Source organism: Hemitrygon akajei, unplaced genomic scaffold, assembly GCF_048418815.1.
Source record: "Hemitrygon akajei unplaced genomic scaffold, sHemAka1.3 Scf000045, whole genome shotgun sequence".
NCBI classification, from domain to species: domain Eukaryota; kingdom Metazoa; phylum Chordata; class Chondrichthyes; order Myliobatiformes; family Dasyatidae; genus Hemitrygon; species Hemitrygon akajei.
Genome location: NW_027331931.1, coordinates 8,369,758 through 8,513,936, shown reverse-complemented (window position 1 = coordinate 8,513,936; position 144,179 = coordinate 8,369,758). Strand labels below are relative to the sequence as shown.

The window sequence follows — 144,179 nt, the reverse complement described above, 5'->3', positions numbered from 1 at the left end:
CTGATTCCCAGGGTGGAAATGTCTAATACCACAGGGCATGAATTGAAGGTGAGAGAAGGTAAATTAAAGGGGGTTGTGAGGGTTAAGGTTCTCTATACAGAGAGTTGTTAATGCCTGGAGTGTGCTATCTGGTACAGAGACAAAGGTATTAGAGGTTTTTAAGATGTAAGAAGACGGAGGGATATGGACATGGTGTACGTGGGAGGGATCAGTGTTTGGCTGTTGTGATTTTCCTTTTAGCTGATTCGCACATCATTTTCGGCCACGTGGACTGTCCCTGTGCTGTACTCTTCCATGTTCTATGTGGCAGTGTTCTCCGGTCTGTGTTGACTGAGAAATGATGTAGCATTTTACCTGATTAGTAACGCCACAAGCTCCCTTTCATCACCTCCTACCACTCTGTTGCATTTAAAATAATGGAACCCCTAAATATTGAGCTGCCAGTCCTTCCTCCTGAACCAAGTCTAATGGCTACAATAGGTCATCTGCCTTTCCTTCAAGACTTCCTACATTGTAATAAATGCAACTCAGATCATTAATCACAGCATGATTAATCTTTTGATTCCTGACTTTGTCTGAGGTCTTAACAAAATCTGTTTGAGAAATTTAGATAAGTACATGGATGGGAGGATGGAGGGCAAGTCAATAGGAACGGTGTAGAGTGAAACTCCCGGTGTGAGAGAGGGAGACAGGAAATGGTGTACCGTGGATTTGTTCAGTGAATTGTGATCAGCCATGACTAATATCCTTGGTACTGCTGATGAATAAGTAGTTAATCTGATACTTCTGAGCGGACACAGCGTATCTCTTCACTCATCTATGCCTACGTACCACGGCTCTCCTTCACCCTGCTCTCTTCGGCATCCCTCGCACTGTCCCCTCCCAACCCTTCGCACTCTACTCGCCACCCATCATTCTAATCCCTCCTTTTTTACCACCTCCTCGTGCACCTTCACTACTTCGGCCTCAAACCTGCCATCTTCACCCCTCTCTCATTTACGCCATTCCCACTCACCAGCCCATTCTCCCTGAATAACTCCTCCCTCCTCACTGGATGTCCACAACGTCTCTTACCTCGACTCACATCTCACTCGTCCCTCTCTCCTCTCATCTCCGCTGGCAGACATCCTTGCGCGCTGCCCCTCTCGCTCAGCCATCCCACCTCGCCCCCTCGTCACCCTCCTCTCTGACTATACAGCCTTCACCCCCTTCCCTCCCCCTCTCTCTACCACTCTCCCTAAATTATGGACAATCACTCCCTCTCTACTCTTATTGCACACGCACCCACAGGCAGTCACTTTACATAACGCCATCCCCTCTCTACCCACACTCTCCCCTTTTCTCCCCAATCTCTACAGCCTCACATACCTGCTACCCATCTCTCCCACTCTCTCTAGCTTTCTCTCTCTTCTCTCTCTAGCCATCGCCCTAAGCCACTCTCTCTTTCTCTTTCTCCTTCCGTCTCTCATACTCTCTCCCCCTCTACCTCCACTCACACACGCCTTCATCAGATTTCCCATCACACTGTTCACCCCTCACTCTCCCCCTGCCCCGCACCCTCACCAACATTTGAAAGGTTCTTGGAAACTAGAACTGGGAACGTTGCAGTTTCCAGACCCTAGAGTAAAGATCTTTATCTTAAGATATGTCGCAGTTAGGAATCTCAGGGACTGATTTTTTTAAAAGATCCTTGAAGAATATTTTAACCCAACTGCAGATGATACGACTCTGAGATAAACATAAAATGCTGGAAACTCGCGACAAACAGGGCAGAGACTGTAACTGGTCATGTTGCGGGTTCGAAACCATCGGTGATTTTCTTTAAATCATGTTAAAGATTCTCCCGCTGTTCCCTGCACCCCAAATCTTGGCGTTATCTGTAACTCTGCTTATCCAGTCAACCACATTATCATCCAGATTGTTGACAAAGTACAACCGAGCCAGCACTGATCCCTGTAGCACTCCATTGTTCACAGGCCTCCAGTCAGAGAGGTGACCATCTACTACCACATCGCAGCTTCTCCCACCAAACCAGTGTGTAGTTCAATTTACTGGCTTTTTTTAATGTTGAGCAACTGAAACTTTTTGACTAAGCTCCCGTGTGGAACCTTGGCGAGTGCCTTGCTAAAGTTCATGAAGACAACGTCCACTGTCTTGTCTTTTATAAGATTGCTGAGACACGACCTACGACGCACAACACCATGCTGACCATCCTGAATCTGTCAATGTCTATCCAACTAGTCATATTTCCGGTCCCTTAGAATAGCTTTCAATAACATTCTCACTACTCCTGATATCAGGATCCCCGGCCTGTAATTCTCTGGTTTATTTTCTGAGGTTTTCTGATACAGGGGAACAACATTCGCTATCTTCCAATCCTACACCATCTTACCTGTCGCTATGGACGATGTAAAGATCTCTTCTCGGGCCCCTGCAAGTTCTGCACTTGCATCACTCACGATCTGAGGGAAGATCTTGTCAGACCTTAGGGATTTACCCTCCCTAACCTGATAGAAGCCAGGAAACACCTCCTTCTCTCTAATCCGTATAGGTTCCATGACCTCACTACTGGTTTGCCTCAGTTCTGCAGATACTACGTCCATCTGCTGAGTTAATACAGATGCAAACTTCCACGTAAGCTCACCTCAATCTTTTTTTAGCTTCAGATATGGATTACAGTTCTGAATTTCCAGAGGACCAGTGTTATCCTTTGCCATTCCGTCAGTGGTGGCCTTCACCTCATGCATTCCTTTAGCACTCCTGATCTCTAAAGTGTTTTCTTGCATTTCGTAAACTCCATAAATACATCATTTCTCCCTACCTGCCTATACCTACAGTGAAGCTCCTTTTATCTCTTAATCTGAGCCTCAACATCTCTCACAGAACAAGGTTTCCTAAAACAATTATCCTTGCCTTTTATTCTGACAGACACATACAAACTTTATACTCTCACAATTTCACTTTTGAAGGTCTACCGCTCATTAGAACACCTTTGCCAGAAAACAGCCTGTCCCATTCCACATTTGCTAGATAATTTCTGATACCATCCAATTTGCAATATCAACCCACTCACGGAGCAGAGCTAACCTTGATCATATTTCCCTTTATTCCAAATGACTTTCAAAAGAGCTCCCATATATAAAAGACTGTCACGTCTTAATAAGCTGGTAAGGAAGGCGGGCTCTGTCGTGGGCAAAGTACTGGAGAGTTTAACATTGGTAGCTGAGCGAAGGGCGCTGAGTAGACTACGGTCAATTATGGAAAACTCTGAACATCCTCTACATAGCACCATCCAGAGACAGAGAAGCAGTTTCAGCGACAGGTTACTATCGATGCAATGCTCCTCAGACAGGATGAAGAGGTCAATACTCCCCAATGCCATTAGGCTTTACAATTCAACCGCCAGGACTTAAGAACTTTTTAAAAGCTATTATTAATGCTTTTTGAGATAGTGATTTAGATGCATATCATATTTTTTTACTGAGTTAAGTATTGTATGTAATTAGTTTTGCTACAACAAGTGTATAGGACATTGGAAAAAAAGTTGAATTTCCCCATGGGGATGAATAAAGTATCTATCTATCTATCTATCTATCTATCTATCTATCTATCTATCTATCTATCTATCTATCTATCTATCTATCTATCTATCTAACTATCTATCTATCTATCTATCTATCTATCTATCTATCTATCTATCTATCTATCTATCTATCTATCTATCTATCTATCTATGCCCTAACTCATTCCGTTACAGGAGATCAAGTATCACTCAGTCTCTCATTTTGAATTCAATGTAGAGATGAAGGAAAGTTCCCTAAACATATTTGACACCCTATTTCATCGAGTCATTTTACAGTATGAAAATCCCAGTCCATATGTGAAAAGTTAAAATCACCTACCAACACAAATTATGTTTCTTGCAGCAGTGTGCAACCTCTCAAATCTCATAGACTGTTGGGTTGCCTGTAATATAGCCCCGTTAATGTGGTCATATATTTCTTATTCCTCAGTTCTGCCCATAAAGCCTCACTAGACAAGTTCTCCAGTTTTTCCTGACTGAGCACTGCCGGGACATTTTCCAGGAGTACTAATGCTACCCCTCCGCCATTTAATTCCACATACACTGTCGCTTTTAAAACAGAGCAGTCAGTTCTGCCGCACCTGCAACCAAGCCTCTCGAATGGTTGCGAATGTGATAATTCCACGTGTTGATCCATGCCTGAGCACATCTGCCTTTCCTTTAATACTTGGTACATTGAAATATACTCAGCTCAGAACATTAGTCGCATCATGGTTAACCTGCCATTCCTGGCTTTGTCTGCGGTCCTAACAACATCTCTTTGAGAAACTTGGATAAGTACATGGATGGTAGGGGATGGGCAGCAGGTCAATGGGGCTTGACAGGTTAAGAGATCGACACGGAGACCGGGAACGGTGCAGAGCTAAACGCCCAGTATTGGATATAGTCATGGGGATCATGCACAGTAAAACTCCCGGTATGGGATATGCTGATTTATAATGGTGTTTGATGAGATACAGAGACTGGGACTCGTGACCGGTAATACTCCCTATGTGGGTTACAGAGATTGGGAGCCGTGCATGGTAAAACACCCGCTCTGGGTTGGAGACGGGGATCAGTGTGCGGCAGAACTCCCCGTGTGGAATCGCGAGACAGCGAACTGTAACCTCACTGTGGATTTGTTCAGTGACTTGTGATAGACCATGGCTAACACCCTTGCCTCTGTGAATGAATAAATAGCTTGTCTAATGATTCTGACCAGACTTAGTGTCTCCCTCACTCATCCACGTCTGTTTCACTCTGGTCTCTTCTCTAATCCTCTCCCTCTTCCCTCCCAACTCACCACCATTCACCCTCACACCTGCTTTCTCACCAGCCGCTCGTACTCACCCTGTTTTCTGCACCACACACCTTCATTCCTGCCTCAAACCCCTCCCTCACCCCTCTCTCATTGAAGGCATTTACACTCACCCATTTTTCCTCGCCGCCCATCTGTCACTCTTCATCCTCACTGCATAGTCCACACCGTAGGCCCTTGTCACCCATTTTACTCATCCCTCTCTCCTCGCCTCCCCTATCACTCAGCCCTTCATGCCCTCTGCCCTGTCCGTCACCCATCCCACCACACCCCCACGTACTCACTAATCCTCCCTTACCCTCTCTCACCCCACAATCCTCAGCTCCTGTCCCTAACTCACACAATGTCACTCCGGCTCCATTCCTACCATCACACTCTCCCTTGTGCTCACACATCCCCTTACTCCCTCCCCTCTGTCTCCTCCTCTCCCCCATTTCATTCAAACTCCAAACCTCTCTACCCTTCTCACTCAACCACTCACCAACCGTCCCACTCTATTTCTCTCCCTCTATCTCTCCCCCTCTCCAGCTCTATCTCGCTCTCCCTCCCCTTTTCTCTGTAACACTCCCCCCTCTGTGTTTCTGTCTCTGAGCTGCCTCCCCTTACACTCACCTTCATCTTCAGCTTCCTGTTGATCCTGTTCATCCCTCACTCTGCTCCTGCCCCTCACCCTCACCTCAACAGCATTTGAAAGATTCGAGGAATCTGTAACTGGGAACGCTCCAGATTGCAGTTCCGGGGAAATGTTCTTCATATTAAGGAAAGTCGCGACTGGGAATGCCATGGACTGATTTATGTAAAAGATCTTTGAAGATTATTTTTAACCCAACTGCAGACGATACGAGTCTGAGGTAAACACAAGATACTGGAAACTCGCAGCAAACAGGGCAGCAACTGTAATTGGTAACGTTACGGGTTCGAGACCTTAGGAAATTTTCTTTTAGGCATGTTAAAGATTCTATCACTCTACCCTGCAGCTGAAATGGTTAAATACAATATTAAAGTGAATTTGTTCACACCCGAAGGAGAGCGAATTGTCAAACCGATTAGATTTGATTTCAGCAGAAAGGCCGCTCCCGGTTCTGAGGAATGCGCCCGGACAGGAAGCTGCTGGCACACAGACCCTGAGCTCAGAGTCAAACAGAACAACAACCCGCATCGCCCAAATCAATGATCTGGCCTCTTCCTCATTCCTTTCGAATACCACTGAGGTGTCTCGGCCTGAAACGTCCATTTATTATTCAGTTCCATAGATGCTGCCGGACCTGCTGAGTTCCTCCAGCATCTTGTGTGTTTCCATGGGTAGGAAAGATCGGCGAGAGGGAGCGTGTGGGGTAGTGAGCAAGGCAGTGTGAAACGACTTCAAACATAACTACACTGTTGGAATATTCTTGGAATTAGGTGTGAATAATTCAACTTCTGTTATTTATTTTGAGCCATCATTTAATCAGCTTGTTGTCTGTATTATGGATCGGAGATCAAGGAGTCAAAGAGTCATAGAAAAGTCCAGCACAGGAACAGCACTTTGGCCGAGGAATTTAAACTGCCTAATCTCATCGGCCTGCGCTGGGGCCACAGACCACCATACACCTACCATCCAAATGATTAATCCCACCGACCCGCGCCGGGGCCACAGCCCACCATACCCCTACCATCCAAATGATTAATCCCACCGACCTGCGCTGGGGCCGCAGCCCACCATACCCCTGCCGTCCAAATGATTAATCCCACCGACCTGCGCTGGGGCCACAGTCCACCAAACCCCTACCATCCAAACGATCAGTTAAACAGTGAGACCGTGTTCTCATGCACTACTCTTGCTGGCCGCTCATTCCACGACCCTCTGAGCGAAGAAGTTTCCGCTCATGTTCCTCTTAAACTCTTCATCTTTCACCAATCACCCATGACCTCTGGTTGCAATCCCGCTCATCCTCAGTGGAAAAACCTTGCTTGCACTTACCCTACCTATATACCTCATAATTTTGTATACCTCGATCAAATCTCCTCTCAATCTTCCAACCTGTTCAATCTGTCCTTGTGACTCAGTTCATCCAGACCCGGCAACGTCCTTGTACAATTTTTCAGCACTCCGATAACCTTATTCACATCTTTACTGCAGGTCGGTGACCAATTCTTCACACTGTACTCCAAAGTCTTATACAAATTCAACATAACACCCCATCTCCTGAACTCAATGCATAGATTTATAAAGGCGAATGTTTGAAAATGTTTTCTTTACGACCCTATCTGACTGTCACGCTACTTTCAATGAATTATGGAATCGTAACCCCAGATCCCTTCGTTCTTCCACACTCCTCAGTACCCTATCGTTCACTGCTTCAGTCCTACCCCGGCTGTTTCTACCGGAGTGTAACACCTCGCACTTGTCCGCGTTAAATTGCCTTTGACGGTTTTCGCCCATTTTTGCAGCCGGCCCAATTCCCGCTGAGAGTCATGATAACCTTCCTCGTTATCCACTACACCCCTAATCTTGGTGTTATCTGCAAATTTGCTTATCCAGTTAACTACACTATCATGTACATTGTTGCTTTCGATGACAAAGAACAACCGAGCCGGCGCTGATCTCTGCAGCTTTTCATTAGTCACAGGCCTCCAGTCAGAGAGGTAACCATCTACAGCTACTTTCCGGTTTCTCCCACCAAGACAATGTCTTATCCAGCCTATTGAATGCCGAGTGACTGGACCGTCTTGACTATCCTCCCATGCGAGACCTTGGCAATTCCCTTCTAAAGATCATGAAGACTATATCCACTGCATTGTCTTCATCAAATTTCGTGGTAACACCCTCATGTAGATTGTTACTTTCTCCCACTTATTAGAACGCCTTTTCCAGACAACAGCCTGTCCTATTCCACAGTGGCCAGGTCAATTCCGCTACCATCAAAATTGTCCTTTCTAAATTTTAATCTCAGCCCATGCAGATACCCCTTTCCATAATTCCTTTGAATCTGGTGGCATTGTGATCACGAGATGCAATAAGTACCCCTCCACACCCCTCTCTCCTTTGCCGCCCACCTCACTCATTCCTCTCCCCTATGCTTCCCGGTCACTCACCCTTCTTGCTCACTGCACTTCTCTCTCACACCTCCCACTCGTCTCGTCCTGCACACTCCTTCCTGTCTCTCACCCAACCCTCCTCGCACCCTTCTCCATCATCGTCTTCCCCATTCTGCTGAACGCTCTCCCTCCACTCTCTCCCTTCTCCCCCTTTTCCCACCTTTCTTTCTCCTCTCCTATTCCCCCTCCTTACCCGTAACTCACCCTCTCTCCAATTCTTTCTCATCTCTCCCAGCCACGCTGTCTCCCCCTCTCACATACCCAATCCCTATGCCTCACACCCTTTCTCTCAAACTTTCCCTTGCTCCGCCCTCCATTTGTCCCCTCCTTTCTCCCCCTTTCCCTCCAGCTGTTTCACTGACCCCTCTTTCTCTGTCTTCCCCTCTCTCTCGCCCTCTCCATGCCCCCATCTCTTTAACACTCTCCCACTCTTCCTGCTCCCGACCTAACTTTATCTTCCCCCCTGCAACTTCCACATACTCATCCTGCCCCTCCTCCGCCTGCTCACCCCTTCAACCCGCCCTCTCCTCCTTTCTATCAGCCTCTCCCTCCCCCCTCACCCTCGCGGTTACAGGAAACATTTAAAAATTACTGGCAGCGGTAACTGGGAACATTGCCAAGTTAATGTTGCGGTTAGGAATGCCACGGACTGATTCTTTGAAGGAATCCTGAAAAGACTTGTAGAATAATTGCAGATGATGCGAGTCCGAGGGGAACATAAAATTCTGGTAACTCGCAGCAAACACTCGCAGCATTGTAACGGGTAATGCTGCGGGTTCGAGACCCCAGGCAAATTTCTTAAAAACACATTAATGTTTCTATCGGTCTTCCCCGCAGCAGAAATGGTCAAATACATTATAAAAGTGAGTTATTTCACACCTGAATGACAGTGAATTGTCGAACCGGTCGGATTAGATTTCAGCAGAAAGGCCGTTCCCTGTTCCGAGGAATGTGCGGGTCCAGCAGATGCTTTCACAGAGACCCTGAGCTCCGAGTTTTCCAGAACAACCTCCCGCATCCATGATCTGCCCTCTTTTACCCTCATTTCCAGTTCCACTGAAGGGTCTTGGCCCGAAAACTCGACTTATTTCTCCGTTCCACAGATGCTACCGGTTCTGCTGGGTTCCTCCAGCATTTTGTGTGTTACCATGGTTACGAAAGATCAGCGGGTGGGGCAGAGAAGGGACAGCTTGAAAGGTCCTCAGAGCATATCCTCCTTGTTAGAATATTCTTGGGGAATTAAGCTGTGAGAAATTAAACTTATGAAGATGATTTCTGATTTTTGTTTAACCAACCCGTTGTCTCTGTTATGTACCAGAGATCAAGGTGACATAGAAAAGTACAACACAGAAACAGGCCTTTCGGCTGAGCCATTTAAACTGCCTATCCCTTCGAGCTGTACCGGGGCCAAAGATCTCCACACACCTCCACACCCCTCCCATCCAGACTGTCTCTTAATGGTTGAAATCGAACTTGCTTGTAACATGTGTAGCCAGCAGCACGTTCGCACTCTCAGGACCTTCTGAGTGAAGATGTTTCCCCTCATGATCCCCTGAAACTTTACATCTTCAACCCTTCACCCATGACCTCTGCTTTTAGCTCCACCCAACCTCAGTTGAAAACGAGTGATTGCGTTTATCCCCTCAATCTGTCTCATAATTTTCTCTACCTCTGTTATATCTCCTCTCGATCCTCTTCGTTCAAAGGAATAAAGTTCGAACCTACTCGATCTTTCCTTACAATTCTTTTTTTCTAAAATTTGTTTTTTTTTATATTTAAAAATATTTTTAAATAATGCAGATGACGCGAGTCTGGAGTAAAAATAAAATGCTGGAAACTCGCTGCGAACGGGGTAGAGTGACTGGTGAAGTTGCGAGTTGAAGACCCCAGGTAGTTTTCTTTGAATCACGTTAATGATCCTAACAATCTTCCCTGCAGCAGAAATGGTTAAATACAATATTAAAGTGGTGTTGTTCACACCTGAATGAGAGTGAATCGTTGAACCGGTAGGATCTGATTTCAGAAGAAAGGCCGCTCCCTGTCCTGAGGAATGTGGGCGGACAGGCCGCTGCTGTCACACAGACCTGAGCCCCGAGTCTCTCAGAACAACAACCCGAACCTTCCGAATCAATCAGTAACCCGGCCTCTTCCCAGACTGGCGAGAGGGAGCGTTTGGTGTAGTGGACGGGGCAGTTTCAACGACCTCAAAACGGATCCAAGAACATACTTGGGGAATTTAGGAGTGAACAATACAACTTCGGATATTTACTTCGGATCTTTGTGTAATCAACCCGTGGACTGTTGTGAATCAGCGACCAAGGATTTATTCCATGCTGGGGATTTAATCCCCCCGCCCCACCATGTTCAGGGGCAAACCGACTATTCTGTACAATTCCCAGCTTCCCTGCCGCGCGCCGATGCTTTACGTACTCAGCCGGCGAACCTGATTGGGCGACGTCTTCGGATTCAGCGGACACTGCGGATTCAGATTGGACGCTGCTCAAAAGCGGTACAAATCCCCAGTGTTCATCAGTAACACAATTACTGATCACATTAATGTTCAGTGTCAGACACCCAGTGACTGTAAACACAATCTCCCACAGTCTGGTACTTACCGCAGTTTCTTTATTTTACACTCCGGGTTCCTCAGAGCCGCAGACTCGGGTTCCACTCTGAATCAATCTCGTCATTCCAGCCAAGTCTAAACAAACATAAACAAAGCGATTCAAACCCTGGGTCCGGAGGAGTTTCTCTGCCATGGGTAATTTAGGATCTGCACTGTAGTGTAGCAGTGAGCATTCTGCTATCAAAGCACCAACGACCGGGTTCCATTCCCGAGACTGTCTGTTTGTCCATTCTGCCCGTGACTGTGTGTGTTTTCTCCGGGTGCTCCAGTTTCTTCCCACTTCCCATAGGTGTACCGTTCCGTGGGTTAATTGGTCATATTGGTGTAATAGGATGGCAAGAAATTGCTGGGTCCGTAGGTCCTGTTCCTCTTCCTTATCTTTACAATAAAATAAAGTAAAATTCACGAAGCATCAAACCTTCCGGAAGTGTCAGTCTGTCAGTGCCCCTCACAGCCCAGCTCCAGTGTGCTCGGTAAACTGACTCGCCGACGGACGGAAATATTTCTGACATGAGAGGCTCAGAGGGGACTAGGGGGATGGATGCGAGGAAGTCCTATAGAAGGTGGAGTATGGGTGGGAAATAATCCAAAGGAGTTAGTGGGATAATTCACACAGGCGAATGATGGACAACAGAGATTGCGCAGGAGGGGTTGATGGGGAAGAGAGATCCCCACAGGAGGGAGAGGATTGAGAAAAAGAGATCTCACCAGTGGAGGGGGTTGGGGAAGTGAATCGCAGAGGGAGGGGTGGTTTGAACTGAGGTCGACAATGGAGAGAGACAAGAAATCCGGATGGCTGGCGTGGCGGGAATGACAGGAGACTTGCAGGAGAGAGTGATGATAGTAACTCACGGTGGCAGGAAGGGGAATGGAGTGAGCAGAATGCCACAGATGTGCCCCTCTTCCTCTCCTGGCCCTCAACAGAAAGAGGCTGTGAAGCTCTGACACAGCGACTGTTCCAGTTAGGAACAAGGTCCAAGTCAAAGGCACCGAAAAACATGGCCATTCCTGTGATTGACGGCCATTAAACCAATGGTCATTGTTTACTGATCTGATGATTACTCCAACATAGATAGATAGATAGATAGATAGATAGATAGATAGATAGATAGATAGATAGATAGATAGATAGATAGATAGATACTTTATTCATCCCCATGGGGAAATTCAACATTTTTTCCAATGTCCCATACACTTGTTTTAGCAAAACTAATTACATAAATTACTCAGTAAAAATATGATATGCATCTAAATCACTCTCTCAAAAAGCATTAATAATAGCTTTTAAAAAGTTCTTAAGTAGTTTACTTAGATACATTAAATACAATCAACCCCGGCACTTTATCATATCTTACTCCTGACGGTTGAATTGTAAAGCCTAATGGCATTGGGGAGTATTGACCTCTTCATCCTGTCTGAGGAGCATTGCATCGATAGCAACCTGTCGCTGAAACTGCTTCTCTGTCTCTGGATGGTGCTATGTAGAGGATGTTCAGGGTTTTCCATAATTGACCGTAGCCTACTCAGCGCCCTTCGCTCAGCTACCGATGTTATACTCTCCAGTACTTTGCCCACGACAGAGCTTTTCCTTACCAACTTATTAAGACGTGAGGCGTCCCTCTTCTTAACGCTGCCTCCCCAACACGCTACCACAAAGAAGAGGGCGCTCTCCACAACTGACCTATAGAACATCTTCAGCATCTCACTACAGACATTGAATGACGCCAACCTTCTAAGGAAGTACAGTCGACTCAGTGCCTTCCTGCACAAGGCATCTGTGTTGGCAGTCCAGTCTAGCTTCTCGTCTAACTGTACTCCCAGATACTTGTAGGTCTTAACCTGCTCCACACATTCTCCATTAATGATCACTGGCTCCATATGAGGCCTAGGTCTCCTAAAGTCCACCACCATCTCCTTGGTCTTGGTGATATTGAGACGCAGGTAGTTTGAGTTGCACCATATCACAAACTCCTGTATCAGTTTCCTATACTCCTCCTCCTGTCCATTCCTGACACACCCCACTATGGCCGTGTCGTCAGCGAACTTCTGCACATGGCACATAACACAAGCTCCTTCAACATGACTCTAGGTCTCGGAACGCCGTCTGTTTACTCTTTTCCGTAGATGCCGTCTGGCCTGTCTGGGTTCCTCCAGCATTTTAAAGAGCAATTTAAAGAGCAATTTCCAACATCTGCAGATTTTAAAGAGCAAACACGAGGAAATCTGCAGATGTTGGAAATTCAAACAACACACACAAAATGCTGGTGGAACACAGCAGACACAGTCCTGACGAAGGGTCTCGGCCCGAAACGTCGACAGTGCTTCCCCCTATAGATGCTGACTGGCCTGCAGTGTTCCAGCAGCATTTTGTGTGTGTTATCTGCAGATATTCTCTTGTTTGCGATTCCACCTTGTATTCCTTGGTAGCCTCCAACATGAATGCATGAAATCAATTCCTCCTCCGGATAAACAAATTTCTCTCTATTCCCGTCACTGACTTTTTGCCTCTTCTCACCTACCTGTATCCTCCCTCAGGGCCTCGCCTCCTTACACTTTGGTCCAGCTGGACGAAAGCCCCACCTGCTGGTGACATTCTGAATTACACACAACAAGCAGTCATCGAGTGAGATTGTCTCTTATTGGTGAGTCAGAGATAGCACGACTACTTTGCAAACCTGACAGTGTTTTCATCCTCTGTATCGGAGCAGCAGTCGCCGTAGGGAGCAAACATTCCCCATTACCATCAACATTCACACCATATCTTTATGCCTGTCCACTGATACCTGTTGAATCCCAATGAGAGAGTCACAGACCATGCATACAGTCCCTTCTGCCCAGTGGGACTATGCCGACCACAGTGACCACCATGATGCTCCCAATTTCCCGTGGTAGTCCCAAATCGCTCCGGGCCCCGAGCCTCTATGCACCAATCTAAACTGCTTCTTGAATGATGCTGCTATTCCTCTGGCAGCTCACTACACATATTGTACAAGTTTGAAAAACTGGTGGATCATATACCTTGTAAATATTCCCCTCTCACCATAAATCTCATTCCCTAGTTTGCGCTCCACCTCCAAAAAGGAAGCCCACATAGATGACTGGCGGCTAATCAAGTTCACTGCCTGGTGCCAGACACAGTACGGCATCTCATCCGGCTAGCCCATCCACATAGTATGTCAAGAATTCTTCCGGGACTCGCATAACATTCTGCCCAGTTTTCTGAAGCATTTTTTAATAAAGAGGTGAGAATCAACACTAGGGAAATTGAAATCATCAACTATAACAATCAAGTTATATTTTCACCTTTCCAGAAGCTACCAGCTTATCATCTCCTCATGGTACCAATGCCACTAGCGGGAGGGGAGGCTATAGAATACTTCCAGAGCGATTACACCTTTCCTGCTATTACACTAATCCTGTTGAAGGGATTCGGTCTGAAACGTCAACTGATGAACACTGGGGTGGGCAGGTGCGATAGAACACTCCCAGTGTGATTATTTCCTTAGTGTTTCCGACTTTTACTCATAAAATACGGTGTAAACATGTATCATCTATCTACTGAACATTGTACTAAGTTACTGCTATTCTTCATACTTACTGTATTGACGTGAACACATTTCAAAGCATCCAACTGACTACATGACGCCCTGTCCACAGCTTATCCTGACACAGTCTCGCTGAATGTCGAGTCTACACTTATATCAACTGCTCCATCATTTGACCTAACACGCAGGTTCCATCCTTCATATCAGCCGAGTTTAAACAGACACCAGCAACTCCAGCAGACCTGCCTGCAAGGTATATCCCGTTCGCTTTGTACACTTTGAAATGAGAACAGAGCTTCCTTCCAATTCCCACTTCTCCTTAATCACAGGGTCAAAGAATCTGACAATTCAATTCATAGAAAATACCTAACGATACCTGACATTAATAAATGTAAATTACTGGTTGGTATTTGCACAGGACTAAAAGAAATGTTACGTTGGGACATGTCGCTTCAAGAGGGCTTGTTCTCAGCAGAGGCTGCCCAACAATACACTCGAGTGTCAGTATATCATTGCAGCTTGTAATGGCCAGAAAATCAATGAAATACTGCTGTTGCACATGGTAATTTCACAATTGTACGGGTGGGAACTGTACCAAACCCGAGGGGGGCCTATATTCTCGTGGGCATATTTACTAGACCTGTTGGGAGACATTCGTGGCTGAAAGAAGCCCACAGTTGGGAGATAAATATCAAAGGATATACATTTTTTTCGAAAGGACAGGCAGGAGGTCATAGGCTGTGGTGTGTCTCTATTGGTAAGAGCGAATTTATTGAATGGCTACGAGATGGCTCTTTAGAGCAGCTTGTGCTTGAGCCTACTCGGGGAAAGGCTATCTTAGACTGGGTCTTGAGTAATAATCCAGATCTTATTAGGAAGCTTAACGTAAAGGAACCCTTAGGAGGCAGTGGGCATAATATGATCGAATTCATACTGCAGTTGGAGAAGGTGAAGCATAACTCACATGTATCAGCATCGCATTGGAACAAAGGGAATTACTGAGGCATGAGAGGGGAGCTTGCCCAGCTGGATTCGAGGAGGATACTGACAGGATGACGGCAGAGCAGAGATGGCTGAGGTTCCTGGGAGAAGCTCACAAGGCACAGGATTATTATGCCGCACAAAGGAGCAAATTCTCAAATGCTACGGGTAGGCAACCATGGCTGACAAAGGAAGTTAAGAACTGCATAAAAGCCATGGAAATGGCAAATAAGGCAGCAAGCTGAGTAGGAAGATGGATGATTGGAAAACTTTTAAAATCCAACAAAAGGCAACTAATAACAGCTATAAAAATAGAAAAGATGAAATATGAGAGCAGACTAGCCAATAATATAAAGCAGGATAACAGAAGTATGATTGGAGGGTTGCGGATGTTGTTCCCTCATTCAAAAAGGGAGTAGGGATAGCCCAGGAAATTACGGACAGGTGAGTCTTAATTCTGTGGTTGGTAAGTTAATAGAGAAGATCTTGAGAGGCGGTAGTTATGAACATTTGGAGAGGCATAATATGATTTGGAGTAGTCAGCATGGCTTTGTCAAAGACAAGTCGTGCCTTACGAGCGTGACTGGTTTTTTTGATGATGTGACTAAACACATTGATGTAGGTAGAGCCGTAGATGTAGTGTATATGGATTTCAGTGAGGCAGTTGATAAGGTACCCCATGCGAGGCTAATTGAGAAAGTAAGGAGGCAATGGATCCAAGGGGACATTGCCTTGTGGATCCAGAACTGGCTTGCCCACAGAAGGAAAAGAGTGGCTACAGACATGGAGCCTGGACTTGGGACTCGGACACGGAGCCTGGACTTGGACTTGGATTTGGACGGGGGACGACAAAACCAAACAACGATAGTCCATTCGTATCTTGGCTCGGAGTAGCGGCACAACGGTCTGCAACACTCAGCTGGACACAAGAGGACAAAAACAAACAACGACAGACAATTCGGATCTTGATTCGAAATAGCGGCAAACGACCTGCAATCCTCAGCTGGACACGATACGACAAAACTAAACAATGACAGTCCATTCGTATCGTGGCTCGGAGTGGCGGTAAACGGCCGGCAAATCAGCTGGCCAGGAAAACAACAGAATTCACAAAGCAACCCCGGGCACCGAAGCAACTTAGAGTCCACTATTCTCGGCGTCCCGGAAAGTGAATTGCCGCACTGGCTTGTAAGATGGTCCAAATTCTTGGCGGCCCGGAACGAGCATTGCCACACAACCCCGGAGACGCACCCGCAGCGGGTAGATGTGAGCCGGAGTTTCTGTACTGCCGGTTCGAAAAAGGATCAGGTGCCCTAATCAAGGAGCCCAGTGGAACACAGGGAAAAGGAGTGGCTAGCGGACCGGATTGTGGCAAGACAAAAAGACAGACAGAAATACTTTATTGATCCCGAGGGAAATTGTGTTTTCGTTACAGTCGCAGCAACCAAGAATAGTGAAGAAACATAGCAATATAAAACTATAAATAATTAAATAATAAGTTAATCATGCCAAGTGGAAATAAGTCCAGGACCAGCCTATTGGCTCAGGGTGTCTGACACTCCGAGGAAGGAGTTGTAAAGTTTGATGGCCACAGGTAAGAATGACTTCCTATGACGCTCAATGTTACATCTCGGTGGAATGAGTCTCCGGCTGAATGTATCCTGTGCCTAACCAGTACCTTATGGAGTGGATGGGAGTCATTGTCCAGGATGGCATGCAACTTGGACAGCATCCCCTTTTCAGACAACACCGTCAGAGAGTCCAGTTCCACCCCCACAACATCACTGGCCTTACGAATGAGTTTGTTGATTCTGTTGCTGTCTGCTACCCTCAGCCTGCTGCCCCAGCACACAACAGCAAACATGATAGCACTGGCTACCACAGACTCGTAGAACATCCTCACCATCGTCCGGCAGATGTTAAAGGACCTCAGTCTCCTCAGGAAATAGAGACGGCTCTGACCCTTCTTGTAGACAGCCTCAGTGTTCTTTGACCAGTCCAGTTTATTGTCCATTCGTATCCCCAGGTATTTGTAACCCTTCACCATATCCACACTGACCCCTTGGATAGAAACAGGTGACACCGGTGCCTTAGCCCTCCTCAGGTCCACCACCAGCTCCTTAGTCTTTTCCACATTCAGCTGCAGATGATTCTGCTTGCACCAAGTGACAAAGTTTCCCACCGTCGCCTCAGCTCATCTCATCTCATCTCCCTTGCTGATGCATCCAACTCTGGCAGAGTCATCAGAAAACTTCTGAAGATGGCAAGACTCTGTGTTGTAGTTGAAGTCCGAGGTGTAGATGGTGAAGAGAAAGGGAGACAGGACAGTCCCCTGTGGCCCCTAGTGCTGCTGATCACTCTGTCTGACACTCTGTCTGTCTGACAACTTCATGATCTGGCAGAAAGGACACTTGATATACCGAATTAAAAATATTCCAAAATAATTTTGAACAATTTAGCAAGGTATTTGGCAGAGTCTCACGTGGGAGGTTAGTTAAGAGATTTCAGAGATCTGGCATTCGAGATGATGTGCTAAACTGGCTTTGACATCGGCTTCTCGGGAGAAGTCAGAAAGGGGTAGAAGATTGACTGATCCTCGCCAGTGAGTAGTCGGGTGCCGCAGGGATCGGTGTTGGGTCCATTGTTGCGTAACATCTATGTCAGCGCAGTGGATGATATAATTACTGCAATGTTTGTTTTCGGTTTTGCGAGAGGTAACATATGTGCCATGGACTGTACTCATTAAATCGGTTCAGAATAACTGTGGTCAGGGATTTTCTTGTGAACACACCACGCAGAAATTGGCCATTTTGCCCATCCAGCCTTCTGCCCCACGCAGTGAAATCATGGTTTTTGTTCCGCAGCGCCGCCCGCCTCTGTCTGCAACTGGTCACCTCCCACCTTCACCCGCCCCCCCCCCCCCCCGTCCCCCACCACTGCTGACTACGTATCGAGGCCCTGAACAGAATTGAAGTCTTTGCTTCTGCAGGACATTGAGGAAATCAGATTGAAACGCCCACAATAAACACATTCGCAAAGAGAAAACAACACGCATTCATCTGAAATGACAAGACTTGGAAACGGAACTCCTACTGCCGAAACAGCCTTTCGCCCGTGTGATTGAAATCGTAACCCCTGATCTGAGAACTGTATCTTTTTTTAATCGCGACGATCTCAATAGTTCAGACGAAAACTGCAGCGTCAATAACACCACCTCCGCAAGTGGAGGGTTACAATCCAAAACACAGATTAGGTGCTGATTAGAAATAAAGATCGGAAATAAATATCAGAAGCTGAATTCGTCTCACCTCAATTATCCAAGAATGTTCTGTCTCCGTCTGGATATTATTTTCAGGTCGCTTTCTTCCACCTTCATACAGACAATCAGGCGAGGATCATTTCGTACATATGGGGGAGGGGCCGGGTTGCTGTTCTGTGAGACTCACAGCGCGGGTTTCTGTGTCAAGCTGCTGCCTGTCCGCAGGGCGGATTCCGACACGCAGACATTCCTCAGAGCGGGAGCGGCTTCTCTGCTGAAAACAAGTCCAAATGGTTCGACATTCTGCGCTCACAGTCAACTGTGAACAAAATTGTCTCAATACTGTCTTTAAATACTTCTGTTACAGGGAATAAACTATAAAAAAAGAATGATATAGAAAAGCAGGTTCTCCAGTGTCTGCAATCTGATTGTCCACTTGCTACAATTGCTATCAGACTTTATTAGTTTCCAGTATTTTAATGTTACCTGAAACTCCCATCATCTGTTGTTTTAATGTGCGCTTTTGTGCAATTTAATTAAAGAAATCGATCTGTGATCTGTGGCATTCTGACCGGAGACATTCCGAACAGTCCCTCAGTTATTCTGAATAGACCAGGACCCGCCTATTGGCTCAGTGTCTCTGACACTCCGAGGGAGGAGTTGTAAAGATTGATGGCCACAGGTAGGAATGACTTCCTATGACGCTCAGTGTTACATCTCGGTGGAATGAGTCTCCGGCTGAATGTACTCCTGTGCCTAACCAGTACTTTATGGAGTGGATGGGAGACATTGTTCAAGATGGCATGCAACTTGGACAGCATCCTCTTTTCAGACACCACCGTCAGAGAGTCCAGTTCCACCCCCACAACATCACTGGCCTAAAGAATGAGTTTGTTGATTCTATTGGTGTCTGCTACCCTCAGCCTGCTGCCCCAGCACACAACAGCAAACATGATAGCACTGGCCACCACAGACTCGTCGAACAGCGTCAGCATCATCCGGCAGATGTTAAAGGACCTCAGTCTCCTCAGGAAATACAGACGGCTCTGACCTTTCTTGTAAACAGCCTCAGCGTTCTTTGACCAGTCCAGTGTATTGCCAATTCGTATCCTCAGGTATTGTTAATCCTCCACCATGTCCACACTGACCCCTTGGATGGAAACAGGGGTCACCGGTGTCTTAGCCCTCCTCAGGTCCACCACCAGCTCCTGAGTCTTTTCCACATTAAGCTGCAGAATGTTCTGCTTGCACCAAGTGACAATGTTTCCCACTGTCGGCTCAGCTCATCTCATCTCATCTCCCTTGCTGATGCATCCAACTATGGCAGAGTCATCAGAAAACGTCTGAAGATGGCAAGACTCTGTGCAGTAGTTGAAGTCCGAGGTGTAGATGGTGAAGAGAAAGTGAGACAGGACAGTCCACTGTGGAGCCCCAGTGCTGCTGACCACTCTGTCTGACACCCTGTCTGTCTGTCTCCTTCATGATCTGGGAGAAAGGACACTTGATATACCGAATTAAAAATATTCCAGAATAATTTTGAACAATTTAGCAAGGTATTTGGCAGAGTCTCACGTGGGAGGTTAGTTAAGAGATTTCAGAGGTCTGGCATTCGAGATGATGTGTTAAACTGGCTTTGACATCGGCTTCTCGGGAGAAGTCAGTAAGGGGTAGAAGATGGACTGATCCTCGCCAGTGAGTAGTCGGGTGCCGCGGGGATCGGCGCTGGGTCCATTGTTACGTAACATCTATGTCAGCGCAGTGGATGATATAATTACTGCAATGTTTGTTTTCGGTTTTGCGAGAGGTAACATATGTGCCTTGGACTGTACTCATTAAACCGGTTCAGAATAACTGTGGTCAGGGATTTTCCTGTGAACATACCACGCAGAAATTGGCCATTCAGCCATCCAGCCTTCTGCCCCACGCAGAGAAATCATGGTTTTTATTCCGCAGCGCCGCCCGCCTCTGACTGTAACTGGTCACCTCCCCCCGTCCCCCACAACTGCTGACTACGTATCGAGTCCTTGAACAGAATTAAAGTCTTTGCTTCCGCAGGACATTGAGGAAATCAGCTTGAAACACCCACAATAAACACATTCGCAAAGAGAAAACAACACGAATTCATCTGAAGTGATAAGACTTTGAAACGAAGCTCCTACTGCCGAAACAGCCTTTCGCCCGTGTGATTGAAATCGTAACCCCTGATCTGAGAACTGTATCTTTTTTTAATCGCGACGATCTCAATAGTTCAAACGAAAACTGCAGCGTCAATAACACCACCTCCGCAAGTGGAGGGTTACAATCCAAAACACAGATAAGGTGCTGATTAGAAATAAAGATCGGAAATAAATATCAGAAGCTGAATTCGTCTCACCTCAATTATCCAAGAATGTTCTGTCTCCATCTGGATATTATTTTCAGGTCGCTTTCTTCCCCCTTCATACAGACAATCAGGCGAGGATCATTTAGTAGCTGTGGGGGAGGGGCCGGGTTGCTGTTCTGTGAGACTCACAGCGCGGGTTTCTGTGTCAAGCTGCTGCCTGTCCGCAGGGCGGATTCCGACACGCAGACATTCCTCAGAGCGGGAGCGGCTTCTCTGCTGAAAACAAGTCCAAATGGTTCGACATTCCGCGCTCACAGTCAACTGTGAACAAAGTTGTCTCAATACTGTCTTTAAATAATTCTGTTACGGGGGAACAAAACTATAAAAAGAATGATATAGAAACGCAGGTTCTCCGGTGTCTGCAATCTGATGTCCACTTGCTACAATTGCTATCAGACTTTATTAGATTCCAGTATTTTAATGTTACCTCAAACTCCCATCATCTACTGTTTTAATGTGCGTTTTGTGCAATTTAATTAAAGAAATCGATCTGTGAACTGTGGCATTCTGAACGGCGACATTCCGAACAGTCCCTCAGTTATTCTGAATTGTGTGTGTGTGTGTGTGTGTGTGTGTGTGTGTGTGTGTGTGTGTGTGTGTGTGTGCGTGCGTGCGTGCGTGCGTGCGTGCGTGCGTGCGTGCGTGCGTGCGTGCGTGCGTGCGTGCGTGTGTGTGTGTGTGTGTGTGTGTGTGTGTGTGTGTGTGTGTGTTTGTGCGTGCGCGCGTCTCTGTGTTAAAGATCAAGAGAGAGAGAGATCAGAGACGGGACTCTGTCCTCTGAGAGATTTCGGATGTCGCTGTCGGAGCGAAAGGTTCTTCTGCGCCGACTCAGTACAAACCAATCAGAGAATGTTTGTGATTGAAGTTAACAATGTCTTTTCTTTCAATCCATTTGGTCAAAAATTAATTCGTTCACTTGAACATTTCCCTTCTCCCCTAGTATTCCCTCCCTATCCCGACAGATGCCGAGCGGCGGGGTAAACGCTCACTGGTTCCTGAGCAGCAGACACACCATTTACCTCTGATGTTGAAACGGGGCGGAGTTCAGTGAGTTCCCGGGTGACCGGTGTGATCACCATGCACCGGGATTTCAGTCTGAGCCGCTGCTCCCGAGGCGATTCGGTTATATTGCGTCTATCGCTCATTACAGATACACAGGTCCGAGTGAGACGGGGTAAATGTGGATTACAGCAGTTCTGTCTCCGCAAACCCTCGCCAGTCTGGGACGTGTCGGATATCGGGAGGAGAGGGGACTGGGACAAATGGAGGAGGCACAGTCGGGAATATTAAAGACTGGGGTGACAGTCAGTCGCGGTGGCAGCTCGGTTCTGTCCGGATTTCCGTGTAGATCTCACATTTCCCTTGTTCTTCCATCACAACCAATGGGGCGGAGGTTCGCTGTTTAATTTAGCGAATCCCAGGCTGTGGAAGGGATTCTGAAAGGTTTTGTTCTTCACCCTGCGTGAGGACGGGCTTCCCGACGCTGGACGAGTTTGAGCTCAAACATTCCTCACCTGTCCCGTTACCGGGAGTCGCAGTTCTGCTGAAATCAAACCAAGCACTTTGGACAAATTGCCCCCAGAGGAAATCTGAACAACTTTTGTTGTATATTTCTGAGAGATTCTCGATTACAGAAAATCTATTAATTTTGTTTTATTAACACTAACATTAAGATATTATTGCGTCTTCATCCGGACAAATGTTGTCACAAGAAAACCGTCGCCGGCCGTCAACAACGGGCTTCATTTCACAAGCAGCGCCTGTTGACCCACATCACGCCAAAACTCATCAGAAATGCTCCTTCCCTGATTTATTTATTTACCTCCCCCTCCCCTTTTTGTTCTCTCTCGGCCCATCACTTTGCCTGTTCTCCATCTCAATCTGGTGCTCCCCTCCCCCTTTCTTTCTCCCTAGGCCTCCCGTCCCATGATCCTTTCCCTTTTCCAGTTCTGTATCTCTTTTCCCAATCACCTTTCCGGCTCTCAGCTTCACCCCACCCCCTCCGGTCTTCTCCTATCATTTTGCATTTCCCCTCCCCCACCTACTTTCAAATATCTTACTATCTTTTCTTTCAGTTAGTCCTGACGAATAGTCTCGGCCCGAATTGTCGACAGTGCTTCTCCCTATAGACGCTGCCTGACCTGTTGTGTTCCACTTTTTGTGTGTTGCTTGCATTCCAGCACCTGCAGATTTCCTCGTGTGTGAATTGAGATGCATTGTTTAAAACGGAGCTGGTGAGGAACGGCTTTAGCCGGAGAGTGGTGAATCAGTGGATCTATTTCCCACAGGCAGCTAGGGAAGCGACGTCTTTATTTATATTTAAGGCAGTTTGACAAATTCTTGATCGATCAAGTCAAGAGGGATACGGAGATTAGTCAGTAGACTGGGGCTGTGGGGAAAAATGAATCAGCATAATGAAATGGCGGAGCAGACCCGATGGGCCAAATGGCCTAACTCTGCTCCTATATCTTCCCGTATTATGGCCCTATTGCACGTGACAGAGGCTTGTTTAGGGAAACCCTTTGCTCCTAGAGATCACAAAGCCAGTAAATCCAACTGATCTATGGAAAAACAGTGCACCGTGTTGAGATTCTAAACTGGAGAAATCTATCAGAAAGGATTTGACGTGTGGATTGGGAGCAGCAATTTTCTGGCAAATCTGTACGTGGGAAACAGGAGACCTCCAAAAGGGAAACTGTGAGAGTTCAAAGCCTGTACGTGCCTCTCAGAATAAGAACTAAGTGTATCAGTTTGGGGAAACCGAGGTTTTCAAAAGATATTGGGGCCTTGGTAAAGAAAGAAAATGTAGGTGCATAACAGGTATAGATAGTTAGAAACAAATGCGGTATGTTTGGGGTCGAGGGAACATAAGAAAATACTTGAGAAAGATACCAGAATGTTTAAAGGAAGGCATGAATTTGCCCTAGCAGACAAGGTGATGGAGAATCTTATGGGATTATACTGATATTTGCAGAACAAAATGATCGTCAGGGACAAAATTGACCCTCTGGATTATCAATTTACACAATTTATTGCAATTTATGCATGGAGACAAACAAAATGGGGGAGATTTTAAATGGTTTATTTGCATCTGTGTTATCTCAGGAAACGGACACAGAATCTACCGAAGTGAGGCAAAGCAGCAGCGACGTCATGGACCCTGGACAGAATGCGGGGGAGGAGGAGTTTGCGGATTTGAGGCAAATCAGGGTGAATAAATCCCCAACGCGAGACAAGTTGTTCCCTTGGATACTGAGAGATGAAATTACAGAAATTGTAAGGGTCGTAGCAGACATATTGAAAATACGCTTAGCGACAGGAGAGGCACCGGATGATTTTATGCTCCCCTCAAATTCGAATTACCTGCTGTTGTTTTCACGATGTCTTTAAATAAATCAACCCGCGGCAGTCCCAACCGCGACATGACACAATATAAAGAACTGTATCAAGGGGGAGGGGAAGGGCAGGGGGTGTGTGTGGAAGTTCGTGAGGGGGAAGCTGAAGATGTGTTTCCCTCTGTGAGTAGGTTGAGAGAATGAGAAGAAGCGACAGAGAAAGAGATGGAAAGAGAGGAGAGAGAGTGTGTGTGAGGAGGGGGAGGAAAGTAGGAGGAGTGTAAGCGACAAAGAGCGGGGTAACTAGAGGGGGCGAGAGCTTGAGTTACAAGAGATGAGTGTAGAAGAACTGGATTATGAAGAATGGTGAGACGATAAGTAACAGAGGTAGAGAGCGGGGAATGTGATAGGACTGGCAACTCAATGTTCCGCAGCTCCGTTGTTTCAGACTCAACAAAGTTGGTGGGTGGGGGGGGGGGGGGGTAATTAAAGGGGCTGGTGGCGTCACTATTCAGGCAAAATGTCATGATGACTCAGTCAGGTCAGACTGGAGAACATGTCCACATACAACACAGAAAAATACAGCACAGCAGCAGGACATGAGCCAAAATGTTGTGCCGAACAAGCTAAAATGCAAATCACTACATCCCTTCGACGTACGTCATGTCCATATCTCCCAAACTTCCTTACCTCTATGTGCCTACCCAAACGTCTCCTAATGGTCTCTAATGTATCTGCCTCTACCACCAAACCAGGTTATTTACAAACAGCACAAACAACAGAGGCTCCAGCGCCGATCGCTGCAGACTCTCCTCATTACAGACCTCCCGCTCGAATGTCCCTTCAACCACTACCACCTGTCTTCTATACGCAATACAGTTCCGAATTCAGGCAGCCGATTCACCCTGGACTTTCCCTTGTTCCCTTCACAAACTGAACAGCAAGATTGGCTACTGGCCAGTCCTTCGGGACATTGCCTGTGGCAAAAGATGACAAGGATACAGGTCAAGGGGCCGGCAATCTCAACTCCCGTCTCCTTCAATAACCCGGGGCTAATTAAACTTTGGGTCCGATCCACCTTAATACTCACCTTAATCGACAAGTGTCCATTGGAACAGGTTCTTTTCTGGAAAGAAAATATACTATGTCAGTGGGAGAACATCAAAGGTAAAATTTTGAGAGTTTAAGCTTTTCTGGGTCTGTCAGAATAAAAAGAAAAAGTAACACTTTTTGGGAATCTTGATTTTCAAGAGATATTGAGCCCTGGTAAAAAGAAAAATTGAGGTGTGTGTGATGCAGAGGCAGGTTGGAATAAATGTGGTATCTGTGGAGTATAGGAATAACAGTGAATGCTTAAGAAAAAAATCAGCATTTCTATAAGAAAGCATGAGGTTGCCTTAGCAGACAAGGGGATGGAAATCCGATGGGATAATACAGATATTTTAAGAACAAAGGGATTGCAAAAACAAAATTGACCTCTGGATTTTTACAATGGTAATTTAGACGCGGAGACAAAAGAAAAACAATGCGGGCGATCGTAAATGGAGATTTTATATCTGTGTTTACCCAGGAAACGGACAGAATCTATAGAAGTGAGACACAACAGAAGTAGGTCATGGACGTGATACAGATTACAGAGAGGACGTGCTTGCTCATTGAAGCAAGTTAGAGTGGATAAATCCCATGAGACTGACAAGTTGATCCCTCAGACCCCGAGGGAGGCAAGTGCGGAAAGTGCAGGGGCCATAGCTGATATGGGGGAGGTGTAGGGGCTGCGAGAAAGGGTGCCAGAGGAATGGGACAGAGGGTCATGAGAGGCGTATGGGAAGAGTAGGATAGGCGAGAGGAGAAAGCATGAGGAAAATGGAGAGCGAGGGTGAGAGAAGGGTAGGAGACCAGGGAGGAGCAAGGGGTAGGGAGAGTGAGGAATATGAGTAGTAGTGAGGGAGAAACAGATGGCGTATGAGACAGGATTAGGGAGATTGAAAGGGGGAGGGGAAATAACGGAAGCGAGGAGGGGCTGAGGGAGTGGGATGCGGAAGGAGAGGTGTGCGTCGAGGAGAAATCGGTGTGTGATAGGGGTAGCAAGCAAGGAGGGATGTAACTGAGGATGCGTGAGATGGTCTGCAGGGAGGGAGGGATGGTGGACTCTGCGAAGAAACAGGGTGACGAAGTCGAACGGCGAAGAACAACGAGTGAGTGAGATGGCATCAATGACGACAGTGAGCGAGACGGGTTGGAGGCAGAAGGGGGGAACGTGTTTGCTGCGGAGGGGCAGGAGGGTGAGCATAACGGTGATGGAGAGAAAGAGAGTTGAAGTTGTCGGGTGGCGAGGTCAGAATTATTGGAACAAGTATTTATTTATCTACAATTGCAAGGATGTTCATCATGGCTTTTCACGAGTCACTGAACAAATCCAGTGTGAGATTGCTGTTCCTGGTCTTGGGACACCACAGCGGGGATGTTCACCACGAAAGGTTCCTGGTGTGCGATTCTACACGGGAATTCTCAATAAATCTTATCGCGCACCATTCCATGCTTTACCGCACATGATTCTCATTCTCTGTATCCCACAGCAGGAGATTCACTGTGTACAGTTCCCGGTCTCCAGGTCGATCTGTTAATCTATCAAATCCCATTGATCTGCTCTCCATCCCCTCCCATCCATGTTCCACGAAAAACAATGAGATGATTATGGAGTCGAGGAAAAGCAAGATAACATGGAGAAACAAAATAAGAAGGTTAATAGGTGGCATAAGTTTGCCTTATCAGAGAAGATGAGGAAGAATCCTAAGGGATTATACAGGTCAAAAGGTTTGCAGAGGACACAACTGATCCTCTGGATTATCGGAATGGTAATGTATGCGTGGAGCCAAAAAAAAAAACTGTAGAGGAGTTCCTAAGTGGATGTTTGCATCTCTGTTCACTCGTAAAGAGGACACGGAATCTGTAGAAGTGAGGCCATGGACGTTATACACGTCACGGATGAGGAGGCGCTTAGACGAATTAAGGCAGATACATCCCGAACAACTGACAGGTTAACCCCCTCGGACCCTGAAGGAGGCTTGTACGGAAATTGTAGGGACGTAGCCGATAAGTTCAAATTATGTTTATCGACAGGAGTTCTACCAGAGGATTTGTACTCTGTTTTGTTAATTTTGTTCACTTTTTTTTTAAGAAAAGCTCTAAATTTAAACTAGAAAACTATAGGCCAGTGCGCCTCGCATCAGTAGTGGAAGACGCTGGAATGACCAAAATAACTAGCATTTGAACAAACAGGTCTGATTAGGGATTTCGGGTGTTCTAGACAATCTTATAGATTTTTTTGAAGAATGTGCGAGGAATGTTACCAGGAAAATTGATGAAGACAAGGCATTAGATATTTTCTACCTGGACTTTAGTAAGGCTTTATACAAGGTCCCACATCGGATGATGATCTGATTGACTGATGGTCTGGTTGCCTTTCTAACTGGAGAACCTGTGATTGGCAGAATGTCTCAGGGATCGGTGCTGATATCCGTTGTTTTTGTCATCTATATCAATGATATGGATGATAATTTGATTAACTGGATCGGCAAATTTGCGGATGACACCATGGTTTTGGATGCAGTTGACAGCGAGGAGGACTATCAGAGCTTGCAGAGGGATCTGCATCAGGTGGGAAAATGGGCTGAAAATGGCAGATAGAATTTAATGCAGGCCTGCGAGTTGTTGCTCTTCGGTATGATCAAGCAGGAGAGGTCTTACACGGTGCACGGTAGGGCACTAAGAACTGCGGTAGGACAAGGGCGCCTGGGAATACAGGTCCACAATTCGTTAAAAGTGGGGGCGGACCTAGATATGGTAGTAAAGAAATCTTTGGCACATTGTCCTTCATAAGTTAAAGTATTCGGTACAGGAGATTCCGTGAGTTAAGAAGGTTCTGAGGTCTAATTTGGAGTATTATGAGCAGTTTACGTCACCTACCCACAGGAAAAATGTAAATAAGTTTAACAGAGTACAACGACAATTTACAAGTATGTTACTGTGATTGGAAGTCCCGAGTTATAAGTGAAGATTGAAAAGGTTACGACTTTGCTCATGACACGCAGAAGATCTGGGAGAGATTTCATAGAGGTCTACACATTCATGAGGGTATTGATAGGTTACATGGGGTAGAGGGATGGGGAGAGTAAGGTTTAGGTCAGGCGATAGAGCGAACTGAGAGTCCCGTTTTTAATCAGCACACTACTACTCCCCACCCCACTCTGATAGTTCATTTTCAATCAGCCCATCATCACGCCCCCTTGGTAAAACATCTGGCCATTTGGAATAGCCGAATTTTAAGTGAAACAAATTCTACAAGTATTTCCGGCAGGGTGTGAATCAACAATCACTGCTTGTAAAACGAAACCCGCTGTTAACCGTGGGCGAGGGGATTTCTTGTGACAACAGTTGTCCAGATGGAAATACAATAATCTCTCAATGATGGAGTTTATAAATGTTAATAAACTCCTCTGAATCGAGAGGTGCTGAGAAAATCATTGACCATTTTTTTTTTCCAAATTGAGTTGGAATATGTAGTCGAACGTGTCTGCATTAATTTCAACAGAAATGCTGCTCCCTGTACCTGGACAGGCGACAGACGTTTGAGCTGAAACTATACCTACGCCGGGCAGTCCTATTTACACACGGGGCGGAGCTCAGATCCTCCCAGAACCCGGACTGGATCAAATTCGCAGCCTGGGACTCGCTGAGTTAAACAGAGAAACTCCGCCCCACTGGTTACGATGAAAGAAAAAGGAGAGAGCTACACGGAAATCCGGACAGAAAGGTTAACGCAGCCTGCTTGTTTCCCTCTTTAGGGTTGCTACATTGATCCCACTCCCGCCTCCTCCCGCTGTCAGACCCGTCCTGAGCCGGTGAGAGTTAGTGTGACCCGGACTGCGGCAGTCCCGCTTTACCCCGGCTCACCCGGCCCTGTCCATCTGTAATGAGCGACGGACACATCACAGCCGAGTGGCCTCGGGAGCAGCAGCTCAGACTCAACTCTCCGTACAGGGTGAGCACACCGGTGCAGGAGCATTGTCGATCACCCGGGAAGTAAGACTGTGATTTCCCGGACCACACTGAACGCCGTCCGGTTAAACAATAGAGGTAAGTGTTGTCTATGATTCTGCACAACGATTCAGCGTTTACAGCGAGGCTCGGCTTTGATCGGAATCGGGAGTGAATTTAGTGGGAGAAGGGAGTCCTGACATGTTCATGTTAACGAGACAATCATTGTCCAAATGGATTAAGAGAAACGATGCCGTTGCCTTCAACCAGAAATACTCTCCAGGGTGGTTTCTAATGAGTGGGAACTGAAGGCATCTTTCACCCCGATAGTGACACGTGAAATCCCATGGGGTAGTGACCTATCACTGGTCTCTCTCTCCCTCATTAAAACACAACTACTTAAAATAACAGGACGAGATCCCAGTTATATTACAGAATGTCGCTTTTGGTAATGCCTCGGTTCGATTTATTTGAAGGAAGCCTGAGAATTATTTCATCACATCTCCAGATGAAGCGAATCTGAGATTAAACGCAAAATGCTGGAAACTCGTAGCAAAGTAACTGGTAACGTTGTGGGATCGCGACCACACGTGATGTTCTGTGTTCACGTCATTGGGACTATCTCTTCCTGTAGCAGAAAGGGTTAAACTTCCTTCAGATTTGAAGGGCAGTGTTTTGTCCAACCGGTTGGATTTAGTTTCTGCAGAGCGGCCGCTCCCTGTTCTGAGGAATGTGTACGAGCAGGCAAATACTTGCACGCAGACACTGGGCTCCGAGTCTCACAGAACAAACCGCACCTTCCCAATCAGTCAATCATTTGGCCGCTTGCTCTTTCCATTCCAGTCCTGATGAAGGGACTCGGTCCGTGACGTCGACTATTTACACCCATCCATAGATGCTGCCTGACCTGCTGAGTTCCTCCAGTATTGTGTGTTGCAATGGTTACGAGAGATCCGTGTGGGGCAGTGGGCGGGGTTATTTGTCAGAAACGACACACGGTATCCACACTCACAAAATATTCTTGGGGAATTACGGTGAGAATAATTCAGCTTCTGATATTTATTTCGGATCTTTATTTCCAATTAGCCAGTCCTCTGTGCATTGGATCAGCGGTCAAGGAGATATTTTAAGCCACTTTTGTCTGTGGTGCTTTTTGTCTTCCGACTGTTACCTATCTGCACAATTTACATTTTCCACAAGTTAAGTAAAGATTAAGAACAGCTGTAGAACAATGACCGCCTGTTTCAAAGCAAAGGTACGAGATCCGTACAGCAAAACACCTGCATCGTTTTCAGAATGTCTTATTTCAGACGAATATATGGATTGTTCCTGTGCCGATTGGGAGAGTTCTGAACTCTTCTCCTCAATGACCAGTGGGAGCAAAGTCTTTGACACAGTTTACGGCCGATATTGTTGATAAGCAGCGGGTTTGAAGTGTTTCAGGGATGGACAGGGGTGGGGGGGGGGGGGAGAATGCGTAATGACATTTTAGATCAGATATGACATGGCTTCATGATCTGCAGCAACACATTCCAGCGGCCGTGTGGTCCAGTTCTACGTATTGGTATGTTGACACGAGAAGCTCCGACAATTTATTCAGTGCAATTAATTATAATGACAGCATGTGAAGAGGGATATGATTTTATTATAGGGTTGAACTGGAAACAAATATAAATCGATTATTTTTTTAATTTCCAGTTTTGTGCGTTGATTATTTCCCCCTGCTGATAAATAATCAACACATAAAGCTGGAATTTAAATAATTTAATTTATTAAATTATAAATTTAATTTATTAAATTATAAATTTAATTTATAATTAAGGTGCGGGGCTCACACTGAGACGATTTGGGGAACCTTGTGTGCCCGTCATCTGCCAGACAACCGTCGTCAGGAGACGTGCGAGTTATTTAGCTCCATTGGTGCCGAAAAGTGTCAATCTCTGCCTCATCTCAGACTGAACTCTCCGCGCAGGTTAAGCACCCTGGTCCAGATCCACTGCCGCCCACCGGGGAAGTCAGGGTGAGGTTACCCGTGACCGCACCGAACGCCATCCGGTTACAGCATCAGAGGTAAGTGGTGTCTCCTATATCAGGTTATAAGTTTTATCTGTTTCCCCGCAGGGCAAAGGGTTGAGTGAAATATGAAAGCGACTTTGATCATACCCAAACGAGAGTGAGTTGTTGGGTAAATTGGAGTTTGCGCGGATAGGGAGCAGCTGACACACAGAACCAAGTCCCACAGAACCACAACCCACTTCTCCCTAATCAATCAAACATCTGGCCCTTCCCCCTTCCTTTCCAGTACTGATGGAGTACTGATAAAGCTGTTCACCCTCTCAACCCCAGATCCACTGATGTCAAAGGGGGTGAGCCTGTCTCCATTCCTCCTGTAGTCCACAATCGGCTCCTTAGTTTTGTGACAATGAGGGAGAGGTTGTTTTGTTGACAAAAGACAGATGTTGTTCAGACGTCAGGGCATGGAATTATGATATTGTAGCCATTACTGGAATTTGGTTTCACCCAACAGTCTGAGGGATTTAGAGGAACCTATTTATAGAGAGATCGCAGACTATGCCAAGAAACAATTTTTCATTTAGTAAGTGAATTTAACTTTCCATATATTGACTGGGACTCCCGTACTGTAAAAGGACTAGATGGGGTAGAGGCGTCAAATGTTCCCTTAATCAGTACGTAGAATTCTCGACGTAAAGGTTAGGAAATGATCCAGGGCTAGAGACATATATTAGTGTATGGGGACACTTTGTGTCTAGTGATCATAATGCCATGAGATTCCAAGTAAATACGGAAAGACAGAGGCCTGGACCTCTCTTGAGATTCTAAATTGCAGAAAGCTCAATTTTAAGGATTTGACAAGTGTGGATTGGGACAGAATGATTTTTGGCAAAGGAGTACTTGGTAAGTGGGAGGCCTTCAGAAGTGAAATATTGAGGATGTCTAGTTTGTATATGCTTGCCTAAATAAAAGTTGAAAGGGAACTGGTGCAGGTTACCTTGGTTTTCAAGAAATATTGAGGCCCCGGATATTTTGTTCCTCTAAATGCCTCAGACTGTTGGGTGCAGCCAAGAGTCATTAATGACTACATCATTGCATCATGACAACATGACTACATCATTCCACGCCGTGAGCTCAGTTGACATTTTTTAGTGGTCTTCTGTTGGTTTCTAAAAGCTTCCCAACGGGTTTTGCTCGTTTGTTTGCCCTTTCTTTGGCTTTTATGCTGGCTTTGGTTTCTCATTTCAACCACAGTTGTGTCCTCCTGCCTTTCCAATGCTTCCACTTCTTTGGGATGTATCTACCACGCACCTCCTAAGTTGCTCCCAGAAACTCCAGCCATTGCTGCTCTGTCGTCACGCCTACCAGATTCCCCTTCCAGTCAAGTCTGACCAGCTTCTCTGTCACAGAAACATGGAGAAGATCAGAACAGAAACATGCCTACTCTGGACAATCAGAATGGTAATCTATACGGGAGACAAAAAGGATGGGGGTGGTTTTAAATAGTAGTTTTGCATCTGTATTTACACAGGAGATGGACACAGAGTCTATAGAAGTGAGGCAAGGCAGCATCAACTTCAGGGACCCTGTACAGATTACAGAGGTGGAGGTGTTTTCTGTCTGAAGGAAAATTAGCGTGGATCAATCCCCAGGGCCTGGCAAGTTGTTCCCCAGGACCCTGCATAAGATAAGGGCTGAAATTGTTGAGGCCTAAGCACAGATATCTAAACCATCCTTAGTGACAGGTGAGGTACTGGAGGATTGGAGGACAGCCAATGTTGTTCCTCTGTTCAAGAAAGGTTCTAAAAATAAACGAGGAAATTGACATCAGTAGTGGGAAACTTATTGGAACATTTGTGCAGAAACAGAATATATAAGTATTTGGATCTACGTGGATAGATGGCATGGGTTTGTGCATGGTAGGTCATGTCTAACCAATCTTCTCTCTAGTTTCTCGAGGAAGTTATCAGGAAAGTGGGTGAAGGCAAGGCAGTGGATATTGTCTACATGACAATCATATGGGAGGTTGGTCAAGAAGATTCAGTCACTCAGCATTCAAGATGAGACAGTAAATTGGATGAGACACTGTCTCTGGCAGAATTCAGAATGTGCTAGCAGATGATTGCCTCTCTGACTGGGGGCATGTGACTAGTGGTGAGCCACAGGGATCAGTGCTGGATCTGTTGTTGTTTGTCATCTATATCAGTAATCCGGGTAATAACATGGATCGCCGTATCAGCTAATTTGTGGATGAAAACAAGACTGGGGGTTTAGCAGACTGAAAGAAGATTATCATGGCTTGTAGTGCGAACCGGACCAGGTGGAGAAATGGTGTGAGAAATGGAAAATGGAATTTAATGCAGCCAATTTCGAGGTATTACACTTTGGTAGGATCTACCAGGATAGGTCTTACACAGTGACTGATAGGGCACTGAGGAGTGTTGTTGAAGAAAGGGATGGGACTATAGGTCTATAATTCACTAAAAGATGTGTCACAGTTGGATAGGGACAAAAAGAAAGAATTTGGCACATAGGCCTTCATAAACCGAAGTACTGAGTACAGGAGATGGATGTGATGTTGACGTTGTACAAGACAACGATGAGGCCTTATTTGGAGTATTGTGTGTAGCTTTGGTCACCATCCCCCAGGAAAGATTTTTAAAAAGTTGAAAGAGTTCCGAGAAAATTCGCAAGGATGTTGCCAGGTCAGGAAGTCTTGGGTTATAAGGAGAGTTTGAACTGGACTTTATTCCTTGGAACGCAGAAGACTGAGGGGAGATTTGATGGAAGTGTACCAAAATTATGAGGGCATAGATAGTGTAAATTCAAGCTGACTTTTGCTACTAAGATTGGGTGGGACCACAACCAAACGTCATGGGTTAGGAGTGAAAGGTGAAACATTAAGGTCAACATGAGGCGAAACGTCATCATGTCATCGTGCGAGTGTGGAATGAGCAGCCAGCTCAAGTTGTGCATGGGAGATCGATTTCAGCATGTTAGAGGTTTGTACAGGTACCTGGATGGTAGCGATATGGGAGTGGGCAGATGGCCAACGAGCCTGTTTCCATCTTGTACTTTCTATGACTGTTACAAGAACCTGAAATAATACTAATATTCATTCTAAATCCTTTGAACAGCTGTGTGGAACAACCATTCTTCTCAGCAGGATATATTTACATGGCTTTAAAAATGTTGCACTTTAAATTGACAGTACATGAAAGAAAGTCAACATAGGTTACTTGTGTGAGATTGTTTCAGTTGCCCTGGGACCAGGCACCAATGCAGCTCAGTGGAAACAGGGAATAATACCAATTCGAGAGCCAGACTGAGCCATGTCACAGTTTGGAGACAGCAGAAACATGGAAAAAAATCCAACAACACAATACAGGCCCTTCGGCCCACAAAGCTGTGCCGAACATGTTATTACCTGAGAAATTACCCAGGGGTAGCCATAGTCCTCTAATTTTCTGAGCTCCATATACCTGCCCAGGATCCTCTTAAAGACCCAATTGTATCCGCCGCCACCACCGTCGCCGGCAACCCATTCCACACACGGACCACTCTCTGTGTAAAAATCTTACGCCTGATAACTCGCCGGCACCGATTCTTATAGAGACAGGAGGAGCATCAGAGAATTTCATGGGCATTCCATTTCCCAGCACTGTGCCCAGTTAGAAGGTCATTTCTCTCTCCAACTTGGGTTGACCTTCACTGTAACAGTGTGATGTCAGATCACACCTCGGCGCCCAAAGTGATCTCATCTTAAATGTTGTCCTTCACCCACTGATTGATTTTGCTTTTTTTCAGGTTAAACACGGCAAGAAATTTGTCTACGGGAATCTCGAACACAACACGCCAGTCTCGCTGTGTCTGCCCAGATATTTAAAAAGTGGAACGGGGTATTCGTGCAATCATCCTTCCTGCTCATTTCCCGATCCTACCTGTTTCGACTGGGAAGGGACTCGCTCGGTCATTTGACCTACAGGCATAACCGTCATTTTACACCGGGAAGCGGCCGTTCATCTGCTCAGACTGTGGGAAGGGATTCACTCGGTCATCCAACCTGCTGGCACACAAGTACCCAATTACCGACACACCAGTCGGTTTACACTAAGGAGAGGCCGGTCACCTGCTGAATTTGTGGGGAAGGTCATCTGACGTAATGGCAGATCAGCGAGTTCACACTGGAGAGGGGCCATTCACCTGCTCAGACTGTGGGAAGGGATTCACTCAGTCATCTCACCTACTCAAACACCAGTCAGTCCACACTGGGGAGAAGCCGGTCACCTGCTCAGACTGTGGGAAGGGATTCACTAAATCATCTCACCTACTGAAACACCAGTCAGTCCACACTGGGGAGAAGCCGTTCACCTGCTCAGACTGTGGGAAGGGATACACTCGGTCCTTTCAGCTGAAGGCACATCGGAGACTTCACACTGGGGAGAGACCATACATCTGTTTTTTGTGTGGGAAGGGGTTCACTCAGTTATCTAACCTAAAAGCACACGAGTCAGTTCACGCTGGGGAGCGACCCTTCATCTGCTCAGACTGTGGGAAGCGATTCACTCGATCATCTCATCTGAAGGTACATCAGAGTGTTCACACTGGGGAGAGGCCGTTCACCTGCTCAGACTGTGGGAAGGGATTCACTCATTCATCCTACCTGAGGAGACACCGGGTAGTTCACTCTGGGGAGAGGCGATTCTCCTGCTCCGACTGTGGGAAGGGATTCAATCGATCATACGACCTACAGAAGCACCAACAATTTCACACTGGGGAGAGGCCGTTCACCTGCTCAGTCTGTGAGAAGGGATTCACGCGGCCATTCGACCTACAAAGACACCAGCGAGTTCACACTGGAGAGAGGCCGTTCACCTGCTCAGTCTGCGGGAAAGGATTCACTTTCGCATCTCACCTACAGACACACCAGTCAGTTCACTCCGGGGAAAGGCCATTCAGCTGCTCAGTCTGCGGGAAGACATTCACTCAGTCATCTAACCTACAGAGACACCAGCGAGTTCACAGTGGGGAGCGGCCGTTCACCTGCTCAGACTGTGGGAAGGGATTCGCACGGTCATCTAATCTACTGAGACACCAGCGAGTTCACACTGGGTAGAGGCCGATCATCTGCTCAGACTTTTGGGAGAGATTCTCTCAGCCATCTCCACCAAATGTGCATCATTGAGTTTCCACTGGGGAGAGGCCGTTCATCCGTTGTGAATGTGGGAAGGAATTCACTCAGTAATCTAACCTTGTGACAAGTGGAGTTTAATATTCTGGATCTGAGACAAATAAATTAGTTCTATTTTAAACTCTGTCTCTGGTACTTAGTGAATTTATAACATGCCTAGTGCAGAGTAGGGAGTCAACTCAGGCTAGCTGGATCCTGCCAGTGATTCTGTTCCAGGACAGTCCTTTAAATCCTCCCCGGTTGTTCCACTCTCTCTCTCTCCCTGTCGGATGGGTTCCAGTCACCAGTCTATGGGTTAAGAGGTTCCCCTTGAATTCCCTGCTGACTGAAGAAGACGAGCTGACTGCAGTTCTGTCTGAGATGTTCTTCACCCCTCTCATCTCTGGACTGAAGAAGAATGACTTTGGTAGTTAACCTCCTTATTCACGACTGATTTCCACATTATGTGTCATTTTCCCTGCTTCTAAAAGTTGTTGAAAACACCCCTGTCCTTTAAAGACTGAAAGCAGAATGGAAAACCATCTGTTGGATGTTCAACGAAGCAGGGTCAGAAACCCGAGGGGTGTCTGCACAGGGCAGAGTTTGGGGCTCTGGATTATGAACGTATGATGATGAGAAGGGAATCAGCAGCGGGGCGTGGCAACGCATGACAGAGTAGCAACATTTGGAAGCTGATTGACAGAGAAAATCTTTTGTTTGTCTGACTGATGAGAGAAACAATAACTGTGGTGAGGTGCTCCACTGGTTGTGGAACATGTTTGTGTTGGGATTGGTTTTATCTATTAAGGTTGTTGTTCCTGCTTGTTTATCTTGTAGTATTATATCCGGATGGTTATTATGGATTGTCCTATCTGAAACATTGTATTGATAATCATATAATTTGTAATATTTTGACTCTAAAACCGGATCAGGCTTGAATTTATGGAGCCTTTAAGAAGTGATAGAGGGCATTCATGAGTTTGTATTTTAAAGATTTTGGTAAATGATATTTGCCACTTGATTGTACTTTTGTAAGTAATCAGATTGAATTAAACTGCTGCAGGAGCCTGGAATGTCTTCGATTGTCTTTGGTTTCTCTTGGCATTTTCTGCACTTACTGCTTTGTTTGTTTGTTGGTAGAATCTGCGGGTAGAATGAAGGGATAGTAAATGTAAAAACAAACCCCCTGGTGGGAATTGTATAGAGACCTCCAAACAGTAGTAAGTATGTGGTCCACAAATTACAATGGGAGATAGAAAATGCGTACCAAAAGGGCAATATTACAAGATCACAAGACAAAGGAGCAGAAATAGGTGAGTCTGCTCCGCCACTCCACCTTATGTTAATAAGAGGGTTAAAAATGGAACCAAGGCAAATTCATGTTTGATAGAGCTATTTAGAAAAAAGAAAAGTATAATTCAGATAATGGTAGTAGAGTAATTTCGAGCGTGTACATTAAAACAAAATGGGACAAGGAATGAGGAATATTTATATCTGAGGAAGAATGGACAATATTATGGAGTTATCAATTGAGGTGTACCAGTTCACAGAAATGGACGGAGTTTGGATGGAAAACCTTGATAAGATATTTTATTACACCCTCTCAGAAATCCCATTATGATAGTTAACTTCCTGTTTGCTGGAGTAATTGTGGAAATGAAAATGCAAACCATTATCATATGTTCTGGGATTGCCCTGTTGTCAAAGACTATAGGAGTGGGATACACACTGCCCTGAAAGACATTTTAAATGTGACGTCCCCATAGAAAGTAAGACCATATATTTTGGGTATACACCTCAAGAATGCTAACAAAGAGATAAATATATAATGAATTTTCTGCTGGTTGCTGGTAAAAAGATTTTTTTTACCAAGAAATTGTTATCACAGGACAGCCCCACCTTAAACGCATGAATGGAAGTTATAATGGACATTTACAAAATGGAGAAGATAACAGCATCTGTTAGTCATAAGTTGGAACAATTTGATTCATACTGGAAAAAATGGTTTAACTACATAACACCTCATAGACCTGATTTTATTCTCACAAATGAATGAAAATATTGTAAAAAGGATCACTGCCTACTTGTACATAGTTTTCTCCTTTCGCTTGTTCTTTCTTTCCTCTCTTTTCTATAAGTGTATACCTCAGATGAATATTATGTGGAGAATCGTGGCAATTATATATGTAAAGTACCTGAAATACATCTTATGGAAATGTTTGTTGATGATGAACATCATTAAAAAAATAAATTACAATAAAAAGAGTCCCGAGGAAGGATCTTGGCCCGAAATGTTGATTCCCATCCATATATGCTGCCTGACATGCTGAGCTCCTCCAGCACTTTGTGTGTAGTTCTCTAGATTTCTAGCATCTGCAGGCCCTCTTGCTTCCCAGATACTTATATGTTTCTTGAGAGAACAAGCTGGTAGTGGGGTTTGTGGCTCTGTTGGTAAAATATTAAATAAAATAATTAGAAAGAGGCGGCATAGGGTCTGAACGTGTAGAATCAGTGGGTAGAATGAAGGAATAGCAAATGTAAAAAAAAAACTCCTTGATGGGAATTGTATAGAGATTTCCAAACAGTAGTAAGTATGTGGTCCACAAATTACAATGAGAGATAGAAAATGCGTGCCAACAGGGCAATGTTACAATAGTCATGGGGGATTGTCATGCAAGTGATTAGGAAAATCAGGATGGTGTTGGTCTCAAGAGGAGTAATTCCTAGAATGCCTACAAGATGCATTTTTAGAGCAGCTCATGATTGAGCCCACTTGCGGATCAGCTATTCTGGATTGGGTGATGTAACGAACCGGAATCAATTAGGTCACTTAATTTCAAAGAACCCTTAGGGACAAGAGATCTTAATACGATTAAATTCACCCTGACATTAGAGAAGGAGAAGCAAAAGTCTGATGCGGAATAATTAGAGAGGCATGAGAGAAAAATTGGTCAAAATTGATTTGAAAAGAACACGGGCAGGGATGAAAACAGAGCAGCAATGGCTGGAATTTCTGGAAGCAATTCGGAAGGCACAGGATATATACATCACAACGAGGAAGTAGTATTCCAAAGGGAAGGTGACAAAACCGTGGCTGATAAGAGAAACCAAAGAAAACGTAAAACCCAAGGAGAGGGCATAGAGCAAAAATTACTAGGAAGTTAGAGGATTGGAAAGCTTTTAAAAACAAACAGAATGTAACTAAAATAATTAAGAAAGAAAAGATGTAATACATCGGTGTGCTAGCTAGTAATATTAAAGAGGATACCAAATTTTTCTTCAGCTACATATAGTGCAAAAGAGAGGCGGAAGTGGTCGGGACAACTGGGGACTGCAGAAGATGGAAATTAACTCCTTAGAAGATTAGCAAAGAGGTTAGAGAGTATTTGTTAGAGAGAGTGCAATGAAGATTCATCAGACTGATCCCTGGAGTGGTGGGGTCATCATATGAAGAAAGATCAAATATGATAACCCTTTCAGTTAGAGAATCGAGGAGTGAGAGGAGAACACATTGAAATGCACAACATCCTTACTGGTTGAACCAGGGATCCCAGTCTCTGAAAAAGGGGTGGACTGAAAGATGATGCTGAACAGGTAATAATGGGGTTGTGGTGCAAACTGATGGCAGAAGAACTGAGTAAGTATTGTACGTCAATCTTATCTCTCGAAGGCACCAGCAGGAATATGGAAGTCCCAGATGTTAGTGCTCAGAATGTGTAAAGTTACATTACACGAGAGAAGATTCTTCGGAAACAGAGAGGGTCTGAAGGTAAATAGGTCACCTGGACCAGATGGTGTACACCCCAGAAATCTGAAAGAGGTGACTGAGGAGATGTGGAGGCATTAGCAATTGATTTTTTCAAGAATCATTAAGGAAATAAAATCCTAATAAGTTTTTTCCTTCACTGCTCCCCTTCTCGCAGTTTTACCTATCACCGACCACTTCTTCCACCCCTTCACCCTCACACTTCTTCCACCCCTCTCATCCTCACACTTCACTACTCCCCCTCTCGCGGTTTCACCTGTCACCGACCACTTCGTCCACCCCTTCACTTCCACACTTCTTCCTCTGACGTCTCATCTTTTGTTTTCCCAGTCCTGATGAAGGGTCTCGGCCCGAAACGTCGACTGTTTACTATTTCCCATATATGCTGCCTGGCCTCCTAGGTTCCTCCAGCATTTTGTGTCTGTGTTGCTTGGATTTCCAGCATCCACAGATTTTCTCCTGTTTTGGATAAAACCAAAAGCGGGGTCACGTAATATAGCAAGAAAACAGTGGGAAGTTAGGGATTGGAAAGCTTTTTGATAACTAACAGGAGACAACAAAAAACACACACAGGAGAGACAAGATGATAAATTAAGGTAAGTGAGCCAATAATATCAAGTATCAAAAGTTGCTCAGATATATAAAGAGTAAAAGAGAGTCAAGAGTTAATATTGTACCGCTGGAAGATGATAGAGCAGTGAGTAATAGAGCAAAGAAATAGCGGCCGAATGTAATAAGTATTTTGTGTCAGTCTTCACTGTGTCAGACACTCGCAGTATAAGACTATCTGACATAGGAGAAGAATTAGGCCATTCAGCCCCATCAAGCCTGCTCCGCCATTCTATCATGGCTGATCCCGGTTCTCACTCAACCCCATGCACCTGCCTCCTCGGCATATCCTGTAATGCCCTGACTGATCAGCAAACGTTTAGCTTCTGCCTTAAATGTACCCACAGACATGTCCCCCACCGCCGTCTGTGTCAGAAAATTCCACAGATTCACTGCTCTCTGACTAAATAAAATCCTCTTTAACTACTCTAAAAGGTCGCTCCTCAGTTTTGAGGTTGTGCGCTCCATTATGGCTACCCCCACCATACGAAAAGTCCTTTCCTCATCCACCCTATCCAGACCTTTCCACATTCGTTGGTTTTCAGTGAGATTTAACACCCCCCGTCCCACATTTATTAAACATAAGTCAGTGCAGGAGTGCAGGCCCAAGGCTGGAAACGCTCCTCATGCCTTAACCGCTTCATTCCCGGAATCATGTTCTTGAACATCCTCTGGACTTTTTCCAACGACAACACACCTTTTCTGAGATCTGGGTCCCAAATATTCTAAGTGCGGCTTAAGTAGTGTCTTATAAACACCAGTATTATCTCCTTGCTTAGCTATTCTACATCACTTTAAGTAAATGCCAGCATTGCATTTGCCTTCTTTACCACAGGCTCAACCTGTAAGTTAACCTTCTGGGAGTCTTGCCCGAAGACTCAGATTTCCTTCTGTACTTCCATTTTTGAAGTTTCTCCCAGTCAGTTTCACCATTGTTCCTTTTCCCAAAATGCATTATCGTACATTTCGAAATATTGTATTATATCAGCCACTTTTTGCCCGTTATTTAAATTGTTTGTGTCCTGCTGCAATCGCATTGCTTCCTCAACATTACCAACGCCTCCACCAATCCTTGAATCATCCACAAACTTTGCCACAAAGCCATCAGTTCCATTATCCAAATCATTGACAAATAATGTGAAAAGTAGCGGACCGAATACTGACCCCTGAAGACCACTAATCACTGCTGGCCAACCAGAAAAGGCCCCTTTTATTCCCACTCGCGGCCTCTTGGCTGTCAGCCATTCCTCTATCCATGCCAGTATTTATTCTGACTTTTATCCTGTCGAGCAGTCTCATGTGCGACACCTTATCAGATGCCTTCTGAACATCCAAGTAAATGATATCCACTGTCTCTCGTTTGTCCATCCTCCTTATGACTTCCTCGAAGAGATCTCACAGATTTGTCAGGCAATATTTCCCTATGCAGAAACTATGAGGTTAGGCTAACTGGACTATAATTTGCTTTCTTTTGCCTTCCTCCCTCCTCAAAGAGCAAAATGACTTTTGCATTTTTCTGGTCCTCCGGGACCATGCCAGGATCAAGTGAGAAGTCATGACCACTGCATCTGTTATCTCTCCAGCAACCTCTCTCAGGACTCTGGGATGTAGTCCGTCTGGTCCTGGTGACTTATCCATTTTAAGAACCTGAGTTTGCCTAGCACTTTCCTTTGTAATAGCAATGGTACTCACTCCTGCTCCCTGACACTCACGGATCTCTGGCACACTGGTGGTGTCTTCCACAGACAAGACGGATGTAAAGTACCTATCATCTACCAGCTCTTCCCCATTTGCACCCCATGAGCATCATTTTCCAGTGGTCCAATATCAACTCTCGCAAATTTAAAATTTGCCTGTTGTTGGATGTTAAGAGCTACCCAATTATCCAACCTACTACTCACTTTTGCTACCTTATATGCTTTTATACAGTCCTTAACTTCCTTTGTCACCCACGATAGCCTAGCCCCGCTGTTTGAGAACTACGTCTGTGGGACATATCTATCCTGTACATTATGAACTATTCCCAGAGACGTCAGCCATTTATGTTCTGGCGTCATCTCCACCAGCATCCTCCAATCCACCTGGGGAATCACCTCTCTCATGCCTCTGAAATTCCCTTTCATTCCATTGCGATACTACGCATGTGACCTGTGCTTCTCCCTCACAAATTGCAGTAGGAATTCAATCATATTATGATCACTGCCTAATGGTTCCTTTACATTGACCTCCCTAATAAGATCTGGGTTATTACACAACACCCAATCTAAGATAGCAGTTCCCCGAGTAGGCTCAACCATCAGCTGCTCTAAAAAGCCATTTCGTTTGCATTCAATACATCCCCTCTTTTGCGATCTCACGCCAATCTGACTTTCCCAATCCTCCTGCAGATTGAAGTCACCCACTACAGTTGTGTCATTAAATTTATTACATAAATGCCAAACATTCAGCTGTACCTGGGGCAGAAGTGAGGATACGTGCTTTTACCAAGGAGAGAAGGTGTTTTTGTAGCGGAAAGGCCTGAAGGTAGATAAGACACCGCAGAGTTCAGAAAGAGGTAGCTGAAGAGATTGTGAAGGCATTAGAGTCATAAAACACTACAACACAGGAAAATGCCATTCGGCCAGTCTAGTCCATGCTAAAGCATTAATCTTCCGAGTTCCAATAACTTCCACCTGGACCATAGCCCTCCATATGCTTCTCATCCAGTGACTTAAGCAAACTTCTCTTAAAGATTACAATCGTCCCTGCCACTTGCTCTGGCAGCTCGGTGCACACTCTCCCCGCCTCTGAATGAAGAAGTTCCCCCTTAGTTTTCTCTTCAAGTGATGAGTAATGATCTATCAGAAATCACTAGATTTTGGAACGGTTCTGGTGGACCAGAAATTTGCAAATGTCACTCCACTCTTTAAGAAGAGAGGGGGCACAAGAAAGAAAATTATTGGACAGTTAGTCTGACCTTAGTGGTCAGGAAGATGTTAGAGTGTACTAAGAGTGTGTGTTTTGGGTACTGTAATTGGGGAAATATGATGAAGTAGGCCAAAGTCAGCCGGATTGTTTCGAGGAAATCTTGACTGACAAATCTCTTGGAATACTTTGCGGAAATAACAGGCAAGATAGATAAAGCAGAGGCAGTGTATGTTGTTTGCTCAGATTTTCAGATGATCTTCAACAAGGTACCCTATGCAAGGCTTATTGAGAAAGTAAGGAGGCACGGGATCCAAGGGCACATGGCTTTGTGCATCCAGAACTGGCTTGCTCACAGAAGACAAAGAGTGGTTGTAGACTGGTCATATTCTGCATGGAGGTCGGTGACCAGTGGTCCGCCTCCGGGATCGGTTCTGGGACCCCTACCCTTCGTGACTTTTATATATGACCTGGATGAGGAAGTGGAGGTATGGGTTAGTAAATTTGCTGATGACACAAAGGTTGGGTTAGGTTGCAGGGGGATGTTGATAGTCTGCAAACCTGGGCTGAGAAGTGGCAAATGAAGTTCAACCCAAAGAAGTGTGATGTGGTTCATTTTCTTCGGTCAAATATGATAGAATATAGTATTAATGGTAAGCCTCTTGGCAGTGTGGAGGAACAGAGGGATCTTGGGGACGGAGTCCATAGGAGACTCAAAGCTGCTATGTAGGTTGACTCTGTGGTTAAGAAGCCATACTGTGCATTGGCCTTAATCAACCGCAGGCTTGAGTTTAAAAGCCGAGATGTAATGTTGCAGCTATATAGGACTTTGGTCAGACCCCACTTGGAGTACTGTGCTCAGCTCTTCTCGCCAAACTACAGGAAGGATGTGGAAGCCCAAGAAAGGGTGCTGAGGAGATTTACGAGGATGTTGTCTGGATAGGGGAGCATGCCTTTTGAGAATAGGGTGAGTGAACTCAGTCTTTTCTCCTTGGAGTGATGGAGGATGAGAGGTGACCTGATGGAGGTGTACAAGAAAATGAGAGACATTGATCGTGTGGATAGTTCGAGGCTTTTTCCCAGGGCTGAAATTGCTAGCACGAGAGGGCATAGTTTGAAGATGCTTGGAAGTAGGTACAGAGGAGATGTCAGGGGTAAGTTTCTTACACAGAGAGTGGTGAGTGCTTGGAATGGGCTGCCGGCAATGGTGGTGGAGGCAGACACGACAGGGTCTTTTAAGAGACTCCTGGATAGGTACACGGAGCTGAGAAAAATAGAGAACTGTAGGTAACCCTTGGCATTTCTAGAGCAAGGACATGTTCGGCATCGCTTTGTGAGCCAAAGGGCCTGTAACGTGCTGCAGGTTTTCTATGTTTCTAAGGTGCTGCACGTGAGGCTGCTTAACAGGGTCACAGCTCATGGAATTACAGGAAAGAAACTTGTACTGACAAGGGAGAAAGAGTCAGAATAATGTGGGCAATTCTGTTTTGCTGTCGGTAACTAATGCTGTTCTGCGGCAGGGGTCAGTATTGAGACCGCATCGTTTCATGCTAAATCTGAATGATATGGATGACGGAATTGATACCTTGGTGACGAACATTGCAGTTGATACAAAGATAGGTACGGGACAGGTAGTTTAGAGCAAAGCGGGAGTCTGCAGAAGGACTTCGATAGGTCTGGAGAATGCCAGCAAAGTAGAAGTTGAAATACAGTGTATGCAAGTCATGTACATTTGGTAGAAGTAATTGGCGTAGAAAAAAAAATAAATGGGAGAAACTTGAAAAAATTAGAGGAGCATAAGTGCTTGTGAGTCCTTGAGCAAGAGGCCCTAAAGGTTTGCTTGCAGATTGAGTTGATTAAGGATGACAACTGTAATGTTAGCAATATAAGAGCAAGGATGGAATACTATAGCTTTATAACGCATTGGGCAGATCACTGTTGGTGTATGGTGAGCAGATTCCGACCTGTACTTCCGACTTATTATCTGAGCAAAAGATGTGTTCGTATTGGAGTGGGTCCGGAGAAGTGTCAAAGAATGATTCCAGAAAGACCAAGAGTGGATGACCTGGATGAGGAAGTACGTGGGAAGGGATTCACTCAGTCATCCAACCCACAGAAATTTATCAATATCCACTGCTGCTGATTTCCACACACAAATAAATCAAAAGGTATATGCCCAATCAAATCGATAATTAATCGATCAACAGCCCCCAAACAACACGGCACAGCCGGACACATAACAGGGGACTTTACATCTCACAACACTGGATTCAGTTACGAAACCGGTGATTAATGTTGTTGTCGCTCTGAAATGATATGAAACGCACATTAAGGTGCATTTAAATGCGAGTGCATCCCCACAGGTGACGTCACACAGACCCCATCACGCCTGACGTCACGCATGGGCTTCCCACACCGGGATCTGCCCTTACGTGCACAGCGTCTTACGTCATCCATGCGCTGGTAAGCTCGGGCTTTATCAGTTTAATAGCTGGGCTAATAATCACGTGACCAGCCATCCCCTACCGCTGTCAACAGAGGATTCAGGGGCTGCGCTATTCCCATTGGTGCAAAGCGATGTCAATCACTTGTTACCACCAGTCACAGAGGTGGACAAGTCCAGAGGGCGTTTACCCCGCTGAGTTCGCCTCCCGCTCCGGCCTCAAACTCCACATCACAGCGGAGTAAATGTCCGTTTTTTGATTTATTTCCATTTCCCTCCAAGGGAAGTTGGGGCGTTTGTGAAGCGTCTTCTGCGGCCGGAGTCTGATGTGTCGCCGAGAGGTAGGAGGAGACCGCTCGGCCCGTCGGTTTGATGCCGGTTCCCCGGGGAGGGAGAGTAGGGATTTTATTGAAAGGAAAATGATGGTGTGAGAGGGGGCGGACAGGATGTTTGTCCCGGTGGAAATCTGTGGAAATGTCTGAGCCCACGCTGGTGGTGAGCAGAGGGATTCACATTGGGGGGGAAACACCGGCAGATGGTTGACCTGCAAGTGGGGCCAATGACAGGGGTAGGAGGTGAGTGGTTGGGGCAACACGGGGCTGCGGAAGATGGACATTTTTTGCACAGAGGATTAACAAAGTGGTTAGAGAGTATTTGTTATAGAGTGTGCAATGGAGTTTCAACAGACTGATCCCTGAAATGGTTGGGTCATCATATGAAGGAAGATCAAATGTGATAACCCTTTCATTTAGAGAATCGAGGACTGAGAGGTGAACACATTGAAATCCACATCATAACCAGTTGAACCAGGGATCCCAGTCTCTGAAAAAGGGGGTGGATGCCTATATTTTATAATAAAACCCCTATTGTTTTACCTTTACCTCCTCTCCCAGTTTTATGGTTGCCCTGGTCCTTCACACCCCCTTACCTGCTTAATATTCAGCCCATTAGCAACAGTCAGCAATTCATTCTTTTTGGCTTTTCCTAATGCCTTAGGGGTTGACGCTTCCAGAAATTTATAAATGTCCATTGCTGCTGATTTCCACACACAAATAAATCAAAAGCGATTTCCCCAATCAAATCGATAATTCATCGATCAATAGCCCCCAAATTTGTTCATATCCCAGACGCAGGCCCTAAATTTGTTACGAACCATAATGCTTTAGAAACAAGCCAGCAGCAATAGACTACACCTGGAGTCTGATTTTGATGTTAAATCTGTCTTTATTAGAATCTACTTGTAATATTGCAACTTAAACAAGATAAACAGAAGTTAACAGTGTTAAGTTTGTAAATGTGTGTAAATATAACTCACAAACTATTGAGCTCGGGGGAAACTAGGCTTGGAGTCTTGAGATGGTAAAGCATGAAAGTTCAGTTCAACTACAGAATAGGCAATGAGAGAGAGAGATTTGTAATCCAGGGTAAATGGCGAGAGAACGCAAATATGTAGAATTCCACAGGTTCCACGGTGGTAAAATGAGAGAACAGTCGCTGTAGATTTTATCCGACATCATTCCAAATCCACATACAAATCATCACTGAAAGTGACTTGTCACAAGGGGTATTGTCTTCAAGTGAACTACCACACCACAGCCAGGCAAGGGTCAACACATAAGTGGTCTCCACAGGACATCCCAAATCAGATCCACTCCTATGGATCAAACAAGGTGACAACCACACATTCGCTGTACATGAATCGATAATTAGCCCACCTTTGTGGGCATAGGAAGCTTCTAAACAGTGACCCTTGGTCACTAGTTCCCTGGTTTTGATCCTTCCATTTTTCCGCATTCGTCTCCGTCTGACTCTGAGTGTCTGTGTCCTCGGTTAAAACTGAACAAACTGTGAGCGATGTAAACAAGCTGCAAGTCAGACTGATGCACCTTCTTAATCTCTCTCTCTTAAAATGACAGTCCACAGCAAACGAAACTCAGGGATTCATAACAACGGCCAGTCCCCACTGTGAACTGACTGGTGTGCCAGTAGTTGGGACGACTGAGTGAATCCCTTCCCACAGACTGAGCAGGTGAACGGCCTCTCCCCAGTGTGAACTTGCTGGTGTCTCTGTAGGTTAGCTAACTGAGTGAATCCCTTCCCACAGACTGAGCAGGTGAACGGCTTCTCCCCAGTGTGAACTCGCTGATGACTCTGTAGGTTGGATGACTGAGTGAATCCCTTCCCACAGACTGAACAGGTGAACGGCTTATCCCCAGTGTGAACTCGCTGATGACTCCGTAGGCTGGATGACCGAGTGAATCCCTTCCCACAGTCTGAGCAGGTGAACGGCCTCTCCCCAGTGTGAACTCGCTGATGCCTCTGTAGGGTGGAAGAGTGAGTGAATCTCTTCCCACAGACTGAGCAGGTGAATGGCCTCTCCCCAGTGTGAACTCGCTGATGTCTCCGTAGGGTGGATGACTGAGTGAATCCCTTCCCACAGACTGAGCATGTGAACGGCTTCTCCCCAGTGTGAATTTGCTGGTGTACCAGTAGTTTGGATGACTGAATGAAACTCTTCCCACAGTCTGAGCAGGTGAACGGCTTCTCCCCAGTGTGAACTCGCTGATGTAGCTTAAGATTAGATGACTGAGTGAATCCCTTCCCACAGACTGAGCAGGTGAACGGCTTCTCCTCAGTGGGAACACACTGGTGTGCCATTAGGTCAGATGACTGAGAGAGTCCCTTACCCGAAATTCAGCAGATGACCAGCCTCTGCCCGGAGTGATCTGACTGGTGTGTCCACAGGTGGGATGCCCGGCAGAATCTTTTCTCACAAACAAAGCAGGTGAATGGTCTTGTCCAGTGCGAACTTGCTGATGTACCTTCGGTTGAGATGACCGAGTGAATCCATTCCCACTGTCTGAGCAGGTGAACGGCCTTTCTCCTGTGTAAAATGCCGGGCTCGCTAGTTGGTCAGATGACCGAGTGAATCCCTCCCCACGGTCTGAGCAGGAAGGCTGGTCGATGGAATCCCTTGTTCCACTTCTTAAATATCTAGACAGAGACAACAAAACTGGCATGCCGTGTTTGAGCTTCCTGGAGACAAATTCCTTCCCATTTTTAACCTGTAAAAGATTTACAAAATCCATCAATGGGTGTAGGACAACATTTCAGATGAGATTACTTGAGATGCCGAGGTTTGATTTGGTATCACACTGTTACAGTGAGGTTAAACCCAAGTTGGACAGAGAAATCATCTCCTGACTGGGCAGAGTGCTGGTATCTGGAATGACCATCAATTCCCTAATTCGTTTCAAGTTCCAACTCCTTAAAGTGCAGGGTTACAAGCTGCAGCTGGATGCACTTCTTGTAAGTGAGGGCATCAGGGACACTACAGGTCCCCCATCTTCCCTCCAATACCCTCTCTAACTTGTAATAACCAATATGTACATAAATCTTGCACTGTGCATTTTTTTTACCCAGTGACAAAATGTGTGCAGTGAATTTTATATAGAGCGGTATTCATTTTCACATCTGGAAAATCACAGTCAATAGGAACTTTTATCTCTGGGTTCGATCCAGTTCATCTGCACACTCACACAACCTATGTAGCTGGCCTGTAATGGGTAATGAAGGATTTTCTCACCAAAGTTTTTGCATATTGTCAATATGTGGTTTGCTTGCTAAGTTAAGAAGTCAGATTTCCAAATATCACTTCACTTCTTCCCACTTGCAAATTCTCCAGCAACTTTTGCATCAACACAATACACACAGGTAACACCAGTTTCTGTACTCCCCTGAAGCCTCCCCCAATGACTGACAGTGGTGAACTCAGTGATGGCAATTCCAATGAATATGAAGGGAAGGGTAGTAGTCTGTCTCATTGGAGTCTGGCACATTTGTGATGTGAAAGCTACTTGCTTCCCTGGGCAAAGGTGTTTCATATCATTAAGTACCCAGAGAGAATGGGACAAAACATGTTCTCATGGGTAGAAAGGTCCAGTACAAGAGGAGGTAGAACAAGCAACAGACACAAAATGCTGGAGGAACTCAGCAGGCCAGGCAGCATCAATGGAAAAGAGTACTAATGCTGAATTTTGCCGGCATTTTGTGTGCGTTGCTTGGATTTCCAGCATCTTCAGATTTTCTCTTGTTAGTGATTGGAGGTAGAACAAAGGTGATTTTCTCAACTGGTGATGTAAAAGATTTTGTTCCCTTTCTCCGAGTTCCTAATCCTTGCATTTAGATAGCTGGAGCTCAGCTCTGTCTGAGAGATCCATCGGTTCCCATTCACTCAGCAGCCAGAAGCTCCCCGGGGCCCGTGTACGGATCGTGGGGCTGAGAGAGAGGGATGAGAGCAGGACTGTTCCGGGATTGTTGGCCACTGTGTCCGGATTTCACAGGAATTGTTCCGAAGTCGGTGTTTAAGATGAAAACACGGAGAATCGCTCTTACCTGCACCCGAAATTTTCAAAGCCCTCTGTGTACTGCGCGCATGCGTGAAACTCAGGGACGTCCTCAGCCTGACGCTGGTGCATTTCATCGGCACTTCAGCACCGGTGAGATTCTTAACGCATGGCCCTATGGGTAATCACAGTGCCATTAAACATTTCTGCAAGCACCGGTTCAATGTCCATACCTCATTTTTTTTATCGTGGGTATAGAAAAATCTGCAGCTGTTTTAACACGGAAAGCTGCTCCTATAAGCAATATACTCAATATCAATGTGTATCTAATGCCAAAGTAAAATGCAGATATAAAACACAGGAGATTCTGCAGTTGCTGGAAATACAGAGACGCACACACACAAAATGCTGGAGGAACTCTGCAATTCAGAGAGCAACTAAGCAGCGGAGTACACAGTCTAGACATGCTGAAGGGGCTCGGCCTAAACGTTGTCTATTTATTCCTCTCCAAAATTTCTGCCTGATCTGTTGACTTCCAACTGTGTTTTGCAGAAATTAACCACCTTTTTTTTCGATCAACCAGTTTCCAAATGCTTCTAATCTTTCACTTTTAACCACATCGGGCTGGTCTTATTCGTCCTCCTCCTCTGGACCCCATCTCTCTCTGGAGCCCCTGACTCAGGCTGGCAAATCTTCGGTTTCTGACTCTGCACCATCGGAGATTCACTCGCTAGTCTGCTGTCAGACTTTAGAGGTGCATTGTGTTACGAGACCGCAGGTTCGCTTACTGTGAGTGTCGCTTTAAGTGCCTGAGTGAGGCGGGGCTGTGACGTCAGACACAAGGAGAGAGAGAGAGAACGTCAAAACCACAGTGAGCTTATCGTCTTATTCACCCTGGAGAAAATCATGCAGGGAATTCATGCAGGTGTATAAGATGATGAGAGGCATTGGTCGTGTGGATAGCCAGAGGCTTTCTTCCCCAGGGCTGAAGCAGCTAACATGAGGGGGAATAGGTTTAAGCTGCTTGGAAGTAGGTACAGAGGAGATGTCAGAGCTAAGTTTTTTAAGCAAAGAGTGGTGTGTGTGTGGAATGCACTGTCAGTGACGGTGGTAGAGGCAGATACAATAGGGTCTTTTAAGAGACTCTCAGATAGGTACATGGAGCTTAGGAAAATGGGTGGCTATGTGGCAGGGTAATTCTAAGCAGCTTCTAGAGTAAGATACATGGTCGGCACGGCAATGTGGGACAAAGCATCTGTAATGTGTTGTGCATTTATATGTTTCCATGAAATTCACGGGAAATCTCCTATCCCACGGAGTGGTGACTAGTTGCAGCCTGTCATCTCAGGGAGAGTGAGAGGGGAACGACAGGGAGAGATTTTGATATACTGATATGGAACAGAAACATGGGCAGGAACCAGATGGGCTGAGTGGCCAATCTAGTGTACATTGTGAGTGTGATAGAGACAGTAAGTACCTGAGACATGGGATTTGATACAGAACTGATTTATCGTTCACAGATCCACAATATTAAACGCCAGTCTAGTTTAAGGCTAACATCAGCAGAACAGACTCCTCCAATGCTCAGTGACCAGGGTTCAGTCCTGGGTGTGATGAGCAGCCGCAAGAACTGCAGAATCTGACAGTAACAGTCCCTCATGAACCTGCAGCTGCCTTCAGTCACCGTGATGGTTAAACATTTAACACAGAGATGATTTGAACTTCCTCCCTGATGTAGGAGCACTCAGACTGTAGATGTAGGGGGTAAGGAAAAAAAAGAGATAATAAAGTTGTTTGCACCATTAGGGATAAACAGAGAGGAAGAGGTGGAAAGTTTCTTGAATGCATCTATTTCAATGCTAGGAGCATTGTAAGAAAGGTGGATGAGCTTAGAGTATGGATTGACAACTGGAAATATGATGTTGTATCTATTAGTGAAACATGGTTGCAGGAGGGGTGTGATTGGCAACTAAATATTCCTGGATTTCGTTGCTTCTGGTGTGATAGAATCAGAAGGGCAAGAGGGGGAGGTATTGCAATGCTTGTCCGAGAAAATATTACAGCAGTGCTTTGACAGGATAGATTACAGGGCTCATTTAGGGAGCCTATTTGGGTGGAATTGAGGAATGGGGAAGGTATAGTAACACCTATAGGGGTGTATTATAAACCACCTAATTGGGAGTGAGAACTGAAAGAGCAAATTTGTCAGGAGATAGCAGATATTTGTAGTAAGCACATGATTGTGGGAGATTTTAATTTTCCACACATAGAAACATAGAAAATAGGTGCAGGAGTAGGCCATTAGTCCATTCAAGCCTGCACCGCCATTCAGTATGATCATGGCTGATCATCCAACTCAGAACCTTGTACCTGCTTTCTCTCCATACCCCTGATCCCTTTAGCCACAAGGGCCATATCTAACTCCCTCTTAAATATAGCCAATGAACTGGCCTCAACTGTTTCCTGTAGCAGAGAATTCCACAGATTCACCACTCTCAGTGTGAAGAAGTTTTTCCTCATCTTGGCCCTAAAAGGCTTCCCCTTTATCCTTAAACTGTGACCCCTCGTTATGGACTCCCCCAACATCGGAAACAATCTTCCTGCATCTAGCCTGTCCAATCCCTTTAGAATTTTATACGTTTCAATAAGATACCCCCTCAATCTTCTAAATTCCAGTGAGTATAAGCCTAGTCGATCCTAGTTCATCCATGCAATCTTTAAATGAGTCTTACTTCAGTGGTTGGTAAGTTGATGGAGAAGATCCTGAGAGACAGGATTTATGAATATTTGGAAGGGTATAATATGATTAGGAGTAGTCAGCATGGCTTTGTCAAGGGCAGGTCGTACCTTACAAGCCTGATTGAATTTTTTTAGGATGTTACTAAACACATTGATGAAGGAAGAACAGTAGATGTAGTGTATATGGATTTCAGCAAGGCATTTGATAAGGTAACCCATGCAAGGCTTATTGAGAAAGTAAGGAGGCATGGGATCCAAGGGGACATTGCTTTATGGATCCAGAACTGGCTTGCCCACAGAAGGCAAAGAGTGGTTGTAGATGGGTCATATTCTGCATGGAGGTTGGTGACCAGTGGTGTGCCTCAGGGATCTGTTCTGGGACCCTTACTCTTCATGATTTTTATAAATGACCCGGATAAGGAAGTGCAGGGACAGGTTAGAAAGTTTGCTGATGACACAAAGGTTGGAGGTGCTGTGGATAGTGTGGAGGGCTGTCAGAGGTTACAACGGGACATTGATAGGATGCAAAACTGGGCTGAGAAGTGGCAGATGGAGTTCAACCCAGATAAGTGTGAGGTGGTTCATTTTGGTAGATCAAATATGATGGCAGAATATAGTATTAATAATAAGACTCTTGGCAGTGTGGAGGATCAGAGGGATCTTGGGGTCCGAGTCCATAGGACACTCAGCTTTCTCTCATAATCTTTTTTCCCTTTCCTAATTAAGCCCTTTGTCCTCCTCTGCTGGTCTCTGAATTTCTCCCAGTCCTCAGGTGTGCCGCTTTTTTTTTTTGCTAATTTATATGTTTCTTCTTTGGACTTGATACTATCCCTAATTTCCCACGGGTGCACTACCTTCCCTGGTTTATTCTTTTCCAAACTGGGATGAACAATTGTTGTAGTTCATCCATGTGATCTTTAAGTGCTTGCCATTGCATATCCACCGTCAACCCTTTAACTATCATTTGCCAGTCTATCTTAGCTAATTCACATCTTATACCTTCAAAGTTACCCTTCTTTAAGTTCAGAACCTTTGTTTCTGAATTAACTATGTCACTCTCCATCTTAATGAAGAATTCCACCATATTATGGTCACTCTTACCCAAGGGGCCTCGCATGACAAGATTGCTAACTAACCCTTCCTCATTGCTCAATACCCAATGTAGAATGGCCTGCTCTCTGGTTGGTCCCTCAGCATTCCTATGCAATGGCAAGCATTTAAAGATTGCATGGATGAACTACAACAAGTGTTCACCCCAGTTTGGCAAAAGAATAAACCAAGGAAGGTAGTGTCTGACAAGGGAAATTAGGGATAGTATCAAGTCCAAAGAAGAAACATATAAATTAGCCAGAAAAAGTGGCACACCTGAGGACTGGAGGAAATTCAGTGTCTAGCAGAGGAGGATAATGGGATTAATTAGGAAAGGGAAAAAAGATTATGAGAGACAGCTGGCAGGGAACATAAAAACTTCTTTGGACTTGATTGCCATTGCATATGAATGTTGAGGAACCAACTAGAGAGAAGGCCATTCTATATTGGGTATTGAGCAAAGAGGAAGGGTTAATTAGCAATCTTGTCGTGCGAGGCCCCTTGGGTAAGAGTGACCATAATATGGTGGAATACTTCATTAAGATGGAGAGAAACATACCGTAGATGTCGGATTATAAGCCGCTACTTTTTTCCCACATTTTGAACAGCTTTGAACACTGCGGCCTTTACTACGGTGCGGCTAATGCATGATTTTTTTTCATGCCGCCAAAAACATTTTGCCTCGTAACAGTAGACCAATAAAATTGATGAGTAGTTCACAGAGGTCCAATGAAATTGTACGATAAATCAAGCACACTTTCACAATTAAATTATTGTAAATCAGTCATTTGTACTCACCCTCATCAACATGGAAAACACTCGAAGAAAAGCATTGTGCTGCCTTTATGGCAGTTATTTAGTTTATAATATTTTCGCTTAGTAATTCATTTGTTAGTTAAAGTTAGAAGTGTTTTAACTATATTTGTTTTCTGTACTATATCGCGGGATGCTATGACGTCACACCCGGTTTCGCCGCGTCTTGTGGGAAAAATACCGGTTTGCGATAAACGGGAAGGCGGGGGGCGAGCGGCAGAGCGGCGGAGTCAAAACGCTGCTTTTAAGTTAAAGGCGATCAATAACTTTTCCTGGTAGGCTGCAGTATATATATTTTTTACCAGTCGTTAGGAGATATTGGAATGTTGTTCAGTAAAAAGTATACGCAACGTATATTTAAAAGTAGCCGCGTTACAAGCACGGTTCGAGAAAAAGCATTTGCAATATGTATTTGCTTATGTTACCATATGGATTTAATTAAAAGTTAAAAAATCCTCACGTGTAATATCTTTCTGTGTAAATATCTCATATTACAACGTGGGACACCTGCGGCCGAAAATCCGGTGCGGCCTAAAATCCGGTGCGGCTTGTACAAGTACAAAATTGATTTTATTTCTAAAATTAGAGCCAGCGGCTTTTAATCAGGTGCGCTCTGTAGTGCGAAATCTACAGTAGTTAATTCAGAAACAACGGTTCTGAACTTAAAGAAGGGTAACTTTGAAGGTATGAGACGTGAATTAGCTAAGATAGACTGGCAAATGATACTTAAAGGGTTGACGGTGGATATGCAATGGCAAGCATTTAAAGATTGCATGGATGAACTACAACAATTGTTCATCCCAGTTTAGCAAAAGAATAAACCAGGGAAGGTAGCGCACCCATGGCTGACAAGGGATAGTATCAAGTCCAAAGAAGAAACATATAAATTAGCAAAAAAATGCGGCGCATCTGAGGACTAGGAGAAATTCAGAGTCCAGCAGAGGAGGACAAAGGACTTAATTAGGAAAGGGAAAAAAGATTATGAGAGAAAGCTGGCAGGGAACATAAAAACTACTGTAAAAGCTTTTATAGGTAAGTGAAAAGAAAAAGATTGGTCAAGACAAATGTAAGGACCTTTAAGTCAGAAACAGGTGAATTGATCATAGGGAACAAAGACATGGCAGACCAAACTGAATACCTACTTTGGTTCTGTCTTCATGAAGGAGGACATAAATAACCCTCAGGAATAGTAAGGGACCGAGGGTCTAGTGAGATGGAGGAACAGAGGGTAATACATGTTAGTAGGGAAGTGGTGTTAGGTAAATTGAAGGGATTAAAGGCAGATAAATCCCCAGGGCCTGATGGTCTGCATCCCAGAGTAGCCCAAGAAATAGTGGATGCATTAGTGATAATTTTTCAAAACTCCTTAGATTCTGGATTAGTTCCTGAGGATTGGAGGTTGGCTAATGTAACCCCACTTTTTAAAAAAAGGAGGGAGAGAGAAACCGTGGAATTATAGACCGATTAGTCTCACATCAGTGGTGGGGAAAATGCTGGAGTCGGTTATCAAAGATGTGATTACAGCACATTTGGAAAGAGGTGAAATCATCGGACAAAGTCAGCATGGATTTGTGAAAGGAAAATCATGTCTGACGAATCTTATAGAATTTTTTGAAGATGTAACTAGTAGAGTGGATAGGGGAGAGCCAGTAGATGTGGTATATTTAGATTTTCAAAAGGCTTTTGACAAGTTCCCACACAGGAGATTAGTGTGTAAACTTAAAGCACACGGTATTGGGGGTATGGTATTGATGAGGATAGAGAATTGGTTGGCAGAGAGGAAGCAAAGAATGGGAGTAAACGGGACCTTTTCAGAATGGCAGGCAGTGCAAGGCTCAGTGCTGGGACCCCAGTTGTTTACAATATATATTAATGATTTAGATGAAGAAATTAAATGCAGCATCTTCAAGTTTGCGGATGACACGACGCTGGGCGGTGGTGTTAGCTGTGAGGATGCTAAGAGGATGCAGGGTGACTTGGATAGGTTAGGTGAGTGGGCAAATTCATGGCAGATGCAATTTAATGTGGATAAATATGAGGTTATCCATTTTGGTTGCAAGAACAGGAAAACAGATTATTATCTGAACGGTGGCCGATTAGGAAAAGGGGAGGTGCAACGAGACCTGGGTGTCATTGTACACCAGTCATTGAAGGTGGGCATGCAGGTACAGCAGGCGGTGAAAAAGGTGAAAGGTATGCTGGCATTCATAGCAAAAGGATTTGAGTACAGGAGCAGGGAGGTTCTACTGCAGTTGTACAAGGCCTTGGTGAGACTGCACCTAGTGTGCAGTTTTGGTCCCCTAATCTGAGGAAAGACATTCTTGCCACAGAGGGAGTACAAAGAAGGTTCACCAGATTGATTCCTGGGATGGCAGGACTTTCATATGAAGGAAGACTGGATCGACTAGGTTTATACTCACTGGAATTTAGAAGATTGATGGAGGATCTTATTGAAACGTATACAATTCTAAAGGGATTGGACAGGCTAGATGCAGGAAGATTGTTTCCGATGGTGGAGAAGTCCAGAACGAGGGGTCACAGTTTAAGGATAAAGGGGAAGACTTTTAGGAGTGAGATGAGGAAAAACTTCTTCACACAGAGAGTGGAGAATCTGTGGAATTCTCTGCCACAGGAAACAGTTGAGGCCAGTTCATTGGCTATAATTAAGAGGGAGTTAGATATGGCCCTTGTGGCAAAAGGGATCAGGGGGTATGGAGAGAAAGCAGGTACAGGGTTCTGAGTTGGATGATCAGCCATGATCATACTGAATGGCGGTGCAGGCTCCAAAGTCTGAATGGCCTACTCCTGCACCTATTTTCTATGTTTCTATCCACTGTCAACCCTTTAAATATCAATCTTAGCTAATTCACGTCTCATTTCTTCAAAGTTGCCCTTCTGTAAGTTCAGAACATTTGGTTCTGAATTAACTATGTCACTCTCCATCTACTTAAGAATTCCACCATATTATGGTCACTCTTACCCAAGGGGCCCTCGCATGACATGATTGCTAACTAACCCTTCCTCGTTTCTCAATACCCAGTCTAGAATGGCCTGCTCTCTAGTAGGTTCCTTGGCATGTTGGTTCAGAAAACCATTCTAAGAAATCCTCTTCCTCAGCACCCTTACCAATTTGGTTCACCCAATCTATATGTAGATTGAAGTCACCCATTATAACTGCTGTTCCTTTTTTGCACGCATTTCTAATTTCCTGTTTAATGCCATCCCCAACTTCACTACTACTGTTAGGTGGCCTGTGCACAAATCCCACCAGTGTTTTATGCCCCTTAGTGTTACGCAGCTCTACCCATATCGATTCCACATCCTCCAGGCTAATGTCCTTCCTTTCTATTGCGTTAATCTCTTCTCTAACCAGCAACGCTATCCCACCTCCTTTTCTTTCCTGTCTATCCCTCCTGAATATTGAATATCCCTGGATATTGAGCTCCTATCCTTGGTCACCCTGGAGCCATGTCTCTGTGATTCCAACTATATCATATTCATTAATAACTATCTGCACATTCAATTCATCCACCTTATTACGAATGCTCCTTACATTGACACACAAAGCCTTCAGGCTTGTTTTTACACCACTCTTAGCCCTGATACAATTATGTTGAAAAGTGGCCCTTTTTGATTTTTGCCCTGGATTTGCCTGCCTGCCACTTTTACTTTTCTCCTTACTACTTTTTCCTTCTGCCCTCATTTTGCACCCCCTCTGTCTCTCTGCACTTGTTCCCATCCCCCTGCCACATTAGTTTCAATCCTCCTGAATAGCAGTAGCAAACGCTCCCCCTAGGACTAGGAGGAGGGACAGCCCTTCAGTGATTCCTGTGTATGCTCCCTGGAAGCCTCAAGAAATGATAGTGATCATGAATCAGGCCCCAGATAGAAAAGAGAAACCAGCACAGTTTGCTCAGTGTGTCCACAGTACTACACAAATGTTTAATGTGACTCCGCAAGATTTATTCGGTCTCTGCTGCATGATTCTCTCAGCTGAGGAGGGGCGGAAATGGAAGGCAGAATTGAGATACCAAACCTATCAGGAGTTACAGGTGGGAAACCATAACCAGAATGAACAGACAGACCAGATTATTCAAGCCTTGGAAAGGGCTCTCCAGCAACCTGTAAACATCACTAAAGTACCTAAATGCAAACCTAAGCCTGGGGAATCGGGACCAGACTATTGGGAGTGATTTGTGGCCTGCTACGGCACCTTCGCAGGAGACCAAGCCTTTAATGATGGGAATCTGTCCCCCCAGTTCAATGCCTTACTGCTCCAATGCTTACCAACTAAGTTAGCCAACATGATTAAAACAAATAATACGGATCGGCCAGACAATGACCGAAATCGAATGCGACGAGCTTTGACATATCATTAGGACCCAACTTTCGAATCTCGATCAACCCTGAAGGGAACTAATATTAAAGGTGAATATGCTCAGTGGGAAGAAGGACGCGAGCGGGCTATATCTGAGGAACAGAAATGGGAACAACAACCCGTTTAGAAACTGACAAGAAGAGTGAGTGCCAACCATGAGTGCCAACCCTCAGGAAGAGCCCAATGTAATATTGCAAGTTGCTGGAAATCCAGTTCCATTTATGACTGATATGAGGGCAACCACAACACTCTCGATCAGGAAATAGTATCGGTAAAGGGATTCCAGCTATCAGACGCTACAATCACTCTGTCAGGCTTCGAAGGCACGGAACGTACGTATTCACGTACCCAGCCACCGCAGGTGGAATTACAGGGGAACCAGTGTGAGGTTTCATTTACAGTCACCACCAGACGGGGGTGTAATCTCGTAGGGAGAGACTTGCTCTGTCCGTTGGAAGTCGAGATTCTATGCACGGACAAGGATATCATGCTGGAACTGCGAACAACTGATAGCTTCCCCTGACCACCCAGTGGTGGGCACTTTATCTGGACTCCAGTACATTTGAACCCCTTCTGCCAGTGGCCAGCTCTCATGTGTCTCTGTGTTATGACCCTACGTGGTGCTCAACTGAGGAAAGCTAATATTATGCACCCCTCGAGGGGCAGAAATTCCCAGTCATGGTGATTGGAGAGGTTAAAGGAAGAGACAGCATTGCATTTCTTACTGAAGTTCCAGATTTCTTTTGGTGACAGACAGGATTGGTGGTTCCCCATACCACCTTCAGGGTTTGCCCTGGGTTCAAGCCAAAGAGCCTAGGGCTCCTTGCCTACACCCTGACGAAACAGGCCTCCAGCACCGAGGGAGACTGGCAAGACTTTGCCGCGGGCCAACTCCGATACTGGAAGGAGTCTCAGGTGAAATCGAGACATCTGGTAAGACATTCTTTTAATAGTGACCGAACCCAAGACGTTGTACCCCATCTCTGGGCAATTTCAGTCCATGAAGTCAGCCCTCCTGTCCGGATCACAGTGAAAGTAAGACAGACTCTCCAATCCATTCTGCAATACCCCCTCTAGCCTGTCCGGATCACAGTGAAAGAAGGACAGACTCTCCCATCCATTCTGCAATACCCCCTCTAGCCTGTCCGGATCACTGTGAAAGAAGGACAGACTCTCCAATCCATTCTGCAAAACACCCTCTAGCCCGTCCGGATCACTGTGAAAGAAGGACAGACTCTCCCATCCATTCTGCAATACCCCCTCTAGACCGTCCGGATCACTGTGAAAGAAGGACAGACTCTCCCATCCATTCTGCAATACCCCCTCTAGCCTGTCCGGATCACTGTGAAAGAAGGACAGACTCTCCAATCCATTCTGCAAAACACCCTCTAGCCCGTCCGGATCACTGTGAAAGAAGGACAGACTCTCCCATCCATTCTGCAATACCCCCTCTAGACCGTCCGGATCACTGTGAAAGAAGGACAGACTCTCCAATCCATTCTGCAAAACACCCTCTAGCCTGTCCGGATCACTGTGAAAGAAGGACAGACTCTCCCATCCATTCTGCAATACCCCCTCTAGACCGTCCGGATCACTGTGAAAGAAGGACAGACTCTCCCATCCATTCTGCAATACCCCCTCTAGCCCGTCCGGATCACTGTGAAAGAAGGACAGACTCTCCCATCCATTCTGCAATACCCCCTCTAGCCTGAGGCAACGTTTTATGAGGATGGAAACTCTTTTGTGGATCGAGCAGGAAAACGATATTCTGACTATGCGATAGTGTTGGGCAGTGAAGTAATTGAACAGGCCTCTTTTGAAGTGGCTGTCTCCGCCCAGAAGGCTGAGCTGTTTGCTCTGACTCGTGCCTGTATACCAGCAACAGACTAAAGTGGGAACGTTTACACAGACTCCCGTTATGCATTTGGAATTGTACATGACTACGGGGCTCTCTGGGAACATGGGGATTCCTGACTTCCTCTGGCCACCCCATTAGTAATGCCACCTTTGTAAACAACTTACTCACCACTCTACAGCTACCTCGAGTTCTGGCTGTTATTAAATGTGCTGCCACACACGCATGTCCGACTGTGTCACTAAACACAATGCTCTAGCAGATCAGACAGTGAAAAGTGCGGCACAATCCTCAGTAGTTGTAGCCTCCTCGCGTTCCCGTCAAGCAACCCTCCATGACTAAAGCAGAACGGGTTTGCAGGACATGTGGGAGGTACGTAATTTTCAGGGGGACGCCTCTGAGGAGGAGCACAAACTGTGGTCCCAGATGGGGGTGCCAGAAAGACCCTGACCTAGGTTTTTGGATCACCCCAGCGGGACAGGTTTGGGTTCCTACACAGCTTTTACCAATATTGGTTGATTATATACATAATTGTACACACCTGGGAAAGGAGGGAATGGTTGGTATCCTGTACCCTGCACACCGGGTACGACTCCCTTGACAGGTGGATCTTTTTCGTGTCTACAAGTTGATTTTATCGAATTGCCTAGAGTACATTGCTATAGATACTGCTTAGTTATTATAGATGTGTTTAGTAGATGGATTGAAGCTATTCCAACTACCATTAATACTGCTGTGACAGTTGTGAAGGTATTATAAAGGGAAATAATTCTTAGTTACAAGCCAGAGATGCTGAGTTCAACATTGGCTCACACTTTATGGTGAAAGTAAATGAAGGGGTATGTAACAAACTAGCTATCAAGCAACAATTCCACTGTGTACACCACCCATGGGCCGCTGGCAGAGTGGAAAGAGCCAATGGCACTCTGAAGAGTAAACTGGCCAGACTAACAGCGGAGACTGGACTCACTTGGTTGAAGGTCTGACCATTAGCCAGATTCCACATGAGGGTTACCCCACAGGGGAAAACAGGGCTGTCACCAGCTGAAATCATTTCCGGACGGCCCATGAGGACACCCTGGGGACAAAGTCTCAGGATTAAAGGCAAAGTGAATAAGAATAAGGAACCTTGGTTCTCGATGGATATTGGAACTCTGATAAAGAAGAGAGAGATGTATGACATGTATAAGAAACAGGGAGCAAAGAAGGTACTTGAGGAGTATAAAAAGTGCAAACAAATACTTAAGGAAGAAATCAGGAGGGCTGAAAGAAGACATGAGGTAGCGTTGGCAGTCAAGGTGAAGGATAGTAAGAGCTTCCACAGGTATATTAATAGCAAAAGGATAGTTAAGGGATAAAATTGGTCCTCTTGAAGATCAGAGCGGTCGGCTATGTATGGAACCAAAAGAAATTGGGGAGATGTTAAATGGTTTTTTTTGTGTCTGAATTTACTAAGGAAACTGGCATGGAGTCAATGGAAATAAGGCAAACAAGTATTGAGATCATGGAACCTATACAAATAGAAGAGGAGGAGGTGCTTGCTATTTTGAGGTGAGTAGATAATTCTACAGGACCTGACAGGATATTCCCTCGGACCTTGAAGGAGACTAGTGTTGAAATTGCAGGGGCCCTGGCAGATATATTTAAAAGTCGTTATCTACAGGTGAGGTGCCAGAGATTTGGAGGATAGCTCATGTTGTTCTGTTGTTTAAAGCAGGCTCTAAAAGTAATCTGGGAAATTATAGGCTGGCAAGTTTGATGTCGGTCATGGGTAAATTATTGGAAGGAGTACTAAGAGATGGGATCGACAATTATTTAGACAGACAGGGACTTATTACGGAGAGTCAACATGGCTTTGTGCCATGTTTAACAAATACATTAAGAGAGTTTCGAGGAGGTTACAAGGAAAGTTGATGAAGGCAAGGCAGTGGATGTAGTGGACTTCAGTAAGGCCTTTGACAAGGTCCCGCATGGGAGGTTAGTTAGGAAGATTCAGTCACTAGGTATACATGGTGAGGTAGTAAATTTGATTGGGAATTGAGAATGGGAGAAGTCAGAGAGTGGTAGTGGACGATTGCTTCTCTGAGTGGAGGACTGTGACTAGTGGTGTGCCACAGGGATTAGTGCTGGGTCCATTGTTATTTGTCATCTATATCAATGATCTGGATGATAATTTGATAAATTGGATCTGCAAATTTGTTGATGATACAAAGATTGGAGGTGTAGTGGACAGTGAGGAAGGTTTTCAAAGCTTGCAGAGGGATCTGGACCAGCTGGAAAAATGGGCTGAAAAATGGGAGATGTAGTTTAATACAGACAAGTGTGAGGTGTTGCACTTCAGAAGGAAAAACCAAGGTAGAACATACAAGGTAAATGGCAGGGCACTGAGGAGTGCACTAGAACAGAGGGATCCAGGAATACTGATAGAAAATTCCCTAAAAGTGGCATCACAGGTAGATAGGGTAGTAAAGAGAGCTTTGGGTTCATTGGCCTTTATAAATCAAAGTATTGTTGGAATGTTATGGTGAGGTTGTATAAGGTATTAGTGAGGCCAAATTTGGAGTATTGTGTGCAGTTTTGGTCACCAAATTACAGGAAGGATATTAATAAGGTTGAAAGAGTGCAGAGAAGGTTTACAAGGATGTTGCCGGGACTTAAGAAACTGAGTTACAGAGAAAGGTGGAATAGGTTAGAACTTCATTCTTAGGAGTGTAGAAGAATGAGGGGAGACTTGATATAGGTATATAAAATTATGATGGGTATAGACAGAGTGAATGCAAGCAGGCTTTTTCCACTGAGGCTAGGGGAGAGAAAAAAAAAACCCAGAGAACATGGGTTAAGGGTGAAGGACAAAAAGTTTAAAGGGAATATTGGGGGGGGGGGGGGGGGGCTTCTTCACAACTGTGTCTGACTGGTACTGGCATAACTGGTTCTTCTGGGCACATTCAGTCTCACTCCCAACTATTTCCTACCTTCCTTTGTACAGGTATGTAATGTCTAAAGGACCAGTGTTTGAGTAAATGAGACTCACCAAACTTTCTCCTGACTGACTCACTGGAATCTTCGAGTCAGATGGGTTCTCTCCAGTTGATGCTCTCAATCCTCGGGCTGGTTCACTTGTAGCTGTTCACTCGTCTTCAGTCGTGCTTTGCCTCCAGTTGGGGTTTTTCTTCCAATAAACCTCTCAGTGCAGGTCTAACTTTAACCAGAGAGATAATGAAGCACATTAACAATGAAAAGGAGAACCAAACATTTCTGCTTAATGTTACTAAGAACAAAACTCACTGAAATTTAAACACTGAAGGCAGATGTAATGACCTCAGTAAACAATATTTTATTGTCCCTCACATGTCACAAAACGATATGGGATAAGAAGGAGCCATCATTCAGTCAGGAACAGAATTATGTGATTCTATCCATCTGGTCTGCCCACCACTCAACCACTCAACCAGGGCTGATTTTTATTCCAACATCATATTCCTGCCTTCCTCCTGTAACCCTGAAGCTGCTCAGCAATCATCAGGATATTAATCTTCACAAATATACCCAAATGGCAGCCTGAAACAAATTCTGTGGCAACAAATTCCACATATCAGACATCTGTTTTAAAAATTTTTTTTATTAGTTTTTCAAAACATTTTACAAAATTAAAAACCCCAAATCCCAATGAGGAGCATTAATACAGTGCAAGATTAAGCATACAATAACAATATGCTACAAAGGAAGAGACTTTAACAAAAAAGCACCTAAATTAAAGACAAGTGAGCTTAGTGTCCTCCCCAAGCCCCACAACACAAGGAAAAAACAACAACAACACCAGACCAACCACCACACAGTATAAAGAGTATAAGTCCGGACAGTCAAACTCCCAGACTGTGAATACACTTGGCAACAGAGGATAATAATGCCTGCTAACAGAAAAAAAATGAGGGAGCTGAAAGCAAGGGACCGAAAAGAAGAAAAAAAAAGAAAAAAAAACCCTAGTCAAGAGGAAGGTTATGAAAGTACTCGATAAAAGGTCCCCAGAACTTATGGAACTTTAGATCCGAATTAAGAACTGAATAATGAATTTTTTTCGAGGTCCAAGCAGGCCATAATGTCGTTAAGCCATTGATATCAGACATCTTTTGGCCAAAAAAAATGTTCATCTCAGTTTTAAAGGGAAGCAACTTTATTCTGAGACCGTGCTGTCAGATCACAGACTCTCTGTCTAATAGAAACATCCACTCCATGTCCACTGTATCCAGGCTTTTCAGCATTTGGTAGGTTTCCTTAACCATACATCCCTCCACCACCCCCACCGTCCCTCTGAACTCCATTGAGCACAGGTCCAGAACCATCAAATGCTCCTCATACATGACGCCGATCATTCCTGAGATTATTCTTGTAAACCTTGTTAGCAACAACTGCACTGTACACATTCCCAGGAATAAGAGTCAAATCGGTTCCAGGATAATTTACAGGGAAAAGTTGCACTTCCGTTACTGTTATACTATCACTCCATTTCCAGGTTAAAACAGGTCTATTTCAGGAAATTTGTTTACGGATCCTCTCTTGTACATACTGGACCGGCCGCCGTCGCTGGGCTATGAACGTGCAGGAGTAATGTGTGGCTAAATACCTTGCTGAAGGACACAACAGGCTGCGTGGAGCTGAGGCTCGAACCATTCTCCCCCTAGACTTCCCAGTCCCTCGGTAAAGCAGGCAGTGAAATCAAAGATCGCCACAACCTGGGACGTTCTCCTTTCTCACCCACCCCAGTCCGGGAGAAGACACAACAGCCATAAAGCTCCAGGACAAATGTGAGGAGCCTCAGGAATGGAGGCGAGTTCGGGGAAGTTGATGGCACTCAGTGGGCAAAATCACACCACGTGATCTGGCGTCACAAAGCGGAGGGCGGGGCGTTTCTGCGGCACACAGCCTCACGTGACCTGTCGGCGGGACTACCATTTCAATTCTGTGGAAACAGACGGCCTGGGCTCCTGGTTTGGATCGTTCAATGCAGATTAAGTGAAGTCGACACATTTCTGACGAGCCCAGATAGTTTGGAAACAAATGAATTCCTGGCCCTCAGTTCGGGGCTCACGGCCAACATCGGATCTCCCCGCTCGGGATCGGTGTCAATACTCACCGATGGGAAAGTGATATCTTCGGCCCGCAGACAGTGATCCCGACGGAAGAGACGAAAGTCTTTCCTGAACACACAGCCGACCCACTTCAGCTTTGAGCGAAGAGGATAACACCGTCCACCCGGAGACTCTGAACATGCGCGGAGACTGTTACATCATCGGGAGGCGGGGCCTCGGAAACAGACACGCAGATGCTGCCCATTTGCGGTTAAATGGGAGGGGCAAACGGGATCACGTGTCAGGATTGGCGACACCCCCTTCCCACCCAGGCAGACTCTCCAGCTACTCATTAGTCTGTGGAAAGAAGCAAACTTGCCGCTCACATCACCTCTCACCTTAAATGTATTAGACATTTCAACCCCCAGGAAAAATATATCGTTTGTCCACTCTATCTATTCCTCTCGTAATCTTATAAACGTCCATCCAGTCTCACCCCAGCCTGCGCCGCTCTGAAGAAAACAACACACGTTTGTCCAGCCTCTCGTTATAGCTCATGCCCTCTAATCCAGGCAGTGTCCTGGTAAACCTCTTCTGCGCCCTCTGCAAAGCCCCGACATCCTTCCGAGAATGGGGGCGACCAGAACTGTATGAAACACTCCAGATGTGGTCTAACTAGTTTTATAAAACTGTGTTACGAACTGTAACGTTTTAGAAACGAACCAGCAGCAATGGAGTTCGCACTGGAGTCTGGTTTTGATGTTAAAACCATTCTCTTTATTAGTATCTACTTATAGTAGCTTAATGAAATAAAGGAAAGTTAACAGTGTTATGTGTATATATGTGTAAATATAATTCCCAAACTATCGAGCGTGAGGGAACAAAGCTTAGAGTCTTGAGATGGTAAAGTAGGAAAGTTCAGTAATCCACGGAATAAATGATGGGAGAGAGATATTTGTAATCCAGGGTGAAACGTAGAGAAAAGGCCGTTACTACAAAATAACCGCCGACGACTTTCTTATCCGTTGAATCTGTCCACATACGAGTTATCAGCGAAAGTGGACCTGTCACAGGAATACCGTCTTCCAGGGGTTACCACACAACATACCCAGGCAAGGGTTAACACAAGATATTCCAAAACTCACACCTATGGATTATACGAAGTGACAGCCACACACGTTCGTTGTGGTTCCGTGTACCGATGATCAACCCACTCTTGTGGGCATAGGAGAGTTCCAAGCCTCAGCTGCGACTAACTGAAGCTATCAGCTTTTCCAGTCTCTCTCTGTCTCTTTAGACTGGCCGACTGCCTGTCTGCAGATCGCTCTCTCTCTCTCTTGTGGTTCAGTCCACAGTCAGCGCTGTCAGCCTGTGACTGACGTCATAGTCCCGCCTCCTTGGAGTCTGAGATTCCTCTGATCATCGACACTGTTCAGGGTTTTGCATTTAACAGTGTACTGTCTCATACATTCGACCTACCGAGCTGCCAAGATGATCATCACTAATCAAATCTCACTGAGATTTCTCAGGTCCTGTTGAATTTATTGCCAAGTGCCCAAGTACGGGAAGGGACAGGTACAGAGAAACACTGACTTGTGGCAGCATCACAGGCAAGTACATTCAGATAACACACGGAACACAAGTTATTCGATTCTCTGTCAGTCACAATCTGTAAATATGTTTTAAGTCATTAACGATATATAAAATACATTTTGTCATGATCAATATTAAAATGTGCATTTTGTGTCAACAACAGACTTGGAAATGTTGAATTTGATACCTGTCTCCATTCCTCCTGTAATCCACAACCAGCTCCTGTGTTTTTGTCACAATGAGGGAGAGGTTGTTTTCTTGACACCACTGTGTCGGGGTGATGACTTCTTCTCTGTCGGCTGCCTCGTTATTATTTGAGATTAGGACAGTCAGTGTAGTGTCGTCTGCAAATTGAATTAGCAGATTGGAGCTGTGGGTGGCGACACAAGTCATGGGTGCACAGAGTAAAGTAAGGGGCAAGAAGCCAACCCTGTGGGGTATGTGTGCTGAGGGTCAGAGAGAGATAGAGAGGTGCGCGAGCCCATACTTACCACTTGCCGGCTATCTCACAGGAAGTCCAGTATCCAGCTACACAAGGGAGGATGAAGGCCGAGGTCTCTGAGCTTCTTGTCGATACGTCACGCCTTCGTATGGCTACAGCTCTGCCCATGACTGCAAGGAACTGCAGAGAACATCAGAGAAACAAGCCTCCCCTCCATGGACTCTTCCTACACTTCCCCTGCCTCGGAAAAGCAGGCCATGTACTCAAAGATCCTCACAACCTGCACATTCTTGCTGCAAACCCGCTCCCCCATCGGGGAAGAGATACAAAAGCCTTAAAGCGCGTAACACCCGGCTCAAGGACGGCTTCCTGTCTGTGGTTATAAGCCAAATGAATGATAAAATGGACTCGACCTCACAATGTAACTCGACGTGACCCTGCACCATATGTCTATCTGCACTGCACTTTCTCTGCAGCTATAATGCTTTGTTACATTGTTGTTTTGTCATTTTTATTTTTAGAATCTTTTTTACTAGTACATAATCTACAGCTATAGAATGAAACAAGACTTCAATAGATTAATATGTATAAAATTAATAAAGCTGAAGAAAAAAATAATCGTAAAATATGAATATGGAAAATATATATAGGAAAAAGGAACCCCATCTAACTAGGGGGAGAAACCCACTAACTACAAAAAAGGGGAAAAAACCATTAAGAATCAACCCCCCGGAGCAATACGTTTAACCATCATCTAAATATAAAAATAGAATCATCAACCGCCATTTCATATTTATAAAAAAATTAAATTGGAAGGAAACCATATAGCATAATTCAAATTAAATGATAATATTTAGCAAAGAACCCCATCTTCTCTCAAAATCGAATCGAGGATCAGAAGTTCTACTTCTAATTTTTTCAAACTAAGACATAACATTCCTTGAGAAAACCATTCAATTAATGTAGGGGAAGAAAAATCTTTCCATTTTAATAAAATAGCCCTTCTTGTCAGTAGCGTAACAAATGCAATTACTTGTTGATCTGAAGATGAAATACCCTGAATCTGATGTGGAGCTATTCCAAATAGAACAGTCAACCTATTAGGTAGTAAATTAATTTTCAGAGCTTTAGAACTTGTTGAAAATAAAGACTTCCAAAACGATTTTAATGATGCACATGACCAGAACATATGTGACAATGTAGCAACTTCAGTTTTATATATATCACAGCATTTGTCAATACTAGAAATATTTTAGATAGTTAATAATATAAATAATTATTGTTAAATAATAACGGTGAACAATTTTAAATTGAATTGGCACATATAGAAGAAGAATTTCCGTTTTTCAAAACTCGAAGCCAATCTTCATTAACAAAGGCCATATTAAGTTCTCTCTCCCAATCTTGTTTAATCTTTAGTGATAGGTTCGCTTTTTGTAACAAAAATAAGTTATACATTCTGCTAATGGAAACTTTCTCGAAGGGATTCAATTTCAAAATGGTATCGAACAAATCAGATTCTTGTAAATATGGAAACTTAGGTAAACATTGTTGTAAAAATGTCGAATCTGAACATATTGCAAAAAATGTGTATGAGTGAGAGAAAATTTGTTAATTAACTCTTCAAAGGTCATCAATCGACCATCACAAAATAAATCTGTAAAAGAATGGATCCCTTTATTTTTCCATAGGAGAAAAATGGGGACAGTTGTTGAAGGTTTAAATGAAATGTTTCGATACAAAAAAACTGGACAACTAAATTGTTTCAAATTTTAAAAAATTACGAAACTGAACCCAAATCGGTCGGGATTGTTTAATAAACGGGTGAAGATATAAATTTGGAATTTTAGAGAGCTGTAAAGGTAATGGAGCTCTTAATATTGAAGTTAAATGAAATTGTTTAACAGCTTTTAATTCCAAATCACCCCATAATGTTTTTTGGTTCTTATCAAGCCAATATAACCAAAAACATAATTGTCTAATATTCACAGCCCAATAATACAGTCTTAAATTAGAAAGTGCAAGTCCACCATCTTTTTTTTAGATTTTTGTAAATGATACTTATTAATTCTTGGTCTCTTATTGTTCCAAATAAAGGAAGAAATAAGAGAGTCAATTTGATTGAAATTTTTTTTAGTAAAAAAGATATGTATACCAAACAAGGCAGTAAGAGGATTTGGGTCAAATTTGACCCTGAAAAGTTGTGAAAAGGTATGGAATACTTCCCGCCAAAACTTTTCAATTGTAGGGCAAAACCAAAACATATGAATTAAAGAGGCATCAGCAGAATTGCATTTATTACAGAGTGGAGAAACATTCAGATAAAAACTGGACAGCTTCTGTTTAGAAACGTAAGCTCTATGAACCACTTTAAATTGTAGAAGAGAATGAGGAGCACAGAAAGATGATTTATTAACCCGTTTAAGAATTTTATTCCATCTATCATTAGAAATCTGACAATTTAGGTCATCCACCCAAGCTTTTTTTACTTAATCTAAAAAGTCTTGTCGGGAATCAATCATCAAGTTTTAGATACCGGTAATAGAACCATTAACAAAAGCTTTTAAATTTAAAATATGGAAATATGGAAACTTAGGTAAATATTGCTGTTAAAAATGTCCAAACTGAACATATTGCTGAAAATGTGTATGAGCAAGAGAAAATTTGTTAAATAACTCTTCAAAGGTCATCAATCGACAATCACAAAATAAATCTGTAAAAGATTGGATCCCTTTATTTTTCCATAGGAGAAAAATAGGGTCAGTTGTTGAAGGTTTAAATGAAAAGTTTCGACATAAAAATCTAGACAACTTAAATTGTTTAAAAATTTTTTTAAAACGAAACTGAACACAAATCCGTAGGGATTGTTTAATAACCGGGTAAAGTGTTAAATTTGGAATTTTAGAGAGCTGTACAGGTAATGGAGCTCCTAAAATTGAAGTTAAATAAAGTTGTTTAACAGCTTTTAATTCCAAATCAACCCATAATGATTTTTGGCTCTTACCAAGCCAATATAACCAAAAACATAATTGTCTAATACTCACAGCCCAATTAAATTCACAGTCTTAAATTAGGAAGTGGAAGTCCACCATCTTTTTTAGATTTGTGTAAATGAGACTTATTAATTCTTGGTCTCTTATTGTTCCAAATAAAGGAAGAAATAAGAGAGTCAATTTGATCGATTTTTTTTAGTTAAAAAGATATGTATATTTTCGAAAATATATAAAAATCTAGTTAAAATCATCATTTTCACAGCATGAATACGACCTATTAAAGAAAAAGTAAGTGGATTCCATCTAGAAAATAGTTGTTTCATGGAGTCCATTAAAGGAACTACGTTCGCTTTATAGAGATCTTTATATTTTTTAGTAATTATAATACCTAGATATCTAAACGTATTAACAATTCTAAAAGGAATACCATCATATATACTAACATGGACATTTAATGGAAAAAAATCGCTTTTATTCAAGTTAAGTTTATATCCTGAAAATGTACCAAAATATTGAAGTGCTTCCAAAACATTAGGAATTGATTCCTCAAGACTTGAAATAAAAACCAAAAGATCATCTGCATAAAGAGAAATCTTATGTATGGTTCCATTCATAGAGATACCATGAATACTTTTAGCTTCACGTAGTGTTATAGCTAAAGGCTCCAATACAAGATTAAATAATAAAGGGGTTAAAGGACATCCCTGTCTAGTGCCACGAGAAAGTGAGAAAAAAGAAGACCTGCAGTTATTCGTAATGACAAGCTCAAGGACGGCTTCCTGTCTGTGGTTAGAAGGCAAATGAATGATAAAATGGACTCGGCCTCACAATGTAACTCGACGTGACCCTGCACCATATGTCTATCTGCACTGCACTTTCTCTGCAGCCAGAATGCTTTGTTACAGTGATTGTTCTGTCGTATATCAGCTCAATGTACTGTTGTAATCTATCGGTCTGTGTGGATGGTACGTAAGGCAAAGTTATCACTGTAGCTCAGTACGTGATGATAATAAACAAATTCCCCATTTTTATTGTGTGGAAATATTAGACAGACTGATTTTCTGCTCTGGAACCACAGAAGGAAACTGAACTGTTTTCATTTCTGAACTGAACTGGACTGTTGTCCAGCCTTTCGTTATAGCTCGTGCTCTCTAATCCAGGCAGTATCCTGGTAAACCTCTTCCCCGCCCTGTCCAAAGCCCCGACACCCTTCCGAGAATGGGGGCGACCAGAACTGCATGAAACACTCCAGATTTGGTCTAACTAGTTTTATAAAACTGTTGTTACGAACTGTGACGTTTTAGAAACGAACCAACAACAATAGAGTTCACACTGGAGTCTGATTTTGATGTTAAAACCACTCAGTTTATTAGTATCTACTTATAACGTAGTAAATTAACGAAGTAAAGGAAAGTTTACAGCGTTAAGTGTGTATATGTGTAAATATAATTTCCAGACTAACGAGCCTGAGGGAACAAAGCTCAGAGTCTTGAGATGGTAAAATAGGCAAGTTCAGTAATCCACGGAATAAATGACGGGAGAGAGATATTTGTAATCCAGGGTGGGTTAACACAAAATATTCCAAAATCCACTCCTATGGACTATACGAAGTGACAGCCACACACATTCGTTGTGGTTCCGTGTACCGATGATCAACCCACTCTTGTGGGCAGCGGAGAGTTCCGATCCTCAGCTACGACCAACTGAAACGATCAGTTTTCTCTCTCTCTCTCTCTCTCTCTCTCTCTCTTCCCACCAACCCCCCCCCCCCCCCCCCCCGCCCCACCCCGGCCGACTGCCTGTCTGCAGATCTCTCTCTCTCTCTCTTATGGTTCAGTCCACAGTCAGCGGGGTCAGCCTGTGACTGACGTCATAGTCCCGCCTCCTCACGCCGGCGCTCATAAAGAAACAGTCACAGTACGACCGCAGGCTCGTAACAGCCGCAGCACAACTTCCCGACTTTTGAACTCAATGCTTCAACTAATAAAGACAACGACTCCATTTGCCTTCTGAACCACCCGATCAATCTGTGCAGTCTCTTTCAGGGAGCGATGAACTTGGAGTCTGAGATTCCTCTGATCATCGACACTGTTCAGGGTTTTGCATTTAACAGTGTACTGTCGCATACATTCGACCTACCGAGCTGCCAAGATGATCATCACTAATCAAATCTCACTGAGATTTCTCAGGTCCTGTTGAATTTATTGCCAAGTGCACAAGTACGGGAAGGTACAGGGACAGAGAAACACTGACTTGTGGCAGCATCACAGGCAAGTACATTCAGATAACACACGGAACACAAATTATACGATTCTCTGTCAGTAACAATCTATAAATATGTTTTATGTCATTAACAATATGTAAAATACATTGTGTCATGATCAATATTAAAATGTGCTTTTTGTGTCAATAACAGACTTGGAAATGTTGAGTATGCTCCCTGTCTCCATTCCTCCTGTAATCCACAACCAGCTCCTTTGTTTTGTCACAATGAGGGAGAGGTTGTTTTCTTGTCGGGGTGATGACTTCTTCTCTGTAGGCTGCCTCGTTATTATTTGAGATTAGGCCAGTCAGTGTAGTGTCGTCAGCAAATTTAATTAGCAGATTGGAGCTGTGGGTGGCGACACAAGTCATGGGTGCACAGAGAGTAAAGGAGGGGGCAAGGAGTCACCCCGTGGGGTATATGTGCTGAGGGTCAGAGAGACAGAGGTGACGGAGCCCACTCTTACCAACTGCCGGCGATCTGACAAGAAGTCCAGGATCTAGCGACAGGGTGAAGGCCGAGGTCTCTGAGCTTCTTGTCGATACTTCACGCCTTCGTATGGCTACTGCTCTGCCCATGACTGCAAGGAACTGCAGGGAACATCAGAGAAACAAGCCTCCCCTCCATGGACTCTTCCTACACTCCCCCTGCCTCGGAAAAGCAGGCCATGTACTCAAAAATCCTCACAACCTGGACATTCTTGCTGCAAACCCGCTCCCCCATCGGGGAAGAGATACAAAAGCCTTAAAGCGCAAACCACCCGGCTCAAGGACGGCTTCATGTCTGTGGTTATAATCCAAATGAATGATAAAATGGACTCGGCCTCGCAATGTAACTCGACGTGACCCTGCACCATATGTCTATCTGCACTGCACTTTCTCTGCAGCCATAATGCTTTGTTACAGTTACTGTTTTGTCCTTTTCATTTTTTTTTAATTTTTAGAATCTTTTTTATTGGTACAGAATCTTGTACAGTTATAAAATGATACAAAACTTCAATAGATTAATATGTATGCAATTAATAAAGCTGATAAAAACTGATCGTAAAATATAAAATTGGAAATTATATATATGGAAAAAAAGGAACCCCATCTAACTAGGGGAAAAAACCCACTAACTACACACATTTGACCATCATCTAAATATGAAAATAAGAAACATCAACCGCCATTTCGTATTTATAAAAAAAAAATTTGGAAGTAAACCATACAGAGTAATTCAAGTTAAATGATAATATTTGGCAAATGAACCCCATCTTCTTTCAAATTCGAATCGAGGATCAAAAGTTCTACTTCTATGTTTTTCCAAACTAAGACATAAAATTCCTTGAGAAAACCATTCAATTAATGTTGGGGAAGAAATATCTTTCCATTTTAATAAAATAGCCCTTCTTGTCAGTAGCGTAACAAATGCAATTACATGTTGATCTGAAGATGAAATACCCTGAATATGATGTGGAGCTATTCCAAATAGAACAGTCAATCTATTAGGTTGTAAATTAATTTTCAGAGCTTTAGAACTTGTAGAAAATAAAGATTACCAAAACGATTTTAATGAAGTACATGACAAGAACATATGTGACAAAGTAGCTACTTCAGTTTTACATCTATCACAACATTTGTCTATACAAGGAAATATTTCAGATAGTCTCTCCTTTGTAAAATAATAACGGTGAACAGTTTTAAATTGAATTAAACGATGGTGGGCACATACAGAAGAAGAATTTAAGTTTTCAAAACTCGAAGTCAATCTTCATTAACAAAGGCCATACGAAAGTTCTCTCTCCCAATCTTATTTAGTCTTTAGTGATAGGTTCTCTTTTTGTAACAAAAATAAATTATAAATTCTGCTAATGGAACCTTTCACTAAGGGATTCGATTTCAAAATGTTATCCAACAAATCAGATTCTTGTAAATACGGAAACTTATGTAGATATTGCTGTTAAAAATGTCCAATCTGAACATATTGCTGAAAATGTGTATGAGCGAGAAAAAATTTGTTAAATAACTCTTCAAAGGTCATCAATCGACAATCACAAAATAAATCTGTAAACGAATGGATTGCTTTATTTTTCCATAGGAGAAAAATTGGGTCAGTTGTTGAAGGTTTAAATGAAAAGTTTCGATATAAAAAACTAGACAACTTAAATCGTTTAAAATTTTTTTTTAAAAACTAAACTGAACCCAAATCCGTAGGGATTGTTTAATAACCGGGTAAAGATTTAAATTTGGAATTTTAGAGAGCTGTAAAGGTAATGGAGCTCCTAAAATTGAAGTTAAATAAAATTGTTTAACAGCTTTTAATTCCAAATCAACTCATAATGATTTTTGGTTTTATCAAGCCAATGTAACCAAAAACATGATTGTCTAATATTCACAGCCCAATAATACAGTCTTAAATTAGGAAGTGCAAGTCCACCATCTTTTTTTAGATTTGTATAAATGATACTTATTAATTCTTGGTCTCTTATTGGTCCAAATAAAGGAAGAAATAAGAGAGTCAATTTGATCGATTTTTTTTGGTTAAAAAGATGTGTATATTTTCGAAAATATATAAAAATCTAGGTAAAATCATCATTTTCACAGCATGAATACGACCTATTAAAGAAAAGGTAAGTGGATTCCATCTAGAAAATAGTTGTTTCATGGAGTCCATTAAAGGAACTATATTCGCTTTATAGAGATCTTTATGTTTTTTAGTAATTATAATACCTAAATATCTAAATGTATTAACAATTCTAAAAGGAATATCATCATAAATACTAACATGGGCATTTAATGGAAACAATTCGCTTTTATTCAAGTTAATTTTATATCCTGAAAATCTACCAAAATCTTTAAGTGTTTCCAAAAGATTAGGAATTGATTCCTCAAGATCTGAAATAAAAACCAAAAGATCATCTGCATAAAGAGAAATCTTATGTATGGTTCCATTCATAGAGATACCAAGAATATTTTCAGCTTCACGTAGTGTTATAGCTAAATGCTCCAATACAGAATTAAATAATAAAGGGCTTAATGGACTGTTGTAATGTATCGATCTGTGTGGATGGTACGTCAGGCAAAGTTATCACTGTAGCTCAGTACGTTATGAGAATAAACAAATTTCCCATTTTAATTGTGTGGAAATTTTAGACAGACTGATTTTCTGCTCTGGAACCACAGAAGGAAACTGAACTGTTTTCATTTCTGAACTGAACTGTTGTCCAGCCTTTCGTTATAGCTCATGCTCTCTAATCCAGGCAGTATCCTGGGAAACCTCTTCTGCGCCCTCTCCAAAGCCCCGACAGCCTTCCGTGAATGGGGGCGACCAGAACTGCATGAAACACTCCAGATGTGGTCTAACTAGTTTAATAAAACTGTTGTTACGAACTGTAACGTTTTAGAAACGAACCAACAACAATAGAATTCACACTGCAGTCTGGTTTTGATGTTAAAACCACTCTCTTTATTAGTATCTATTATAACGTAGTAAATTAACGAAGTAAAGGAAAGTTTACACTGTTAAGTGCCTATATGTGTAAATATAACTACCAGACAATCCACCCTGAGGAAATAAATCTCAGAGTCTTGAGATGGTAAAGTAGGAAAGTTCAGTAATCCACGGAATAAATGATGGGAGAGAGATATTTGTAATCCAGGGTGAAACGTAGAGAAACGGCCGTTACTTCAAAATACCGTCGTCGAAGTTCTTATCCGTTGAATCCGTCCACATACGAGTTATCAGCGAAAATGACCTGTCACAGGAATACAGTCTTCCCGGGGTTACCACACAACATACCCAGGCAAGGGTTAACACAAGATATTCCAAAATCCACTCCTATGGATTATACGAAGTGACAGCCACACACATTCGTTGTGGTTCCGTGTACCGATGATCAACCCACTCTTGTGGGCATAGGAGGGTTCCAAGCCTCAGCTGCGTCTAACTGAAGCGATCAGCTTTTCTAGTGTCTCTCTCTCTCTCTCTTTAGATTGGCTGACTGCCTGTCTGCAGATCGCTCTCTCTCTCTTATGGTTCTGTCCACAGTCAGCGCTGTCAGCCTGTGACTGACGTCATAGCCCCGCCTCCTTGGAGTCTGCGATCCCTCTGATAATCGACACTGTTCAGCAAATCTAATTAGCAGATTGGAACCCGCCACTGCAGCCCCACAGTGCACTATGTACTGATTGCAAAGCTACGAAATTGCATGTGAATAGCCTCCCCTCCCCCAACTCCACTCTTTCTGCGTCACCAGCAGACTGGGACATCTCACATCTCTCTGCCTCCGCCAGGACATTAAACTGTGAACAACTGTGGTCAGGGACTGATCTCTGGGGTACTCCAAACGCTACCTCCTTCCAGTCTGAAAACGACCCACTCATCCAGACACACACTACCGGCAGTTTATCGATCTCCAACGAAAAAGCCTAATCACCTACTCCTGAGGGTCAATACCATTGCTGACTCTGAGTTTACCACCGTCAAATGCCAGGGGGGACATAATAATCAGAAAGTCTCTAGTCACAGCCATGTAAATAAAATGTGATCTCTGTGGGTGTGTGGCGCATGCTCTGAACGCGAAGGAGTCAGACAAACTGAGCCAAGTCACAGACTGATGAAGGGGAGGAGTGATCCATTTTGATACAGAGAGGGAAGCAGAGAGTTTGATATTGTGCCTGGTGCCGAAACTGCGGTCGGTTTGAAGATGAAGTATTATTCCTCCAAATTGTTTGGAGCTGTGACAGGGTTTTTATCAGAAGGCACCATGGAAACTAAAATTATCTGAGTTGAAATGTTGTCCTTCCCCTCATGGCATTGCATGGAGAAGACGTGTTTCTCGAACAGCTTCGTTCTTTTTAAGTTACTGAATCCAATCTGCGTTGATGTCTCGTGCTAAAACTTCTGGAAAAAAGAAGAGGATCCTTCTGTGACTGTGGAAGCGATTGCGGAGCTAATTCGGAAAGCTCAGAGCGAAACGTCTGAACCACATTCGGATGTGTGTTTAAAGGTTACCACAGAGCTTAAACGAATGGAGATTCTGCTGCAGACTATTCAAAACACTTTGCAGGAACAGACTACTCAAACTCATGAACATGAAGATGCTGTAACGAGACTCGATACTAAGACGGATGAGTTGGGGAAGTTCGGAGATAAACAATCGAAAATCGTTGAATCTCTAAGACAAAAGATTGTCGCCTTGAGAATAGATCAAGAAGGAACAATATACGAATTTTGGGTCTTCCTGAGTTGGTCGAAGGCAATCGACCTTCCGAATTTTTTGCAAAGCTGTTGGCTCGTATGTTTTCTGACGTTTTGGAGACTCCGCCTAGAATAGACCGGGTACACCGAGACCCAGTGTTTAAATCCTCTTCTCAGCAGAAACCTCCACCTGTGATCATTGCGTTTCTTGAAAAGAAAGGTTACTATAATTCGCCATCTCGTCGGTTAGGTATGATTAACTTTGAAGATGATAAGATAAGGCTGGTCGTTGATTATTTGCCCGGGGTATTAAATGAACGTTTTAAGTATAAAAAAAAAGTCATGTCTGAGTTATATAACAAGGGTTATAAACCTTCACTAAATTACCCCGCTCGTCTCAAGAACATTTTGAAAAATGAAATGTTATCCTTCATCCACTGACAAGCTTTGTAAACTTTTAACTGTGTAGAAAAGTCAAAGGATCTGTGTATGGGAATCACAAACACAACAGCTCGTTAGCTCCGCTGTATCTGTCAGTTCACCAGCGCTTGAATGCCGCCGATCCTTGAATGTGGAGGCGGAGATGCTGGAGAAGACAGCGCCTCACTCGCTACAAGGAGAGCCCGAACACGTGTCCATGTCCGTGATCTGATTGGATACATTGCCATGACGTTATAGTACCGTGACGTCATTCACTGACTCTCATTTCGGAAGGGGTTCATCCGGCCATCGCAGATAGACCAACAGCTTCGCACCGGGATGCGGACGTTCACCTGCTCCGTGTGTGCGAAGAGACTCATTCAGTTAACCCACCTTGTGATGCTCCGGTGAGTTCACAATAAATAGAGGCCACATTTCTGTCCGGAGTGAGCAAAGAGTTTTACTCAATCATCCCAGCTGCTGCAACACCAGCAACTTCACATCAGGGAGGAAGTTCAAATCAGCTCCTTGTTAAATGTTTAACCATCACGGTGACTGAAGGCAGCTGCAGGTTCATGAGGGACTGTTACTGTCAGATTCTGCAGTTCTTGCGGCTGCTCATCGCACCCAGGACTGAACCCTGGTCACTGAGCATTGGAGGAGTCTGATCTGCTGATGTTAGCCTTAAACTAGACTGGTGTTTAATATTGTGTATCTGTGAAAGATAAATCAGTTCTGTATCAAATCCCGTGTCTCAGGTACTTACTGTCTCTACCGCTCTCACATTGTACACTAGAGAGGCCACTCGGCCCATCGAGTCCCTGCCCAAGTTTCTGTTTCCCTCTCACTCGCCTCTGTGGGATAGGAGATTTCCCTTGAATTTCATAAAATCACAGAAATCTATAACATATTTCCGATGTTTTGGCACAGAATGTTGTGCCGACCATGTAACTTACTCTAGAAACTGCTTAGAATTACCCTACCGCATAGCCACCTATTTTCCTAAGCCCCATGTACCTATCTAAGAGTCTCTTAAAAGACCCTATTGTATCCGCCTCTACCACCATCGCTGGCGGTGCATTCCACACACACACCACTCTTTGCTTAAACAAAATTAGCTCTGACATCTCCTCTGTACTGACTTCCAAGCAACTTAAACCTATTCCCCGTCATGTTAGTCGTTTCTGCCCCGGGAAAAAGCCTCTGGCTAGCCTCAGGACCAATGCCTCTCATCATCTTATACACCTGCATGAATTTCCTGCATGATTTTCTCCAGGCTGAATTAGACGATGAGCTCACTGTGGTTTTGACGTTCTTCAGGGCTCTGGACGAAGTTGGTTAAACTCCTTCTTCCCTGCTCTTTTCAACGTTTTGGGTCATTTTCACCAATTTTAAAGGACTGTGCCTCAGACAGCTGGGTTGTTGCAATTGTTACGTACCAGCAGCAACAGATCACTAACGGAGTCTGGTTTCGATGTTAAACCACTATCTTTATTAGTATCTACTCCAAATATAAAAGATTAAACGAAATAAACAGAAGTTAACAGTGTTGTGCGTAGATATAGCTCCCAAACTATCAAGCTTGGGAAACAATGCTTAAAGTCTTATGATGGTAAAGTAGAAAAGTTCAGTGATCCACGGAATAAGTGAGTGAGAGGAGAGATTTGTAAATCCACACGAACATGTACAGAGAAAGCAATTACGAAGAATTCCACACACATTCCACGCTGGGTAAACGAAATAACAGCCGCCGAAGATCTTATCCGTCGATTAGTTCCGAAATCCACTTAGAAATATCACCAGTTGACAGTGACAGGAATATCGTCTTCAAGTGGTTACCACAGAACACCCCGATTCCAGGTAAGGGCCAACAAAAGTGATACCACAGGATTCTCCAACAAATCCACACATATGGATGATACGAAGTGACAGTCACACATCCGTTGTGCACTGCGTGTCGATGATCAGATCAACCCAACCATTTGGGCATGGAAGAGTTGCAGCCTATAGCAGTCACACGCTGAAGTTCCAACAGCTTGTCTCCCTCTCCCTCTCCCGCTCCCGCTCCCTCAGGCTGCCGCAGCTTGTGTCTGACGTCACAGCCCCGCCTCACTCAGCCACTTAAAGCGACACTCACAGTAAACGAACCTGCGGTCTCGTAACACAATGCACCTCTAACGTCTGACAGCAGACGAGCGAGTGAATCTTCGATGGTGCAGAGTCAGAAACCGAAGAGTTGCCAGCCTGAGTCAGGGCTTTGGGGCTCCAGTGAGAGATGGGGTCTAGAGTTTACGAGGAGGAGGAGGAATCAGACCAGCAGGATATGACTACAAAAGAAACATCAGAAACATTTGGAAACTGGTTGACTTGAAAAAAAGGTGGTTAATTTCTGCAAAATACTAGTGGAAATCAACAGATGAGGCAGAAAATGTGAAGAGGAATAAATAGACAATGTTTAGGCCGAGCCCCTTCAGCATGTCTCGACTGTGTACTCCTCTGCTTAGTTGCTGCCTGAACTGCAGAGTTCCTCCAGCATTTTGTGTGTGTGCGTCTCTGTATTTCCAACAACTGCAGAATCTCCTGTGTTTTTTAACTGCATTTTACTTTGGCATTAGATACACGTTGGTATTGAGTATATTGTTTATGGGAGCCGCTTTCTGCGTTAAAACAGCTGCAGATTTTTCTATACACACGAAAAAAAAATGAGGTATGGACATTGAACCGGTGCTTGCAGAAATGTTTAATGGCACCCTAATTACCCATAATGCGTTGCGTTAAAATTTTCGCCGGCACAAAAGCACCGATGAAATGCGCAGGCGTCAGGCTGATGACGTTCCCGAGTATCACGCATGCGCGCAGTACCCTGCAGGCCTTGAAAATGTCGGGCGCAGGTAAGATCGATTCTCTCCGATTTTATATTAAACACCGACTTCAGGACGATTCCTGTGAAATCCGGTCACCGTGGCCAGCAATCCCGGAACAGTCCTGCTCTCTTCCCTCTCTCTCAGACCCACGATCCGTACACGGGCCCCGGGGAGCTACCGGCTGATGAGGGAATGGGAACCGATGGATCTCTCAGACAGAGCTGAGCTCCAGGTATCTAAATGCAAGGATTAGGAACTCAGAGGAAGGGAACAAAATCTTTTACATCAGCCGTAGAGAAGATTACCTTTGTTCTACCTCCAATCAGTAACAAGAGAAAATCTGCAGATGCTGGAAATCCAAGCAACACACACAAAATGCCGGCGGAACTCAGCATTAGTACTCTTTTCCATAGATGCTGCCTGGCCTGCTGAGTTCCTCCAGTATTTTGTGTGTGTGTTGTTTGTTGTACCTCCTCCTGTTCTGAACTTTTCTACAGGTGAGAACATGTTTTGACCCATTCTTTCTGGGTACATGATAATATCAAAAACCTTTGCCCTTGGCAACAAGTAACTTTCACATCACAAATGTGCCAGATTCCAGTGAGACAGACACTGCCCTTCCCTTCATATTCATTGGCATTGCATTCACTGAGTTCACCACCGTCAGTCACCTGGAGAGGGTTCAGGGGAAATATTTATCTACAACACAGAAACTGCTGTTACCTGTCTGTATTGTGGTGATGCAAAAGTTGCTGGAGAATTTGCAAATGGGAAGAAGTGGAGTGAAATTTGGAAATCTGACTTTTTAAAGCGTCATTTAGCAAACAAGTCACATATGGACAGTGTGCAAAAGCTCTGGCGAGAAAATCCTTCATAACCCGCTATAGGCCTGCTACGTAGGTTGTGTGAGAGTGTGGATGAACTCGATAGAACCCAGAGGAGATCAAAGTTTTTATCGACAGTGATTTGCTAGCTGTGAAAATGAATACCTCTCTATATAAAATTCACTGTGCATATGTTGTCACTGGGTAAAAAAAATACACAGTACATGGTTTATGTGCACACTTGTCATTACAAATTGGAGGGGTCATTGGTGGGAAGCTGGGGAGACCTCCGGTGTCCCTGATGCCCTCACCTACAAGATGTGCATTCAGCTGCAGCTTGTAACCCGGCACTTTAAGGAGTTGGAACTTGAAATGGATGAATTCCGGATCATCCAGGAGTTGGAGGGGGTGATAGATATGACATGAAGAGAGGTGAGTTACACACAAGGTACAGGACACAGGGAACTGGGTGAGAGTCAGGAAGGGAAATGAGGTTAAATAGCCATCACAGTGTACTCTTGTTGCTATCCCACACAACAACAGGTGGAACACTTTAGAAAGTATTGGGGTGGATTACCTGGCAGAAGAAAGTCAAAGGTGTGATAGGGGATTCATTAGTTAGGGGAACAGAACAGGAAGGGGACTAATATCCTAGTGGTAAGGCTGCGAGAGCAAGTGTGGTGGAGGGGGGTGCTGATGTGGTTAAAATGATTTGTAGGGGGAATGGGAGCCAGAATGACAGGACAGATAGTGGAGAGGGTGATTTGAATTGAATTGACTTTCTTACATACATATACATGAGGAGTAGAAGTCTTTACGTTACATCTCCATGTAAATGTGCAATGTGTAATTTATAGTAATTTATAATAAATAGTTTGTGCATAGAACAGTCAGTATAACATAAATATGCAATTGTATCAGCATGAATTAATCAGTCTGAGGGCCTGGTAGAAGATGATGTCCTGGAGCCTGTTGGTCCTTTTGCTGTGGTACCGTTTCCTGGATGGTAGCAGCAGGAACAGTTTGTGGTTGTGGTGAATTGGGTCCCCGATATCTTTTGGGCCCTTTTTCCACACCTGTCTCTGTAAATGTCCTGAATAGTGGGAAGTTCACATCTACAGATGCACTGGGCTGTCCGCACCACTCTCTGCAGGTTCCTGAGATTAAGGGAAGTACAGTTCCCATACCAGGCAGTGATGCAGCCAGTCAGGATGCTCTCTATTGTGTCCCTGTAGAATGTCCTCAGGATTTTGGTCCCCATCCCCAACTTTTTCAACTATCTGAGGTGAAAGAGGTGCTGCTGTGCTCTTTTCACAACACAGCCGGTATGTACAGACCATGTGAGATGCTTGGTGATGTTTATGCCGAGGATCTTAAAGCTGTTCACCCTCTCAGCCCCAGATCCTTTGCTGTCAGCCTGTCTCCATTCCTCCTGCTGCTTTGTTTTTGACAATGAGGGAGAGTTTGTTTTCTTGACACCAGTCAGATGTTGTTCAGATCTCAGACAGAGTCAGCAATCAAATGGTTGAGCATGGTGCGATGAATGTGCTGAGCTGTGTATATCACAATGCAAGAAGCATCGTAGGAAACCCTGATGAGCTCAGGACAGGGAATTATGATATTGTGGCCATTATAGGGGCTTGTTTACACACAACAGTCTGAGGGATTTAGAGATATTTGTAGAGAGATTGCAGACCATGCCAAGAAACAAAGGTTGTTCCAGTAAGTGATTTTAACTTTCCATATATTGACTGGGACTCCCATACTGTAAAAGGATTAGATGGGGTAAAGTTTGTCAAATGTGCCCTTAATCAGTACGTAGAATTCCCGACATAGAAGTGAGCAATAAGCTGTTAGGAAATGATCCAGGGTGGTGACAGAATTTGTGATCATAATGCCATGAGATTCCAAGTAAATATGGAAAAAGAAAGATCTGGTCCACGGGTTGAGATTCTAAATTGCAGAAAGGTCAATTTTGAAGGTATCAGAAAGGATCTGACAAGTGTGGTTTGGGACAGGTTGTTTCCTGGCAAAGGAGTACCTGTAAGGAGGCCTTCAGAAGTGATTTTTTGAGGATGCAGAGTTTGTATGTGCCTGCCAAAATGAAAGTTGAAAGGTAACTGGTCCAGAGAACCTTGCTTTTGAAGAGAAATTGAAGCCTCATATATTTTGTTCCTCTAAATACCTCAGACTGTTGGGTGCTACCGAGACCCATTAATGACTACAAATCATGCACTGAGCTCATCTGACTTTCTTTGTTGTCTTCTTTTGGTTTCTCAAAGCTTCCGAATAGTTTTTGTTGTTTGTTTGCCCTCTCTTTGACATTTATGTTAGCTTTGGCTTCTCATTTAACCACGGTTGTGTCCTCCTGTCTTTCTAATGCTTCCACTTCTGTGGAATCACTCAGCTCCCGAATTGCTCCAGAAATTCCAGCCACTGCTGCTCAATTGTCACTTCTACCTTTTCCCTTCCAAATAAGCTTGTAAAACTTCTCTGTCATATAAACATGGAGAAGTTGAGTACAGAAACAGGCTCTTTGGCCCATGTAGTCAATGCCAAAAAAACATTTAATCTTGCTGTGCAATCTGGACCAGCTGGGAAAATGTTTTGAGAAATGGAAAATGGAATTTAATGCAGATAAGTGTGAGTTGTTGCACTTTGGTATGATCTACTAAGGGAGGTCTTTCACAGTGACTGGTCAGGCACGGAGGAGTGTTGTAGAAGAAAGGGACCTGGGTATACAAGTCCTTAATTCACTGAAAGTGGTATCACAGTTAGATAGAGATGAAGGAAAGATTTTAGCTCATTGCCCTTCATGAAGCAAGTACTGACAACAATAAATGGATATTATGTTGACTTGTAGAAGACATTGGTGAGGCCTAATTTGAAGTATCGTGTGCAGTTTTGGTCACCTGCCTACAGGAATAATGTACAAGAGGTTCAGAGAAAATTCACAAGGATGTTGCCAGGTCTGGAGGACATGGGTTAGAAGGAAATATTAACAGGTTAGGACTTTATACCTTGGAATGTAGAAGATTGAGGGGATATTTGATTGTGATAGAGGGGCATAGATAGTGTAAATGCAAGCTGGCTTTTACCACTGAAATGGGGTGGGACCACAACCAGAGTCCATGGGCTAAGGGTTTTAAGGTGAAATGTTAAGGGGAACATGAGGGGAAGCTTCTTCACACGGACAGTCATCCGGCTGTGGAATGAGCAGCCAGCACAAGTGGTGCATGCGAGCTCGATTTCAACATTTAAGATGTTCCTGTAGGTACCTGGATGTTAGCAGTATGGAAGTGGACAGTTTAAATAGTTCAGCACAAACTATATGGCCCAAAGGGCCTGTTTCTGTGTTGTAATTTTCCATGACTGTTACAATAATACAAAAAACCACTCTGTCCTTTCAACAGATGTGGACCAACCATTCATCTCAGCAGGAATTTTCTACATGGCGTTAAAGCTGTGGCAATTTAAGTTAATCATACGTAAAAGAAAATCCCAGCTGCACATCTAGAAAGACTGTTTGCGTGAGACTGTTTCAGTTACTGTGGAGCCAGGAACCCATGCAGCTCAGCAGGAGCAGGGAATAATACCAATGGAGAGAGTTCAACTCAGCCAAGGTACAAATTGGAGATGGCAGAAAGGCCCCATTCTTATAGAGACAGGAAGATTATCAGGGAATTGATGGTCATTCCAGATACTAGCACTCTGCCCAGTCAGGAGATGATTTCTCTGTCCAACTTGGGTTGAACCTCACTGTAACAGTGTGATACCAAATCAAACGTTGGCAACTCAAGTAATCTCATCTGAGATGTTGTTCTACACCCATTGATGGATTTTGTAAATCTTTTTACAGGTTAAAAATGAGAAGGAATTTGTCTCCAGGAATCTCAAACATGGCATGCCAGTTTTGTTGACTCTTTCCAGATATTTTAGAAGTGGAGCAGGGGATTCAATCGACCATCCTTCCTGCTCAGACTGTGGGGAGGAATTCACTCGGTCATTTGACCAACTGGCACGCCCGTCATTTTACACAGGAGAAAGGCCATTCACCTGCTCAGACAGTGGGAATGGATTCACTCAGTTATCACAATTGAAGGTACATCACCAAGTTCATACTGGGCAAGGCCATTTACCTGTTCTGTGTGTGAGAAAGGATTCAGTCAGTCATCCCACCTGTGGAAACACCAGTCAGTTCACAATAGGCAGAGGCTGGTCATCTGCGGAATTTATGGGGAACGATTCACTCGGTCATCTGACCTAATGGCTCACCAGCGAGTTCACACCGGTGTGCGGCCATTCACCTGTTTGGACTGTGGGAAGGGATTCACTGGCTCATATAAACTGAAAGTTCATCATCGAGTTCACACTGGGGAGAAGCCATTCACCTGCTCAGTCTGTGAAAAGAGATTCACTCACTCTTTCACACTGCGGAGACACCAGCGAGTTCACACTGGGGAGAAGCCATTCATCTGCTCAGTCTGTGGGAAGAGATTCTCTGAGTCATCTGCCCTACTGGTACATCAGCGAGTTCACACCGGGGAGAAGCCATTTACCTGCTCAGTCTGTGGGAGCAGATTCACTCAGTCATCCACCCTACAGAGTCATCAGCGAGTTCACACTGGAGAGAGGCCGTTCATCTGCTCAGAGTGTGGGAAGGGATTCATTCGGTCATCCCAACTACTGGCACACCAGCGAGTTCACACTGGGGAGAAGCCGCTCACCTGCTCAGAATGTGGGAAAGGATTCACTGAGTCATCCACCTTACAGAGACACCAGTCAGTTCACACTGGGGAGAGGCCGTTCACCTGCTCAGACTGTGGGAAGGGATGCACTAAATCATCTAAACTGAAAGTACATCAGCGAGTTCATGCTGGAGAGAGGTGGTTCACCTGTTCAGAATGTGGGAAACGATTCACTCAGTTACACCATCTACAGAGACACCAGCAAGTTCACACTGGGGAGAAGCCATTCACCTGCTCGGAATGTGGGAAGAGATTCACTGATTCATCCATCCTACAGAGACACCAGCGAGTTCACACTGGGGAGAAGCCGTTCACTTGCTCAGTCTGTGGGAAGAGATTCACTCGGTTATCCACCCTACAGAGTCATCAGCGAATTCACACTGGGGAGAGGCCATTCACCTGCTCAGAATGTGGGAAGAGATTCACTGATTCATCCACCTTAGAGAAACATCAGCGAGTTCACACTGGGGAGAAGCAGTTCACCTGCTCAGTCTGTGGGAAGAGATTCACTCGGTTATCCACCCTACAGAGTCATCAGCGAGTTCACACTGGGGAGAAGCCGTTCACCTGCTCAGAATGTGGGAAAGGATTCACTCAGTCATCCCGACTACTGGCACACCAGTCAGCTCACACTGGGGAGTGGCCGTTGTTATGAATCCCTATGTTTCATTTGCTGTGGACTGTCATTTTAAGAGAGAGAGCGAGAGAGAGAGATTAAGAAGGTGAATCAGTCTGACTTGCTGCTTGTTTACATCGCTCGCAGCTTGTTTAGTTTTAACCAAGGACACAGACACTCAGAGTCAGACAGAGATGAAGGAGGAAAAATGGAAGGATTGAAACCAGGGAACTCGTGGCCAAGAGTCACTGTTTGGATCTTTCCTATGACCACAAGTGTGGGTTAATTATCGATTCTGTCATCTCGTTTGATCCATAGGAGTGGATCGGATTTGGGGTATCCTGTGAAGACCACTGAATGTATTAACCCTTGCCTGGGCGTGGTGTGGTAATTCACTTGAAGAGGATACCCCTTGTGACAAGTCACTTTCGGTGATAATTCATATATGGATTTGGAACAATGACAGATAAAATCTACAGTGACTGTTCTCCCATTTTACCTCCATGGAACCTGTGGAATTCGACAAAATTTCCTTCTCTCGACATTTACCCTGGATTACAAATATCTCTCTCTCATCACCTATTCCGTGGTTGAACTGAACTTTCATACTTTAGTATCTCAAGACTCCAAGTCTTGTTCCCCCCGAGCTCAATAGTTTGGGAGTTCTATTTACACACATATATACACATAACACTGTTAACTTCTGTTCATCTTGCTTAAGTTACTAAATTACAATGAGATTCTAATAAGGATAATTTTAACATCAAAAACAGACTCAGGTGTAGTCTATTGCTGATGGTTCTTTTCTAAAGTGGGACGATTCGTAACAAAATTGGGGCCTGTGTCCAGGATATGAATAGATTTGGGGGCGTATTGATTAATTATCGATTTCATTGGGGAAATCAATTTTGATTTATTTGTGGGTGGAAAATCAGCAGCAATGGATGTTGATAGATATCTGGAAGGGCCAACCTCTGAGGCATTAGAGGACGCCAGAAGGACTGGGTTGTTGGGTATTGCTAAAAAGGTTAAAACTTGCTGAGGTGAAATTTATAATCAGGAGGGCACTGATGCAGAGGATAATCGCTGAACATTATGTATCTGACGGTGTGTTTAAAGTGGAGGTGTTGGAGGTGTTTCCTGAAAGTAAACCTAGTGAGCTTGAGCTCCCATACAAATGACAAAAATTAAAGATGGAGGCTGCGGAAAGGCAGAGGCCGTTTAAAGCTAGAGAGGCAGAAAAACGGAGAGAAGAGGCAGTAAAACAGTGGGAGGAAGTAGAAAGACAGAGGCTGTTCCAGCTGGAAAAGATAGAGAGATTACAGCAAAGGGGTCTAGTGTTACACTCTGGTGATAAGTTTGAGGCCAGTTGGGAAGTTAAATTGCTACCTCCATTTGACAAGGCAAAGGTTGATAAACACTTCCAGTATTTTGAGAAGGTTGCTCAGAGTTTAAAGTGGCCAAAAGAGGGTTGGCCTATTCTCTTACATAGTGTAATTAAGGGGAAGGCTCAGCAAGCCTATTCTGCTTTGACAATTGATGAAGCAGCTGATTATAGAACATAGAACAGCACTGCACAGGCCCTTCAGCCCACAATGTTGTGCCGACCTTTAATCCCTGCCTCCCATATATCCCCCACCCACTTTAAATTCTTCCATATACCTGTCTAGTAGTCTCTTAAATTTCACTAGTGTATCTGCCTCCACCATAGACTCAGGCAGTGCATTCCACACACCAACCACTCTCTGGGTTAAAAAAAATACCTTCCTCTAATATCCCCCTTGAACTTCACACCCCTTACCTTAAAGCCATGTCCTCTTGTATTGAGCAGTGGTACCCTGTGGAAGAGGCGCTGGCTGCCCACTCTATCTATGCCTCTTAATATCTTGTATACCTCTATCATGTCTCCTGTGATCCTCCTTCTCTCTAAAGAGTAAAGCCCTAGCTCCCTTAATCTCTGATCATAATGCATGCAGTCTAAACCAGACATTATCCTGATATATCTCCTCTGTACCCTTTCCAATGCTTCCATATCTTTCCTATAGTGAGGTGACCAGAATTGGATACAGTACTCCAAGTGTGGCCTAACCAGAGTTTTATAGAGCTGCACCATTACCTTGCGACTCTTAAACTCTATCCCTCGACTTATGAAAGCTAACACTACATAAAGCGTTTTTAACTACCCTACCTACACGTGAGGCAACTTTCAGGATCTGTGGACATAAACCCCCAGATCCCTCTGCTCCTCCACACTACCAAGTGTCCTGCCATTTATTTTGTACTCTGTCTTGGAGTTCCACCTTCCAAATTGCACCACCTCACACTTCTCCGGGTTGTACTCCATCTGCCACTTTTCAGCCCATTCATGGATCCTATCAATGTCTGTCTGCAATCTTTGTCAATCCTCTACACTATCCACAACACCACCAACCTTTGTATCATCTGCAAACTTGTCAACCCTCCCTTCTACCCCCATATCCAGGTCGTTAATAAAAATCACGAAAAGTAAGGGTCCCTGTACCGATGCATGTGGGACACCACTAGTTACAACCCTCAAATCCAAAATATACTCACTCCACCACGACTGTCTGCTTTCTGTAGGCAAGCCAATTCTGAATCCATCTGGCCAAATATCCCTTCTGACTTTCTGAATAAGCTTACCGTGTGGAACCTTATCACATAGTGATATGACATAGTGAAACAGGCTGTGCTCAAAGTTTATGAGTCGGTCCCAGAATGATACAGCAAATGTTTAGAAATTTGAGGAAATCTGTGAACTAGACTTATATGGAATTTGCTTATGAGAAGTTTGTGTGTTTTGACTGCTGGTGCACATGTAAAAATGTGAAGGATGATTTTAACAGCTTGAAAGAGTTGGTTTTAATTGAAGAATTCAAAAGCTGAGTGTCTGATGACCTAAAGACATATTTAGATGAAAATGATGCTGTCACTTTGCAGTAGTCTGCTAGATTAGCAGATGAGTTTGTTTTAACTCATAAGGTTAAGTTTACCCAGAATAAGAGCTTCCAAAAGAGTAGCAGGGATAGCCAGTGTAAACCAGAAATTAAAGCTGGGACTAGTGATAAGAGTAAGGATGAAGGGAAGCAGTTGAAGGAGAAATATTCTGGGCTCACTTGTTACTATTGTAAGAAAGCTGGTCATATGATGGCTAATTGTTCTGTCCTGAAGAAGAAAAAGGAAAAGGAGGCAGTCCCGAATGCCTGTGTTCAGTATGTTGAAGCACCTATAAACCCACAGGGTTCTGAACATTCTGTTGAGGCTCAGTTAAGGACTGAGAGGTCTGACCGAGTTAAGAAGGGATTCGATCATTTTATGTCAGAAGGGTTTGTATTAGTAAAGGAAGGGTCAACCCCAGTACCAGTGAAAATTCTTCGAGATACTGGGGCTTCTCAGTCACTTATATTAGACAGTGTTCTAAAGTTTGGTGATGAGACTAACACTGGAGAGGTAAATCTTATTAAAGGCATTGGGGTCGGTATCGTTTCTGTGCCATTGCACAAGGTAACTTCACAGTCAGGGTTGGTTTCGGGACCTGTTAAGATCGGATTATGCTCCAGTTTACCGGTGGAAGATGTTACTTTGCTGTTAGGGAATGACCTGGCAGATGGTAAAGTTGTTCCTGCAGTGCAGTTGACAACTAAGCCAACCACTGATGACCCACAGATGGATTTTAACATTTATCCTTCCTGCGCAGTAAGTCGCAGTATGGCTAAAAAGTCTGCCGACCCAGACGGATCTGTGCAGCATGATTCTGATACCCATGATAGCCAAAATCAGGATTCAGGTTATGATGACTTGTCAGGGACTTTTCTGCCTTCATTGTTTCAACAGGATTTACGTAGTAAGTCTGATAAGAAAGATTTATCCCTGTCTTGGAAGGAGTTTATAGCAGAACAGAACCGAGACCCTGAGAGTGAAGCTTTGAAAGAAACAGCTCTCTCAGATGATGCGATTAAGAAAGTGGCAGTAGGGTATTATCTGGAGGATGGAGTGTTAATGAGGAAGCGGAGGCCACCTGCTATACCAGCGAGTGAGGAATGGGCAATTTTTCACAAAGTTGTAGTTCCTAAAGTTTATAGGGCTGAAATTTTAGCTTTGGCCCATAGTATGCCATTAGGTCGACATTTTCGAGTGAATAAAACTAAACAGGATTATGAAATAATTTTACTGGCCTAATTTGAGGAAAGATGTTGTGACCTTTTGCAGAACCTGTAACACTTGTCAAGTTGTGGGTAAACCCCACCAGGTAATCCCAGTGTCCCCACTGTGGTTTATACGTGCATTCGGTGAACCCTTTTCTAAAGTTATCATGGATTGAGTTTGCCCATTGCCAAAGGCTAAAGCTGGCCATCAGTATTTGCTAACTATTATGTGTACTGCATCCAGATTCCCAGACGCAATACCTCTCAGAAATATTAAAGTTAAAAATCTGGCGAAGGCTGTTACCAAGTTTTTTTACTTGATTTGGTTTGCCTAAAGAAATCCAGTCTGATCAAGGAAGTAATTTTACATCTGGATTATTCCAGCAGGTAGTTTATGAACTGGGAGCTAAACAAATTACATAATCCGCATTCCATCATGGGTTCTAGAAAGATTTCATTCTACCCTCAAAACAATGATTAAGACATAATGCGTTCCACACTGTCTCTCTCTCTCTCTCTCTCTCTCTCGCTCCGTGCCTTGTAAAGGCTTGAAAAAGACATCATCGGACTCTCGCACGCACACGCCAAAAAAAGACACTGTGTTGAAAATGGAAAAGACTGGGATGAAGGAATATATTTGCTTTTGTTCACAGTAAGAGAGTTGGTCCAGGAATCACTGGGATTTAGTCCATTTGAACTTGTATTTGGTCACAGAGTGAGGTGACCTTTGACCTTGTTAAAGGGACAGTGGATTGATGGGATTGATGTTAACTTGTTAGACTATGTTTTGAAGTTCAAAAATAAACTACACCAGGCCTGTACTCTAGCGAGACAAAACTTAAAGATTTCTCAAAACAAAATGAAGTGCTGCTTTGATAAGCGGGCTTGTGAAAGAAAATAGCAGGTGGGGAATAAGGTGCTTGCCTATTTCCAATGTTGACGAATCCACCTCAGGCGAAATTCAACAGACTGTATGAAATAGTCTCTCAAATTAATGATGTGAATTATGTTATTAAAACACCCGACCGAAGTAAACTAACACAGGTGTTACACATAAATATGATAAAGCCTTTTTCTTTGACAGGCAGGCACCGTCTGTGAGTGTTGTTGTCAAAACATATGAAACTGGCAACCCTGAGAATGAAACAATTGACTCGTCTGAGACTTTTCACAAGCCAAACATGGTCCCAGTTAGGCTCATGAACTTGGTTGTTCCAGAAAACATTGCTAACAAGTTGCCTAATCTGCAACCAAAACAAGAACAACAGCTGAAGGAATTAATTCTGAAGTTTAAAGATTTATTTCCCGATGTTCCCAAGCAAACCACGGTCGCAGTACACGACATAGATATTGGTCAAGCCAAACTGATTAAACAACACCCATATCGCATGAACGTAGAAAATGTAAATTGGGTGAGCAAGTGTGGTAAGTGGGGAAACAGATTCGGTAGGTCTCAAAGGCAAGGAGTTCGGACACACAGTCTTGGCAGTAAAGTATTTTATTTACAGAAGGCAAGCGTGGGAAAATGGCAACTGAAGCAACATGCACACAATTTACAGCAGTCGTGGGGAAAGTCGGATCGGCAATAAAACACACACGGTCAATTACTAATGAATGTGGGAAAATCGCCTGGGGACAAAGTACTCGCGCACACACAACCAAGGGAAAAGTCAATACGATACTCTCCACCCCTTGTCTCTGTGCAGGCTCGGCTCTATGTTATTAGGGACAGTAATCAACGCTCCCGACATTATTCAATACACAGCTCACCAACAATTTCTCCAGCTCCGTTCCACGGTTCTCAGCCCGGGGTGAAGCAGGGTGGTCCCTCGGAGTTGGCAAAGGTAAAGGGTCCAGCACACGTGGCACCCTTTATAGTGCAGCAGGGCTGGAGGGTCCCGCCCTGGTAATTCACAGGGGGGCCAATGGCTCTGTACCAGCAGAGTTAAGATGATTACAAAGGCCAATTACTCGAGGCCAAGTACAAGGCTAATTAAAGGGGCCAGTGTTGGGGTGTGCATTGATGGGGGAGGAGGGGTCAAACCTTGATTGGCAGGTGGCGTGCCTTCCGACCAGGTAGTGAGCTGTGGTGTCACGTGACTGTCACGACCCCCATCCAATAAAATCCATAACTCGGATCCACGCCACCCGCCAAGCATTACATGTAACACAGTGAGAAGGAAAGTGATATATCTTAATGGAAGTCTTACACTCAACTATTTCTAAGGTTAACGCTGTATGTGACTGTACAGGCCTGAAAAAAGGCAGACGTGCTCTGAATAGTTTGGCAAGCACAGCATAATATACACACAGCGATGATACCGAGAATGAGTGCAATCGACCAGTGGGTGACAGTTGCCCAGGGACCCAAACGGCCACCAGTTTCCCCATGAGGTGTAGTGCCGGAGGAGCCGGTCCCTCGATGTTTGAATGTTAGCCACCGAGTCCCGAATGTGAGTAGCCAAGTGGGTGATGTTGCTCCACACGTCAGGGGTAAACGTGCAGCACCCCTTACCAATGATTGCACAGGTACCACCATCAGCCGCCAGTAGGTAATCCGGGGCCTGTCGATTCTGCAGGGCGACCATCCTGACGGCCGCCAGCTCTGCCGCCGTTCGGGTGAGGGCTTCTTCGGTGTGTGGCAGTGCTACTGCCGTCTCGTTGGCCGGCGTCCCGAGCACACTGGTCATCTGGATCACCTCACGGGGCAATCGGGCCGTGCCGTATCTGGGAGAGGCTATCGTCCAGAACCTCTCCGCCTCCGTGATGGCCCTCTTTTCCCGGTGGCCGCTGTGTGTCGGGTGCACCCCCAGATCGTTCAGGGGGTGGATAAAGGTCACCACATATGGCACATATGCTGGAAAGCAACAGCCGGACCAGCTCGCGGGGAGACACGGGTAGGCGCGGTGGCCGCAAACCCAGCGGGTCCCGTTCAAACTCCAGGGAGCCCCCAGCTTAGCGGCACCACCGGCAGTGGTCACTGGAGTGCCCGGATGTTAAAACCACTATCTTTATTAGTATCTACTGATAATATAGCAACTTAACCAAGATGAACAGAAGTTAACACTGTTATGTGTAGGTGTGTGTAAATATAACTCCCGAACTATTGAGCTCGGCGGAACAAGGCTTCGAGTCTATAGATGGGAAAGCATGGAAGTTCAGTTCATCCACGGAGTAAATGATGGGAGAGAGATATTTGTAACCCAGGGTAAAACGTAGAGAGAAGGCAATTACGCCGAATTCCACGGGTTCCACGGTGGTAATTAATAAACATCAGTGCTGGAAGATCCTCCGTCGAGCCGTTCCAAATCCACACACGAATTACCACCAGAGTGATCTGTCACAGGGATGCCGTCTTCAAGGGGTTAGCACATCACACACCCAGGCAAGGGTTAACTTCGAGTCGCCCCACAGGACATTCCCAAATCCACTCCTTTGGATTATACGGAGTGACAGCCACACATCCGATGTGCACCGGATCGATGATCACCCCACCCTTGTGGGTGTAGCAGAGTTCCAAATCCCCAGCTTCGACAAGCTGGAACTGCTGCCTTTTCCAGGTGCTGGAAAAGGAAGATTTACACTCTCTCTCTCTCTCTCTCTCTCTCTCTCTCTCTCTCTCTCTCTCTCTCTCTCTCTCTCTCTCTCTCTCTCTCTCTCTCTCTCTCTCTCTCTCTCTCTCTCTCTCTCTCTCTCTCTCTCTCTCTCCCTCTCTCGCTCTCTCTCTCCTCTCTCCCTCTCCCCCCCCCCCCCCACTCCTGACTGTGACTGTCTGTGTCCTTGTTTTAAAGGTAAACAAGCTGCGAGTCGGTCAGTGAACAACATCATAGTCCTGCCTCACTGAAGCGCTCTGTTAAAGTGACAGTCCACAGTGAACGAAACTTGCGGGTCCGTAACAGTGCATTGATGGGCGAGGAGGGGTCAAACCTTGATTGGCAGGTGACGTGCCTTCTTGGCTTTCGACCGGGTAGTGGGCAGTGCTGTCACGTGACAGTCACGACCCCTCCAATACACTAGGTCCAGCAACGCTCTCTCAAACCGCTCAATCTCAGAGCCCCGCCTCTTTGTCGACCTACTATACTCCCGACATAAAAACAATTACCCGTCTTTCCCTCCAGGCGACCTAGAACGCTCGGTTCTTACAGCGCCCGTGCCGGATCCGGAGAAGAAGAATGCATCAGGCGCCGTCATGACAAGCATTATACACTGATCTTTTCGTTTCTATAGCATTCTCCAGTTTTATTTTTACGAGGTCGAGTTTAGTATTCTCCAGTTTTATTTTTACGAGGTCGAGTTAAGCGTGCAAGGGATCTGGCTGGATTCGAAATCGGGACCTCTCGCTCCGGAGTCTGGCGCTGATGCCACGACTCCACCAGCCGGCCCCACCTCAGAGTGCCGAGGGGGAAATTCCATCCACACAAGGTGATGGTTCGAGGACGAGATTTGCCGCATGCAGTTTGCCGTCGCGAGGGAGCTGTACGCTTGAGAGACACAGAGGCGGTCTATTCGGGAATCTCCCCCCTCTAGATCTTCTCCAGAAGGCTCCAGAGTCAGGATGTAGATCCCGCCAGGCGTCCGCCAAGTCAAAGGGGCCGACTATCTCCTTTAGCTTCTTTGCCGACGCTGTGTCGCGCTGGAGACTGCGGAGGTTCTCCACCTCGAAGGTACATTTGATGTCCCCACCCCCAGGATCCATGGAGCTCAGTAGAGTGGACAGCAGACGGAATAGGGAACAGGCGCGTCTGCATCATCCCGCCCCTCAGGGCATACACGTTGATGAAATGCAGAGGTACATCATCCAGGCGCACAGCCAGATGGAGCAGACGGCCGGGCTCGACATCCTGAGCTTTTACCATTTCCGGCTGGAAGGTCGAGGCCAACAGGATCGCCACCCCGCTAGAGTTGGAGCTGAGGTGGCTCATGTAGACCCCTCCCTGCCACTCCAGGAGCCAAGCGGACTCGTCCCCCAGGGTGGTATGTGTTCCCTACAGGAAATTCACCGCATATCTCCCATCCCTGAGGACTGCGAGAGTGTTTTATCTGCGGAGAGAACCCCTGCTACCATTAAAATTTAGACCAGCTACAGCGAGCTTCATGTTGGGTGTACACTAGGCCTCAGCAACAGTACCCTTCCCGGTAAGAGCGGAGGCGCCCTCAACCACACTATCCCTAGAAAAAGCAAGAACGCTCTTTCCTTTCCGGGCCCGAGTGGTGCCAACGCCACTCTGTGACCCACCGTCTCCCGAAGGAGCGAGGCTGTTTCCCACACTGATGTCCCTCACCAGGTCATCCAGAAAGGATTTCAGCTGCCACCTGTCATTCCCTGACACAGCATTCCTCTTCCCCTTCTCCTTCCGTCTGAGGATGACTGGCAGGGACTTCCCCAGCCTCGGCATGCTACACCAGCGAAGCGAGGCTAGTTTAGGTCGATACTTTGCACCCTCAGATGTGAGAATGAACTCTCTCATTTCCTCCACAATGCAGATTTCTCAGGAGGGGTGAGGATGTCCATTGTCTCGCTATCAATAGAATCTCCCTCCAACCCTTCACTGCAGACAGATCCCCCAACTTCCTGCTCGTGCGTTCTAATAGGTGGCTACACTTGTAACCCACACTGCGCAGCGGATACCTCACTCATACCTTCCCGCTCCACCATCGCATCAGTCTTATCCACAGTTACAACAATGGAGGGGTAATTCCCAGAGACTCCCTGCAGGCCATTAGCTGATGGGGTCGGCATGCAGAGTATATCACCCTCCCCAGGAGACAGGCATGAAGGGGACCCCAGCAGCTCTGGTCCAAGGGATTCACTGGTAGCCTGATTCTAACAGTGAGAGAGCCTGGTCTCCTCTCCGCTCATATTATTAAATACACTTGCCTTCAGGGAGGCGCCTAGTACTAAGTCCTGGGTGAAGGGCTCTTGGTCTGTTTTAGTTGTGCAAACAGGCCTAGCACTAGCTTACTGCACAACCACACCACCTACTACAGGACTGGTGGCTATATCTGGGGATTCAGGGTTAGACACAAATTCCAGCCGGATTCCCACCCCTTTCTGGGACTCCCACGCATCTACATTCTCTGCCCTCTTGGGGGAACATTCCCTTCTCCTCTTCACGCCGGAGGAGCACAAAGGTGCGGGATTCACTGATGGGGCGGTACTGTCTGCTTCCATCACCCAGTACAACTGTGCACTTCCCCAAGCCTCCCGCTCCACTTCAGGACCGACTCCACTCTGCGGTCTCGCAGGCCGACTTCTTAGGTTGCTTAGACTTCTTCTTCACTTTCTTGCCCTGTCTCTCGCCTGAATCTCGCTGCACGTAGTCTCAAAATCTCCCACCTAAACCACAGGGGTAGGGGCAGGAGCAGGGGTCGGCTCAGGTGCAGTCGCAGGAATACGATCAGGGGCGGATGTAGCTGGGGTACATGTGCCCAAAGTGGACTCCCTAGGGTTTCGGGTGTCAGGACAGTCCCTCCGAAAGCGCCCCGCCTCCCTGCATGCATGGCACCGTGGGCGCTCAGAGCTCCAATACACCTGATAATTTACCCCCTCGTGCCGGACAGTAAACCGGCCCTCAACGTCGTCCTCCTTTTCCAGCTGCGTGAATATCTGTCGCCGGAAAGAGATTACAGTACCAAGGGTGCGTCTCCTGAATTTGTGCATGATGGCAGTTATTTCTGACCTTACTTGCCCCAATAGTGTTAGTGCGTGAGGCAGGTCCTCGTTGGGGATGAAAGGCTTTACGTGACCGAGGTCGATGCGTTGCGTGGGAGCTGTCACTAGCTCCATCTGTAAAAAGATTTTCCACTGTGATCCCCCTACTGAGGGCCCGATGAACCAACTCATCATTCCTCAAATAAAGCTCTGTCTTCCTTGAACTCTTTCCCGGTGGCCAAAATACCATCCTTCCCCGCCAGGTTCTCCATAGCCTCCGCACTCTTTTCCTAAGTTATTCCGCTTCCACCGACTGAAACAGGGCATCGTCTGAGGCTGGAGAGGCAGCTGGCTTTGCATAACTCCCCGAAGGCCTGCGACCTCCTGGAGACTGGTCCGCATTCTGGCACTATGCCCGAATCGAGAAATATATGACGATGCTGGTTATAAGTCCTGGACCGAGTTGAACAACTGGCCGGAAAGGTTTGCACTCGACAGTACCTTGCTGGCCCGGCGCCAGAAGTTCCAACGCCAGGAAAGGCTCCGTTAGTCCTCAAGAACTTCCAGGCCGTGAGAGGTCGAGACGTCTCAACAGATTCTTCGGCTCCTACACCGAACGAAATTCACGGCGATAAAGATGGAAGGAGGTTGCCCCGATGCCAGTTGGGGACAATGGCGTTTGTCTCCAGGTTTTGGAGTGAACCGGCTTCCTGGCGAGTTGCCAGCGGCCGCAGCTGGGGACCACGCAGTTCGCAACCGCCAACAAACCCAGCTCAAACTGGCATTAAAAACTCCAAACGAAGCTTCCACACTAAAAAAAGCCACTCACTCACATGTCAAGTGAGGTTAAGTCAAGTTACTTCTTATTGCCACTTCGACCATAAGTGCTGGTACAGTACACAGTAAAGACGAGACAACGTTTTTCAGAACCATGGTGCTTCATGAAACAATACAAAAACTACACTGAACTACGTAAAAACAACACAGACAAAAAAAAAACCCCACACTAGACTATCCAGACCGACTCAGGTCTGCATAAAATGCACAAAACAGTGCAGACATTACAATAAATAATAAACAAGATAATAGGTACAGTAGAGGGCAGTAAGTTGTTGTCAGTCCTTGCTCTGGGTATTGAAGAGTCTGATGGCTTGGGGGAAGAAACTGTTACATTGTCTGGTCTGCTTCGAAGACTTTTCCTAGATGGCAGGAGGGAGAAGAGTTTGTATGAGGGGTACGTGGAGTCCTTCATAATGCTGTTTGCTTTGCGGATGCAGCGTGTAGTGTAAATGTCCGTGATGGCGGGAAGAGAGACTCCGATGATCTTCTCAGTTGACCTCACTATTCGCAGCAGGGTCTTGCAATCCGAGATGGAGCAATTTCCGAACCAAGTAGTAATGCATCTGCTCAGGATGCTCTCGATATATCCTCTGTAGAATGTGATGAGTTGGGGGGTGGGAGATGGACTTTCCTCAGCCTTCACAGAAAGTAGAGACGCTGCTGGGCATTCTTTGCTATGGAGCTGGGGTTGAAGGACCAGGTGAGATTCTCCGTCAGGTGAACATTTCGAACCACCTCCAATGTATCTCAGGAACATAATGCAACAGTTTATCCTCGATTTGTCCCAGCGCCACGTTGTGTCTGAGCCCAGGAGTGTTTGATGGGAATGTGTGGAGGGTGCTTCACTCTGTGCCTGATCCGGCGAATGTGTAATGAGATAGGTTGAGGGAGCTTCACACTGTGTCGGATCTGGATATTGCAGGGTGAACTTCACCTGTTTCTGATCCTGGGAGTGTGTGACTTGAGGGGATGGAGGGAGCATTGCTCTGTGTCTGAAACAGGAATTGCGTATTGGGACAGCCTGAGTGAGATTTTTTCAGCTTCTGATCCTGGGAGTGTATGATAGGATGGTGTCGATGGAATTCTCTGTGTCTGACCATGTGAGTGTGTGAAGGGACGGTGTGGAGGGAGCTTCACTCTGTGTTGATTGCTTCTGTTCCATTCTCTTGATCACGACGTTTGTGGACGCTGGTCAGACATGAGCTTTCAATCCCTTTTGTCTGCGAGAGCAAGGAGAACGCTCAGAGAGGTGGGGTCAGGATAGTGCGTGTATCTGGGGCGTGAGGAAGTGGTATGTCAGCCTGGATGGGGATGGGGAGTGAAGAGATCCTGGGGACGATACACCACCAGTCTGGCATCCCTCAGCCTGGAGCTGAGACGCTGCTGTACCAGTGTGAGGAGCTCAGACACATTATTGCAGTTCACCGGGTGCGGGGGACAGAAGTAACCCCAGGTCACAGTTTCCCCTCTAATGAGACTCAAGTCCGATAGCAAGACAGGAAGTTAAAGCGGTTTATTGATTTCATCATGTCAAATGTAAATTAAACAATGTGTGAGCTGCTGACGTGCGGGAATAAATAAGCTGCTCCCGACTCACTCACAGTCACACACAATTAACTGACCGGCGACAACGAGTGACAGTTAGAATAATCAGTCCCATCTCTCACCGTCACTCTGCATCGGGGAACCGATGATTATAAAGTTAATCTTCGACGGTTTCAAAGGTACGTTTAATGTCAGAGAAATGTATAGAATATACATCCACGAAAAACAGGACAGTGCCTCCAAAGAATGAATGACAGTTAAGCGTTAGAACACCAAAGCCCCGGCCCCAGCTGTCCTCCCTCCCGCGTGTAAACAGCAGCAAAGCAACGATCTTGCCTCCCCCCACCAGAAAGAAAGGCATCGCCACCCATCATCGAGCACTCAAGCATCCAGCAAAGCAGCAGGAAAGACACAGACTTGCTGTCCCCCGAAGATGTATTCGAATACCACAGGCTCGCTCTCTCCCTAATAAGGGAGAACAAGGTGTCTCCACTTCAGGGCCGTGTCCGGGATCGTTGCAGACCCAGGGTCACTGCCGAGGGATTTGTCAATTTAACATCATTATATCGGCCAGGCTGCCGAATGCACCGTCCTCAGCAAAGGGAGCAAAAGGATTTTCTCCCTGGATAATCCCACACCCAGACTGAGCCCCGGACCCTGGGCTCTTCATGTCTGTGTAATTCCCCGGGGTCTCATGTGCAGGTGCTTCAGCATCACAGTGCGTGAGACTGGAGCAAGTTCCATCAGAACTGTTGGGAATTAAACCTAGAGCGTGGCCATTAAAAGGGAGGGTGGGTAAATTGGCCGCGTGGGCGAGGGTGTTCACAGATCCACTTTCAGTCCGGGTCTAGCTTCCTGCAGAGATCTCAGTTCCTTCTCTCCGGTCCAACTGAACCGATTACCCCCAAGCCTAAAACAGATGGGAAAATAAAGATGAAATAAACAGATTACACAACAGTGTCAATAACAGGGGTCCAGGGTTAATGTTTCAACAACACTCACAGACAAATATCACCAGAAAACCCGCGGATCCGCTGATATTTTATCACATTGAACATTAACACAAACATTCACCAAATCCACTCCAAACACGGGCGATTCAGTATGAGGTGGCGGAGAGCGGGGACAGATCGGTCTGTCAGCGAGTTTGATGTCAGGACCAGCTCCGTCAGTGATCGGTTTGTACTGAGAGCGGAGACGAGATCCTCAGCACCAGAATCTGTGAGACCGACCCTGAACAGCCTGGAGATGAAGAAAAAAAGAGACAGGAGACGGTACAAATCCCCAGTGTTTGTCAGTAACACAATTACTGATCACATTAATGTTCAGTATCAGACACCCAGTGACTGTAAACACAATCTCCCACAGTCTGGTACTTACTTGAGTTTCTGTATTTTACACTCCGGGTTCCTTAGAGCCGCAGACACCAGTTTCACTCCTGAATCTCCCAGGTCATTATCCCCAAGTCTAAACACAAACAGCCAAATTGACAAACAAAGTGAGTCAAACCCTGGTTTTGCGGGAATTTCTCTCACTCAGATATATCATGAAACATTAAACCCTTCAGTAAATCACTGATCGTAGTTCCAATCACTGTCAATGTCCCTCACTGCCCAGCTCCAGGGGATTCACCGAATGTCAGTAATTTAGTCTGTCGGTGTGACCCTGTAATCTTCACATATTCCGTCTCATTCCCTGATGGTTAGAAAAGTGTTGAACACAGGAGAAAGGGGGATGCGGAAGAGAGGTCCCCAAGAGAGGAGATACGAATTGACAATAAACTGGACTGATCAATTAACACTAAGGCTGTCTTCAAGAAGGGTCAGAGCCGTCTCTATTTCCTGAAGAGACTGAGGTCCTTTAACATCTGCCGGACGATGCTGAGCATGTTCTATGAGTCTGTGGTGGCCAGTGCTATCATGTTTGCTGTTATGTGCTGGGGTAGCAGACACCAACAGAATCAACAAACTCATTCGTAAGGCCAGTGATGTTGTGGGGGTGGAACTGGACTCTCTGACGATGGTGTCTGAAAAGAGGATGCTGTCCAAGTTGCATGCCATCTTGGACAATGACTCCCACCCACTCCATAATGTACTGGTTAGGCACAGGAGTACATTCAGCCAGAGTCTCATTCCACCGAGATGCAACACTGAGCGTCAAAGGAAGTCATTCCTACCTGTGGCCATCAAACTTTACAACTCCTCCCTCGGAGTGTCAGACACCCTGAGCCAATAGGCTGGTCCTGAACTTATTTCCACTTGGCATGATTAACTTCTCATTGTTTAATTATTTATGGTTTTATATTGCTATATTTCTTCACTATTCTTGGTTGGTGCGGCTGTAACGAAACCTATTTTCCCTCGGGATCAATAAAGCATGTCTTGTCTGTCTGTCCATCAGGAGGAAGAGGAATGGGGAAGAGAGATCCCACAGGATGAAGGAATAGACATTCCAAAGGAGGAAGGGAAATCCCACAGAAGGAAGGAGGATGGGGAAGAGAGCTCCCACAGGAGGATACTGAAACATAGAAACTTAGAAAACCCTCAGCACAACACAGGCCCTTTGGTCCACAAAGTTGTGCCGAACATGTCCCTACCTTAGAAATTACTAGGGTTAGCCATAGCCCTCTATTGTTCTCAGCTGCATGTACCTATCCAAAAGTCTCTTAAAAGGCCAGATCCTATCCACCGCCACCACTGCTGCCGGCAGCCCATTCCACGCACTCACCACTCCCTGCGTAAAAAAAAACTTACTCCTGATATCTCCTCTGTACCTACCCCCCAGCACTTTAAACCTGTGTCCTCTTGTGGCAACAATTTCAGCCCTGAGAAAAAGCCTCTGACCATCCACATGATCAATGCCTCTCATCATCTTAAACACCTTTATCAGGTAACCTCTCATCCTCCGTCGATCCCGTTCACTGAACCTGTTTTCATAAAGTATGCTCCCCAATCCAGGCAATATCCTTGTAAATCTCCTGTGCACTCTTTCTATAGTTTCCACATCCTTTCTGTAGTGAGGCGACCAGAACTGAGCACAGTACTCCAAGTGGGGTCTGACCAAGGTCCTATATAGCTGCAACATTACCTCTCGGCTCCTAAATTCAATTCCATGACTGATGAAGGCCAATACACCGTATGCCTTCTTGACCACATATTCAGCCTGCACAGCTGCTTTAAGCATCCTATGGTCTTGGACCCCATGATCCCTCAGATCATCCGCGCTGCCACGAGTCTTACATTAATATTATATTCTGAGATCATATTTCACCTACCAAAATGAACCACTTCACACTTATCTGGGTTGAACTCCATCTGCCACTTCTCAAACCAGTTTTACATCCTATCAAACAGAGTGCACTGCAGATTCTGTGGTCAAATCAAGACGTACAAAAAAACTGGATGAACTCAGCTGGTCGAGCAGCATCCGTTGAAAGAAGCAGTCAACGTTTCGGGTCGAAACCCTTCTTTAGACCTGACGAAGGGTCTCGACCCGAAACGTTGACTGCTTCTTTCAACGGATGCTGCCCAACCTGCTGAGTTCATCCAGCTTGTTTGTACGTCTTGCATCCTATGAATATCCCGCTGTAACATCTGACAGCCCTCCACACTATGCACAACACCCCCAAACTTTGTGTCATCAGCAAATTTGCTAACCCATTCTTCCACTTCCTCATCCATGTCATTTATAAAAATCACGAAGAGTCAGGGTCCCAGAACAGATCAGTGAGGCACACCACTGATCACTGACCTCCACGCAGAATATGGCAGTCTATTCCTTCATCAATGTGTTTAGTCACATCCTCAAAAAAAAAAATCAGTCTCGTGAGGCACGACCTGCCCTTGACAAAGCCATACTGAAACTTCCTAATCATATTATACCTCCCCAAATGTTCATAAATCCTGCCTCTCAGGATCTTCTCCATCAACTTACCAACCACTGAAGTACGTGAGGGGTGAGTTTGAACTAAGTTCCACAATCGGGAGAGAAGATGTGCCCATGGGGTTTGGATATCTGGTAGTGAGCACAGTCACACAGGTGGACTGATGGTGATAGTCACACACGGGGAAGGGCAGGGGAGGACAACCTCACAATGGTATTTCTTTCCTTCTCACTGGGACAGTCTGCTGACGGTCTCTTGTCCCACACCGGGAAGGGGGTGTGAATCTCTGACCCACCTGCTGCAGTCAGTGTCGGTCTGGGTGTCAGTAACAGTGAGAAGCAACATTGTCAATGGATGTGCCACAGGCAGCGAGAAACACGGCCATTCCTGTAATTTACTATCATTAAACCAATCGCCGTTGTTCACTGATCTGATGAAGTCTCCAACATCCCTTCACAAGGAACCATAAAACCCTTCCGTCCTTGTTGGGGAATTGCTGACCGATCTTCTGGTTATTAGTTACAATTCTTCACCGTATGATTTACTGCTGTCTAACCCAAATTCGTTTCCATTTGAACAACACAGTAGGAGAGTTTTAGAGTTCAGAGTGAGGGACAAATCAGGTTACCTCAAGTCCAGGCACTTGTGCAGCCCGGGTCCCAGCCGCTGGATTCCTTCACACTGAATGTGGCAGTTCCACAGGTCGAAGTTGTTTATTGTATCACAGAGTACAATGGCATGAGACAGGACCACGCAATCAATCGGTGTCAGTGTCATTCCACGGAATGAAAGTTCTTCCACAGATCCCAGTGCGGCCTGAGCCAGTCCACGATTCTGAGACTCAAACAGATAGTGCAATGTGTTCAGGAGGCTCCTTTTACCAGCTTTACTCTCTGTGTTTCCAACCTGGCGTGTAACCTCCTCCTTCACCCAGTCAATCACCCGGCAGGTTGTTTGATGAGGAAATGGACCCAGAAACTCCTCCAGGCCCCGAGATGCCATTGGGGAGGAGAGACCAGCAACAAAACGGAGAAATACATCAAATCGTCCACCTTTTGTGTTGTGGGCTTCAGTGAGGAATTTTAGGATATCCTCGGGACGTAGAGTCAGGAATTGTATGACTGCAGCTACAAACTCTTGGATGGTGAGGTGTGGGAATGTGTACACCACGCTCCGGGCAGAATCCTCTCTCTCCAAAAGCTCCAGCAGGAACCCGGACAGGAACTGGGAAGGCTGCAGATTGAACTTGAACAAATCCCCATCTGTAAACACAATCTTCTTCTCGGACACTCCTCTGAAGGCCATTTGACCAACCCTGAGTAACACATCACGGGGGTTCTCAATCTCACGGCCGTGGTTTTTCAGGATGTTGTAAATATAGTAGGAGTACAGTTGGGTGATGGTCTTGGGAACTCGCTGCGGGTCCCTGACTCCTTGTGTGAAGAAGGGGCCCAGTGCCAAAGCGAGGATCCAGCAGTAGGAGGGGTTGTAGCTCATGGTGTACAGGATCTCGTTCTCCTGCACGTGTTTGAAAACAACTGCCGCCACCGTCTGATCTCCAAAATGCCTTAAGAAATATTCTTTCCGTTCCTTACCAACAAATCCGAGGATTTCAGTCCATATCCCGATCTGTGCATTTTCCAATAAATGTAACGCAGTTGGACGGGTGGTCACCAGCACTGAACACCCTGGGAGCAACTTGCCCTGGATTAAACTGTATACAATGTCGGACACTTCACACCACCACTCGGGATCTGGGCACTGGTGCTTGGGTTCTGTATCTCTCCGACTGTCAGCAAAATCGATTCTGTGTTTGAATTCATCCAAACCATCGAATATAAACAGCAATCCCTCTGGGTTCTTCCAGACCTCTCTCAGGAAATTCCCAAAGTAAGGATACTGATCCAGAATCATTTCCCTCAGGTTTATTTTACAATTAATGGAGTTTAAATCGCGGAATTTGAAACTAAATACAAACTGGAATTGTTGGTATATTTTCCCCGTGGCCCAGTCGTAAACAATCTTTTGTACCATTGTTGTTTTCCCGATCCCTGGGACTCCGGCCACTGCTGCCGAACTCCCAGATGTGGAGTTACTTCGGGAAAAACTGCTCTGGAATAATTGATCACTCCCAAGTTTCTCCAGCTCTCCACGGAGATGTTTGTCTCTCCACTCCTCGTGGTCTCTGCCTCTTGCCAGCAGCTCATGTTCCACCAGTCTCCGATCTCGAACAGTAGAAATGACCGTGAGCTCAGCGTATCGATCAACCAGCTGGAAAACCTTCACCTTCTCCCTCATCAGGATCGTGTTCACTTTCAGTGTTTCAGTTTGTGCCCGCAGAGTCTCTTTGTGTTTCTGTTGAACATCTTCCATGGGAACAGACAGTGGACAAACTGTTAGATGCTCAACTCAGAACTCAGTATCTAAGCACACAAGAGTTAGCTCAAAGCTATTGCATTAATTGGATTCATCAATGGATGTTCGTGCAGCGAAGTAAATTTCATTAACAGACGCCGAACTGGACAGAGAGGCCTGGTTTAGATAAATACCTGATCATCATATTTCCACATTAATTGTGCTGTGAAAGTGAGTATTTCCCTGGTATTTTACGGAACCCCAACTGTCCGGTATTGGACACCCTCTTACTATTGTTACAGCTGTCATTGTTTTTGTGGGAGAACTTTGAAAGTTAGAGAAAATTGTATTGGGCGTTCTGTCAAAGAAACAAGTCGGGGAATCACAGCTCCTTCTACACAGTCACTGATTCAAAATACAAAGAAATAGCTTGGTGTATCAGCATTTGCGCAGTGAGGGTGCGACTGTAGGAGAAAATGTCAACCACCCTGTTCAGGAGATTGAGACAGTCAGCTTTTTGATACAAAACGCAGACAATTCACCCACTCCCCAAGAGCCCCCTGCGCCCCCTGCATCCTTCATCACAGATGCTGCTCAGCTCACTGAGTTCCTGCAGCAAATGGCTTAAGACGGCAGATCTGCAGTCTCGTGTCTCTTAAAGAGTGTGTGTTGCAACTATTCAACAGATTCAAGATTCAAGATACACGTTACACAAGTGTAATAGTGAAGCAAAAAATTGTTATTCCGGATCTGATGTTGTACAACAAAAACTCAGATAAAGAAAACAATGACAAACACAATAAATATAAATATATACGATACAGAAGTCACTCTGACCTCAGGTGGTTCTGACAGAATTTTTTCAAACCGTGCTGGTGGTGGGTTGGGGTTAATTAGTTGTGGAGGGGTGGCTTAGTCATTGGAGGCGTTGATCAGTCTTACTGCTTGAGGAAAGTAACAGATTTTGAGTCTGCTGGTCCTGCTGTGGATGCTGCGTAGCTTCCTCCCTCCTGGGAGAGGGGCAAACAGCCCATAGGCAGGATAGGTGGGATCCTTCCTCCCTCATGGGAGAAGGGCAAACACCCCATAGTCAGGATAGATGGGATCCTTCCTCCCTCATGGGAGAGGGGCAAACAGCCCACAGGCAGGATAGGTGGGACCCTTCCTCCCTCATGGGAGAGGGGCAAACAGCCCACAGGCAGGATAGATGGGATCCTTCCTCCCTCATGGGAGAGGGGCAAACAGCCCATAGGCAGGATAGGTGGGATCCTTCCTCCCTCATGGGAGAGGGACAAACAGCCCATAGGCAGGATAGATGGGACCCTTCCTCCCTCATGGGAGAGGGGCAAACAGCCCATAGGCAGGATAGGTGGGATCCTTCCTCCCTCATGGGAGAGGGGCAAACAGCCCATAGACAGGATAGGTGGGATCCTTCCTCCCTCATGGGAGAGGGGCAAACAGCCCATAGACAGGATAGATGGGATCCTTCCTCCCTCATGGGAGAGGGGCAAACAGCCCATAGGCGGGATAGATGGGATCCTTCCTCCCTCATGGGAGAGGGGCAAACAGCCCATAGACAGGATAGGTGGGATCCTTCCTCCCTCATGGGAGAGGGGCAAACAGCCCATAGGCAGGATAGGTGGGACCCTTCCACCCTCATGGGAGAGGGGCAAACAGCCCATAGACAGGATAGATGGGATCCTTCCTCCCTCATGGGAGAGGGGCAAACAGCCCATAGGCAGGATAGGTGGGATCCTTCCTCCCTCATGGGAGAGGGGCAAACAGCCCATAGACAGGATAGGTGGGATCCTTCCTCCCTCATGGGAGAGGGGCAAACAGCTCATAGACAGGATAGATGGGACCCTTCCTCCCTCATGGGAGAGGGGCAAACACCCCATAGACAGGATAGGTGGGATCCTTCCTCCCTCATGGGAGAGGGGCAAACAGCCCATAGACAGGATAGATGGGATCCTTCCTCCCTCATGGGAGAGGGGCAAACAGCCCATAGGCAGGATAGGTGGGATCCTTCCTCCCTCATGGGAGAGGGACAAACAGCCCATAGACAGGATAGGTGGGATCCTTCCTCCCTCATGGGAGAGGGGAAAACAGCCCATAGACAGGATAGATGGGATCCTTCCTCCCTCATGGGAGAGGGGCTAACAGCCCATAGACAGGATAGGTGGGATCCTTCCTCCCTCATGGGAGAGGGACAAACACCCCATAGACAGGATAGGTGGGATCCTTCCTCCCTCATGGGAGAGGGACAAACAGCCCATAGACAGGATAGATGGGATCCTTCCTCCCTCATGGGAGAGGGACAAACACCCCATAGACAGGATAGATGGGATCCTTCCTGAAGCTCCTGGCCGTTTTCCGGAGCCTTTCTGTATACACGTCCCTGATGGAAGGTAGGCTGCGGGTACAGCTGATGCATTGGGCAGTTTTGACAACCCGTTGTAGAGCCTTCCAATCCGCCACAGTTATGCAGCTTGTTGGCCTGCCCTCTGCAGCATAGCTGTAGAAGGACGGGAGTGTAGATGTGAGTACAGGTCAGACAACGTCTGTGGAAAGGAGAGAAAGGCGAGATGCTACTGGTCTGTGACTTTAAATGCAAGTTTGAAAACCATGCTGATTACCGGTCGGGTGGTGAAAAAGGGAGGAGAGACAGAGGGAATTCGGTAGAAGGTGGCACAGGACCTGCACAGTACACAGAACAGCACAGGAATAGGCCCTTCGGCCCACAACGTTGGTGCCAAAATGATGCCACATTAAACACATCCCACCTATCTCTGGTAGTAATTATTTCCCACATTCCCTGAATGTCAACGTGCATTTCCACCCCGGCAGCATATTGCAGGCACACATCATTCTGTGTAAAAGCAAATGCATGGTTCATCTTTCCCCCATCTCGCTCCAAATGAATAACCTCTATTATCTGATATCTCTACTCCAGAAAGGCTCTGACTATCTTCACCTCTCAATTTTATAATCCAACACATTGCCTCCCTACAACCCTTTACACTTTATATAAAAGAATCCAAGTTTGCCTCCTTGAAGTTTATGCTCTCTAATCTAGGATGTGAGTGGCGTTTCTCTTCAGCAGCTACTGAGGTCCTCACATCTTTTCTGTAATGGGGAACAGAATTGCATGAATACTCCAAGTGCAGTCAAACCTAAGTTTTATACAGCTGTGGCAAATAAGATTTACATTCAGGGAGCTATGGACATGGACAACAAGACGCCTCTAGACTTTATACTTCCTCCATGCATTTGATCTGCATTGCAACAACTCACACTTCTCTGGATTAAACTCCATCTGATATTTCTCTCACTCTAACCCTTTGCCATTCCATCTGTCTTCTCCCAATTTAACTTTCCCACACTCTATAATCGCATGATGTGTGGATCTCTCCTTATTCATACACATCTGAGAACAGGAGTTGTGTTCACTTTTCCCAAAGGCTCGCCCACTGAAACCCGAGCATCTTGCAGGCATACATCCCAATACCACCTGCAGTATGTCCTCTCCTCTAATTTAGAGATTACACATATTATTCCCAGAACACATCCCACCATCAGCGGTTCCTAAAATATTCTTGCAGTAAGGGAACACGGGACAAAGAATGAAAGGTCATCAGCAACACAGGGAAAGTTAAAATTACCCACTACAACAAACTTGCTGTTTTTGTATCTTTACAGAATTTGCTGACATATCAGTTCCTGTATCTCCAGATAACTACTGGGGAATGTTCAGCAAAAACCCATCAGTGATTGTATCTGTCTTATTGTTGAGCTCTCCCCATATTGCCTCAGAGCTTAAACTCCCCAGTATGTCCTCTGAGTGCAGCTGCGAAATTCCGCGGATCAGCAAATAAACCTCTCCAACTACACTACCTCCTTTCTCAAATCTGAACTTTCGGAACTCTGGAGTATCGATCTGCCAATTTTGTCTCTCAATCAAGTCTTCACAAAGACCACAACATCACACGTCCATGTGCTGATCCCCTCTTAACGTACAACAACCTGACTCGCAACACTCTCTGCACTGACCCAACCACTTCAGACCCGACCATCCCATCATGTTCATTTACCCGGCCCCGCCGGCCTTACAATGAGGTTTACTAGCCTAACCTGCATCTTCTTTTGACTCAGCTGGGCAGAAGATAATGTAGCTGGGCATGTGTTTGGATTTTCAGTGGGGGAGCAATCTGTACATAAAGAACATCTGTCTCAGTTATGGAAAGGGATGACGATGCCCCGAGTATCGAGGTCCTGAATTAGGGGAAGGCAGATATTAATGTAAAACAGGGTTTGGATGGAGTGTGGGAACATTTACTTGCAGCTACACTACACCAGAAGACAGATTTTTAAATGGATGTGGGACCTCACAGTATATTAGAACCCTGCCAAGTGTGTACAAGATTTCACAGAGTTTGAAGAGCCTGTCAGGGTGTGTGGGGTCTCATAGTTTGTCAGGACTCTGTCAGAGTGTGTCGGGTCTCACAGTGTGTCAGGACCCTACCAGGGGTGTGTGGGGTCCGCCAGCGTATCAGGGCCTTGTCTGGGGATGCATCGCATGTGAAAGTTTACAGGATTCTGCCAGCAGTGGGTGGGGTCACACAGTGTGTCAGGACCCGGAAAAAGAGTACAGGGAATTAGTAAGGAAGGAAGCTGAGAGGCAGGACCACAAGGGTAGTTATCTTGAGATTGTTGCCTGTGCCACTTGAGAGTCAGGACAGAAAGACAATGAGGTGGCAGATACATGTGTGGCTGAAGAACTGGAGCTGGGAGCAAGGATTCAGATTTTGGATAATTGGGACCTCTTCTGTGGCAGTGGGACCTGTATAAAAGGACAGGTTGTACTCGAATCCAGGAGGTGACAATATTCTTGCGGGCAGATTTACTCGAGCTGTCGAGAGCGGTTTAAACTAACATGGCAGGAGGATGGGAACCAGTATGATAGAGCTGAGGATGAATCAGCAAGTTTACAAGTAGATGATGGCTGTAACATGAAGGTAAGGTAGGACTAGCCTATGACTGGGTGCAAAAGAGGACAGAGCAAAGAGTTAAATTGACCCATAGATCAAAATTCAAAAGGAGAGAAAAAGCAGGACTGAATGGCTTTATTTAAATGTGGGTAACATTTGGGAAAAGGTGGATAAATTTTGGTGGAATTAGAGATTGGTCCATATGAGATTGTGGGCATCACTTAGTCGTGTCTGAAAGAAGACCATATTTGGGATCTTAACATCAAAACATAGACTTCGTATAAAAAGGACAGGCAGGAAGGCACATGTGGTGATGTGGCTCTGTTGGTAAGAGATGGAATTAGATCTTTAGAAAGAGATGATATAGGGTCACAGAATTTTGAATTTTTGTGGGTGGAGTTAAGAAATTGCAATGGTTAAAAAAACCATTATGGGATTTATATATAAGCCTCCAAATATAGATGGTATTTGAGCTATGCCTAGCTACAGAGTCATGTATATACAGAGAGTAGAGCAGTGAGTTAAGCACACACTTCTGGGGTGCGCCAGTGTTGATTGTCAGCGAGAAGGACCTGTCATCACCAATCTACACAGATTGTGGTCTTCCAGTTAGGAAGTCGAGGATCCAATGTACAGTGGGAGGGGGTGGCGTTAAAGAGGCCCAGGTTCTGTAACTTCTCTGTTAGGATTGTGGGAAGGATGGTATTAAAAGCGGAGCTGTAGTTGATGAACAGCATCCTGACGCAGGTGTTTGTGTTGTCTAGGTGGTCTAAAGCTGTGTGAAGAGCCATTAAGATTGCCTCTGCCATTGACCTGTTGTGGCGATAGGCAAATTGCAATGGGTCCAGGTCCTTGCTGAGGCAGAAGATCAATCTAGTCATGACCAACCTCTCAAAAAATTTCATCACTGTCTATGTGAGTGCTACCATGTGATAGTCGTTAAGGCAGCCCACATTATTCTTTGGGCTCCTTACCTTAGAAAGGGCGTGCTGAAACTGAAGAGGTTTCAAAGGAGGTTCACAAAATTGATTCTAGGATTGAATGGTTTGTCATATGAAAAGCGTTTGATGGCTCTGGGCCTGTATTCACTGGAATTCAGAAGAATGAGGGGTGACCTCATTGAAAGCTATCGACTGGGGAAAGGCCGAGATAGAGTGGATATGGAGAGGATGTTTCCTACGGTGGGGGAGTCAAAGACCAGATGTCAGAGCCTCAGAATAGAGGCGCATTCTTTTAGGACAGAGATGAGGAGGAGATTCTTTAGCCAGAAGGGGGTGAAATTGTGGAAGTCTTTGCCACAGGTGGCTGTAGAGGACAAGCCTTTATGTATATTTAAGGCAAAAGTTGATAGATTCCTGATTAGTCAGGGCATGAAGGGATACGTGGGGGGGGGCGGGGTGGGGGAGAAGGCAGGAGATTGGGGCAGAGAGGTAAATTGCATCAGCCACGATTGAAAGGTGGAGCAGACTTGATAGGCCAAATGGCCTAATTCTGCTCCTGTGTCTTCTGGTCTAAGATGGTAAGAGAAGGCCATTTCCCCAGGGTAGCAATGGCCAGTGCAACCGAGGTCTGAGGTGATTGATGGAAAATATGGGTGGGGAGGGGTTAGTTGTATTTTTACACAGAGTAGCGGATGCGTGGAACGGTCTGCCACAGTTGGTTGTAGAGCTGGGGTGTGTGGGCCAATTGGCATTGGTGCCTGGCACAAAAATTTTTGGGAACCCCTGTGCCAGGTTCGAGGCCCATAACATTCAGGACATTAAAGAGACTCTCAGATAGGCACCTGGACGTTTGGAAAATGAAGGGCTGTCTGGGAGTATGTTCAGGCAGCCTTGTGGGTCGGAGCGCCTGTGCAGTTCTCTACTCTAAGTTTCTTCCCCCTGAATCCTTGAGGCTGTGACCCCTAGTTCTGCTCTCGCTTGCCAGTGGACCTTTGCACTCGCGACCTCTTTCATAACTTTGCATGGCAAGGGGACGGGAGGCGGAATGATAGGGCAGATGATGAGCTAGCAGGCTTATAAGTAGATGATGGATGCAAAGGAGGGCAAGCCAATGATTGGGTACAAACGCAGATAGAGCCAAGAATTGTACCTCAAGAGGCAAAATTCAAAAGGGCGAAGAATGCAGGACTGAAGTTCTGTATTTAAATTGCCGTGGCATTCGGAATAAGGTGGGCAAACTGGTGACACTATTAGAGATTGGTTGATGTGGCGTTGTGGGCATCACTGAGTCATGGCTGAAAGTTTCATGGGAGCTTAATATCAAAGAATATGCCTTGTATCGAAAAGACAGGCACTAAGACATAGACGGTGGTGTGGCTCTGCTGCTACGAAATAGAATTACATCTTTAGAAAGAGGTGACAGAGAGTCAGAGAATGTCGTATATTTATGGGTGGAGTTAAGAAACAGCAAAGGTAAAAAACACACACACACACACATTCTGAAAATCATATATAGATTTCCAAATAGTAGCCAAGATGTGGGGTTGAGATTGCAAAGGAAACTGGAAAAGGCAAGTTATAAGGGTAATGACACAATTGTAATACGGACTTCAATATGCAAGGGGTTTGGGAAAATCAGATTAGTGTCGGTTTACAAGAGAGGGAAGTTGTTGAATGCTTATGAGATAGCATTTTCGAGCCGCTTGTGCTTGAGCCTAGTTAGGGAAAGGTTATCTCAGATCGGGTGTTGCGTAATAACCCAGATAGTTATTATTGGAGCTGAACGTAAAGGAACCCTTAAGAGGCAGTGATCATAATATGACTAAATTCATACTATATTTGAGAGGGAGAAGCATAAGTCATATGTATCTGTATCACAGTGGAATAAAGTGAATTCCAGAGGCATAAGCGAGGAGCTTGCACCAGAGGATTGGAGGAGGATACCGGCACAGATGCTGGCAGAACATAGGTAACTGGAGTTTTTGGGAATAGTTCACAAGGCGCAGGATAAATATGTCCCCCGGAGGAATAAGTTCTCGAATAACAGGGTTAGGCAACCGTGGCTAACAAAGGACGTTGAGAACTGCATAAAAGCTAAGGAAAGGGCATATAATGTCATTTACTTGCATTTTCAGAAGGCGTCCGATAAGGTGCCACAGATGGGGCTGCTTAACAAGATAAAACTGGAAGAATGAGCAAAACAGTGGCAGATGGAATACAGTGTTTGAAAATTTATCGTAATACATTTTTCGTAAAAAAAAGAAAAATGGTGCGAAATTATTATCAAAATTGGGAGAATGTTCAAACATCAAAGATGCAGAGGGACTTTGGAGTCCCCATGCAAACTTCCCAGAAGGTTAAATTACAGGTTGACTAGGATAAAGAAAGTAAATGTAACCACGATGTGTCAGGACCCTGTCAGGGGTGTGTGGGGTCTCACAGTGTGTCAGGACCCTGTCAGGGGTGTGTGGGGTCTCACAGTGTGTCAGGACCCTGTCAGGGGTGTGTGGGGTCTAACAGTGTGTCAGGACCCTGTCAGGGGTGTGTGGGGTCTCACAGTGTGTCAGGATCCTCTCGGTGGTGTGGGGGGTCTCACAGCGTGTCAGGAACCTGTCAGGGGTCTGTGGGGTCTCTGTGTGTCCGGAACCTGCTGGGCGTATGTGGACTCTCTATTCAATGTATTCGGGTGAGATAGGGAGTGTAGAAAAACATTGATTGTTGAAATAGCTACTTTAGACAATATGACAGTGGTAGAAATATGTTCCTGAACAATCAGGGAGTGAACACATATTTTGTTTACAGAAATAGGTATGGGAATTTCACTGTCGTGTCTGTTCCCTCGGCAAACAGCATAAAGAAAAGTGAAGAACAAGTTTGCAGGCAAATTATAGATATATACTGTAGAAATTGTAGAGGCATTCGCAGCGGAACAGTCGATTCAAAGAGAGAGAGAGCTTTACACAGATCATAGAGAAAAGCTTTAAACAAGGAGGTTCTCACGGGGCTCGGTGCATTAGAATACTGGGTATAACTGCGAGTCCAGGTTTGTTCTGGGTGTCAGATGTGTGATGTCCGGGAAACTTCCGGCCTCCCTGATGGCCATATTTGTGCCAGGTGCATCAAAATGCAGCTCCTTAGAGACCGACTTAGGGAACTGGAGTGGCAACTCGACCTTCGGCTTGTTAGGGAGAGTGAGGAGATGATAAACAAGAGCTACATGAGAGGTAGTCAGCCAGGCGCCACAGGAGACAGATAAGTGGGTGACCCTCAGGAGAGGGAATGGAAGGCATCAGGTTGTGTAGAGCACTGCTGTGGCTGCCACTCTTAACAATAACTACTCCATTTTGTGTGCTGTTAGGGTGGGGTGGGGGAGAACAACCTACCTCGGGGAAGCAACAGTGGCCGTGCCTCCGGCACTGCGTCTCACCCTGTGGTTCAGAAAGATAGGGAACGGAAGAGAAGGACAGTGGTAATAGGAGAATCTATAGTTAGGGGGACAGATGGGCGAATCTGTGGATGCGAAAATTAACCAAGGATGGAAGTTTGCCCTCCAGGTGCCAGTTTTCGTGATGTTTTTGAGCACGTTTGCATATCCTGAAATGGGAGTGTGAGCAACCGGAGGTCGTGGTACATATTGGTACCAATAATATAGGTAGAAAAAGGGAGGAGGTCATGATAGCATAATACAGGGAGTTAGGAAGGAAGTTGAGAAGCAGGACCTCAAATTGTCATAATCTCAGGATTGCTGCCTGTGCCATGTGACAGTGAGTATAGGAATAGAATGAGCTGGGGGATAAAAGAGTGGCTGAAGGATTGGAGCAGGGGGAAGGGATTCGGAATTTTGGATCATTGGGACCTCTCCTAGGGCAGGTGTGACCTGCACAAAAAGGACCAGTTGAACATGAATCCGAGGGGGACGAACACCGTGTGCATAGTCAGGATTTTCCCCAGGACTGACATGGCTAGCACGAGAGGGCATAGTTTTAAGGTGCTTGGAAGTAGATTTAATAGAGGGCTATGTGTAAAGCCTAGGTAGTTCTAGGTAGGGACATGTTCAGCACAGCTTGTGGGCCGAACGGCCTGCATTGTGCTGTATGTTTTCTATGTTTCTCGTATCTAGGCGGGGAGCTTTGCTAATGCTATTGCAGAGTGTTTAAACTATACTTGCAGGGAATGGGAACCGAAGTGAAGAGGCAGAAGATGGGTAGATTGGAGCTTTTAGGGAGTTTGTGAGGAAGGATAGGCAGATGTAAGAGTAAAGGTGCATTCAGCCTGGTGGTTTGAGATGTGTCTATTTTAATGCAAGGGGTATCATAAACAAGGCAGATAAACTTAGAGCGTGGATCAATACGTGGAACTATGACATTCTGGCCATTACAGAGACATGAATGTTTCAGGAACAGGAATAGCTGCTGAGTTTGCCCGGCTTTAGATCTTTCAAAATGAACAGAGAGGGATCAAAAGAGGTGGGGTGTGGTATTGCTAATTAAGGATAGTTACAAGGCTGCAGAAAAGGGGGACTTCATAGAGGAATGGTCTACTGATTCAGTGTGGATGGAAGTCAGAAACAGGAAAGGGGTAATAACTCTACTCGGTGTTGTTTTATAGACGCAAGACATTTATATAACAGAGACATCAAGGCGCAGACAGACAGGCTGATACTGCCACTGTAAAAACAAAACAGGGTTGCTGTAATGGGAGATTTTAACTTTCCTAATATTGATTAGTATCTCCTTAGCGCAAGGGTGGAGTTTGTTAGGTGCCTTCAGAAAGGTTTCCGGACACAATATGCCAATTACAGGAAAGGCTGCAATTGATCTGGTATTGGGAAATGGACCTGGTCAGGTGTCAAATCTCTCAGTGGGAGAGCATTTTGAAGGTAGTGACCACACTGTATTTCCTTCACCATACCGCTGGAGAGGGACAGGGGCAGACAATTAGGGAAAACATTTAATTGGGGTCGGGGAGATATGATGCTACTAGGCAGGAACTTAGAGGCATAAATTGGAAGCAAAAGTTCTCAGGGGAGTGCATGGCAGAAATGTGACAAATTTTCAGGGAGTATTTGCATAGAGTTCTTCATAGATATGTTCCATTGAGGCAGGGAAAGGTTGGTAGAATTAAAGAACCATGGTGTACAAATATGTAGAAAATCTAGTTGAGAAGAAAAGAAAAGCGTATGAAAGCTTCAGGAAACTAGGTACTGTTAGAGCTCTAGAAAATTACAAGCTTGCAAGGAAGCGGCTTAAGAAGGAAATTAGGGGAGTGAGAAGTCGCTATGAGAAGGCCTTAGCAAGAGTAAGAAAAACAAAAAGGTATTCTACAAGTATGTGAAGAGTAAGAGGACGAGCCGCGTGAGAATAGGACCAATCAGGTGTGATAGTAGAAATGTATGCATGGAGTCGGAGCAGGTAGGGAGGTACTTTAAGAATACTTTGCTTGAGTATTCACCAGGGAAAAAGACCTCGACAACTGTCAGGATGACCTACAGGGGACGGGATGAGATATACTCCAGGCTACTGAGGGAGGAGATTGTTGAGCCTCTTGCGATGATCTTTGGATCATCAATAGGGACAGGAGAAGTGCCAGAGGATTAGAGGGTTGCAAATGTGGTTCTATTTTTCAAGAAGGGGAGTAGAGATAACTCAGGAAATTATAGACCAGTGAGTCTGACTTCAGTGGTAGGCAAATTGTTGAAGAAGATCCTGATAGGCAGGATTTATGAGCATTTGGAGAGACATAATCTGATTAGGGATAGTCAGCATGGCAGATAGGCAGCTCGTGCATTACGGACCTGATTAAATTCTTTGAGGATGTAACAAAACATATTGATGAAGGTAGAACAGTGGATGTAGTGTACATGGATTTCATGAAGGCATTTGATAAGGTTCCCCCATGCAAGGCTCCTTCAGAAGGTATGGAGGCATGGGATCCAAGGAGACCTTGCTTTGTGGATCCAGAATTGGCTTGCTTACAGAAGACAAAGGATGGTTGTAGATATTTTGTATTCTGCATGGAGGTCAGAGACCAGTGGTGTTCCGCAGAAAACTATTCTGGGACTCCCCTACTCTTTGTAAATTTTACAAATGACCTGGATGAAGAAATAGAAGGTTGGGTTAGTAAATCTGCTGATGACACAAAGTTGGGGGAAGTTGTGGATAGTCTTGAGGATTGTCAGAGGTTATAGCGGGATATTGACAGGATGCAGAACTGAGGTGAGAAGTGGCAGCTGGACTTCCACCCAGATAAGTGTGAAGTGGTTCATTTTGCTAGTTCCAATTTGAAGACAGAATATAATATTAATGATAAGACTCTTGGCAGCGTGGAGGATCTGAGAGATCGTGGGGTCCGTGTCGATAGGACACTCAAAGCTGCTGTGCGGGTTGACAGTTTATGATGTAAGAAGGCGTATGGTGTGTTGGCATTCATCAACAGTGGGATGGAATTCAAGAGCCGTGAGGTGATGTTGCAGCTATACAATACTTTGATTCGACCCCACTTGGAGCAGTGTGTTTGTTCTGGTCACCTCACTACAGGAAGAATGTGGGTACCATAGAGGGAGTTCAGAGGTGATTTACAAGGATATTGCCAGGATTGAGAATAGCTTCAGTGTACTTGGCCTTTTCTCCTTGGAGCGAAGAAGGATGAGGGGTTACCTGATAGAGGTGTATAAGGTGATAAGGGACATTGATTGCGTGGATAGTAAGAGGCTAAAACGAGGAAGCATAGCTTTAAGGTGCTTGGAAATATGTGTCGAGGGGATGTCAGGGGTATGTTTTTCACACAAATGGTGGTGGGTGCGTGGAATGCATTGCCGGTGGCAGTGTTCGAAGCAGATAGAATGGGGTCTTTAAAGAGTCTCTTAGATAGGTACATGGAGCTTAGGAAAGCAGAGGGCTGTGTGCTAGGGAAATTCTAGGCAGTTACTAGAGTAGGTTACATGGTTGGCACAACATTTTAGGCTGAATGGCCTGGAATATGCTGTAGATTTCTATCTTCTATTTTGAACAGTGAAATATCTTTTCTTCTTTAGTCTGTACAGGGTCCATGATTTAAATGCCGCTTTTCTACACTCCCATAGACCCTTTGTCCATCTCCTGAGTAAATAGAGATGGAACAATATTTAAGAATTAAGATATCCTCCATCTGCTTTGGTTCCACACGTGGATTGCCATTCCGATCTTCCAGAGGACTAACTTTGTGCACTGAGGATATTTTAGGCAATTTCCAGAGTAGGTTACATGGTCAGCATAACATAATTGGCTGAAAACCATGGTGTAGGTAAACTGAGGAACTTTATTGTCTGAATGTGGACTGGAAAAACATTAGCAGATGTCACGGGGATGTGAGCAGTTCGAAAATTTCCTGATTCACCCATACGCAAATTAATATCTTTGGAATTTGAACTTGAAATGAGAGCGGGTGGTACAGGGTTATAGTGACACGGTGGTCAGCAGCACAGGAGCGCCACAGGGAACCGTACTCTCTCCGGTCCTGTTCACCCTGTACACATCAGACTTCCAATATAACTCGGAGTCCTGCCATGTGCAGAAGTTCGCTGATGACACGGCCATAGTGGGGTGTGTCAGGAATGGACAGGAGGAGGAGTATAGGAAACTGATACAGGACTTTGTGATATGGTGCAACTCAAACTACCTGCGTCTCAATATCACCAAGACCAAGGAGATGGTGGTGGACTTTAGGAGATCTAGGCCTCATATGGAGCCAGTGATCATTAATGGAGAATGTGTGGAGCAGGTTAAGACCTACAAGTATCTGGGAGTACAGTTAGACGAGAAGCTAGACTGGACTGCCAACCCAGATGCCTTGTGCAGGAAGGCACAGAGTCGACTGTACTTCCTTAGAAGGTTGGCGTCATTCAATGTCTGCAGTGAGATGCTGAAGATGTTCTATAGGTCAGTTGTTGAGAGCGCCCTCTTCTTTGTGGTGGCGTGTTGGGGAGGAAGCATTAAGAAGAAGGACGCCTCACGTCTTAATAAGCTGGTAAGGAAGGCGGGCTCTGTCGTGGGCAAAGTACTGGAGAGTTTAACATCGGTAGCTGAGCGAAGGGCGCTGAGTAGGCTACGGTCAATTATGGAAAACCCTGAACATCCTCTACATAGAATCATCCAGAGACAGAGAAGCAGTTTCAGCGACAGGTTACTATCGATGCAATGCTCCTCAGACAGGTTGAAGAGGTCAATACTCCCCAATGCCATTAGGCTTTACAATTCAACTGCCAGGACTTAAGAACTTTTTTTTTTAAAGCTATTATTAATGCTTTTTGAGTTAGTGATTTAGATGCATATCATATTATTACTGAGTGAAGTATTGTATGTAATGAGATTTTGCTACAACAAGTGTATGGGACATTGGAAAAAATGTTGAATTTCCCCATGGGGATGAATAAAGTATCTATCTATCTATCTATCTATCTAGTCAAGATTCCTTATGTTTCTTTTCAAGAGCTTCAAATATTCAGATTAAACATGGGCTACTGTAAGATTAATAACTTTTCTTTTCCTTTCGCCCTCTCCTCTTAAATGTGGAGTTGAGTGATGAAACTCGCTCTGCAATTGTTCAGCCTAACAATCTCGTGAGCCCATGCACTACCCCGGGCTCCATTTTCACAGACATGATGTGCTTATGGATGCACTGAACTCCGCATCCAGTTGGTCACAGTTTAACTAATTGCAATATTATTTATAGATATTTTCAGTCCTTTGTACCTTCCCTGCCGCAAACTCACAACCCTTGGTTTCTTTGTCCTAATTCCCATCTCTTACCCTTCCACAATGTCCATCACACAACACTGGCACACATGAATTTCAGCTTCTGCGAATGGAACTGAAGATTCTGTCCCCAATTTTACCTTCACTAACACTGTCTCCTAATGTACTTCCCAGGATTATTGAGTTGGGAATTAAAAAGATATTTCACCTTCACTAACACTGTCTCCTAATGTACTTCCCAGGATTATTGAGTTGGGAATTTAAAAGATATATGTAACAGTTTTGGCACAATGGGAGTGCAGATGTGAACAGAGTGGGGTTCATTTGCTGATTTGGGGTTCAACAGACCAGTTGGGATATTAACTACTTTTCTCATTAAATGGATATTGTCATTATTACTCTGTAACAAGAAGTTTAATAGACTCCCATTTCTACAAATGATGACCTGTAGGATCTGAGGGAATTTAGAAAAGTGATTTAGGATGAGGGTTGTTCCAGCAGTTGTGTTGCTTTAGGGGAAGGATTTCACCTTTTGGAGTGAAGAAATTTCTGAGAATTTCACAACTCCCGATTGCCCTCTTCTCCAGTCTGACCTCAGTGAAGGGGTTTGTAGCTGCAGGACCCAGAGAGGTGTGATCTCTTTCAGCAACCACTCCCCCGCCCCCAAACTTTCTGCGTTGTTCCTCACACTGTCCTGTGAAAATTCCCTCCAGCAAACATTTCCGATGCGTATTAATGTGCGCTGTGTCATGGTGCCAATATTTACCTGGTCAAATCTCTATGGCTCTACGACGATATGGCCCTCCACAACATCAAACTTTGATGGAAACAGCGGTTTCTTCACTTACCTTTCAGTTCCCTGGGAATCTCCGGTACGGGTAGATGAACTGGAATACAACCTATTCGGATTAAAACAATTTCAGGAATTAAGATGTGTAAAATTATAAAGTGTGTAATGTTAGAATCCAAAATTAAATTCATATGTGAAATTATCTCACCATGTTCTTGTATTTCTTTCAATATTTTGTCAAACTTTGGGACACCAATCCGCATTTTCACAAAGGTTTCCCACATCACCCTCCGGGCGCGGGAGCCTTTCTCCATCACCAGGCTCAGGAGGAGTTTAGAACTGTCCGCCCGCTCTCCCTTATCAGCGAGATCAGAGATTTTCTGTGAAGAGTAACAGTGAACATATTGGGGAGTGACAGAGTCACAGAGAATGAGAAGTAAATGATGTGCTCTGTAACGGGATCACACTGAGCAGTCACCCGGACGGGTACTGATCCTGTCTGGACATGGACTGTATATGCTGAGTGCAGAGCACACGGAGGGACATTCGCCGTGAACCTGGTCCACCAGTCAATCAGATCCTGGCTGGTCTGTGACCGCATCATTGACGTGGCTCCAAATCCATAAATAATTCCTCACCGAATTTGACGGTGTAAAATCAGAAAATAACAATCACAGGTGAAGAAATATGACAGGGTGGTTTTTAAAACAGAATGAGCAATTGTAGAGAAGTTGCAGGAAAGATGTGATTCAGCCCCTTAATCCGTCAGTGTCCACCATGACAGCCGATTACCAGCAGAACCTGATGCCCTTCCTTTGCCTTTTCCGGTTGTTGCTTATTCTGTGATTACACATTACAAAAGATAGATAGATAGATAGATAGATAGATAGATAGATAGATAGATAGATAGATAGATAGATAGATAGATAGATAGATAGATACTTTATTCATCCCCATGGGGAAATTCAACATTTTTTCCAATGTCCCATACACTTGTTGTAGCAAACACTCATTACATAATGGCAATATTCCCCGATATTTCACACTGTTTGCAGTTACAGATTGTAACGGAATCATCTCCACCCAGAACAGAACACACTGGAGCTCCTGTGGCACCCAAAGATGATGTCCCGGTTCTCTCTGACATCCTGCCGTCACTCTGCATGGTTTTCTGAAACTGAAACTTCCTGTCATATTTCCATTTAACGTTGTAAGCCGACGCAACTGTTAGTGGCTCAAATCGCTCTAAACATTGAACAGCTACACGCCAGGTCATGGTATCTTTTCAACTCTTTCTATCAGTGGTTCAGAATCACATTTTTTTGAGATTGCATGTACAGTGTATATCTCCCAGTTGTTCATTTATCTAATTTAACATCTGATGAGTCAGAGTTCTGTGATGTGCGAAAATTCAAACCCATTCTCAGTCTCACTCACCCGATGTTCCTCTCCACTGAACTGATTCTCGGCCGTTAACGCCAGGCTCACTCCGTGCACCCCTCCTTCTATTGCCTGCTCCAGCCTGTCCCGGTAGAAATCCGTCAACTGCAGCAGCTGGAAATCATTCCAGCTTGCCAGGAGCTCGGTGATCACTGAGCTCGGAACTGTGAAGGAAAATGGCGAAAATTAAAGAAATTACCGACCACCTATTGGGCAGCAACTTTCTCTTTGGAACCTAAAGATGGTGCGGCAGGTCACCAAACACATTCCGATATATATACCTCTCTGTTTATTGAAGACTTGAAAGGACTCTATTTATTTCTGAGAATATTGTAGCCCATCACCATCACACTTCTTGTACTGCCCATCACCACTGCTTTGCTCTGGGTTGCTGTCTGCATGCCTGGAAAACCCATTCCTCAGCAAATCTCTGGAATATCTCACAAAATGCTGGAGGTACTCAGCAGGTCAGGCAGCATCAATGGAGAATAAGCAATCAACGTTTCAAGCCAAGACCCTTCATCAGACTGGAAATGAAGGAGTCAAAAAAATCTAGATATTGCCACATTGCTTTCAATTGCTGCGATCCTGACCCAAAATGTCAAATGTTCATTCTTCTCCATGGATGCTGCCTGACCTGTTGAGTTCTGAGAATATTTTGTGTGTCTTTGTGTTGCTTAAAACTTTCAGAATCTGCAGAATGTCTTGCGTTCTGGAATACCTCACCGTTTTAATGTGCATCTCAATCTGCTTGAAAAGCAAATATCTGATGGTAATTGTACCCCTTCCACGTGTGTCTGTGCTTCTACCAGAGATATGAACTCTCTCTCTCTCATCTCACTGCTTAGATAGATAGATAGATAGATAGATAGATAGATAGATAGATAGATAGATAGATAGATAGATAGATAGATAGATAGATAGATAGATACTTTATTCATCCCCATGGGGAAATTCAACTTTTTTTCCAATGTCCCATACACTTGCTGTAGCAAAACTAATTACAAACAATACTTAACTCAGTAAAAAATATGATATGCATCTAAATCACTATCTCAAAAAGCATTAATAATAGCTCTTAACAATTTTTTTTTTGAATTGCCGGTATTGAACTAAACCCAGAGACAGAGTCAATGCAATATTTATAAATTAAAATAATTCACCACTATACCCGTGACCTTCCCTGATATTGACGTCACTGGAACTCCTCCACGACCCGCCTGTTCAGCCATTTTGAGTAAATCCGTGTTCAGGCTTTGATGCTCTGTAACAAATAAAATTAACAGGATAGTCAGACATTAATCGAGCTGTAAAGGAGAACTCTATTTTGTTTTGAAACCGAAGCAAATACTTTCAAATATCTTGGGCCTGTCCACTGAAGACTTGATACTGCTGGATCCACCTGTGTGCATCCACCCACAGTCACACAATGCCCATTTCGGCTCTCAAATGGAACGTGTAGAGGTCATATGGGTTGAGTTAAGAACTAGCAATGTTAAAAGGACCCTAATGGCAGTTGTGTACTGGCCTCCAAACAGCAGGAGGTAGAAAAGGTGTGTCAGAAGGGCAACGTCATAATAATCGTTGGGGATTTTAACATAAAAGTGGATTGGAAAAGCCAGGACAGAACTGGACCTCAAGAGAGAGAGAATTTTAGGACGTCTAAGAAATTACTTTTTAGAACAGCTTGTTGCTGAGCCCACCAGGGGGTCGGCTGTACTAGACTTGGTGTTGTGCAATGATCTGGATTTGATAAGAGAGTTTAAGGTTAAGGAACCCTTAGGGAAAAGTGATCAAAATATGATCAAGCTCATTTTGAAATTTGAGAAGGAGAAACTCCAAAGTGGCATTATTGCAGTGGAGTAAAGGAAATTACAATGGCATGAGAGGAGTACTGGCCAAAGTTGACCAGAAAGGGACACTAGAAGGAAGCACAGCAGAACAACAATGGCTGGAGTTTCAGTGGAAAATGAGGGAAATGCAAGACAGATATATTCCAAATAAGAAGAAATCTTTGAATGGAAGGACACAACCCTGACTGAAGTCAGAGCCAAAGTGAGAGCAAAAGAGAGGGCATGCAAGGAAGCCAGAGCTAGTGGGAAGATAGAGGATTGGGAAGCTTTTAAAAACTTGCAGAAGTTGGGAATTGAGGATTAAAATGCATTTTGAATCTAAGTAACCTCTGTCGAAAAGAATAATTGGGACTGAACAGGAAACATTGAAATGAAGTAAACTGTCTTCAGCAGTTAGTTAAAAAAACCCGGCGTTTGCTAGTTCGCTCTTAATTAGCAGAGAGAATTGATAAATGATACATTGTATCCTCGTTTATCTAGGGGAAGGGAGGACAGCAATGAACATCTGTCTGTAATTAAGTCAGGGCCTTGCAAAGGGAATAACTGATAAGGATTGGACAGTACATCCGTATTCAAACATTGATTTAACGAACTCTTTTACCTAATTATGTTTTGCACCAACAGACTTGCTGGGCGTACCAGTTCTAATAACAGCTTGCAAAAATAATGTATGGGGGTTACTATGTATAAATATATGGCTGTAACCTGACTAAAGTAATCCACTTGTCAGATGGAGGCAGCACTGACCTGCCTTCCTTTTGATACCTGTTTTGATAACAGGAGAATGCACAATAATCTGTGGTGATGATAAGAAGCTGGTCTCCCGAGTTTTATTCAGATTCGACTTTAACAGAAGGAATCTAAAAAGGTAATTCGGAAGGAAAAGATGAATTATGAAAGGAAGCTGGTGACCAATATCAAAAAGCTTTTTCAGTATACAAAGGGTAGAAAAGAATCGAGGGTACATATAGGACCAATACAAAATGAAGCTGGAGAAATTGTAATGAGAGATGCAGAGACAGCAGAGGAACTGAATGCAGAGTTTACATCAGTCTTCACAGTGGCAGACGTCTGCAGTATAACGGACATTCTAGAGAGACAGGGAAGTGATGTTTGTGCTGTGAAAATTACGACTGAGAAGGAGCTCGGGAAACTTAATGGTCTGAGGGTGGATAAATCCCCTGGACCTGATGGAATGCTGCCTCGGGTTCTGAAGGAAGTAGCTGGAGAGATTGCGGAGGTATTAACGGTGATCATTCAAGAATCCATAGATTGTTCCTACCAAAGTGTAGCACCTCACACTTATCAGCATTAAACTCCATTTGCCATCGTTCAGCCCACTCTTCTAACTGGCCTAAATCTCTCTGCAAGCTTTGAAAACCTACTTCATTATCCACAACGCCACCTACCTTAGCATCATCTGCATACTTACTAATCCAATTTACCACCCCATCATCCAGATCATTAATGTACATGACAAACAACATTGGACCCAGTATATATCCCAGAGTTATGGTCCGGTCCGGCGCACGCATTCCAGGTCTTGATCCGGTCCGCGGACTCCGGACTCCGAGTCTTTTAGCCGTCCCTCCTTTCACCCTTTAGCCCAAATAGGATCGTCTTGGTTTAAGGAGGCGCACCTGATGCCTGTCGGCGGGCAAGTGTATATAAGGGGCTCTGGGACTGAGTCCTGGGAGATCGTCCTGTTTTGTCCTGTTCGTCTTGTATGCGCTGGTCCCACTGTTCCGTCCGATTCGCCTTGTTCGCGCTGTCACGCTTTTTGCCTGTCAATCCGGTTTAACCTGGTCGTCCTGTTTGCGCTGGTCGCCCTATTTATCCTCTTCCGACCTGCTCATCATGTTTGCCCTGCTTGCGCTGTTCGCCCGGTTTCGTTCTGTTCGTCCTGTTCGCCCCGGCTTGGAGTACCCACCATTAATCAACTAGTTTTCCAGTAAGCCTGGCAGTCACTCTGGACCTAGTCCCCTTCCTATCCCTTGCCTCCGTCCGGTAAGCCAGGCCAGATTGCCATTTCCCGGCGGAGGACTCTGCCCCTTTCCTACCCCTCGCTTCTGACGGGTTGTGCCCCGCAACCTTCCCAGGTGCTCCGCGACCTAACAAGGCCCCTGTGTTCCTGCCTGGGAGACTGAACCCTAGCCAGGAGTTATGCGGCCCGCCCAGGGAGCTATCCTCCCAGCAGTCCTTGTCCCATAGACCCATCCTCTAGCCTAGCCAAGATCCTGCCTTGCCATGAGCTCCAGGATATTGCCTTGCAATGAAATCCAGGATCCTGCCTTGCCTGAACTATCTCTGAACCGCAGGATTACCTTGTTCCTCACGCACACCACGGTCTCCCCATCTTGCTCTATCCTTTAGTTGTTCCTGCACTGCCCCTAGTACTTCAGTGCCTGCGTCCTGCATTTGGGTCCAGTCTCATGTCCCCTTCTGAAATCCTGAGGCGCACCACTAGTCACCGGCCTCCAACCTGTCAAACAGTTATCCACCACTTCTCTGTGGCATCTCCCATCCAGCCACTGTTGAATCCATTTTACTACTTCAATATTAATACCTATCGATTGAACCTTCCTAACTAACCTTCCGTGCGGAACCTTGTCAAAGGCCTTACTGAAGTCCATATAGACAACATCCACGGCTTTACCCTTGTCAACTATCCTCGTAACATCTTCAAAAAATTCAATAAGATTTGTCAAACATGACCTTCCACACACAAATCCATGCCGACTGTTCCTAATCAGACCCCGTCTATCCAAATAATTATATATACCATCTCTAAGAATACATTGCATTAATTTACCCACCACTGACGTCAAACTGACAGGCCTATAATTGCTAGGTTTACTCATAGAACCCTTTGTAAACAATGGAATCACATGAGCAGTACGCCAATCCTCCGGCACCATCCCCGTTTCTAATGAATTTGAAATATTTCTGTCAGAGCGCCTGCGATTTCTACACTAACCTCCCTCAAGGTCCTAGGGAATATCCTGTCAGGACCCGGAGACTTATCCACGTTTATATTCCTTAAAAGCGCCAGTACTTCTTCCTCTTTAATCGTCATAGTTTCCATAACTTCCCTACTTGTTTCCCTTACCGTACACAATTCAATATCCTTCTCCTTAGTGAATACCGAAGAGAAGAAATAGTTCAAAATCTCCCCCATCTCTTTGGGCTCCACACACAGCTGTCCACTCTGATTCTCTAAGGGACCGATTTTATCCCTCACTATCGTTTTGCTATTAATATAACTGTAAAAACCCTTTGGATTTATTTTCACCTTACTTGCTAAAGCAACCTCGTATCTTCTTTTAGCTTTTCTAATTTCTTTCTTAAGATTCTTTTTACATTCTTTATATTCCTCTAGCACCACATTTACTCCATGCTGCCTATATTTATTGTAGATATCTCTCTTTTTCCGAACCAAGTTTCCAATATCCCTTGAAAACCTTGGCTCTCTCAAACTTTTAACCTTTCCTTTCAAACTAACAGGAACATAACGATTCTGTACCCTCAAAATTTCACCTGTAAGTGACCTCCATTTCTCTATTACATACTTCCCATAAAACAAATTGTCCCAATTCACTCCTTCTAAATCCTTTCGCACCTCCACAAAGTTAGCCTTTCTCCAATGAAAAATCTCAACCCTCGGTCCAGTCCTATCCATCTCCATAATTATATTGAAACTAATTGCATTGTGATCACTGGACCCGAAATGCTCCCCAACACATACCTCCGTCACCTGACCTATTTCAGTCCCTAACAGAAGATCCAAGATTGCCCCTTCTCTATTCGGTACCTCTATGTATAGCTGCAAAAAAACTATCCTGCACAGATTTTACAAACCCCAAACCATCCATCTATTTTACCGTATGGGCTTCCCAGTCTATGTGTGGAAAATTAAAATCTCCCACAATCACAACCCTGTGCTTATTACAAATATCTGCTATCTCCTTGCAAATTTACTCCTCCAATTCTCGCTCCCCACTAGGTGGTCTATAATACACCCCTATAAGTGTTACTATATCTTTCCCATTCCTCAATTCCACCCAAATAGTCTCCCGAGACGAGCCCTCTAATCTATCCTGCCAGAGCACCGCTGGAATATTTTCCCTGTCAAGCAACGCAACACCTCCCCCTCTTGTCCCTCCGATTCTATCACACCTGAAGCAAAGAAATCCCGGAATATTTAATTGCCAATCACACCCCTCCTGCAACCATGTTTCTCTAATAGCTACATCATATTTCCAGGTATCAATCCATGCCCTAAGCTCATCCACCTTTCTTACGATGTTCCTAGCATTAACATAAATGCATTTAAGAAATTATCCAGCTCTTCTTCTCTGTTTATCTCTAACAGTACAAAGAACTTTACTGTCTTCTTTTTCTTCCTTCTCCCATACATCTGTTACTACACTCTTGTTCCCCTCACCACTCGTATCTAGTTTAAATCCACTGGAGCCTCTCTAGCAAACCTACCTCGATATTTTTCCCCCTCCAGTTCAGATGTAAACTGTCTCGCCGGAACAGGTCCCACCTTCCCTGGAAAACCGCCCAATTATCTATAAATCTGAAGCCCTCCCTCCTGCACTATGTCCTCAGCCACGTGTTGATCTGTGCTACCTTACTATTTCTAAACCCACCTGCACGTGGCACTCTAGCAATCCTGAGATTGCTATGCTGGAGGTCCTGTCCTTTAACTTGACACCTAGATCCCTAAACTCACCTTTCAGGACCTCCTCTCCCTTCCTACCCACGTCACTGGTCCCTTCATAGACCACGACATAGATCCAGCTGCTCACTCTCCCTCTTGAGAATACTGAGAACTCGATCCGAGATATCACGGACCCTGGCACCAGGGAGGCAACAGACCATCCGGGATTCTCGATCTCTTCCACAGAACCTCTTGTCTGTCCCCCTAACTACCGAATCCCCTATCACTACTGCTCTCCTCTTTTCCGTCCTTCCCTTCTGAGCTGAGGGTCCAGTCTCGGTTCCAGAGATGCAACCACTGCAACTTGTCCCTGGTAGGTCGTCCCCACCAACAGTATCCAAAACGGTATACTTATTGTTGATGGGAACGGCCACAGGGCTGCTCTGCTCTTCCTGTCTATTCCCCTTCCCTCTCCTGACAGTCACCCAACTACCTGTCTCCTGACCAGGGTGACTTTCTCCCTGAAACTCCTGTCTACCTCTGCCTCTGCCTCCCGAATGATCCGAAGTTCATCCAGTTCCCTCACACGGTTTGTCAGGAGCTGCAGCTGGATGCACCTTTTACAGGTGTAGTCATCAGGGACAGCTGTGCTCGCCCTGACTTCCCACATCTGGCAAACGGAGCACTCAACTACCCTAACTGCTTCCTCTATTACCTACTCCTAATCTAATTTGATTAATTTAAGGGAGCTTACCCGGCCTTACCTCACCTGGAATGAAGCTCGTACTCAGCCTCTGCCCGTTTTTTAAAATTCCCCCGCTGATCTCAGAGGCCGATTTTCACGCACTTGCGCTGTTGTGCCCCGTTCAAGCCTCGCCTCTGCCTGTTCTCGCCGAAGCCTGATTGAGCCAAAGCCGTCCCACTCCGCGTCAGTCCACTCCGACAATGGCCGCTGTATATGGCGGACTTTCTTTTAAAACTTTGGCGCGCTACATCACGCGCCTGCGCCTCTTTGCCCCGATCAGTCAAAGAAACAGCTTCTCTCCGAGCTTCTTTTACTTCTTCCCTCTCTGCCTCTTGCTTCGATTTGTTCCACTTTGGTGGAAGAAATAACTGAGCAGACTATTAGTCAGATGGGGAGACAATTCAAGATGCATAGATGCAATGGAACTTGAGAGTCCTTGTGCAAGGTTAACCTCCAGGTTCAGTCGGTTGTGAGGAAGGCGAATGCAATAGTGGCATTCATGTCCACAGGTATAAAATATAACAGCATGGATGTGATGTTGAGGCTCCATAAGGCACTCGTAAGACTGCAGTTGGAGTGTTGTGTGCAGTTTTGGGCTCATTATTTTAGAAAGGATATACTGTCATTGGAGAGGGCTCAGAGGAGATTCACAAGAATGATTCCAGGAATAAAATTGTTACCGTATGGGGACCATCTAGCAGCTCTTGGGCTGTATTCCCTGGAGTTCAGGAAAATGAGTGGGGAGGGGGGTTTCTCATAAAACATTCCGAATGTAAAAAGGCCTGAACAGATTCCCCATGGTGTGGAATTTTACGACAAGAAGGCAAAGCTTCAGGATTGAACGCCGTCCATTTAGAACTGAGATGCAGAGAAATTACTTTAGTTGGAGGGTGGTAAATGTGTGGAATTTGTTGCCACGAGCAGGCGTGGAGCATAATCATTCAGTGTGTTTAATGCAGAGATAAATAGGTTCTCAATTAACCAGGGCGTCAAAGAGTATGGGGTGAAAGCAGGGGAGTGGCAACGTCTGGAAGGATTGGATCAGCCCATGATTGAAGTGCGGAGCGGACTCGATGGTCTACATCTTCTGGTCATATGATCTATTATCAGATAGTTACATGGCACCTTGCTAAACACAATGCCATACATCCAAAACAGCACGCTGGCAAAAAATCTTTAACACAAGTAAAACATAACATAAGTGAGCCTGTGTGTAGGAGCCATGTATCTGTTCTCTATCTGCATTGAATTCTGTGCTGCGTATTTATGATGTTTTTTTTATGGTAACTAGTCGCATCAGTGGGGGTGTGGTAAACGCGAAAGAAATCATTTACATATGTGTGCTTTGTTCCATGCAGTACACAGCTGGGGACTGCCTGATGTCATATATTTTATTATTATACACCAACTACACTGAACATACACTTGGGTACACTTCAGTTTCATCGTTTCAAGATTGTAAGTTTGCTGCTTGCTACTAAATGACCACTGACTTTTTGTAACAATTATTATTGGAGCTGAGGCAACGCCATGCATATATAACAAATCCGTGAGGGTCGGCAGTAACGGCATCTTGGTTTGGTTAGAATTCACCGCTACATTCTCAACAGATGTTTCTCAATCTGTGGATCATTGCAAATATTCTGAGCGCATAGACATTAATAAAGACAATATGCTGGAGTCTTTTAAAGGTATCAAGTTAGATAAGTCACCGGGACTGGACGAGGTATACCCCACACTACTGTGGGAAGTGAGGGAAGAGTTTGTTGAGCCTCTGACGATGATCCGTGCATCACCAATAGGATGGGGAGAAGTAGCAAAGAAAAGGAATGTTGCAAGCGTTGTTCCCTTGTTCAAGAAAGAAAGCAAAGATAACCCAGGAAATGGTATGGTGTATGGTATTCATCAACCGTGGTATTGGGTTCAAGAGCGTGAGGTAATGTTACACTATATATGACCTTGATTAAACCCCACTTGGAATACTGTGTTTAGTTCTAATTACCTCATGACAGGAAAGGATATGGATGTGATATGGAGTGCAGAGGAGATTCACAACGATGTTGCTTGGATTGGGAAGCATGCCTTATGAGAATAGGTCCTTGGAGTGACGGAGGATGAGAGGTGACCTGATATAGGTGTATAAGATGAGAGGCATTGGTTTTGTGGATAGCCAGAGGCTTTTCCTCCAGGGTTGAAATGGGTAACAAGAGGCAGCATAGTTTTAAGGTGCTTGGAAGTAGGTTCAATGGGGATGTCAGGGGTAAGTTTCTCACACAGAGAGTGGTGGATGTGTGGAATGCACTGCCCATGAGTGTGGTAGAGGCAGATGCAATAGGGTATTTTAAGAGACTCTTAGATAGGTACATCCACAAGTCAAGATCAAACAAGTCAACAAATTCAGATATCTTGGCAGCCAAATGACAAGTGATGGCAGGTACGACACAGATATCAAATACAGAATAGCAATGGTGAAAGAAGCTTTCCATAAAATGAAGACCATATTAACAGACAGAAAGATGAGCATGTACACTAAAAAACAGAATACTGCAGTGCTACATTTATGCTATCCTGACTTATGGAAGTGAATGCTGGACCATTTGCCCAGCAATGGAAAAGAGACGAGAAGCAGCTGAATTATGGTTCTACAGGAGAATGTTAAAAATATCATGGATTACACACACATCAAATGAAAGAGTTCTCAGACGAGCCCAAGCAATTAGATCACTCATATCAACAATAAGAGAAAGACAACTCAGAATATTCAAGGCAGTTTCTAGAGTAGGTTACATAGTCAATACAACATTGTGGGCTGAAGGGCATGTGATGTGCTGTAGATTCCCATGTTTTATGTTTTTCACATTTTACCTACCAAGCTGCCAAGATCATCGTCACTAATCAAATCTCACTGAGATTTCTCAGGTCCTGTTGAATTTATTGCCAAGTCCACAAGTACGGGAAGGTACAGGTACAGAGAAACACTGACTTGTGGCAGCATCACAGGCAAGTACATTCAGATAACACACAGAACAGCAATTATACGGTTTGGCTCAGCAGTGGAAACGCCCTTTTGTCTGACCTGCCTCCGCTATTGGGTGTAACCAGTGACTGACATCGCTTCTTATCAATGGGAAGAGTGAAACTCCTCTGTTGACTGTGGGGTGGGGTGGGTGGGTTAGGTAATTGTTACCTTAGCTGGTAAAGTTCAACCATCTCAGCGCCAGTGTGATGTAAGGAGCTGCACATGTGATGTCAGATCCCGGTATGGGGAACCCACACGTGACATCAGGCATGTGAGGGCACCAGAGTAACATCAGGTGTGGGTGAAAACTTGTTTTCAAAAACTGCTCAAAGGACTATATTTTTAATGAATTCAGGGGAACAAGGAAGGACACTTAAGATTCAGTGATGAGACCCATGTTGTGAGATGTAAAGTCCCCTGTTATGTGTCCGGCTGTGCAGTGTTGTTGGTGGAGTGGGCAGCATGGTGTTTGTCTTGAGCTGGGTCACAAAACCCCAAATGTTTCTTCGGAGGACTTTCTGTGGTGATTTGGTTTCGGGTGGCTTCAGTCAGTGTAGTGTCCCATTGTTTAGTATTTTCATAAACAACAGTTTTACTGATAAAATTCAGAATTGCCAGCAGGGTAAACACAAAGTCATATCAGTAAACAGAAGACCTCTTGTCTCTGCAATCTTTATCTCCTGGTAAAGCAAACACTATGACAATGGGGACTATAGGTATCACTCCCTGCAAAATTCAGTGAAGCATTCAGATAGCTGATCGCTGAGAGTAATTATGTTTGTTAGTCATTACGGTTCACAGAGAGTCGGTTGGATGGAGTTGATGTGGAGTTCGGTGATGTCACAGAGAAGGGACCGACAGGCGAACCATTTGATCTTCAACCTCTTTTGCTGATGATGCCAGAGGGACCTCCTGCAAATTGCAGCACAATGCCAACCCCAGCTGATGTCAGCAGTTTTTCTGTACTGGTGGTGATGAGGAAGGCGCTGATCTTGGGTTTGTGTAAAGTGAGGGCCGGTTGCAGTGGGAAAGGACCGGGACCGAGCTCTGTTGGACAGTGAAGGGTCCAGGTTCTTCTGTCTTACAGCCTTGGATTTAGTTTTGCACCTGAGTCAGGATTGTGGGATCAGTTTGTTGTGGTTCCCCAGCTGGGAAGGTGAATCAGGTTTATTAACACCGGCGTGTGACATGAAATTTGTTATCTTAGCAGCAGCATTTCAATGCCATACATAATTTAACAGAGAAAATACATAAATAAATAAATAACAAACTCATAAATTAATTGAAGAATACATATATTGAATATATTTTTTAAAATGTGCAAAAACAGAAATACTGTATATGAAAGAAAGTGAGGTAGAGTCCGAAGATTCAATGTCGATTTAGGAATCGGATAGCGAAGGGGAAGAAGTTGTTCCTGAATTGCTGACTGTGTGCATTCAGGCTTCTGTACCTCCTAGCTGATGGTAACAGTGAGAAAAGGGTATGCCCTGGGTGCTGGAGGTCCTTAATAATGGACACTGCCTTTCTGAGTCACTGCTCCCTGAAGATGTCCTGGGTACTTCATAGGGTAGTACCCAAGATGGTGCTGACTAGATTTACAACGTTCTGCAGCTTCTTCTGGTCCTGTGCAGTAGCCCCTCCAATCCAGACCGTGATGCAGCCTGACAGAATGCTTTTCATGGTACAACTACTGAAGCTTTTGAGTGCATTTGTTGACAAGCCACATGTGGGTGATGCAGACTGCAGACCTGTCTATGTGTCTGTGTGGGGTGAATGCTAAGAAGAGTATGAGGCCACTGCCGGGATGAAGGATGGTTGGGGTAGTGTAGGTTATCGAACACAACATGATGAGGTGGATGGGCATGTGGTATATTAAGATGTCAATGAGTGAGGATCTGGTCCATTGCATCAGACAGTTCACATGTACTTTCAGGGAGCCACAAATATCTCTTCATCATAACGACTGACTAATCTTCCTGTTAACCTTCAGTTTGTTACAGAGCCCCAGAGTCTGCAAACAGGTGGTTGGTAGGAAGTAGAGGGTTATGGTGAGAGGCTGTTTCTTGGACTCAAGGCCCGTACTTCTTTTCTTGGAAGATAGCAGGTAGAAACACTTTCTTTTGTTTCCATCTCCTCACTCTGAACTGACCAACAAGTACTTCGGAAGATGTAAGATCTTCAAATAAGCAAACACTGAGGGAATGTGAGTGACTCTGAAGAGCTGGGCTGCTGAATGCACTTTACCAGACCTGCAGTGATTGCAACTGGGTCTGACAGAGGCAACTGGTACTTCTGGGCACATTCAGTCTCATTCCAACTATTTCCTCCCTTCCTTTGTACAGGTATGTAATGTCTAAAGGACCAGTTTTTGAGTAAATGAGACTCACCAAACTTTCTCCTGACTGAATCAATGGATTTTCCGAGTCAGAATAATTCTTTGCAGTTGATGTTCTTCGGGCTGGTTCACTTGTTGCTGTCCCATCATCTTCAGTCATGGTTCGCTTCCAGTTGTTGGCTTTTCCTCCAATAAATTGATGAATATCATTGAAGTGGTTCGATACAGGCTGGACAGAGTTTGAACAAGATGGTTGATATATATCATTGAGGTGGTGGGGTACAGGCTGGACAGAGATTGAACAAGATGGTTGATATATGTATCATTGAAGTGGTGGGATACAGGCTGGACAGAGATTGAACAAGATGTTTGATATATATGGTGGGAGAAAGACTGGATGGACGTTGAACAGGATAGTTAAATATCATCGAGGTGGTGAGATAGAGCATGTACAGAGTTTGAAGGTGGGCAGGGAATGAGCAGACAGAACCAGGTGGGAGAAGGGATCAAGGATAATCACTGATGGTCCTCCAGCAACACACAGATACTGAATTAATAATACATATTGTGACACTCCCGTGTGTGTGTGCACGCACGCGCGCACGTGTTGGCTGACAGACAACCCCTGCATTTCTAGTGACCAGCACTGTTTATTGTTCTTCTGTTAAAATGTTTATTTTTGGGTTTTAGAATGGGAAATTCCATTTCACATTGCTATGTATTAGCTGGGATTATACATTTATTTGCTTGTGTATTTGTGGCTCACCTCCCCCATCTGTTGGAGACTGGTTGGGTTCACTCTCCGGGTCATGGTGCACTGTCTGTTTTGTGTTTATCACAATAAAATCATTATTGAGATTAAACAGTTCCCTCATTTGTCATTATGGACCAAATGCTCAGCACAATACTACTGTATAAAACATCCCAAAATAACAAGGCTAGAGCAAACTATAAGAACTTTGGTACATACGCTTTGCTCATCACCAAATATTATCAATGCACCACAAAATGTTTCCCATCTGGATATATCATGCCTTGGATGGCGACTGCTTTACCCGTGACTGCAAGGAACTGCAGCGTTATGGACACAGATCAGCTCATCACAGAAACCAGTCTCCCCTCCATGAACTCTTTCTAGTCTTCCCACTCCCTCAGTAAAATCAAAGATCTCCACAACCCAGGACATTCTCCTTTCTCACCCACCCCAATTAGGGAGAAGACACAACAGTCATTAAGCACGTATCACCAGGCTCAGGAACAGCTTATCAGAATCAGAATTAGGTTTATTATCACCGGCATGTGACGTAAAACTTGTTAATTTAGCAGCAGTAGTACAATGCACAAACATTTGAGGAGCTCCAGGAAGCGAGGCAAAGCCGCCAGTTCGGGAAGTTAACAGGACTCACCGGCCCACATCATATTTCCCCAACAAGAGAAAATATGCAGGTGCTGAAAATCCGTATCAGCACAAGATGGTGACTGTACTCAGCCCGTCAAAAAGCACTGCCATATCGTGGACTGTGAGCATGCGCAATGTGATTACCACGCCAATGGAGACCAAGGGCACGGGGCAGATGGAGCCCCAGAAAAAATAAACGCAGATGCTGCAGCTCTGCGGTAAAATAAGTGTGCAGAATGGGATTATATCACCAGTGGGTGGTTCTCCCCTGACAACAAACCGATTCTTAAAGACAGAGGTGCATAATTAGTCTGTTGGGCCATCGAGTCTGCTCCAGCATTCAATTATGGCTGACACTCTTTTTCCTCCTCAGCCACACTCCCCAGCCTTCTCACCGTAACCAATCAACAACCCATCAATCTCCGCCTTAAATGCCCCCAACCTGGCCTCCAAAGCTGCCTCTGCTAATTCCACAAATTTACCACACTCCAGCTAAAGAAATGTCTCTGAGTTCAGTGAAGCGTATCCGTCTGATCATCAACACTGTTCAGGGTTTTTCATTTAACAGTGTACTGTCGCATACATTCGACCTACCGAGCTGCCAAGATGATCATCACTAATCAAATCTCACTGAGATTTCTCAGGTCCTGTTGAATTTATTGCCAAGTGCACAAGTACGGGAAGGTACAGGGACAGAGAAACACTGACTTGTGGCAGCATCGCAGGCAAGTACATTCAGATAACACACGGAACACACACTATACGATTCTCTGTCAGTAACAAGATAGAAACATGTTTTACTTCATCCTGCTAATAGGACCAGAACAACAGGGGCTGAGCGGCGGCTCATCTCAGACGGTTCGTTGTGAAGGTCTCACAACCCGGACCGACCCCGGCAGATTCTGTGAAGGAAGCGAGGCGAGGCCGCCAGTTCGGGAAAGTTCATCCCCTCCCCCTTCAGGTTTCACCGATCACCTTGTGTTTCTCTCTCCCTTCCCCACCCCCACCTTTTATTCTCCAGTCCTGCCGAAGGGTTTCGGCCGGTAATGCCGACTGTACTCTTTTCCTAGATTCTGCCCGGCCTGCCGAGTTCCTCCAGCATTTTGTGCGCGTTGCTCGCATTTCCAGCACCTGCAGATTTTCTCTTGTTTGAGTTCGGGAAAGTTAACTCACTACCCATATCAGACATCCCCGCTCGGGACCGGCTTCAATACTCACCTAAGGGAATTTGATGGTGTCGCCCCGCAGAAAATATTTCATCCCCGGCTCCCCGCCCCGGGGGGCGTGGACCCCTCCCGATCCCACCGCCGACCCGCTTTCACAAAGAACGAGAAATAATACCGCCCTTCCCGTATTGAGCATGCGCGATGTGAATTACAAGTCATCAGGCGGTGGGCGGGGCCTCGGAAGCGAACCGGCAAATGCTGCAGCTCTGCGGCAAAACGTGATCACGTGACGGCGGTGGGTCTCCCACGTGATCCGGTGACGCCGCTCCTCGCCACTCTCCCGCTGCCCGACCCACCGCTGCATTTACCACTTTATTCCATATTTACACCGGATACATGTTTTATTTTTCCCTTCTTATCTTTCCCGTTTCCATCCCTCCACCTCCCTGGGTCACAGAGTCATGGGCTCTATTCCCATCACGGTCCGGCACACAATTCAGACCCAAACAGGAAAAGTGCAGGTTTCATTTAAATCACTTATACTTAAACACTAATTTATATTCACATTCCTCCGGCCTCAGTGGACAGGAACACTGAAACATCAAATGAGAAACAACAGGAGGTCGCCATTCAGCCCCTCTAAACATCAACAAGATGGCGGCTGCTCTCCCATCTCAGCCACATGTTTCTGTCCGATCTTCATTTCCTCCACCCCTTCGGTCTCCACACATCTGCCGCCCTCTGTGGTGGGGATTTACAGATATTCACCACCCTCGGAATGGAGACATTTCCCCTCATCTCAGTCCCAGACAGTCCATCCCTGTTTCAGAGACTGGGATCCCTGGTTCAACCGGTAATGATGTTCTGCATTTCAATGTTCACCTCTCAGTCCTCGATTCTCTAAATGAAAGGGTTATCACAATTGATCTTTCTTCATATGATGACTCCACCACTCCAGGGATCAGTCTAGTGAATCTTCATTGCACTCTCTGTAACAAATACTCTCTAACCTCTTTGTTGATCCTCTATGGAATTAATTTCCATCTTCTGCAGCCCCGTGTTGCCCCAACCACTCACCTCCCACCCCTGTCACTGTTTCCACCTTCCCACCTCCCCCTCACCTGGATCCACCTCTCACTCCCCAGCTCTTGCCCCATCCCCACCCCTCACCTCTTTTCTCTGACTATTTCCCGTCCACTCTTAGTCCAGAGGGAGGGTCTCGGCCCGAAATGTTGACGGTCCATTTCCCTCCACAGTTGCTGCCCGACACACTGAGTTCCTCCGGCAGTTTGTTCTTTGGTCTGTATAACCCGTGTTAGTATGGGAAGCGGGATTTTACACCATATTTCTGGTACAATCTCAACAAAGCCCAAATAATTGTCACTTTGCCCGGACCATTGGCTCCGCTTGCAGGGCAACAGTCTTCTGGTGTTTGCCCCTAATGTGGTGAATCCCTCTGCTCGCCACCACCGTGGGGCCAGACAATTGCACAGATGAGCCCCTCCTGTCCCCACCGGGACAAACATCCTGTCCGCCCCCTCTCACACCATCTTCATCCTTTCAATAAAATCCCCTCTCTCCCTCCCTCCCCGGGGAACCGGCATCAAACCGACGGGCCGAGCGGTCTCCTCCTACCTCTCAGCGATACATCAGACTCCGGCCGCAGGAGACGCTTCACAAACGCCCCGACTTCCCTCGGAGGGAAATGGAAATAAATCAGAAAGCGGACATTTACTTTGAGGTTTTCTCCGCTCTGATGAGGCGGTCGGCGCTAGAGCGGGAGAAGGACTCAGCGGGGGTAACGCCCATTCGGCTTGTCCGGCTCTGCGACTGGCTGTAACCAGTGATTGACATCGCTTCGCACCAATGGGAATAGCGCAGCTCATTCATCCTCTGTTGACAGCGGTGGGGGCGGGGTGGTCACGTGATTATTAGCCCAGCCGTTAAACCGATAAAGTTCGAGCACAGAAGCGCGTGGGTGACGTAAGACACCGCGCACGTGAGGGCAGATCCCGGTGTCGGGAGCCCGTGTGTGACGTCAGGCGCGTGGGGGGCGGAGCTGTGTGACGTCACCTGTGGGAGAGCGCTGGCATTTAAAAACACCTTAACGGACTTTTCAGTGGGACAACAACATTAATCACGGGTTTCATCACTGAATCCAGTGTTGTGGGATGTAAAGTCCCCTGTTATGTGTCCGGCTGTGCCGTGTTGTTGGTGGAGTGGGCAGCGTGGTGTTTGTCTCGATTCGGGTCACAACACCAGAATTGCCAGCGGGGTCCCCACACAGAAAACCTCTCGTCCCTGCAGTCTTTGTCTCCCGGTAAACCCAACCATAGTGGACAATAGATACTCCTTCCTCTCAGAGTCAGGGAATCATTCAGACAGCTGATCGCTGAGAGGAATTATATTTATTGGTCATTAAAGTTCACCCAGATTCGTTTGGACGGATTTGATGTGGAGTTCGGTGTGTCACAGTGAAAGGGCCGGACGGCCGAACTCTCTCCGTTGTCCAAACATCCTTCCAGGTGAGGCGACACTTCACCTGTGAATCTTCCGGGGTCTCCTGTTGTGTCCGCTGCTCCCGATGCGGCCGCCTCTACACTGGTGACACCGGATCCTCCGCAGTTGTGCGGGGTAGGGGTGCTTTTTTTATCGGGGGTCGATATTATTGTTCCCTTTTGTGCGGGAGGTGTGGGTTTTGGGAGTTGATGATCAGGATGCCGTTAGATTTTTATGCGGGGTGGGCGGGGTAGGAGTTTGATTTTTCTCTGTGACCGACTTTCATGCTCTTTCTTTGTTTCGTGGTTCTTTGGAGAAGAAAAAAAACTCAGTTGTTTATGGATACCGGCTTTGATAATAAATTAACCTTTGAACTATCCGCTCCGAGCGGGACTTCCCGGTGTCCAAACAATTTCATTCCGATTCCCATTCCCGTTCCGATGTGTCAGCCCAACTTATACCAAGATGAGGCCACCCTCAGCGCCCAGCATCAACAACTGATATTCCGTCTATGTACCCCCACCCCCAACCTGATAGCATGAATATCGATTTCTCCTCCCGGTGAACAAATCTCCCTCTCACCCCTCCCTCTCTTCCTCTCTGACTTTTCACGTCGTCTCACCTGCTTATCACTTCTCTCTGGGTACACTGCTCCATATCTTTCTCCTATTCTCCACTCTCCTCTCCTATTAGACTCTATTTTCTACTGCTCTTGAGCTTTCCCACCTACCTGGCTTCACCTGTCACCTTCCAGCGAGACATTTCCTCGCCCGCCCCGATTTTATTCAGGTATTTCCCTCATTCCATCTCATTTCTGAAGGAGGGTTCAACTGGAAACGTCGACTGTTGACTCTTCACGATAGATGCTGCCCGGCCTGCTGAGTTCTGCCAGCATTTTATTTGTGTTACTCTGAATTTCCAGCATCTGCAGACTTTGTCGTGTTTGTGATTTACCTCTCCGTTGTCCCTCCGGCCTCCGGCCACTGGTGGCGCTGCGTGGACCTCCGCCCACCCGCGGCGATGTGCGGACCTCCGGCCGTGGGTGTTGCTGCCGCGAACCTCCTGCGAAACGCAGGCGCGGTACCGACCACGACTTTCGTCTGTGGTTCTCCCATTCGGGCGGCGGGGGCTGATCCGAGGTTTGTGTAGATCGAGGGCTTGCTGCAGTGGGAAAGGGCCCCTTCCCCTAGCCCAGGTCCCTCTCTGCCTCTCTCCCCTTTCAACTTTCTGCTCCTTTATCTCTACAGTTCCTTCATGCTTATCCCCTCCCCCCTTTATCTTTCCTCTGATTGGTTCTTCACCTGGCGCCTCTAGCCCTTCCCCCTCCCCCATCTCTATTACTGGGCTTCGGCCCTCTCTTTCCCCCCCATTCCTGATGAAGGGTCTCGTCCCGAAACGTTGGCTGCTCTTTTCTCACAGATGCTGAGTTCTTCCAGCGTTGTGTACGTTTTATTTGTGATTTACCTCTCCTTTGCCCCTCCTGCCTCCGGTGGCGCTGTGCAGACCTCTGTCCACCGGTGTTGCTTCTGAGTACCTCTAAACGCAGGCGCGGCGTTTCTCCTATTCGGGCAGCGGTGAGTAAGGGGTTGTCTGTCTGTGTGTGTGGATAGAGCTGATAGGTGGATGTATAGGTGTGGGGTGAGTGGTCGGATGAGGGATGTGGGAGCAGAGTAGTGATCGGACGTTCTGTAACCCAGGGAAGAGAGGTTCCGGGACAAAATAAGTTGTTAACTAGGGAGAATCTGGGCAATTGCATGAGCCAATTGGCATGTCCTTTCAGGAAGCAGCAATTCTCTGTTCATATTAATTACTGTGTAATCTTGCTGTTAACATTGTGTTTGTTACAAAGCCGCAGAGTCTGCGAGACCATGGGCTGCAACTGCAGATTGAGAAGTGGGGGGGGGGG

The 144,179-nt window shown here is 45.2% G+C and overlaps 3 protein-coding genes and 1 long non-coding RNA gene across 5 annotated transcripts in view; 1 reads left to right on the top strand and 3 right to left on the bottom strand.

Moving 5' to 3' along the window:
* Positions 1 to 21,001, bottom strand: part of LOC140720607 (NACHT, LRR and PYD domains-containing protein 3-like) — a 47,934-nt gene extending 26,933 nt beyond the window's left edge. The window contains exons 1-2 of the mRNA XM_073035437.1: positions 20,744 to 21,001; positions 18,419 to 18,643 (exon numbers count right to left, since the gene is read on the bottom strand). The gene's annotated coding sequence lies outside the window, so the exon portion shown is untranslated. The remainder of the gene's footprint in view (positions 1 to 18,418; positions 18,644 to 20,743) is intronic.
* Positions 21,002 to 59,549: 38,548 nt separating this feature from the next.
* LOC140720606 (uncharacterized) lies at positions 59,550 to 88,968 on the top strand. Its single transcript, XM_073035436.1, has 2 exons — positions 59,550 to 59,579; positions 87,426 to 88,968. Exons 1-2 carry the CDS (start codon positions 59,550 to 59,552, stop codon positions 88,296 to 88,298), a joined length of 903 nt encoding a protein of 300 aa, XP_072891537.1. The 3' UTR covers positions 88,299 to 88,968.
* A 13,867-nt stretch (positions 88,969 to 102,835) lies between these two features.
* On the bottom strand, positions 102,836 to 125,795 carry LOC140720605 (NACHT, LRR and PYD domains-containing protein 3-like). The gene is made up of 7 exons (XM_073035435.1): positions 125,760 to 125,795; positions 124,586 to 124,752; positions 123,357 to 123,528; positions 123,207 to 123,257; positions 107,317 to 107,708; positions 105,971 to 106,971; positions 102,836 to 102,926 (listed from the first exon to the last, which is right to left on the bottom strand). The coding sequence occupies exons 3-7, from the start codon at positions 123,460 to 123,462 to the stop codon at positions 102,836 to 102,838; spliced, it is 1,641 nt and encodes a 546-aa protein (XP_072891536.1). The 5' UTR covers positions 123,463 to 123,528; positions 124,586 to 124,752; positions 125,760 to 125,795.
* A 7-nt stretch (positions 125,796 to 125,802) lies between these two features.
* On the bottom strand, positions 125,803 to 139,930 carry LOC140720657 (uncharacterized). 2 transcript variants are annotated; one of them, XR_012097238.1, is made up of 3 exons: positions 139,827 to 139,930; positions 137,262 to 137,438; positions 125,803 to 125,852 (listed from the first exon to the last, which is right to left on the bottom strand). It is a non-coding gene; the product is annotated as an uncharacterized lncRNA (long non-coding RNA). The 2 variants fall into 2 exon arrangements; XR_012097239.1 differs by lacking the exon at positions 125,803 to 125,852 and adding an exon at positions 135,065 to 136,019.
* Between the last annotated feature and the right edge of the window lie 4,249 nt (positions 139,931 to 144,179).

What these genes read in the sequence shown, in the direction of transcription:
- LOC140720606 (XM_073035436.1), top strand. Translation starts at nt 59,550, where the DNA reads ATGAGTGCCAACCCTCAGGAAGAGCCCAAT. An exon ending in ACCCTCAGGAAGAGCCCAAT is followed by an intron (nt 59,580 to 87,425) that starts GTAATATTGCAA and finishes CTGGTACATCAG; the next exon opens with CGAGTTCACACCGGGGAGAA.
- LOC140720605 (XM_073035435.1), bottom strand. Translation starts at nt 123,462, where the DNA reads ATGGAGAAAGGCTCCCGCGCCCGGAGGGTGATGTGGGAAACCTTTGTG. An exon ending in GAAAGAAATACAAGAACATG is followed by an intron (nt 123,258 to 123,356) that starts GTGAGATAATTT and finishes TAATCCGAATAG; the next exon opens with GTTGTATTCCAGTTCATCTA. An exon ending in CACAAGTGCCTGGACTTGAG is followed by an intron (nt 102,927 to 105,970) that starts GTAACCTGATTT and finishes GTTTGTGTTTAG; the next exon opens with ACTTGGGGATAATGACCTGG.